The sequence below is a fragment of the Mustela erminea genome, chromosome 17 (assembly GCF_009829155.1).
Source record: "Mustela erminea isolate mMusErm1 chromosome 17, mMusErm1.Pri, whole genome shotgun sequence".
Lineage (NCBI taxonomy): Eukaryota > Metazoa > Chordata > Mammalia > Carnivora > Mustelidae > Mustela > Mustela erminea.
In genome coordinates this window covers 15,772,950-15,894,845 of record NC_045630.1, presented here as the reverse complement: position 1 = coordinate 15,894,845, position 121,896 = coordinate 15,772,950, and the positions used below count along the sequence as shown (strand labels likewise).

The 121,896-nt window shown below is 40.2% G+C and overlaps 3 protein-coding genes and 1 long non-coding RNA gene across 10 annotated transcripts; 2 read left to right on the top strand and 2 right to left on the bottom strand.

Annotated features, from left to right (window-relative positions):
* Nucleotides 1-6,355: 6,355 nt before the first annotated feature.
* Nucleotides 6,356-48,427, bottom strand: TOR1AIP1 (torsin 1A interacting protein 1). 4 transcript variants are annotated; one of them, XM_032319252.1, is made up of 12 exons: nt 47,933-48,427; nt 46,195-46,272; nt 42,501-42,560; nt 41,538-41,582; nt 31,388-31,429; nt 30,486-30,572; nt 27,533-27,589; nt 24,346-24,387; nt 23,741-23,809; nt 12,282-12,326; nt 11,865-11,921; nt 6,356-8,781 (listed from the first exon to the last, which is right to left on the bottom strand). In XM_032319252.1, the coding sequence occupies exons 1-12, from the start codon at nt 48,414-48,416 to the stop codon at nt 7,997-7,999; spliced, it is 1,851 nt and encodes a 616-aa protein (XP_032175143.1). In that variant the 5' UTR covers nt 48,417-48,427; the 3' UTR covers nt 6,356-7,996. The 4 variants fall into 4 exon arrangements, with proteins under 4 accessions (XP_032175143.1, XP_032175144.1, XP_032175147.1 ...); XM_032319253.1 differs by having other exon boundaries at nt 12,315-12,326; XM_032319256.1 differs by lacking the exon at nt 12,282-12,326.
* Nucleotides 47,939-91,078, top strand: LOC116576755 (torsin-1A-interacting protein 2-like). Of its 4 annotated transcripts, none has more exons than XM_032319261.1 (5): nt 47,939-48,098; nt 77,851-78,029; nt 81,198-81,677; nt 84,179-84,280; nt 87,838-91,078. In XM_032319261.1, the coding sequence occupies exons 2-5, from the start codon at nt 77,996-77,998 to the stop codon at nt 88,602-88,604; spliced, it is 1,383 nt and encodes a 460-aa protein (XP_032175152.1). In that variant the 5' UTR covers nt 47,939-48,098; nt 77,851-77,995; the 3' UTR covers nt 88,605-91,078. The 4 variants fall into 4 exon arrangements, with proteins under 4 accessions (XP_032175152.1, XP_032175149.1, XP_032175151.1 ...); XM_032319258.1 differs by lacking the exon at nt 47,939-48,098 and adding an exon at nt 52,812-52,913; XM_032319260.1 differs by lacking the exon at nt 47,939-48,098 and adding an exon at nt 52,841-52,917.
* On the bottom strand, nt 49,972-52,531 carry LOC116576757. Its single transcript, XR_004280273.1, has 3 exons — nt 52,444-52,531; nt 50,575-50,634; nt 49,972-50,002 (listed from the first exon to the last, which is right to left on the bottom strand). It is a non-coding gene; the product is annotated as an uncharacterized LOC116576757 (long non-coding RNA).
* On the top strand, nt 67,140-69,435 carry LOC116576756 (torsin-1A-interacting protein 2). The gene has a single exon (XM_032319262.1). It carries the CDS (start codon nt 67,641-67,643, stop codon nt 68,034-68,036), a length of 396 nt encoding a protein of 131 aa, XP_032175153.1. The 5' UTR covers nt 67,140-67,640; the 3' UTR covers nt 68,037-69,435.
* Nucleotides 91,079-121,896: the final 30,818 nt, after the last annotated feature.

The window sequence follows — 121,896 nt, the reverse complement described above, 5'->3', positions numbered from 1 at the left end:
ATTTTTTATAAACATATATTTTTATCCCCAGGGGTACAGGTCTGTGAATCACCAGGTTTACACACTTCACAGCACTCACCAAAGCACATACCCTCCCCAATGTCCATAATCCCACCCCCTTCTCCCAACCCCCCTCCCCCCAGCAACCCTCAGTTTGTTTTGTGAGATTAAGAGTCACTTATGGTTTGTCTGATTATGTTTAAGATTTGAAACAAATATAGAGCATTGAACAACTTTCTAATTATGGGAGATAACTATAACTATGTGACTTACATTGACCTTATTCGACCATCCCACTTGTGTTATTTAAAGGTAATTTTTAGGACGTGCATATATATTTATATTCCTCCCTGAACACTTCTTGAAAGATTTAAGGCAGATGTTGAGACTGCTGTAAATGTTGATGTTTCTGCCACTTTCCTAGAGGAATGAGGTAACATAATATAAAGGCAAAAGTCTAGTTGCTTGAACTAAATCTGAGCTTAACCTATAGTCCAATCATCTAATATACATAGTTCTCCTCCGGGAAAAATGGCAAAGGTCAATAGTTACTTCAAGAACAACCACATGACTCAAAACGTAGCGCTGCTGACTCAGTAACAATTAGTATTTAGAGGTGAAGTCAGAGATAGAAAGTTGGCTGCATTTCCTGAACAGAAAAACACTTGGTCTCCTCTGTGTCTGTCATCTTGCATGTCCAAGGCTAATACAAATATTTCAAAAGAGCGAAACTTTGGTCTTTGGAACCTACCAGCGAGTGACAGAAGATCTAATTCTTTGGGACAATTTCCAACGAGAAAGATTTCATTTCAAACCTGCCCACGAAGATGTTTTATTTCAAAATGCGAGTATTATGCTACACAACCACATTTAAATCATCTGTTTTACAATGGACAGAGAACGAACTGCCTGAGATAAAGACTGTTTCAGAGAAGCTATCAAACAAAATACTTTGGGCTTTACAGTGTTTTCAGATATTAGAACCTTTGCAAATTTGTAGCATTGGCATTGGGAAAGATCTTAAATATCTAGTTCCATGTACGTTCAGGTTAGGAAATCAGAACCCCAGCCTGCTTTTGTTATTAGAAAGGTATTCTAACAGAGCTTCAAACCTTTCTGCCAGTTTTTCTCTCTCTAGAGAGGTGTAAATTTCACCAGTCAATGAAGTGAGTCTGTAAGTCAGGCACTACATTTCCCTAACTAATATCCATTTTATGTTTATGGTTTGTAAGATATGGTTTAACATTTCACTTAAAAAGCAGAGATTATGGGGGCACCCAGCTGGCTCAGTCAGTAGAGCATGTGACTCTTGATCTCCAGGTTGCAGTTTTGAACCCTATGTTGGTTAATTTTTAAGATTACTTAAAAATAATTTTTAAAGTAGATATTATCATGGGATAGAATGTAGTTTGATGGTTAAGAATGCAGGTTCTGAAGTCAGATGGGCTGAGTTCAAATTCTATCTACAATAGGTAGGCGTGTCTTTGTGTCTTTGTTTTCTCATCTATAACAAGGAGATAGTATGTACTTCAAAAGACTTTGAAAACTAAATGAGATACCATATATATGGTGCTGTCATGGTGCTTGGCACAAAATATTAGCTGTCATTCACTCCATCTATACACTAAGTTTAGAGTGTGGCAGGTTGGGGTCTCTGAGAAGGAGACTCAGACAGAATTTAGTGTGCTGTATGTTTACTAGGGAATGCCCTTGGTATGAACACCTATGGAAAGGAGGCGAAGGAAGCAGGACCGGATTGAGGGGGGCGTCACACTATAATACAGGTCGCATAGCCTCAGCTAACTCCATGGGAAAACTCTGGAGTGAAGTTTGCACTGTGTTGGGCTTAGAAGCTTGAGCCTTTATACTCCCTTTTCAGCAATTCAAAGAGGTGCCATTTTGCATCAAGACTGTGAGGACAAAGACAGAGGCGGTGTGGCATGTAGGGACAGCTAACACCTAGGTTACATACAGCTATTTCAAAAAGGACCCACTGTGAGTCCACACTGCAGGCCTTGAGTTCCAGAAGCAGGATGCTGGCATAAGCAAGTATGAGTCAAATTCTTCCTACACAAAATTCTTTAGACTCCTAGTTTGAGCAATATTGGATTCCACAAAGCTGGACAAGGAGGAAAAAAAGACAGGGGTTTAAAGGAAAGCCACAAATAAGAACCTTCAAAATGGAAAAATATTCCAATCTGTATAGAGCCTGAATAGATTGGGGGAGAAATACCGTATTTGGGGGTTTTAGAGACTATGTACACCGTGGTTGACAAGAGATGTTTTAAAGCCAGACTGCCCAAACTCAAGATTGTCTAAATTCACATTTCTGCTTCACCACTTTTTTCATGGGTATTCTTGAGTGTCATTTACTTTTCTGTGCTTCAGCTTCCTGTCCATTAAATTGGGGTAACTACTACCTCGTGGAGCTATCATGAGACTTGAACCCGTTAATACATGTGAAACACTTGAAACAGTGTTTGCAGCTTTAATAAACACTTAGCAAGTAGTTGACAAAAAATAAGAAAGGGTAACAGACAACTTGATACATATTCAAATATGAAGACCTTTATGTAGATCTTTTCCATCTATCTGGTAGATGAAATGAGAGAAGTCCACTTAAACTATGAGAGATTGAAAGTTTTTTTTAAAAAATTGTCCACCAAGAATACCTACTGAGTGAATGTTCTCTGTAAAGGGCTGGAGAAGCATGGAGAAGATTCTCAAGTTTAGCCCAAGAATGGTACTCTCTAAAATTGGGTTTGGCGGGGAGAAACTTAAAAAAATCAAATTTGAATCAGGTACATAGTCTCCCACCACCACACTTGCCCAAGACACAGTCTGAAAATTAAAGAAAGCTCAGTGTTCTTATGAGGGACTTATAACAAATTAATAGTAGCCATTGCATATTAAGATAGCACCTGAAGTTTTGATAACTGTTCTTTTTTCAGCATTAAAAAAAACACACAGAAGCAATAGGAAGAAACCAGCACACTTTTGTAGCAGAGCCACATAACTTGCTTAGGTCAAATTCATCTAGACAGAGCCACGATCAAGACACAGATTTTAAAATTTAATAGTGTTTCCATCACCTTTTATTTCATTTTTTTAAAATCTTTTTTTTAAAATTTTATTTATTTATTTGACAGACAGAGATCACAGGTAGGCAGAGAGGCAAGCAGAGAGAGGGGGAAGCAGGCTCCCTGCTGAGCAGAGAGCCCGATGCGGGGCTCGATCCCAGGACCCTGGGATCATGACCTGAGCCGAAGGCAGAAGCTTTAACCCACTGAGCCACCCAGGCGCCCTTTTATTTCATTTTTTAAAGTGAAAATGAAATGAAATAACCAGCATCATGTCATATAAAGGTCTTTATAGATTTGAAGATGTTTATTGTTGTGCCTTAACCCTATCTGCCCACTTGGTGGCCTGACTTCAGGAGAATGCCATTCCCCATTCCCACCTCGTTCCCTGTTAAAGGAGTGAGCTAGGCAGCTATGTTTCATTATATATATATTTGGGGGATCATCCATACACTGGATTGAGTCAATCAAGTTCACCCTCTTGATGTAGTTAAATCACAAAAGCGAGGTTACTAAGGTAAAGCAAGCTGGAAGTAGAGAGGCAGAGGAAATGGCAGCTGAGCTGTCCGTCAACAGTCCCCTCATTACCAGTCTCTGAAGTCTTGGAGGCTGCAATGCATTCTTACAACACCCTCCTCTTCTCTTCTGGTTAGACAGGGTATTTTACAATCAAACAATTCCTGACGAAATATGTGTCTATCTCTACTTCAAACTGCTAGAAGTCAACAAAGACATGCAGAGGTAAGAGTTTAGTCTGCCACTGTGTGCTCAGTATTTGGGGGAAAGAAGATACAGGGGTGAAATTAATTGAAGAGGTATTTTTAGTAGTAGAGCACTTTGAAAAGTCCTCTATGAGGTATTTTCTCTAACATTCAATTAACCATACTTTGTCATTTCTACCTAAATATTTTTTCTTATCCTTCTTCCCTCCACACCTATAGCCATCCCTTATTTGGACTGTACTTCCCTCTTTGACAATATAAGATGTAACAAAAACTTGCTTTTTAAAGGAAACTCAAACTTTGAATCTCAGCACAAAGACCTCATGGCCTTCCAGTTTTGTCTCTTACCATTCACCTTCTCCTTGGAGACCCCTCACTAATAATCCTTGCTTCCACCAGAAAAGAACCAGTATCCCATGGCATCGGTCCTCTTCCTTAAATTACTGATAGCACTACTGAAATGAGGCTGGAGTAGTTATATAGCTTTACTTTTTTTTTTTTTTTTAAGATTTTATTTATTTGACACAGAGAGAGAAGAGACAGAGAGCAAGCACAAGCAGGGGAAGCAGCAAGTAAGGAGAAGCAGGCTCCCCGCTGAGCAAGGAAGCCTGATGCCAGGCTCTATCCCAGGACCCTGGGATCATGCCCTGAGCAGAAGGCAGACACTTAACCCACTGGGCCACCCAGGTGCCCCGTGAAATAGTTCTACAGCTTTAGAAAAAGGCTCAGGAATAACAGAAAAAGAGCAGGTGAAGTACTAAGATACGACTTAACCTATTTCAGTTAATTAGGTAGGATGTGCAATTTTTATTCAACAAATATCTGAGCAGTCTGCCTAAAAAACTGAGCCCGAAGAACAAACAAATAAGAATTAGTAAAGCATAAAATTGGGGAAAGGGAGAAGGTGAGAGAGTAGGAAATATTCCAGATGTGTTTAGGAATGGGCAAAAGACAAGGGTACAATATGTAAATGGTGAAGGGTTTCTGCCTATATATGCTCAGGTGACAGGCTCTCTTCCCTACAATCCCCAAGAGGCTGCAAGAATGTCAGGACTTCTCTAAATCCAGGCCAAAGAGAGAAAGATATTCAAGGCAGGGGTTTCCTTTTAGTCGATGACAACCTTCTTGGCTTGTTTTCCAACTCCGGACTCACATCTTCTTCCCAGGTGGAAAATGCCAGTAGAATCCTCATATTGTAAGATTTTACTCTATGACCTTGATAGAGACAATGTACCAGTACTGTCCATTATCCAGTCACTAGAAATGCTTCCTTACATTGCCAACATAAAGGCCACTTTCCAAAGACCTAAGATCAAAGGGAAACTGGATTTTGTGTCTTTAGGTATTAACTAAGGGCATGAACTATGCAAAGAAGTTACAGTTCTCTTCATAGAATAAAAATCAAGTTTAATTCCTACCTTTGTTTTGAGAACTGGAGAGCTAGAAAAATTCCCTAAAGATAAGAAAGTCTTTAAAGGAAGGGAAGCAAATTAATTTCTAGAAATCTCTAAGACCAGTACTGTGCTGTGGTTTTCCCTGGGCCAGTGTTGCCACCCAAAGTCACAATGTGCTTAATTGCTAGAAACCCTAGCTCCTATTTTCAAGCTGATGACTTACTAAATTTCCCCCCCCAAAAAGGTGATAACATAAACAGAAAACAGAACGTTTCAGGCAGCATCCAAAATACAGATGTTCTCGGGATGCCCCGGTGGCGTCTGACTCTTGATCTCAGCTCAGATCTTGATCTCAGGGTTCTAAGTTCAAGCCTGACATTGGGCTCCATGCTGGGCGTGGAGTCTACGTAATGAATAGATAAATACACACACATACATACATAAATTAAATCAAATACAGGTGTTCTTGAGCTTACATTCTCAGTGGGGACAAATATTGGTTCTTGGAGGGCAAAAAATTTTATCTTCTTTATGTATAAAGGACAAAAATAAATAGTCCATGAACAGGTACAGTGTATATGTGTGGTATATGTGTGGTTCTAGGGAGTAGACAATTAGAAAAAACAGTATCTTAATAAGGCTCTTTACCAAGGTAAGAAGAAAAAATCTGAGCAACACTGCTGTAGATACTTTTGCCAAGCCAGGGAAACCTAAATTAACTCCAACATAGTGATACTTCAAATACCTGCACGAAACAGAAAACCATGGTGATTACATCTTTAACCAATACACTTGTGAATAGCTCCAGTTCTTTGGCCTTTGTTTCTTTCTTTCTTTTTTTTTTTTTTAAGATTTTATTTATTTGTTACAGAGAGAGATACAGAGCGCAAGCACAGGCAGACAGAGTGGCAGGCTAGAGGCAGAGGGAGAAGCAGGCTCCCTGCCGAGCAAGGAGCCCGATGTGGGACTCGATCCCAGAACGCTGGGATCATGACCTGAGCCGAAGGCAGCTGCTTAACCAACTGAGCCACCCAGGCGTCCCTGGCCTTTGTTTCTTTTAGCGGAAGTTACTAAAATTGTTCAAGTGTCAAGAAAGCTCTAGGATTAACTGACAAAAACCCCAAAAGTTTATGAATCATTAAGTTTACAAGACATAGACTAAAAACCAAGAAAGTAAATTTATTTAAATTACTAAAATAGCTTCTAAAGTCATTTACAGATCAGCTGCTACAATTATTTTTCCTGAAAGATATAAGTAACGTTAATTTCTTTAAAATTATTTTGGTCAGCGAAACATTTAATAAAAACATTTGTTTCTCCATATAATATATGTGTATAAAATAAGCCTTTTCAAAAACTCTTGTTTTAGAATCCTCTATAAATCAGATGGCCTGACTTTTGACAGTCAGGAGCAAATTTCAATAAAGGGTATAAATTTAGGAATACTGGTTGTCCTGTAGCTGGGGGAAACCAGACCACACCCCACTACCAGGCATGGGATCTTCAACAGGTAAATGGTTAAGTCAATGACTGCCTCTAGTATTCTAAAAACAGTTATTTTCATTTTAAGTTTTGTAGACAATAAGAAACTAAACAAAACCATGGTGGATCCGCAATCTTAAGATTTTAAGAAAAGCAAAGCGGTCGACAAATTTTGAGAAATCTCAGTTACAGAAGCTAAGTGACACCTGAAACACAACAGTAGCACAGGAATGCACAATAGTACATTTCAACATTCTTCACATATGGCCAAGTTTACTTTCATTTTGGCTTGAGGCACTCAATAAAATTTATCACGTGTATAGTAAATCTTTACATTTGTCATAAGAGTGTCATTAAAGGACTTAGGACTGCACGCAGAGAATCAAGTCCTTCTTCAGCAGTCTAGGAAAGCTGGTGGGCCAATGGTTTACCAATTCCTGCAACTGCATTTCTGAGTTCAAAACAAAGGCTTCAGGATATGTCCAAAATAAACTGCTCTGAACTGACCACACCCTTCAGAGACAAATGAACAAATATGCTAAACCTTATAATATACATGCTTCAAAATCCTTTGGAGGACCAAAAATTTCTTAAAGGAAGAAAAGGATGTGTGAAAAATAAACCCGAACAGAATTCTCCGAGAATGGAGTTCATATGGCTATGTCTGAGAGACCTAAGTCTCAGTGGCTTATTTTAAATTTCATCTTGAAGATTTTTCCCCCCTTTCCTTCCTCATTCGACAATTTCTCTTTTGCCTTGTCTCCTTCTCCCGCCCTCCAAAAACAAAGAAAAAAAAAAAATCCCAAAACACACTCTGGTGACCTTTCATTACTCTCGTTCCTACAAGGGGAAGCTAAGGAACTCATACCTAATGATGTAAAAGAGAACAAAATGGGAAAACCCACAGTTGCATTTAGAGAGCTGCCTTACTAATAGCAAACTCTGAAAAATCTAACTTAAAAAATTGAGAGGATTCATAGGAAGGACCCCAATCCCCCCCCCGCCCCCGCAACCTGGTCTGGTCATACCATAGCAATAATGTTGCAACCCTGAACCTAAACAGATCCTCTATGGGATCCCATATGATTTATAGTCCTCAGAGGTCGTTAACACAGATCTCAATGGAAACAGAGAAATGATTCTCTCAGGTAACAGATAATTAGGTTGAATAAATGATTTAGATGTTCCAAGTTTACATAAGAATTTGACTTCCTTTAAAAAGAAACCAGTTCCTTCAAAAAGAGCTCTGAATCCCGTCTCTAGCTAGAAAGTCTGAAAAATTCTCAGAGCTTGAGACATGATTTGTCTTCTGTCAGACTTATAAGCAGATGCCACTTTTCAGGGCATTTTCAGGTTGGACAGGCAGGACCAAGTGAGAAATACGGCTCCAGAGCCCGCTCAGTTTGTCTGGGTCCATATGTTTGTAGGAGTTGGGTGTGTCTGAGCTGGTGAACTTGACTTTGAGGAAATCTCTCACTTTTTCTTCAATTTCCTTTAGGCCTAGACTGGTTCCCAGTGTCTCTTCCTCCAACAAGACAGTCAGGACTAAGGCTACATCTTTGAAGGCTGCATTTTCATGGTCACAATATTTATAGAAGATCAAAGTGGAGCCTGCAGGCAGTGACTCAAAACGGTGTACCACGGCAGCATTCTGGCCGTTCTGGAATCCATTGCTCAGTTCCCAATCTACCTCTTGTTTGACAACATCACTGTCCTGAGTAGCTTTGCCTGTCCCATCAATCCGGATGGCACGGACACTCCGGAAAGAAGAGTAGGCATCGGCAATTTGTTCACTCAGACATCTGAGCGCTTCTTCCGCATCCCGAGCAGCAGTGAGCAGCAAGATAGCAGGCTGAGGCCGGGGCTGGGAGCTGTTCAGATGTTTCTCCAGGAATGTGAGGCTCCTTTTCCACAGCTTCTCATCTTGACCTTGATACTTATTCATAAGTTGTTTCATCTGGTTCTGGAACTCTTGAACAGCAGTGGTTTCCGCCTCAGGACGATGAGGGAACAAGTAACTCCCAAGAGCCAAAGAAACTATCAGAACAAGTAGCCACCACCACATCTTGCTATAAGATGCACTTTTGGGTTGTCCAGTCACTTCTGCTCAGGACAGGAAAAAAGAAAAAAAAGAAAGAAATGACAGATTCAAATACCATTTTCTTAGATTCAAGGACAAGTGACTTAAAATCAGTATTACTCTTCATAAACATTAGATAAAAGAGGAAGGAATTTAAAGAATGGAGCTAGTAATTTACTTTCTTTTTTTTTTTTTTTAAGATTTTATTTATTTGACGGAGAGATAAAGCTCACAAGTAGGCAGGCAGAGAGAGAGGGGGAAGCAGGCTCCCTGCTGAGCAGAGAGCCTGATGTGGGGCTTGATCCCAGGACCCTGAGATCATGACCCGAGCTGAAGGCAGAGGGCCAACCCCCTGAGCCACCCAGGTGCCCCAGAATTTACTTTCTTAAAGAAATGTTCCTCGGGTGCCTGGGTGGCTCAGTGGTTTAAGCCTCTGCCATCAGCTCAGGTCATGATGTCAGGGTCCTGGGATCGAGCCCTGTATCGGGCTCTCTGCTCAGCAGGAAGCCTGCTTCCACACACCCCCCCCCCCCCCGCCATCCTGTGATCTCTCTCTCTCTGTCAAATAAATAAATAATATCTAAAAAAAAAAAAAAAAAAGAAATGTTCCTAAAATGTATTTAAGAAAATTTCACACCCATAGGTTTTAGGCATATAAGTATGCATGTGTCTCTTCAATGTCAAAATAATAAAAAGCCTTAAAAGGAAAAAGCAGAATTCAAAGATACGAAATGGCATAAGCAAGTCGGAAATAGTATTATTTTTTATTATTATTATTTTTAAGATTTTATTTATTTATTTGACAGACAGAGATCACAAGTAGGCAGAGAGAGAGAGAGAGAAGGAAGCAGGCTCCCCGCTGAGCAGAAAGCCCGATGCGGGGCTCAATCCCAGGACCCTGGGATCATGACCTGAGCCGAAGGCAGAGGCTTTAACCCACTGAGCCACCCAGGTGCCCCGGAAATAGTATTATTTTAAAGGCAGAACTATTATTATTACTACTGCTAATATTTGGGAGGCAAACAATAATAAAAGTCATTTGATAATATAGTTTTAAATTTAGACACCCCAAATTCATACAGCTTATTATCCAGACATGCAATGTTTCTGAAGTATATAAAGGGGTTAAAAAAGGATGCACTGTAAGTGAAAGTCTTCCATATTTTATAGTAGCTAGCTGTCCCTTTAATTGCACCGATGCCCACCTTTTGTGGAATGCAAGTTAACACCAGTAAAACTGATTATGCAATTCATTCCTAATTATTACTGGCAATAATAATATCAATTTACATTTATCTAGCGCTTTTCAGTTTATAAATACTTTCTCATATGCCACTTCATTTAAATAGAATAGGAACAATACTTTTACACCTTCTATTTTATTTGTACTATGAACCTTTTAGAGCAATGGTTGTCAAACTGTGATTGCTGGGTACCTCTAGATCCTTCCAAGAGGGTCCTTGAGGTTAAAAAGTTAGTCTCGTAACACTAAGATGTTCTCTGACTTTTCCCACCATGTTGACGTTTGCATTGATGGTGCAAAGCCATGGTGGGAAAAACAAATGATACCTTAGCATAGATCACAGGGCAGTGCTAATGTAGTCTTTGTACTCATAGCCATGCATTTAGGGCTATCAGCGAAACTGCTTCATAAAGCAGTTAAAATTATTTATCATATTAAAATTCAACCCTTGAATGCAAATCTCAATAAAGAATGCGAAGAACTGGGAAATGTACATAAAGTGCTTCTGATACCTGGCACAGTACAGTAGTTTTCTCAGGAAAAAGAATTTTGTGCAACTGAATTGAGCTGAACTAGTACTTTCAAAAACAAGGGACAAACTATGGTTCGTCAGACTTGAGTATTTATTTGCCAGACATTTTCTTGAAAATGAACAAAGTGAGTCTGCTGTTTCTAGGAAAACAACTGACAATATTTGTTGCCAATTATAAAATTCACAGTTTAAAGTGAAAATCAGGATTGTGGAAATACTGTATCTGACAGTATAAACTCGACAGCTCCTGAACCCTTAAAGACTTTTTCTCTCGAGATTGGTGGTGATATTAACAAATGCGATCTTTTTATACTGTCTTAGAAATGTGTCAACATTCGCAAGATCGACATAATTTAGTGACCCAGTATTTTCCCAATGATCAGTGCATGATATTCTATTCCAAGTGCAAGAAAGGCCAATTTTAATGTAATAGAACACAAAAAAATCATTAATTTGGTTTCAGATCTTACATATTAAGTAACTTTTTGAGTTTTGGACAGTATCGAAAGAGAATATCCCAAACTATATTTAGACTATTAGAAAAATCTACATTATCTGTATAAAGCTGGATTTTTCTATATACCGCAACCAAAACAATATATTTAACAACTGAATACAGAAGCTGATATGAGAATCCAGCTCTATTTTATAAACCCAGACATTGAAGAGATTAGAAAATCTCCTCTATGTCTGTCATTATTCTTACTAAATATAAGCAATCTGTCATTATTCTTAGTAAATTATTTAAAAATAAGTAGGTATTTTTAAAGTTTTTCAATTTTAATTTCTAGGTAAATATGGATAGGTATAGCCCGTATTACATAAGAAAAGTTCTTTAAAGGTACTAATCTTGCTAGTGGAAAGTAGTACTGAGACCAAAGTGAGAGTCACTGTTACTTTCTTAGTACTCTTCGGGATAATAAATAGGCTTAGAGAATTAAAGAAACTTGTTGGAAGGCTGTGATGGAAGGTTAAGGGGTCCAATCTAATCCAAATACAGGTCTGTGAACTCTAAAACCCGTGGTAATCCTATTACATCATGCCATGTGCCTTCTTTCTTTTGACACAGCAAGGTTCACCTAGCTATTGGTATTAGTTTTGCTTTTACTTTGGTCTTGTGGCTAATTAAGTGAAAGGGAAAACCAGATGTTGTTTCATATAGTTTATCCTTAAAGAATTTCACTGCTAGTAAAATACACACTTTTTCCTCCTAAGTGCTTAAAATATAACTCTTCAAATAGCATTATTTTTTGCTGTCAAAAAAGTTTAAAACAATTATGTATGACCAATTTTAGAAACTCATTTAATAGAAACTGAATACACAAACTTACGTTGGCTAGAGGTTGAAGGAGACTGGTTTCCAAGCTCTGATTTCTGAATGCTGTCATCTAATGATAGGAATAATAAAGACTATCAATTTATGGTTCATAATTTAAGTATTTCCAACAGAGAAAGAAAATACAAATTTCACCAAGAGAATATAAGGCAGAAATCAGCCAGAAATAGAAGAAAATGTGGGAAGATCTAGATGCCTGTTAGACCGACAGCTCCTTGAGACTCAAGAGTTATTTCTTTCATAATTATTCACAGCATGCCATGGGGTCTAGTATAAAGCATAAAGTACATTTGTTTTGTTAGAAAGCCTTAAAGTATTTGACCCAAATTATTTAATGGAAGTAGTGAAACTTATGGCACAAAGTTAAGAGAACAAAGAAAATAAGCACAACTAAAACAAAAACATGTTATACCATCTGAAAAATTGCCATATATTGAGCTCTTGCCTGGTGATGATGCTGTAAGAGGGACAAAAGGACAAAATATGGATTATGGATTACTGAGCTAACTGGACAAGGCTAAGTTTTAGGTAAAATGCAATGTTAATTCTATTCTCTACCTCAGACTGATACAAATATTTACTCTGTTGCCTCTGATCATTTCAAATATGAGTAATATTTTTAAAAATTATATTAAAAATCTTTCACCATTTCTATTGAGAGACAATTCAGTTTTATTTAGGTTTATGGTTAAACCAAAGATTTTAAAAATAATTTTATTATGACTCCACCAAATCTCTATTTCTATCATTAGTTTAGCAAACAAAAACTATCCTAACTCTTTACTTTCCCCCTCCATACTTCTTGGTATGACCACAGATTTTAACATAAAAGAAAGAAGAAATGGAAAGACAGGGTTCAGAAGGTGAAGAAGCTGAGTTACTAATTTGTATGACCTATATTTACCAATACTGCTACCCATCATTTGCCTGGAGTTTTATAACTTATGTATCTATAAACGACCTTCCAGGTGTTTGCCAAGAGCTTTCATTTGAGAAATAATGGACTAAACTAGAGTTATAAAATTAGCACTGCTAAGATACAGAAATAGTCTTATTTTTGGTCATATGACAAAAAAACCTCAAATGAAACAAAATGACATCAACCTGCATTCTAAAGGCATATTGTTCTATAATTACTGGTTTAGCCTAAGAAATTACATTATTCAGAAACTTCCAAGTTAGGTCACCAAAGTTAAGAACTCTATTACTAAAACAAACAAATTCCATCAAATGATGTTTCTCTTGAATACCTTACTCTATGGTCGCAAAGATCAAATAAAACAATGTATGATATTATAATAATACATAATTATAATAGTATAAAACTATAATACTGTACTATACATTATTATATAAAAAGATCAAATGAGATATATTTTTATGTAATACCTAACTACCATATAATATATAACTATAATAATACTATACTTATAACATTAGTTATACAGTTATTATGTAACAACTATAATAGTTACATAACTCAGAATATTCTAAATTTTAAAATTAAAAAAACAAAGAAAATAATCCTATTTCAAAAAGAATAAAACACTTGGGAATAAACTTAAACAAGGTAGTGAAAGACTTGTACACTGAAAACTATAAAACACTAATAAAAAATTAAAGCAGACGGGGTGCGTGGTGGCTCAGTTGGTTAAGTGACTGCCTTTGGCTCAGGTCATGATCCCAGAGCTCCAGATTGAGTCCCACATCAGATTCCCAGTTCAGCAGGGAGTCTGCTTCTCCCTTGACCCTTTCCCCTCTCCTGCTCTCTCTTCAAATAAGCAAATCTTTTTTTTTTTTTTTTAAAGATTTTATTTATTTATTTGACAGACAGAGGCAGAGAGGCAGACAGAGAGAGAGGGGGAAGCAGGCTCCCTGCTGAACAGAGAGCCCGATGTGGGACTCGATCCCAGGACCCTGAGATCATGACCTGAGCTGAAGGCAGAGGCTTTAACCCACTGAGCCACCCAGGTGCCCCCAAATAAGCAAATCTTAAAGTAAAAATTGAAGTAGACACAACTAAATGGAGATACCCATGTTCGTGGATTGGAGAATTAATATTCTCATAATGTCTATACTACCCAAAGCAATATACAGATTCAGGATAATTCAATCAAAATTCCAATGACATCTTTTACAGAAATAGAAAACAATCCTAAAATCTGTATGGAAACACAAAAGATTCCAAATAGTTTAAAGAAATTTTGAGAAAGAACAACAAAGCTGGGGGTATCACACTTCCTGACTTCAAAATACATTATAAAACCAGAGTAATCAAAACAGTATGGCACTGGCATAAAAACAGAAAGACCAACAGCAGAGAGCAGAGTACAGAAATAAAACCATGCAGATATGATCAAGTGATCTTTAACAAGGGTACCAACAATAAATGATGGGAAAAGGACAGTCTCCTAAAATAAATGGTGCTGGGAAAACTGGATATCCACAAGCGAAAGAATGAACTGGACTCTTACACCATACACAAAAAATCAAAATGGATTCAAGACTTAAACATAAGAATCAAATAACTGAGCCTTGATGGCTCAGTTGAGGAGGATGTGACAACTGATCTTGGGTTCGTGAGTTTGAGCCCCATGTTGGGTGTGGAGATTGCTTAAAAAAAGAAAACTTAAGGAAAAAAAAAAAAAAAGACCCCCAAACCATAAAACTCTCAGAAAAAAAAGACAGGGAAAAAGCTTCCTGACATTGGTCTTGGCAATGATTTCCTATATATAACACCAAAACACAGGAAACAAAAGCAAAAACAGACCATGGGATTACAGCACACTTAAAAAACAGGTTGAGCTACGTGATCAAAATCGCAGTAAGATTCACCTCACACCTGTTAAGATGGCTATTATCCAAAAAACAAGAGCAAGGTATGTACAGAGGATGTAGAGAAAAGGGAGCCCTTGTACACTGTAGGTAGGAATTTAAATTGCTATAGCCACTATGGAAAAGAATATAAAGGTGCCTCAGAAACTGAAGAATGAAATTCCCATATGATCCAGCAATCCCACTTTTGGTATACCCAAAGGAAATGAAATTAGGGTCTTGAAGAGATATCTGTGTGCCCAGGTGCACTGCAGTAATATTCACAATAGCCAAGCCATGGAAGCAACCTAAATGTCCACCGATGGATGAATAGATAAAAAATGTGGCATACATACTTAATTCTTGAACAATATAGGTTTGAACTGTGCAGGTCCACTTACATGTGGATTTTTTAAAGACTTTATTTATTTGAGAGAGAGAGAAAAAGAGCACAAATAGGAGGAGGGACAGAGGGAGCAGCAGGCTCCCTGCTGAACAGGGAGCTTGATACAGGGCTCGATCCCAGGACCCTGGGACCATGACCTGAGCTGAAGGAAGACGCTCAACCAACTGAGCCACTCAGGTGCCCCCATATGTTTATTTTTAAAAATAAACAGATTGGAAAATTTTTTAATGGCTTAGAACAATTTGAAAAAACTTACAGTAGAAATGGATAGCCTAGAAGTATTTTCAAATATTAAGAAAAAGATATTTTGTGAACACATAACATATATAGATACTCTTCTATCATTTGCTATCATAAAATACACACAAATGACAAAAGTCAACATTTATCAGAATTTATGCACACAGACTGTACATGGTGCCATTTGCAGCTGAAAGAAATGTAAATGAACATAAAGATGCAGTATTAATAGTTGCATAAAATTGACAGTATATTCTTTAATAATGCCATAGGTGTTACAGAAAAAGCCATCAAACCAAAACAATAAATTCCTGCCAGAGAAAACTGTGTCCAGATGTGTATGACCTCAGAGATTTACAATACAGCCAATCAAGGAAATCATGAAAGAAATCATGGATGTGGCAGAAAAGGTAAGGGGTGAAGGGTTTTAAGATATAGGTCTTGTATTTCAAGCTATACTAAAAAGCTGTTGTAATCGAAACAGTATGGTATTGACACAAAAACAGATATAAAGGTCAGTGGAACAGAATAAAGAGCCCAGAAACAAACTCATTATTACACAGTCAATCTTTGGCAAAGGAGAAAAGAATATGCAATGGTAAAAAGACAGTCTCTTCAACGAATAGTGTTGGAAAAACTGGACAGCTACATGCAAAAGAATAAAACTGGACCCCTCTCTTAAACCATCTACAAAAAGAAACACAAAATGAATTAAGGACTGAAACCACAAAAATCCTAAAAAACAGCACAGGTGATAATGTCTCTGACATCGGCTGCTGCAACTTCTTTTCTAGATAGGCCTCCTGAGGCAAGGGAAACAAAAGCAAAAATAAATTACTGGGACTCCACCAAAATAAAAATTCTATACAGCAAAGGAAATCATGAACAAAACTAAAAGACAACCCACATAATAGGAGAAAATATTTGCAAATGACATGTTTGATAAAGGATTAGTACCCAAAACAGAGAAAGAACTATGACTCAACACACACAAAAACAAATAACCCAATTAAAAATGGACACAAGACATGAACTAGATATTTCTACAAAGAAGACACAGATGGCAACAGACACATGAAAAGATGCTCAATATCACGCATCATTAGGAAAATGCAAATCAAAACCACAATGAGATATCACCTCGCACCTGTTGGAATGGAGAAAATAAAAAACACAAGAAGCAAGTGTTGGCACAGATGAGGAGAAAAAATAATCCTCGTTGTATTAATGGTGGGAATCAAACTGGTGCAGCTGCTGTGCAAAACAGTATGGAGGTTCTTCCAAAAACTAAAAAGAGAACTACCCTATGATCCAGTAATTCCACTATGGGGTGTTTAACCGAAGAATATGAAAACACTAATTTGAAAAGATACACTCATCATTATGTTTACTGCAGCATTATTTACAATAGCCAAATTGTGGAAGCAACCCAAGTGTCCACTGATAGATGAATGGATAAGGAAGATCTGGGGTGTGTGTGTGTGTGTGTGTGTGTGTGTGTGTAAAATGAAATCTTGCGATCTGCACAACGCGGACGAATCTCGAGGGTATAATGCTGAGTGAAATAAACCAGTCAGAGAAAGACAACTACCATATGACTTCACTCATATGTGGAATTTAACAAAGAAAGCAAACAAAGAAAAAAGAAACAAAAGAAAAAACCAGACTCTTAAATATAGAGAACAAACTGATGGTTACCAGAGGGGAGGTAGGAGGGAGGAGGGGGGAAACAGGTGCAGGGGATTAAGAGTACACTTTCTGTGAGAAGCTCTGAGTAACTGCTGAGTCACTATACTGTATATATGAAACTAGTATCACACTGTATGTTAATTATACTGGAATTAAAAACAAAGATATGCATCTTGGAGACACTCATGAGCAAACAGCACATCAGAGGAATTAAAAGATGACCTGATGGAGATGAGTGGGCCTGCACTGAGGAAGAAGGCAGAAGACCGAGAAGTGTCAGAAAACAAACTGACGTTAGACAATCTGGCAGAAGGCTTCCAATTATTCAAGACTGCCTTTGACTTCTTTTACAACATGCACTCTTTTTTATGATAGAGGCACTGAAACTAAAAAAAATGGTGGAAGAAAGTTGGTGCCATACAGACACATTTCTTGAGATATGAGAAGGCAAAAAAAAAAATCAGACAGAAATTAAGTATTTTGGTATGTGCCTGCTTTTCTGCCTCCCCTTCTACATTGTCCACCTTTTCAGCCTCTGCCCCCTGAAGACAGCAACATCAATCCTTCCTTTTCTGCCTCAGCCTACTTGATACAAAGACGAGGTTGAAGACCTTTATGGTGATGCACTTCCACCTAATGAACAATAAATAACCAACACGCTGCACAGTCAATGAGCTTATATGTTTTATGTGTATGAATGTCTTGGTGTGAAAATCTAATTAACTGTACGACAAGAACTGTGGGAGATGTTTCTGTGTCATTGTCTTCTCCTAAGTAGTCACTGTGTAGAACATGTGCGCAAGACTTGTATGGAAGAGGATAGCCTATCCTTTTGTAGGCATAAAAGTAGTGATACTTCATATAAAATTCATAATGTCAGGGCGCCTGGGTGGCTCAGTGGGTTAAGCCGCTGCCTTCGGCTCAGGTCATGATCTCAGGGTCCTGGGATCGAGTCCCGCATCGGGCTCTCTGCTCAGCAGGGAGCCTGCTTCCCTTCCTCTCTCTCTGCCTGCCTCTCTGCCTACTTGTGATCTCTCTGTGTCAAATAAATAAATAAAATCTTAAAAAAAAAAAAAATTCATAATGTCAGTTTTCTTACTGTTTCATAACTTTGTTTTCAAAGAAATAGGATACTGTATACCTCTCTCTCTAGTAACTGGAGAAACTGTCTATTGGCCTATCATCAAAGGTAAATGTTTTTTAAAAAGCAATGTTTCCAATACTGTATTATGAATATGACTGTAATACTGTATGCTATAAAAATGTTATAACGATCCCCTTATTAGTATATAGGTTAGGCTACTAGGAAGGAATCAGTTACACCAGGCTACCATAAAACAATCATACTGCTGCTTCTTCATTATCAATGTATGAATCATTATTATTTTTTTTAAGATTTTATTTATTTATTTGACAGACAAAGACCACAAGTAGGCAGAGAGGCAGGCAGAGAGAGAGGAAGAAGCAGGCTCCCCGCTAGGCAGAGAGCCCGATGTGGGGCTTGATCCAAGAACCCTGGGATCATGACCTGAGCCGAAGGCAGAGGCTTTAACCCACTGAGCCACCCAGGTGCCCCTGTATGAATCATTATACCTGTAAGTAAATACAAATATATTTTTCACATTATCCTCTATTTTTTTTTTAAAAGATTTTATTTATTTATTTGACAGAGAGAGAGAGCACAAGCAGGGGGAGAGGCAGAGGGAGAGGAAGAAGCAGGCTCCCCGCAAAGCAGGAAAAGCACGAATATGGGACTCGATCCCAGGACTGCGGGACCATGACCTTAACCAACTGAGACACCCAGGTGTCCCATATCCTCGAATTTTTAATAGTGTTAATAATACATATTAAATCTACAATGTTTTGCATCATATAAAACAACAGAGTGGTAGGTTCTGACAAACAATTCATTTTATGAGGAATCTAAAATAGTCAAATACACAGAAGCAGAGAGTAGAATGGTGGTTTCTGGGGGAAGGAGAAAATGAGGAGGTATTAAAGGGTACAAAGCTTCAGTTACACAAGATGAGTAAGTCCTAAAACTCTACTATAAAGCAGAGCACCTATAGTTAACAATACTGTACTGTATATTTAAAATTTGCCAAGAGGGTAGATCTTATGTTAAGTGCTCTTATCACACACACGCATAATAATAAATAAAGAGGGTGTGAGGAAACTTTTGGAGATGATATACTTATGGCATAGTTTCCCAGATGGTCACGGTTTCCCAGAAGTATATTTATCTCCAAGCTCACTGAGTTGTATACATTAAATGTATACAATCATACTTTATGCATGCATACTTTATGTACTTATGTACTTTATGTATGCAATCATACTTTAATAAAATGACTAAAAAAGTTATGAGGATGGCAGTAGAGGAAACTGCAGGGAAAGGACATGTGAAACATAATACAATTGTCTTAGAAAAAAAAAGCCATCAAGAAAATGTTTATCTTGGGGTGTCTGGGTGGCTCAGTGGATCAAAGCCTCTGCCTTCGGCTCAGGTCATGATCCCAGGGTCCTGGGATGGAGCCCCACTTTGGGCTCTCTGCCTGGCGGGGAGCCTGCCTCCTTCTCTCTCTCTGCCTACTTGTGATCTTTGTCTGTCAAATAAATAAATAAAATCTTGAGAAAAAAATGTTTATTTTGAATATCTTATTCCATGGTTGCAAAGTTCAAATGAGATAATGTATGAAAATTGTTAAGTTGTCTTCTATAATGATTTTAATGATGGACAGCTAAAGAACAGTTATTATATAACATGCAATATAAACTTCACAGAACAGGAACAAACTTAATAAGGTACCTACTGCTCAGGCAGAGCATCACTATCCCTCTTATTAAAAAATATTATTAGAGGGGCGCCTGGGCGGCTCAGTGGGTTGAGCCGCTGCCTTCGGCTCGGGTTGTGATCTCAGAGTCCTGGGATCAAGCCCCACCATCAAGCTCTGCTTGGCGGGGAGCCTGCTTCCTCCTCTCTCTCTGCCTGCCTCTCTGCCTGCTTTTGATCTCTGTCTGTCAAATAAATAAATAAAATCTTTTAAAAAAAATTTATTAGAAACAGTGACAGAGGGGCGCCTGGGTGGCTCAGTTGGGTAGGCGACTGCCTTCGGCTCAGGTCATGACCCTGGAGTCCCGGGATGGAGTCCTGCATCGGGCTCCCAGCTCCATGGGGAGTCTGCTTCTCCCTCTGACCTTCTCCTCGCTTGCGTTCTGTCTCTCTCTCAGATAAATAAATGAAATATTAAAAAAAAAAAAAAACCAGTGACAGAAATTCCTTAAAAACACACACACAAAGGAAAAAGCTCAAGATTTTCCAGTTTGAAGAGTATAGTAACAATCAGTCACTCTATAAATGTCAAGAGCAGAGGGCATGACTCTTTTATAGTTATTATTATTACACAATATATTGTTAACAATAACACTAGTAATTATTCATTTATTATTTAGACTTAAAAATTGTGTTCACATACATCTTAAGCTAATTAGAATAACCTAATTATAGGCACTATTATCTCTAAAGGAAAGAAAATTGAGGTTCACGAAGGTTAAGGAGCTTTACCAAGATCTCTCTATTAGTAAGTAATAGAGTTGGGACTGGAGCTCTAATTCCAAACTCTCTTTCGTGTCTCTGCACTACTTTTAGAGAAGTTCCAAAGCACGTACACTGATGAAGCACTGATTCAGAGGCCTGACCCCTGCATAGAAACTCTTCCCTATTCTCACCATTTTATCATCTGGGAAATAGGAAAAATAAAGATAGTGGTACCATCTTCCCCAAAAGGGTAGGACATAGGCAGAAACCCAAACTGGGATCTATCTACCCAGGGAAGTAGTGCTAACACAGGATGACAATAAGGATTTAAAATCCCAGGGTGTCTGGGTGGCTCGGTGGGTTAAAGCCTCTGCCTTCAGCTCAAGTCATGATCTCAGGATCCTGGAATGGAGCCCCGCATCGGGCTCTCTGCTCGGCAGGGAGCATGCTTCCTCCTCTGTCTCTGCCTGCCTCTCTGCCTACTTGTGACCTCTGTCAAATAAATGAATGGGATCTTTAAAAAAAAAAAAAAGAATTTAAAATCCTAGATTCCTGAACACCTAAATCTGAAAATTAATTTTTTTTAGCACTAAAGCAGGCAGAAATGTAAACTTAATGAAATATGAAATTCAGAATGCTAAGCAAACAATTTTTTTTTTTAAAGATTTTTTATTTATTTATTTGACAGAGAGAGATCACAAGTAGGCAGAGACGCAGGCAGAGAGAGAGAGAGAGGAGGAAGCAGGCTCCCCGCTGAGCAGAGAGCCCGATGCGGGACTCGATCCCAGGACCCTGAGATCATGACCTGAGCCGAAGGCAGTGGCTTAACCCACTGAGCCACCCAGGCGCCCAGCAAACAATTTTTTTAAATGATTTTGGACTGAAAGGGTCTATAAGGCTGTATGACAATCACTGCAGTTTTCCACTTTCATCGAAAATATTTTCTTCGTGTTCACTGTTCTTTAAGTCCTCATGCGGTTAAATGTCTAAAAAACTCTGGTATCTGCATCCTACTTCTGGTACACAATTTCTATATAACTCTCAAAACTATATATGGTAGATGGCTATTAATCAGTATACAGTTACTTAAGCCATAATAAGTACACTAAGTTAAGATAAAATAGGGAGGCAAACAGATAAAGTACCAAGACTTAGCTATCAATTTAGCAACTAAAAAGATCTATTTCTACATTCCAATCATATCTTCAACATCATTATTTTTCTTTCTGCACTGCATTTGCACAGTGTCTTATCAGAGGAAATAAAAATTATAGAAACATTTTTTGGTAACTATGTGTACTATACTTCACTTACTTGGAAGAAATGTATCTGCTATAAATTATACAGACTACACAGTTAAAGAACTAACACACCAGATCTCCCAGATTTATATAGTGTATATATTTAAACTCAACCATTTTTACTTTCTTTTTTTTTAAAGATTTTATTTATTTATATCACAGACAGAGATCACAAGTTAGACAGAGAACACAAGTAGGCAGAGAGGCAGGCAGAGAGAGAGAGGGGGAAGCAGGCTCCCCGCTGAGCAGAGAGCCGATACGGGGCTTGATCCCAGGACCCTGGGATCATGACCTGAGCCGAAGGCAGAGGCTTTAACCCACTGAGACACCTAGGCGCCCCAACCATTTTTACTTCTAAGAATATATTTCTCAGATCTATAAAGTAAGTTTTAATTTTTTTTTTTTTTTTTTTTTTTTTAAGAGAAGGCAGGGAAGGGAGGAGCAGAGGGAGAGAATCTAAAGCAGGCTCCGCACGCAACACAGAGCCTGACCTGGAGCTCAATCTCACAACTCTTGAGATCATGACCTGAGCTAAAGTCAAGAATCAGACACTTAACCAACTGAGCCACTCAGGCACCCCTAAGTTTTAATTTTTGATACTCGTTATGAACATAATCTTAGTAAGCTAAATAATTAATATTTATCTTTCTTATTATAATAGGTCATAAAGAGCAAACTGTAAGAAGAAATGTTTTTTGTTTTTAAGATTTTATTTGAGAAAGAGAGAGACAGCAAGAGCAGGAACACAAGCAGGAGGAGTGGGAGAGGGAGAAGCAGGCCTCCCACTGAGCAGGGAGCCTGACGTGGGGCTCGATCCCAAGACCCTGGGATCATGACCTGGGTCAAAGGCAGACACTTTAAAACTGAACCATCCAGGCGCCCCAAGAAATGGTTTTCTGATAGCAAGGTACATACAATATGGAATGACAGCCAATAATAAAGCAAGAATAGAATGCTTTTTTAATTTTAGTCAGCTGAAGAACTCACATGTGGGATATAAATTCACTGGTGGGAAAAACTGAGCTGTGACTGTCACTACTTTGCTGATGATGGAAAAGCAAAGCCACAGAGGTTTGTTTACTACAAGGTAATCTTGTCCTATTACAGTTTGTCATTTCCTTTCTTTTTTTTTTTTTTTTAAGACTTTATTTTTAAGTAATTTCTACATCCAGTGTAGGCCTTGAACTCACAACCCCAAGATCAAGAGTCACACCAACTGAGCCAGCCAGATGCCTCCCTACAGCTAGTCATTTCTTGAGCAAGAAATATGTGATGGGAATTTTCATATTATCTAAATGAAAAGTAAGGGAGTACCTGATGACCTTGAGATTTATTGTGGTTAGATGAATAAAGAAGGTATAAAAAGTTAAGGGGGACTTATTATTATTATTTTTTTAACACAGTCAAGATTTAATCCAGACACAGCTATAGAAATTATGAAAGACACTGAACTCAAAGCATGATTATTTCATCGTATCTATCTATGGTATTTCTCAAATTTTGTGACATTTAAACCTAAACATGAATTTACTATTTGTAGGTTTCAATCTTTATTACTTAATACAATGGGCAGGCAGAGTTGCTCTAAGTGGTTATTTATATAAAAGTAAACAAAGTCCGCTACAAATAAAAACCAGGTACTGTCAGGAGAGTAGACAGAACTGACAACTTGTAAAGTCTGGACCCATCATCCACGGCTTTCCCACATCATCTTCTGCTCCTCCAAGCAGATGGAAATAACCAGTAATCATAGTTGTTCTTTATTAATGAAATCACAGTCTAAATCCCTATCTGAAGAACTAAGTATTTTTGTATGTTGAATAATGAAGATAACAAATAAACTTACAATTACTTCAGGGATAGGTAGAGATTTATCAACTTACTTTGTGTCCTAGCCCTTATTCTTGCAGCTTGTTCAAACCATTCCTGAGGTTTTTTTTGATATCCTGAGCCTGAAGCAAATACATATATCAAGATTATCATTTCACATACTTTGAAAATATATACCATACAAATTTACAAGGTAAATTTATCACCGAGGCAAAACAAATTTGGGGAGGAAAATAACAAAATCAATAGGTTCAGAAGTAAAAGATAACGTTAAAAGATCATACCATGAAGGATGAACCACTACTTAAAATAGGCAACAAATAAATATATAATCACCTAATAGACAAACCTATGTACAAGTCCTTTGTTCTGATCTGAGAATGACTGAATTCAATAATAACTGAACTTGATTTCAGTATTACTTAAGAAGAAAAAGTTCACCATTTATTCTTGTAAATAAGTTACTTCAGGTAAAATAGTCCTAAACACATTTCTGCATCACAGAGTAATTACACATTTGGTACCAATGTGTGGTGGGATTAAAAGGCAAAGAAGATAAAATTACTTAAAATGCTATTCAAATCTAAATCTAAAATGCTATTCAAATGCTACTCAAAATTACTTGACTAATAAAAGGACAGACAAACCAACCACATACTTAGCACAGAAGGATGCTTATCAACAGTTATGAAGTCTCGACCTGAAACAGAACAGAAAGAGAAGGTCATACAACATATGGAAATAAGAACTGCACAGACATTTTAGTTATATAATATGGATACCATAAACCAAAAAAATCCCCCCAAAATCAAACCTTTCTTTCATCAGTCCCAAACATGCGATATATCCATTTTTCCCCTTTTCTAAACTTGAAAGTATTCAAGAATTAAATATTAGTAAGTTAACTTTTGGATCAATAACATCGAAATAATGGCTGTATGCAGTGAATGTTTACCAGGTATGAAGCATAATTTTAGTTAATTTTCACATTTTATGTGGTTGATCCCGTTATTCCTAATTACAAATCAGGACACCGAAATTAATCATTTGTCCAAGATTACATATCTAGAGGGAGCACAGCTGAGATATAAACCCAGGCAGTCCATATATGTTAATATATACTATATAAGCAATGTTGTGGGCATTACAAAGCAGTTATGGAGAGAAAGATGCTATTTTTTTGTTTTGGGATGGTACCTAAAAACAACTGTAAAATGATACAATGGGACAACTAGAAATGGTATTTCAAACAACTATAACAAAATAAATATCCAAATCTGCCCTTAAGAAATGAGTTATTTCTACAATTGATACAAATGTCACAGTAAATCTGTCAATTTTTTTCAGCAATATACACTAGCTATAAAAGAAATAAAACATTTTAGAAATGTATAACTTAAAAATTCATAAGTATTTATTAAGTACATACTATGGGCAGGAATACCATAGTGAGTAAGATGTATGAACATTCTTTCAGATTTATTTTCAGTCTATACCAACAAAATGCTTTTTAAAAAAAGCAGACACATGCTTTTTAAAACGTCTTTTAAGGACTTATTTATTTGAGAGAGCCTATGTGCATGTGAGGGAGCAGAGAGGGAGCAGCATGGGAAGTGGGAGGGCAGAAGGGGAGGGAGAGGGAGAGAATCTCAAATAAACTCTGCACTGAGTGCAGAGCCCAACACGGTGCTCATTCCCACAACCGGAATGACCTGAACCGAAACCAAGATCAGACCCTTAACCGACTGAGCCACCCAGGCACCCCAAGAAGTACTTTTTTTAAAAAAGTCTCTGACTTAGATCTGTATCTGTTTTTTTTTAAAGATTTTATTTATTTGACAGACAGAGATCACAAGCAGGCAGAGAGGCAGGCAGAGGGGGAGGGGGAAGCAGGCTCCCTGCCGAGCAAGGAGCCTGATGCAGGGCTCGATCCCAGGACCCTGGGATCATGACCTGAGCTGAAGGCAGATGTTTAACTGACTGAGCCACCCAGGTATCCCTAGATCTGTATCTTATAATCAAGGATATGTCACAGTTTAACTGGTGACACATAAAATAATGGCATCTTAGATTTGAGGATATATATCTCAATCACCTATTCATTAGTATACTAGGTATTCATTTTTCATAACTAAAAAGTATGCCACTGCATGCATGTAGCATAATTTATATACAGACATACTTTTTATTTTAAAGACTTTATTTATTTACTTGACAGAGAGAGAGAGAGCGAGAGATCACAAGTAGGCACAGAGACAGACGGAGAGAGCGGGAAAGCAGGCTCCCCGCTGAGCAGAGAGCCCGATGTGGGACTTGATTCCAGGAACCTGAGACCATGACCTGAGCTGAAGGCAGAGGCTTAAACCACTGAGCCACCCAGGGACCCTATATGGAGATACTTTCAAGAGCGTCCAAAGATCAAAGATATAGAATAACAAAGGACAAAGATACCAGATGATTCAACAAGTAATTTTACACAAATGATTTATTTTCCTGTCTCAGTGGCTTCTGTTTTATTGCAGTTTTAAGTTCAAACCCAAAACCTTCCAAAAACTAAATATATAAAAAGTGAAATAAAATGGAATTCTATGAACACAGTAATTACAAAAGAGATTTCTAAAGACTTTTTCTTTAAAAACAGTCTCATGGGACACCTGGGTGGCTCAGTCAGTTAAGTGTCTCTGCCTTTGGCTCAGGTCATGATCCCAGGGTCCTGGGATCAAGTCCCATATCTAGCTCCTTGTTCAGCAGGAAGCCTGCTTCTCTTTCTGCAACAAATAAATAAATAAAGATTTTTATTTATCTTTATTTATTTATTTAGTAAGTAAATAAAGATTTTTATTTATCTTTATTTATTTATTTAGTAAGTAAATAAATAAGACAGTCTCGTATTTAAAAAAAGGTGATGTAGAGGGGCACCTGGGTGGCTCAGTGGATTATAGCCTCTGCCTTTGGCTTGGGTCATGATCCCAGGGTCCTGGGATTGAGCCCCACATTAGGCTCTCTGCTCAGCAGGGAGCCTGCTTCCCCCCCACCTCTGCCTGCCTCTCTGCCTACTTGTGATTTCTGTCAAATAAATAAATAAAATCTTAAAAAAAAAGGTGATGTGGAAAGGAAAAAAAAGTCCTTGAAAATTTTATATACAAAGATATTGTAGGTTGATTAATAATTAAAGTCTGGGACTTGATTTATAAATGGAAGGGAAGAAACTATCATTTTTGCTTAATCTAAGAAATACATATCCATGGTATATAATCTGCAAAATACAGAAGGAAAAGAAAAATGTCACCAATTACTCTACCATCCTGAACAAATCACTGTTATTAGCATTTTACTGTATTACTTTCTAATCTTTTCTTTTGTTAAATTTTCTCAACACATTTGTGAAAATTTTTAAGACTGTGAGGCTAAAAGATTTTTATATACCTACCACCTAGTTTATCATTAACTTTTTATTATACCTTGGTTTATTACTTATTCAATCTTCTAAACTTTTGCAACAGAGCTCAAATCATACTACATATAAAATTTTATATCCTTATTACAATATGTACACCTAAGAAGACTCAAACTACATTAGTTAAATTAAACTGAAAATAGTCAAGAAATTTATATGGGAAGCAAGGACATTCAACAAGTCACGGAATCTAGATGCTTGTTTTTTAAATTCAAGCTTAAGTACATAACTGAAGCAAATTCAAGATGCTGAATGAGTTTTTTAGCATTCACTAGATCTCTTTTTGAACACTGCATGTTAAACTGCAAAAGAGGATCTTTAAAAAAGAACAGCATTTGACCACACACTGAGATAGACTTTTAAGAACTGAAGACACGGTTTTACTTACTTTGGGATGGCTGCCAAAATGATTCTGGATATTGAGTTGATGATCTGGTGGTCTGATCTAAAAAAACAGCAACAAAAATAAATATAGTACACTATAAAGTATAGTATACTTTTTAAGTGCTTATTTTATAGGAGAACAATGAGTAATAAAGAAGCAAAGATAGTCAATAAAACCCCAGGGAATTCAACACTTGGGCACACAATTTATTTTTTAAAAGTTTCTAAAGAGTCATGCTGGATCTAAAAAATTAACTTTCCCTAACCACTTCCTAAAGAGAAAAATGTAAGATATGGAACATGGCATGAGGTAAGGGAGATAATAAAAGCTTTGAGTTGGGAACATTTAGTTTATCATGGATCTTCTTGAAATCATTACTACACATTTTGCCTCAAATTTTTCTTGTAAGTGGCCAATACATTATATATTTTAGTCTACTCTTCTTTAAAAACTTGTTTTCATATAGAGGGGAATCATAACTAAACCTGTTCAAAAGCAATCAGATTGTTATCTTGGAAGCAGGAGCATTTGAGGAAGCAGGAGCATATTCAAGGTGGTGGCTAAATATTTTTCTTACCATATTCTTTTTTTTTTTTTTTTAAGATTTTATTTATTTATTTGACAGAGAGAGATGACAAGCAGGCAGAGAGGCAGGCAGAGAGGCAGGCAAAGAGAGAGGAAGCAGGCTCCCTGCTGAGCGGAGAGCCCCATGCGGCGCTTGATCCCAGGACCCTGAGATCATGACCTGAGCCAAAGGCAGTGGCTTAACCCACTGAGCCACCCAGGCGCCCCTTTCTTACCATATTCTATTACTAAAAAATTCCAAGCATCGGGGCGCCTGGGTGGCTCAGTGGGTTAAGCCGCTGCCTTCAGCTCAGGTCATGATCTCAGAGTCCTGGGATCGAGTCCCGCATCGGGCTCTCTGCTCGGCGGAGAGCCTGCTTCCCTCTCTCTCTCTGCCTGTCTCTCCATCTACTTGTGATTTCTCTCTGTCAAATAAATAAATAAAATCTTTAAAAAAAAAAAAAAAAAAAAAAAATTCCAAGCATCAATCTCTAAAACATATTACTAAAATAATATATTAACTAATGTGTTGCATTTATTATAAAATAAAAAGACATTTTAAATGGATGAAATATAAATATACATGAAATTCTAGTATTTTCTTCCTGCACTCCAATGGATCTGGTTTTGTTTTGTTTTTATTTAAATTCCAGTTAATTAACATATGGTATACTACTAGTTTCAGATGTAGGATTAAGTTACTTAATGCTTCCATATACTCCCTGGTGCTCAGCACAGCACAGGCACTCCTTAATCCCATCACCAGCTTTACCCATTCCCCACCCTCCCTCCCCTACTGGTCGGGTTGTCCTCTATAGTTAAGAGTCTGTTTCTTTGCCTCTCTCTCTCTTTTTCCCCCTTGGCTCATTTGTTTCTTCTTGTACCTCTTCTGTGATAATTAGCCCAGGAAATAATCTAGGAAAATATGTGTTCTTCTTAATATGCTCCCCTTTTTGTTCTTTAGCTAGAGTTTTCTTCCACATGCGGGTATATGCTTCATTAAGAATTTACTAGAATTCTAAAGGGATCACAGAGCCTGTGGTTTACGTAGTTTTGAAGAGCTATATGCTAGTAGCAATGGCGTCAAATTATTGGCTATATGAATGGCTTAATCAGTCTCTAATTTTTAGAGCTTTGTGTATACTTATACCAAAACTAATAAGAACGATGAATTTCAGTGCTTACTATGTGACAGGTACTTTCTAGGTGCTTGCACGTGTGATTTAATTTAACCTCTTAAAAACCCAGATGAGGAAACTGAGGAACACGGAAGTTAAACAATGGCCCGAGGGCACCAACCTAGTAGAGGAGGATTGGAACCCGGGACTCAGGCTCCAGAGCCCATGTTCTTAACCACTATGCTAGAACGGTGCATATCTCCTTTGGGATTTCTGTATCTAGAAAGAATGGGGGAAAATGAGGAAGGGTGGAAAACAGAGAGAATACCAAATGCCCATATGCCGGCTTATGAGCTTATTTTTAAAATGGAATGATGAAGTAAAACAGGAATTATAGAAATTCTCAAAAGGTGGTGAGGGCAAAGTAAAAACTGACTCTTTCATAGGACTAAAATATAAATTCATTATCTGCAGAGTTTACAAACTGGTTCCGCAGCCTCTTAAAACTCAATTGGTATTTTTTTCTCTTTAGTCACTTCTTTCCTTTACTACACAAATTCATGTGAACAATCATAAACTGTTATTATTGACCTGGCGTGAATTTGAACAATCCAGATATAAAAGCAATTACCTAGGTATATTAAAACTTCCTAAAAGCTAACTAACATTCCTGTTGGTGTAATGAGTACCAATGCCAATGAGATCAGTTTCTCTCTAAGATGTAAAAAAATTTTTTTAAAGATTTCTTTGAGAGGGAGAGAGAGAATGTGTGCATACACACACACAAACACACACACACACACACACACACACACACACAGGAGTATGCAAGAGGAGGGAGGGCCAGAGGTGGAGGGCAAGCAGACTCCCTGCTAAGAGGGAAACCTGACATGGGGCTCAATTCCAGGACCCTGAGATCACGACCAGAGCTGAAGGCAGATGCTTAACCCACTAAGCCAACCCGGGCATTCCTCTCTATAATATGTTTTTAAAAAACTACAAATAACTCTTCTTTTGAGCACAAAAAGTATCTTCTATTCCATTAATATCAAAGTAGGCTAAAAAGTGACTTATTTATTTAGTTGTTACATGGCATTACAGTACTAATTAGATGCACACATGAAATCAGTAATTTTAATAAATAGTAAAAAGTTCACAACTTTTAATAAAACACTTTGAAGTATTTTTTTAAAAGCAAATTCACAAATACCTTTATATTTTAACTAAAAAGACAGCTCCTAAGATAAAGTCATACGTATATAAAGCAATGTTACCTCCAGAATCAAGAGAATCCCCGGATCTGACCTTAACAGTAGTAATATCACTGTCAGAGCTGTCCTGATCATCCTGTTCAGTTTCTCCTAAAAAGAAGTAAATCATACACTAGTAGAGTGTTTACTCAATACTTTAATGATCTAGATTAAAAAACAAGTAATTCAACATTAAAATGAGACCTCTCGAATTATCAGATATAGAATTGTTATTTATTATGCTTACTATTCTGGATCACAAATTTTCCTACAAGCTAAAATTGGGCTCATTAATGTTCTCTGAGGCACATAATTATCTCTCAAACAAATATTCAGAGTAATATCTATAAGATTATATTCTGAGGCTTTACTATAGAGTCAAAGAGTGAACAACTGAGCATTAAGTAGTGGAAAAGTTCTACATTATGGGGGGAACTATATATAGTGTGTAAATATAGGTAAGATTTATACAGGCACACACGTGTATACATATGTCCCTCTGTGTTTCTGAAAGGGGGATGTACACACACATCTATATACAAAATCTAGTAAGCAGGTAACCTTAGATTATGTGGGTTCTAAAATAGGACTAAATTTATTGTACTATTTACAGGCTGATTTTGGAAAAATGATTATTTTAATACCATAGTCAGAGGCCAGCATATGCCAGAATCTTTTTTTATTAACTTTGCTTAAAATTAACAACTCAGATAAAAAGATGCTTAAAATGCATATAAAGACTATCATCCCTCACTCTTATCCTATTTTACCTGCCCAATTATGAGTTCAGATAAGCATGGATTTTTTTCTTTTCCCAAAGAAAAAGACTATTTTCTACTCTTTCTAAAGTACTATCAAAACTGCACCTCATGTTAATGGACCAAAAAAAAAAAAAAAAAAAAAAGATTTAGAATATTTTAGAATACCTCCTTCAGAAAAATTGACTTTCTGTTGGATACTGGTGGCTTCTAGAAAAAAAAAGCAGACATGTCACATGTAATACCAAAAGCTAAAGCTCAGAAATAAGTAAGAGCATGTAATTTAGGAAAGGGAACATAAAGACAGACCAACCAACTTTTTTTCTATTAAATCTTAAAAATATATGTATCATTTACCTCTAGGTTATGTGAGAAATAAGTCTGACAGAAACTAGAATCAGAAAGTTTATTTTTCCTTTAGCCGCCAGGTCCATCTGAACTCTAAAATGTAACCTGTTGCAGGAAACATTAAATTCTCTGTGGACAAATATTCCAGTCCCTATATAGGTTAACTGTATTCTCATTCTCCTATTTGCCAGAGTCCCTACACACTCTTAAGACACCCAACATCCTGGTAGAACTGACAAACCAGTTCTTTATTGCACTGATATAGCCAAAAAGAAAGAAAGAGGGAAAGAAACTGTCTAGCTCCAGCAAGTTCATGAACACCACTATTTCTCAGAGGCAGATAATCTGGACAAAGACAAATGACACAATGTATCAAACAAATTTTAAATGTAGTATTTTTATATGGGGTATTCTGAAAGGTTTTTAATTGAAGGGAGATGAATCCAAATGTGGCCTTGCATTAATTGGGCTAAAATACTGCATTTGAGAATTTGAGAAGTAGCATGAATCAGATTGCTCACAAAGCTGAAATCTGTTTCTTTTCCCTCTAATTATCTTAACCTGTATTTGCTTTCCAAAAGGGAAAACTACTGTGAAAGACAAGTGTCAACAAATTTTATGGTGAATTTAGGAATCTTCTGTTCAGGTCAGTTTAATTATATTAATATAACACTGGTCAAACTATTCCTACTATAATAGTGGCAAATGTACATCAATATGTGAAATATATTTGTAAAATTTTTGATCTGGTATATTAGATTCCACTTTAATCTAGGATCTTTAGGTAGACTGTCTTTTCAATTTTCTTTTCCAAGATGGAAAATGGAAAGCCAAATATGCCTTAGTGCTATTCTCTTAAAATTTTTTTATTAATATTTCCATTTATATAAAAAGGTATAATTCCCTTTTGGAGGGAATTCCCATTTGGAGTTTTCTAGGCATGTATTACTGTACTTGTTTTTTGTTCAGCAGTTTACTTTCTTTATTCATATAACTTACCCCACAGCATGCAAACAGATGTTTTCTTAAAAAAAATCAGTGGTTATGTCTTACATCATTATCTTAATAATAGTTAAGCCCTTGATATTTACATGCTGCTAGTTAATTTTCTAAAAACCTTCATGTCTGCTATCGGATTCTCACAAGGTCATAAGGGAATAATTTCCTAGGTAATGCTCATAGATATTAAATGACTTTTCTAAGGGTGTCAGAACAGATGATGAAAAAAAGACTTGAACACAGGGCTCTTTTGATTTCTAGTCTACTGCCCATCTACCACTGCATCGGTCTAGTTTATAATGGCATACAGTCAGCAATGATCATTACTTTTTAAATTAATTCTTTTATTTTAAAGAGCAGCTTAAGATTCACAGTAAAACTGAGGGGAAGGTAGTTAGAGTTCCTATATAGTCCCTGACCCAACATAGGAATAGCCTCCTTCCTCCATTATCAACATCTCCCATTAGAGTAGTCTATTTGTTGAGAAGTGGTGCCACTGATGGATCTATATTATACACCATAATCCCCCAAAGGCCCTAATTTACATTACAGTGCACTCCTGGGTGTTGCACATTCTGTGGGTTTAGACAAATGTATGATGACACGTATCCGTCATTACGGCATCATACAGGGTATTTTCATGCCCTAAAAAAACCCTGGGCTCCATTCTATTCATCCTTCCCCTACCACCACCACCACCACCACCGCCACCACCAAATCCTTGATGACCACAAATCTTTTTACTGTCTCAATAGTGTTGCCTTTTCCAGAAAGTCATAATTGGTTCTTGCATGTCTTTTCATGGCTTGATAGCTCATTTCTTTTTAGCACTGAATAAGACTCCATTGTCTGGACGTGCCAGTTCATTTATCCATTCACCTACTGAAAGACAAGTTGGTTAATTCCAAGTTTTGGCAATTATGAATAAAGATGCTATATATGTGTGCAGGTTTTTGTGTAAACATTAAGTTTTCAACTCCTCTGGGTAAATACCAAGGAATGTAATTGCTGGATTATCTAGTAAGAATGTGGTTTTGTAAGAAACCATCCAACTGTCTTCAAAGTGTATGTATCATTTCATATCCCCACTAACAATGAATGCGTTCCTCTTGCTCCACATTCTTGTTAGCATTTGGCACTGCTAGTTTTTTAGATGTTGGCTATTGTAAGAGATATGTAGCGGTATATTGTTTTAAACTGCATTTCCCTGATGACATATAATGTAGAGCATCTTTTCATACGCTTACTTGCGATCTGTGTATCTGCCATTGAGGTGTCTGTTAAGTCTTTGGCTCATTTTTCAATCAGGTTGTCTTTTTATTGTTGAGTGCTAACAGTTCTTTGTGTATTTTGGATAGTTGTCCTTTATTAGATGTGTCATTTGCAAGTATTTACGCTAAGTCTGTGCCTTTTGTTCTTATTGTCTCCTTATCGTCTTTTGCAGAGCAGAGGTTTGTAACTTTCAACTTTGAGTTGTTGAGATTTTCATTGCAAATACACTGAATCTATAGATTTAAGTAGAAAAGAAGCCATATCTTGACAGCACTGAGTCTTCCCATTTGTGAATGTGGAATATTTCCATTTTTTAAAAAAAATTCTGTGATTTTATTAATCAGTTTTATAGTTTTTCTCATATAAATCTTGTACAAATCTTGGATTTATAGCTAAGTATGTCATTTGGGGGAGGGCATGCTATTGTAAATTGTAGTGTTTTTAATTTCAAATTTCTCTCGATCTTTGCTGGTATGTAGAAGTGATTAGCTTTGGTATATTAACCTTGCATCCTGCAACCTTGCTATATAATTACTTACTAGTTCCTATTTTTGTCCATTCTTTTAGATTTTCTACATTAATGATTCTATTACCATTGAACAAAGACAGCTTTCTTTCTTTCTTCCCAACCTGTATACCTTTTGTTTCCTTTTGTCTTACTTACATTTGCCAGAACTTCCAGCACAATGTTGATAAGGAATGGTGAGCAGGACCATCTCTGCCTAAGTATGCATTTAGGCTCCTTTATGGCTTTTCATGGCTTGACAGCTTATTTCTTTTTAGCACTTGTAATAATACAAAAGCTTCCAGTTTCTCACCATTTTGATGTTAGCTATTTAGATTTTTTGTAGTACTGTGAAACTGAGAAAGATCCCCGCTATTCCTGTTTATCACGAATGGGTGTTGGATGCTGTCACATGCTTTTTCTATATATATCAACAGGATCACGTCATTTTTCTTTTTTAGTTTGTTTATGTGATAGACTTTCAAATGTGGAACCAGCCTGGGACAAATTCTACTTGGTTGTAGTGTATCTCTACACCCAATGTGGAGCTTAAATTCACAACCCCCAGATCCAGTCACAAGCTTTACTGACTTGAACCAGTCACATGCCCAATTCTTTTTGTAGTTTGGACTCATTTTGCTAATATTTTATGGAAGACTATTGCTTCTATGTTCATGAGATATTGATCTGTAGTTTTGTTTTCTTGTATCTGTCTAGGCTTGGTATTAGGGGAATACTGGCCTCACAGGATGAGCTGGGAAGCAATTCCTCTGCTTCTATATATAGTAATTTGTGACATTTTTTTCTTAGTTTTATCTCTTCTTTTTTCTTTTTTCCTTGGTTAGCCTGGCTAAAGGCTTTACCTTTGATGGTAATTTTGCAAGGTACTAGGCTTGGTCTTTTACTCTCTACACTTGAAATCATTCACTCTACTCCTTCCTTGCTTGTATGGTTTCTGAAGAAAATTTGAATGTAATTCTTCTATTTTTTCCTTTATAGGTCAGTTCTTCTAGCTTCTTTAAGGTTTTGTCTTTGATTTTCTGTAGTTTGAAAATGATAAACACCTAGGTGTATTTCTCTCTCTCTCTCTCTCTTTTTTTTTTTTTTTGGCATTTATTCTGCTTGGTGTTCTCTAAGCTTCCTGAATCTGTGATTTGGCATCTGACATTAACTTGAAGAAATTCTTAATCATTATTGTCTCAAGTATTTGTGTCCTTTTTTCTTCTTTTGCCACTCCCATTATGTGTGTTAAACATTTTATAGCTATATAGTCCTTGGGTGGTGTTTTTTTCAGTCATTGATACTTCTTTTTGGTTGAGAATTCTGGTTTTTAAAATTAAGATGTAACTGACACATAAACATTGTGTAAGTCTGTCTACAACACACTGACTTAATACATTTATATATTGCATTACCACGATCACAGCATAGTTAACACGTCTATCGTATCACATTATCATTTATTTGAGTAGTCTATCGATACGCCCTCTAGCACAGAACTTTCTTTTCCTCAGCCATATCCAATCTACGATGTCCGTCAAAGGCAGTCTTCATTTCTATTAGAGTGTTTATCTCTAGCGATTCTTTCTGATTCTTAGGATTTCTGTTTCTGTTTACACTGTCCGTTTGCACATGCTGTCTACTCTACTCGTTAGACTCTCTAGCAAAATCAATCATAGTTGTTTTAGATTTCTGGTCTTATAACTCTTAACATTCCTGTCGTATCTGGTTCTGATGTTGGTGGGTTCTTCAAATTATTTTTTGCCCTTTGATAGGTCTTTTCCCTTTTTTTTCTTTGAGAGAGAGAGAACAAATGCACGCACATGAATGTGGGAGGGGCAGAGGAAGAGGGAGAGAGAGAATCTTTAAGCAGGTTCCATAATCAGTTCAGAGCCTGATGCAGGGCTTGATCTCACCACCCCGAGATTACGACCTGAGCCGAAATCAGGCACCCACCTTTGTGTATGTCTTGACACCAAATCTTAATCTTCTGTCCTGACAGCTGAACATGGTGGACTGGGTAAAAGGAACTGCTGTAAACAAGCCTTCAGAAATGCAGTGATGAGGTCTGGGGGAAGGGAAAGGGCTCCCGAGTCCTGTAACTCTTCGTCTTTCAGTGAGTTTATGCCTCTGAACTGTGAACTTCACAAGTGGTTCTCATTGTTTTTCTTTCTTCCTTAGGTGGGACAGGTTGTCTAGAGTGGCCTGCCATATGTTATTTTCCTTCCCCGCAGCTGCATGCTGATAATACTCCAGTAGGTCAGGCTCTGGTAACTCGACTGCCTTGAAGGCAGGCCTTGTTAATAGGACATATTTCCAAATGATTCCTTTCCCCCCTCTCCCTGCCAAAGCATGAGAGAATTTTTCTCTGGTACTTACTATGGGGATTTGGTTGAGCTCCTGGAGGTAAACCTCACAGTACAGTGGGGGCACCATGCTGACTGGGTCCCCTTGGCATTTTTCACTCTCAGACTTCACATGGAGCCTCCTACAATTGATCAGTTATAGCTCAGGTTTTTCTACCCCAGAACTGGTTCCTGCAGAGGTCTCCACTTTTCAGTCTTTGCTCTTAGGAAGCCAAGATATCCTGTATTTGTCTCTCTACTCTGGGAGGCAAGGATTTGCCCTGCGTTCTCTCCTTTCTCACAGATCCAAAAAGAGCTTTTGATTTTTCAGTTGTGTTTATTTATTGTTAGGTTGGCATGGTGACTTCCAAGCTTCTTACATGTGGACAAGGAGGGAAACCAGAAGTATCTCAATTTTTAAAATAAATTAATGATAAAGAAAAGACAGAGTGCTGAACTCTTCTCAGGTTCCAACAACTTCTAAGTGTAACTCATTTACAAAGCAGTTTTGCTGAAGTCACATTTATATTAGGGCATTATGTTTTATATAATTAAAAAATTATTTGGCATAGCAAAATTTAAGGCTGAATTGATTTTAGAATCTGTATATTCCTTCACAGAGCTACCAGTGTGTGTGTGTGAGGGAACATATAGTGCAGTTATCCTTCCCTTTTCGATCCTAATTTATTTCCATGTACTTTTTAAACTCCAGGTCAATTTCTTTAGAGCCAATTCACCTAATAATCAATCCCTCATATACAGGTTGCTGAAAATTCAATTTCCTTTGTTTTGTTTATGTATGTATTATCTAATCAGTCTGCGGGATGATTTAAGAATTTTTTTAACCAATTTATATAAGGGAGCTCCCATTTTTTCTATCATTATATTTGAAGTATTCAATGTATCATGGATTTTATCGATTTTTGAACACTTTTAAATCTTTGATTCTAGTCTTTAAAAGCCCTTTCTATAGAATTTTATGTTTCTAACAATATTTATCAATAGTATTCAAGACATGAACAGTAACTTGCTAAACACGGTTATCTTGATAATATCACTAATATCCTTGTGCCTTATGCATAATCCAAAGATATGTCATGAATTAGATGTTCTAAATAATAATAAAACCTATACATTTATTTGATTTGATAATAATCATCACTATGTCAGTCTACCCATTGTCTTGACTATATTTACAATTTTTTTAAAACTAAGTTTCCCTAACTTTATATTTTTTAAATTCTATTCATTCATTTGACAGAGAGAGGGAGACAGTGAGAGAGGGAATGTAAGCAGAGGGAGTGGGAGGAGGAGAAGCAGGCTTCCTATTGAGCAGGGAGCCTGATGCAGAGCGCGGTCCCAGGACCCCGGGACCAGGATCCAAACCAAAGGCAGATGCTTAACATGGTTTTCATTTTAGTAAATGAAGGTCAAGAATTCCAAGTCTACTGTTAGACTGTCATCCTAGAAGTTATTTAACATATCTCAGAGTCACAGCTAATCTGAGACTATTGTCTCTAATGCAAAAGGGTTTAATTTCTCATACTGCACAGACTCTGAAGATAAACAGAGATGTCTATTACAAGACATTAACAAGTACCTGCAAATCTCTTTCCCCACTCTGCTTGCTACTGACCCTTCAAAATTCAGGTCAAATGCTCTTTCCTTCATGAAACCTGCCCAACCTCTCCTCCACGCTATCACATACACATAGCACCATTTTAACACTTAGAAAATTACAATAATTTTCCCAACAGGTTTTTCTTTTCCATTAGATCATGAGTATAAGAGCTAGAGAAAAAAAATCCCATGGCTCGTTATGGTTCTAGCATTTATTAGGCCAGTCACTGATATAGAGAAGGTTATTAAAAATAAAATATTTAATAAATGAATAGATTTTTATATCACAGAATAAATTTTTAAGTTAAGGCTTTCGTTAATATTTCTCACACCATGGGGCACCTGGGTGGCTCAGTGGGTTTAAAAGCATCTGCCTTTGGCTCGGGTCATGATCCCAGGGTCCTGGGATCAAGCCCCACCATCGGGCGCTCTGCTCAGCGGGGAGTCTGCTTCCTCCTCTCTCTCTGCCTGCCTCTCTGCCTACTTGTGATCTCTGTCTGTCAAATAACTAAATAAAATCTTAAAAAAAAAATATTTCTCACACCATGACAACATTACTTAACAACTCAAGAAAATACTGTGAAATTAGTGCTTAATGATTAGGTTTCATGCAAGGTTTTAAACATTCTGTTTTCATCTTTTTAATCTAAGCTGCAAAGAATATATAAATATTTAAATACAACTGATGAATCAGCAGCATCTAGGACTATACAAAAGTTTTAATTTCATTTCTCTCTTTTGTATTCATCTTCCTCTTTTTTAAACTCCTTGGCTTCTACATGTAGAAGGTTAAAAACATTTATTTTTTTTAAAGGTATTATTCTTCACTATGCTTACACAGAATCTTTGAGAAATTAAACTCTTATTTGGAGCAGTAATACCCTTAATTTAAAAAAAAATAGTTAAAATATTATAAAGTTGTGGCAAAACAGAGAGAATAGGCTAGGTCTGAGTACAACCGCCCATAGGTGGGGACATCCTGGCTGAGGGGAGTAGAGCTTGGGCCTGGGGCTGGCAACTTCACCCCCCAGGATCTCCAGAACTCACCATTCCCTACCACCGGTGTCCCTCAGATCCACTGTGAGAACATGGTACAGGTCTTAGCCTAGACATTCTGGCCACTGACTTTACCTACTACCTGGTCTGCAAAGGGATGCCATTCCATCAGGACCACAAGATCTCCAAGAAGGCGTGTTCATGGCCAAGACCAAAGGGGTTGCCCTCAACCAGTTATCGCCGAAGGAGCTATGGGCCCTTAGCCCAATGGGTCATTGTTCATGGGCCACATAGGCTGCCTGTGGTACTACAGACACAGAATGGAGCAGTATACTGCCTTGAGTGGCACAGTGGGCTCTAGGGTCGATAGGCACATCAGCCCAGTGTGAGCACTGCTGCAGGCCCAGCAGGCCTAGAGCCTTCCCCACCCCTGATTCCAAATAAAGTGGGCCCAAGAGAGAAAAAAATCGTAAAAGCTGTGCCATTTAGTAGACAAATGGCAATAATTAAAGGAGCTGTTAAGGAGGTACTACTTTTCCAATAATCTCAACCAATTAGGGAAAGGTACTTTCAGAAGTCCTAGGAACTTGCTTGTTATAAGAGTAGATCACTTACAACCATCTCTTCTGGTGGAAACCAACTACTAACTGTATCACCTTCTTCTGCTTGGCTACAGTTTTTAAGGAAAATACAAAGTTCCAGGTATATTTGTACTACAGACTTTCTATTCCTAGAGACTTGTCGAATGTGTTGGTGTGAGAAGCGAAGGATATGCAAGGAAATAAAACTTTTATTTCGTGCTTTGTCTGAGGACAAAGATAGATTTCATGAATCAAACTCTCATGCTTTCCCAAAGAGAAGACGAGCTAGAATACAGGAGCCGTTGTATCTCCTGTCTTCTTGTGGTGTCCACAGAGGCTAATAATGGGGTGCTACAATAAATCTACGTCCAGGCAAGTATGTAACTGTCTGAATTTACTCTTAAACAAATGTCACTTTGGCTGATTTGTGGTCTCTATCCCTGCCACTGATATAAACCAGAAAGTGGTAAACTTTTTCCATAAAGGGCCAAATAGTAAATATTTGAGACTCTGCCAGCCACACAAAGTCTCTTTTCTTAGCTCATAGACTCTACAAAAACAGAATTGCAGGTAAGATTTTACTCAGAAGCTGACTCCCCATACAGATACCTTTAAGAGAGGTACCTCTAAGATTATTCAATGTCAACCATGCTTTTGAGGAAAGGGTCAGGATGGGGCAGCAGGCAGGAGAGTATAAAAAACAGTTTGGGGATATCAATAATATTGAAGCTCCATGAATAGCCACTTTTAATACTCTAAGAATATTACCATAAAAAAGAATCAGAAGATGCCATTCTCTGGCAATCCTGTAGAAATTTTTCTTTAAACCGGAAAGCAGTTTTAAAAAAGTTAGTTCTTATTATAAAGTATTTATAAAAATAATTTTAAAATCTACAATAGAAAGTAAAAGTGCTGAATTATTTCAGCTCCAACTTCTCTTCCAATTAAGAGATTATAACTTAAAAAAATTGGGGGGGGGTTTAAATAAAGCATTTGAGAAACTCTGGTGGGTAAGTTGCATAATGTAAAGAACGTTTTCAGTAGCCAGACACTAAATCCTGAAATCTTTAAGAAATCAGCCTGAGCCTAAGTGAAAGATGAATTTCAAAGAAGTTGCAACTAGTTCTAAAAAAAAAAAAAAAAAAAAAGGGAGACTTCCTTCCCTTTTGACTCATCTCTAAATTTAAAACTAAGTCCAACCACAATCAATGTAGGTTCAGTCTTGGTATCTCGTGTCCTACACCAAAGCAAACACTGAAAAGCATTTAAACCAGTTCAGCAAACATCGGAAAGGATGCTGAACTTACTGCAAAAGACATCTTGAATTTACTTTCTAAATCAAGAAAAAATGTGAACGCTAAAGTTGATATCCCTTTTCTCCCAGGAGTCTGAGTTTAACAAAGTCTAATAAAAATTAAAATGTATGTTATTACATCTTCATTTATGAATTTAAATAATATGACAAATGATGTAATTTCAGAGACTAAAAACCAGGGCAATTAAGAAAGATCAAGGCCATAGGGACAGTGTCCCACAAGCTAAGACAATGAACAAAATAATATTCTCAAGTCTGTGACTAAATGTGTATATTCCTGTATTCTGATAACCAAAACCCTCAAAAAAAACCCTATAAAAATTAGAGGTAAACAAACCTAATTCACTCATTTTAGTATTTCCATTTGTTTTGTATGCCGAATCTGCAAGAGAGATAGCAAGAAAATGATTAGAGCTTAAAAGGAAATGCATCATATGGTACTTTACCACAGGTTCATCATCAAAACCTTAACAGATCTTTATCCTTATAATACTTAAAATAACAGTTATCCATCCATCAAAAAAACACCCCAAAAAACCAAACAAAAAAAATGCAAACCATCCTAACTTTTTCTTAAAGAAAAGGACTGAGAAGTAAAAACCCAATGGGAAGATAAATAAGGTTGTTTTTTAGTTCCCATGATAAAGCACCCTTATTGACTAATAAACTCTGAAAATTAAGCAGAAGTAAACTGCTTGGAATAACTTTACTAGTTTTCTTTCATAGTCATGAAATCAACTTAAGAGCAACATTTTTAGAGGTCTTAGTCAAAAAGAAATAAAAATGAGGCAGAAAAATTTTATAGCCCTGAGCTATAAAGCCTCAGTCTTGATTTTTTTTAGTAGCACTATGCTGGGAAGAATAAAAAGTTCCCAATCCTAGTTTAAAATCATCATGCTAGCAAAAAGAATCATAGCAACATATAAGAACAAACTCTTAAAAAGAATGAGGAAGCCCTTTATATATGGAAAGTAAGTAAAAATAAAAACAGACAATAGGAAGGTGCATAAGAGTGTTCACTGGGCTAACATTTGTGTTAAGAAGGGAGGAAAATATCATTAATATATGAATTTCTTTGTATCTTCATAAAATATCTCTAAAAAAGACCTAAGAAACTGAAGACATTGGTTGTCTCTGATGAGGAGACTTAGTAGTAAAGGGCAGAGAAGGTAGGGAGACTTTTCATCGTGTATTTTAATAACTTTAAAATTTTGAACCATATGAATACACGTACTACCCTATTTAAAAATAAAACTATATTTATAAAACAGTTAAATCAACAGACAAAACAATCTCTTACCAGATCTTGGACTTCTTAGAGGGGGTCTACGCAGGCTGATTATAGGATCTTCACTCACCACTAATATAGAAGAAAATGCATTTTAAAAAATACGAAATGTCAAACATACAAATTTATTATACAATCATCTATTTATTTCACAAAGGTTTTTCTGAGCCTTTCATTAAGTATGGGAATATAATAGTGAACTACACACAAGTTTCCTGCCATAAAAAGTTTATGAACATGATGGAAAAATAAGCAGTTTTTCTGAACAGACCACAGTTATATAAAAAGAAAAGAATACCAAATAAAATTCTTCTAATAGTTCCAATTAAGAACCAAAATTTGCACTGCAACAGCAACTCAATTATTTATTCCATTTGGGGCTTATCCTCATTAGGGATTATTCCTGGCATACTTTAATTTTGGGGTTAACATCCTTAGAGTTAATATAGTCCGTCCAAATTTTAACCTTAGGTATACTCAAGAAATTCAAGCTCTAATTTTAAATGAAATGTTAATCCAGCCAGGATTTGTTTCAGACTAAGGTTCAACGGCATAGGGTTAATGGAAAAGCCAATCCCGTTAGATAAAATGTTAACCTAGCAAACCAAGGTGTGTTTTATCAGAGAGCCCTAAACAACGTAAACTAAAGTCCAATATATATCTAAATTTGGATTATAATATGTTTGTTTCATCTCTCTCTGTAAAAGGCATTCTGTTTGTCTCGGTATAATTGTGAAAACCATTCTGAACTGGGTATCACTGGTCCCCTCCGTTACACTAACTGCCTGTATTTGTTTTGACAAAACCGACTTAACCCAATTTCCCCTTTAAAGTATCTAGAAGAGATATTCTGAAGGGTCAGCTGCTCATATGTTCAAAAAATACTTACTGAGCATGTTTCTATGCATCTTAAAGACAGAGATGTAGAGAAGTGATTACACTCATTTTACATAGCTCAAAAAAGGCAGAACTAAGATCAATAAGAGGAAGTTACAACGAAGTAGATTTTAGTTCATTACTTAAACAAATAAATTATTGCTGTTGGCTCCAAAACAGAACAGATAGTGAGGCAATGATTTCCACTTCAGTGAAAATGATCAGGGACTATACGTACGGATGCTGACAACCTGCACTGATAGAAACTTTGAGTAGATGACTTCCCTCAATCTTCCAGCTTTAAGATTTTATGAACTATCTACCTTAGTTGCTAGCGTTTCACACATCAGGTATTGGAACTTAAAGAAATAACTTTAAAAATAAATCCTGTACACGTTCATAATCCCATCATTACAACTTTCCTCTTTTCCTCTTCTGTATTCCCACTCTTTTCAGGTTTAAAACCTAAAGCTCAATTTAATCTACAGACATCAATTACTATTTCAGATCCATCTTTTAAGAAGCAATTTCCCTATGCTCTATGATATACATAGCCTTATATAAGTTACTTAAAGGAGAAAGAGTGCCAAAGAGAGGAACTGGAGAATAAAATAGCAAGTATCCTTCTTTTGTAGCAATCTTCGTCCCTTGACGGCTTTTGCTCACCACTGCATCCGCAGCACCTAGCATGGGGATTGGCATAAAGTAGGTGCTCAACAAATATCTGAAGAATGAAAGAATGTTCCAAAGAATCAAATGTTCGGCACCCAAAGAATCAAATGTTTGTGACAAAATAGTAGGCATTAAGAAAAATTTATCTATGATTGTTTAGCTAGAAACCCCAACTGTTAGAACAAAAGTATCTATTTAACTGTAAGAAAAAATGAAATTCTAATATAATTTCACATTGTAACACCAGCTTCATGATTTCCAGAAAAGAATGATCTGATTACAGAACAGTTATATAAGTATACATGGACTAACCTATGAACAACCCAATGGCTATTTTAATGTGAAAATAAATCAATTCTGGAACTTCGAACAATAAGAAGAGTTCAAACTCTATACCTGTTCTAAATTAATATAATTGATGTTTACCATAACTTACAAAAACAGGATGACAAATGATGTAGTTGTCTTTATTAGGCTGCTTTAGAAGGTGGCCCCTTGGTTTAGGTCTTTAGTCTTTTTTTTTTTTTTTTTAAAGATTTATTTATTTATTTGAGAGAGGAGGAGGGAGAGAGCATGCATGTGTGCAAATGAGGGAAGAGACAGAGGGAGCGAATCTTTAAGCAGACTCCCTGCTGAGCTGGGAGCCCTATATGGGGCTTGATCTCACCACCCAAGAGATCATGACCCAAGCTAAAACCAAGATTGGATGCTTAACTGACTGAGCCACCCAGGTGCCCTCAAAGCATTTTCCCAAGAGAGTTTATAATCTTAACATAGTAACATAGGCATTAAATATAAAGGGTATGTTTATTTGGAACTAAACTTGAACCTTATTCTAAACAGAATAAATTATAAAGCATAATCTTTTTTTTTTTTTAAAGATTTATTTATTTATTTATTTGAGAGAGAGAAAGTATGTGCATGCATAGGAGGGGGAGCAGAGGAAGAGGGAGAGACTCTGAAACAGACTCCACGCTGAGTGCAGAGGCTGATGTGGGACTCAATCCCAAGACCCTGAGATCATGACCTGAGCTAAAATCAAGAGTGTGACACGCTCAACTGACCGAGCCACCCAGGCACCCCAAAGCATTATCTTATCAGAGCAATGGATAAGGAAACAAGTCAAGATATGAGTTAAAAAAAAAAAAAAAAATCAGGGATGGTCAATTTCATAGTTACCATTATTTATGGTTGTGGGACTTTCCTGATATCAAAAAAAGCAAACTGAAAATAAATGGAACTAAAAACCAAAGGATACTAAACATTAATAACTGAACGAAATCCTTTCCCCCGCTTTTTAAAATAGTTTAAACAGTTTTTTAAAACTCAAGTAGACTACCAATGTAGCCCACTTCTATGTTACATTGATACTAAGACACAAATATTCTTACACTTTAACATCTCTGAAATTGGGAGGCATCATATCATCTATGACATATTAGGAGTTTAACTGGCAGCATTTCTCCCTTCTAGGTGGTACATAAAACAATGATGTGAATCTTACAACTGATGACATTTTAGATTTGATGAAATACTGACCATATCATGTCATGGTTTTATCATCCAGACTATGGAATCCATTTTATTTTTTTATTAAGTAGGCACCATGCCCAGCATGGGGCTTAAATTCAAAATCCTGAGATCAAGAGTCCCAAGCTTTACTGAGCCAGCCAGGCACCCCCCAGTTAGTCCATTTTAAATGGAAAGTAGTGCGACATATTCATGCAAGATACACTTAATGAACTTCACTGAGATGCTAATTGTTACAGAGAAGAGTGACAATGAGGTACTTGGGGGAAAATGAAAAGGCTTTGGAGAAGACAAATGTAAGCATGAATTCTGGTTCATCATACATCATGTAATTGTAAGGAAGAGTCTTAGCTTCTCTGAGCTCCTGTTCCCTCACCTATAAAATGGGTACATCTACCCCGCAGAGTTATGTGAATGAATGACCATATGCAAAGTGGCTGGTAATCAGTATCCATCCCATCTCTTCTTGACATATGCCTGTATGGTTTAATCCAAGAAACAATCTATAGAGAAGATTCGCTGAACCTCTAAGTTAAGTTATGATTTGGGATCATGGATGAACCAGGCTATAATGTATACATACAAAGAAGCTGGCAGATAAGGCAACAAACAAAATCACTTTTCTTACCTGGAATTTCTGGTGTTCTCTGGATAGTTTTCTTTGGGACTGTCTGGCTTAAAATAGTTTGTGAAGGTGGTTCATCCTCTAAAAACAGACATGACATTTGTCAATATTCAGAACATATGACGTGGGTAGAGATTACGCAATATATGAGCAGAAATGCAAGTAATTCATTTCTTTAGAAATATGTAATTAGAAGTACCAGAACAAAGGAACTCAGGTATAACTACTCTTTAACGCAGCATAAAAATCAACTATTCAGCTCTGATGCTTTACAAAAAAGGTATATTAATTTAGAAATGTAAAAGATGGGCCAGAGTTTCAGAAATGATGTGGAAGAAAGCAGAAGTGTGAAGAATGTTTAGATCCTCAAAGACTAATATAGAAATAAATTCTTTATGTATTAAAAAAAAGTTAGCTTGTACAACTGCACTAGGCTCTGCGGCAGAGTCAATACAATGTAATCTATTGCGGGCCCAGTGCAAAGCGGGTCTTCAGATATTGAAGGAGATAAAATTAACTTCAAAGATGATGGGATCTTTGTCTTCAGGAAGTTTCTAATCTTGAAAGAGAAAACTAAGCGGGCTAAACTGTCTTGAGTAGCTCCACCCAACAACAGCTTACATCTCTTTAATGTCAAGTTTTCAAAATCAACGCATCTTCAAATGTGTCCGCACTTTATGCATCAGCAGGTACAGGCGTTGTCTAGGACTCCGCTCTGAGCTGACAATCCACCTCCTCTTCGTATCTGGCAATGGGCTACCACTAACTATGTAATTCCATTGTGATTCAATCCCCGGGCATTTTAGCTCATAGGTGCCTTACTGGGGGCCAACACCAACTTCACCTGTGACTCAGTGTTAGATGGGGAAGAGGTGGTGGGTGGGAGAAGACGGCTTAAGGGAGTTGCTTCCCCTGTGACTTACCTAAAACCACACACTCGCTTTGCCAACATCCTTTCTGTCCATTTAGAGGAAAACTAGTTAAGAATTTCGTTTTGTCGAGCTACTTAACCAATGAGATTACATCGAGGGCCCCCAACGCGGTGCATTTTTGCAGAGACCACCATACTTGAGAAAGAGTTCAAGTTTAGCAGGCATTAGGGATCTAGTTCCGTAGAATTGCCTTAACCCACCTCGGTGTAAATATTGGGGGGGGGGTGTCTCTCCAGTCCATTCACCCACTACGCTATCCCTCAAAACGCCCACTGACCAAATTTCCCCCCTCGCTCCCCCGACCCGGGTGGCGATGGGAAAGGACTGGAGGGTTACAGCAGCACCCTAACTCTCGGCTGGGGACTTGTGGCCTCTGAGAGTTAGAGGAAATGGAAGTGGCCTTGGTAGCAACATCCGCAGGACAGAGGGGACCGAAGTGAAACCGAGCCCGAAGTGCTCCGCTGTCCCGCCCGCTCCCCCACCCGCCGTGCGCCCGTGAACGCCTGCGGGAAAGAGGCGATTCGGAGTCCCCAAGGTGATGCCCAGGGATGCGCGCAGCTGCCCGCTCAGGTCGCTCCGCCCCACCGCCTTTCCAAGCCTCCCGCCGTCGCCTCTTCCCCGCCTGCGGTCGGGGCGGACCCCGCGTGGGGGCGCCCGCCCATCCGCGCCGCGGAGCCACCGGAGCCCCGGCGGGGATCAGCTGCGCGGGGACGCCCGCCCGCCCGGCACGCGCACCCGCGCCGCTCGCACCCGCGCGCTGCGCTCGCTCCCCGGCTCGCGGCTGAGACTGTTCCCTCCCGCGGCCTCACCTTCGGAGGAATGAGAGTCCCGTAACCCTCTCCTGGTGGTAACCGGAGACGGCTGGAGCAGGGGCCGCTGTGACTGCTGCTGCTGCTGCTGCTGGCGGACAGTCCTTCGCGTGTTCATCTCCTCGGCTCCCTGGCGGCGCGGCTGCCTCCGCTGCCGAGACCGAAGGTAGTAGGCGCTTTCTCTCACTTCCTCTTTTGCAGAATCAGGCCGGAACTCTTCTAGCGGGACTCGTCTTCTCGCCGGGGACTTTTCTTTGGCCGCCCGGGGCTCGAAGTCGCCGTACACTTCTGGCGGCTCCTCTGAGAACCTCACTTCCCGCCGGCCGTGGCGCGACGGCGAAGGAGTTCCGTACGCAGGCGCGTCACTGCCACCGCCATTTTGAGGGGCGAGCCGGCGTCTCCCCTCCCGTAGGGGGGCCCGGGGTGTGACGTAGATCCCCCACCCTTCCCTCCCCGGCTCCGCCCGCCGCCCGTCGCCCGCCATAGTTGTTGACGTAGCTTGAGTCGATCGCGAAGGTGGTTTGGGGGGTCCGTAGATCGTCCTGTCGTTGGTGGCGACAGCTTCGCGTGGTGTTGGGCGGTGGTCGCGGTGGTCAGGGAGGCAGTTGAGAGTCGCCGGGGCCGCCGCCTGCGTCGTCGCTGCTGTGCTGCAAACCCGCCTCTGGGCCCATGGTGTGTCCTGAGGGCTGTGGGAGAGGCAGTGCCTGTGCCGGGTCAGCTGTTGTGGGTCACTCCCGCCTCCTGGCTGAAGGCACCAAAGAGGAGGAGAGGGAGGACGACGTCGCTGTCCTTGGCCTTGGGGGAGGGAGGGAGGGGACGACGAAGAAGGGACAACTGGCCGGGCAGATTGCCTTTCCTGAACCCAGCTGCTCGTGGCGAGTGTTACCCGCACGCGGGAGACGCCGGCCCTGGCACCGGGTTCCGAGGGTCTGGGAAAGGCCGAGCGAAAGTCGGGGGCAGAAGTTTCTGTCCTCGCCCCTCGGCTGTTGCGCAGTTTTCCTGGAACGTTTTTGAGCGACTGCTACCCGCGCCGTGCCTTTCCAGGTGTTTCTGGAGTCATGGTTTAAGGATACGTCGGCAAGTGCCGTCTTTTCTTGGAAAAATTTTCAGTTTTGAGCTCCTTAAGAAGGCAGCGAGTTTTAAAGTTTAAGTCACCTGTTGAGAGCCCAAAATCGTATCTGCAGGCGCACACACACTCGGGTGGATTTCCATTTGCAGAATTTACGCAGTCTTCTTTCTGGCTTTCCTGTGAAGGCTCTGTTCCGGTAGCACTGGTCAGAAACCCAAGTGGGGCCGCGTTATGGACATTGAGAAATAAATACTCGGATTCAGTAAGAGCAATATAATTTTAACTTGTGATCCGTTGTTGTTATTTTGATTCTGGGTATGATGTGATCTACTGAACTTGGCTTAGGGTTTCCTGTATTTAGTTTACTGAGTAAGAGAACGTGGTAAGAGTTAACGTGTTTCATCTCTCTGTACCATGTTTACAGACGCGGGTAATCTGCAGATATTTAGCCAAATTTAGACATAGAGAAGATAAGTATTTGGGAGAAGGAGTAAGGTTACTTCATACATATACACTTGTCTTCTTAGAGGGCTTTCCAGAATTGGTTTTAGTGAGTAAAGAAATTATGTAATTTCAGAGGCGCCTGCTTGGCGCAGTGGGTTAAGCCTCTGCCTTCGGCTCAGGTCATAATCCCAGGATCCTGAGATGAGTCCCACATCGGGCTCTCTATTCAGCAGGGAGCCTGCTTCCCCTCTCTGCCTGTCCCTCAGCCACTTGTGATCTCTTAAGTAATAAGTAAATAAAATCTTTTTAAAAAAATAGTAATTTCGGGCACCAGTTACAATGAATGATTCTGAAAACTGAAGATGTTTATTTCAAGTACTTTAAATCACCTTAGAATGCTTTTCAGCTGGGGCGCCTGGGTGGCTCAGTGGGTTAAGCTGCTGCCTTCGGCTCAGGTCATGATCCCAGAGTCCTGGGATCGAGTCCCGCGTTGAGGGGGAGCCTGCTTCCCTCTCTCTCTCTTTCTGCCTGCTTCTCTGTCTACTTGTGATTTCTCTCTGTCAAATAAATAAATAAATAAAATCTTAAAAAAAAAAAAGAATGCTTTTCAGCGACTCAGTTGCAACTGGGCAAAAATTTCAATTTAATCTTCAGGTGTTATTATTATGTTTTCACTAATAGTTCATAAGTTTCGGCTTCATACTTGGTTACATGCTTTAGAGTTACCTAGATTGTAGCCTGTCAGGAGCTTAGTTTAGTTTTGTTTACAATATACAACATAGCCAAAGAAATTGGAGGAAGAGTAACAAAGGAGGTGCTACTTATTTTTTAATCTTTTAAGGGAAAATTAAAAGTGTATTCTCCTTTGTCAGCTTGGATAAAATGATACAGTATTTAGAAAATTTGTGGGACTTAATTCTTTGATAAAATGCTGAAAAAATTGATACTTGGTAATACTTGGCTTTTATTTAAGTAATGATTTCTCTATAAGGTGCCTATTATATTGCTCATTATTAACATAATAAAAGTTTCATAATGTAATCAAATAATATAAAACTTTGTAGTATTAATATACAAAATTCATATTATGAACATTAATGCATAGTAAGTACCTCTTTCAAACACTTACCAGTACAGTTTCTATGTAGGAACTCGGACACAGCCTTTTAAACTTAGGTTTGGGGACATACTAAGAAAAAGGATGAGAGATTCTATATGTTACTGAACAATCAAAGAAAATGATCTTCATATTATTGAATAATCAGTACTGTGTTAAACTAGATGCTTGTAAAGGCTTAGGAAAGAAACTAATGGCTTTGGCTTTCCAAGAAACAAATAGGGAATCATAAAGTCACAGGTATGGTAACTTTGATGATAACACATACATTTGCTTAGGATTTTCTCTCTTTTGTTTAGGTAACATGCATATTCCTAGCTCCATACCTGTCTCCCACACCTAGCAACCTTACAAATACCAGCTTTCGTCACTGTGAGGTAGAGCTAAGCTCTTGTCAAACCAGATTTGCTGCTGTAGATATTTTCCAAACTACAAGGCTGGCCCATAAGAGGTGACATTAGAGGCAGTAGATTCATAGCCAATAGTGTAAGGGATTTGCTGGGTCACTGATCCCAAGATGGAGCCTGAGCTCTGGAGGTTAGACAGTTACTTCAGTGAGATCACAGGAAAATATAGAGGAATATATTGAGATATATAGAGGAATTCAGTGGATCACAGGAAAAGACAGGTAAGAGAAGAAATGATTCTTACAAAGAATTTAATTTACATATTTATCAAACATCCGTATTGTCACAGAATAGACGTTTGGTAAATGTATGGGTTAAATTAATGTGTATTCTCTATCCTTAGGGAATTTGCCATTTATTTGGAGAAAGACATACACAAAAAATTAAAATTCAGATTAAATGACTGGCATCTATTTATATACCTAGCTCTCATGCCTAGGTCTAGAAGTCTAGTGTTGTTGACACTGGATTTCTAAAGCAGCTGTTCTAAAAGAAACATTTAAAAATAATATAATTTTTGTACCAGAGTTTTTTGTTTAGGGTAAGCAGAAATCCAGTTATTTACTGAGAAAGCATCTATCAGTTCTTTGTGCATAATCACATTTCTGGTTAGTAGGGAAAGAACTTTGTATCTTAAAAAAGCAACATTGTTACAAGTTAAAGATTAAAATATTCAGAAAGTAAACTAAAGAAATAGTAGCTTACTCCATTCATTCCCCATTCTCACAAGTAAAAGGAAAAATATTTTAAAGACTTAATACAAACGAAAGTGTCTAGCTGGAAATGTTATACTGAAATTTAAAAAAGTTAAAGGAAGTAAGTGGGATATAATACTTACTCTTTGTTGAATTAGAAATTGCAGCATCTAGGAATGTTCCCAAATCACAGTGTTTCTGTGATTTCAGCAGAAAGAATGAGAGATGAAGGCACCCCAAATCACCACTACATGAAGAATCATTAACCAAATAAATACTTGAGCTTCTGCTCTGTACTAGACAAACCCAGCTCTAGGTTCTGGGGATAAAGCAGTGAAAGACTAGACTAAAATACAACCAACCCTGCGTTGGAATTTATATTCTATGGGAGTCAGATAAAAATCTAAGTAAAATAGTGTCTTGGTCAGAAATGTTACGAGGAAAAAATAAGGAAGAGTGAGCTTTAAGAGGGATTTCTTTGCGTTGTTTTGTATTGGTGTTGATCAGGAACAGGAATTTTAGATTTCCTTGGCTGCCCCTGGCTGATCATGTGTTCTAGCGTAAATTCCTTGCTGTCTCTCAATCTTAACATTTATATAATTAATCAAGATAATAGCCATTTTTAAAAATTTACTACTGTCATTTAGCAAATACCGTTACGTTCGTTAATTAGCACGTTTGCTCACTATAACCTTATGAGGTATGTATGTAAGAGCCTTGCCCCCATTTGACACAAGCAAACTGAGGTTTGGATTAAGCTCTCGTTTGCGGACACACACCTAGCAGAGGTTCCAAGTCACGTCTGCCGGGTGCTTGCCATTACTGGGTAGTGCTCCTCACAGAGTTGGTGCCATGGGTTGTTCCAGCCTGTAAATTTATAAGGGCTAGAGTCTGTGCTCGTCTTGCAGAGATGGGTGCCTTCCTGTGGGATTGCAGGAAAGCTGGTCCCGGGCGGCTCTGTGGGGCGCACTCGCCACACCTCTAGCCCGGGCTTTGGCGGGTGGGAGGAGAATGGAGGAAGGGGGGCGCGTCCTGAGAAGGAGGAGGGGCGGGCCGACTACCAGTCCCAGCATTCCGCGGGCTCCTCCCCTCCCCACGGAGGTCGTGTCACGTGGACAGGGGCTGGGACGACATTCTGATCCGCCGCGTCCAAGCAGGGGTGCAGCCCGGCGGCGTCGTGGAGCGGAAAGAACACCCGAAGGGCTCCCCTGACGTTGACAGTTCACAGTTTAAGACCCAGCTAGAATTTGTAAGTAAGTAAAATGTACATACAACTTTTTCGTGTGCTAATATTTGATCTGATATCTCCTTTGGAGAGATTTTTCTGAAATAATCCCTCCCCACCCCCACCCCGTACTGCAAAAAACCTTAAGCGGAGCAGTTTGGGGGCATATTTTTGTTTTGGAGTAAAGAGAAATCAGATCTTACAAACATTAAACAAATTAAGGTGGGGATAATTGTTTGGTTTGGACTTTGAGACGAGAAGTAGAATTCCTGTAAGTCTCAAAATGTAAACGGGAAATCGGCCGGTGCAGATGGAGATTACACTCTTTACCTGCATGCCTAACAGGGTCTCATTATTCGTCGTCATCTTTATCCTATAAAACAGTACTCTCCCCCCCCCACCACCTTTTTTAGCCTTAATGGTGCTAAAAAAGGCTAAGTTTGAAGTTTTGGTAAGAACCTACATTTATTATTTTGTTTACATATTATATATGTACATACGTATTTTTTCTCAGTTACATTTCATACCCATTGTGAAAGTTTACCCCTTTTTCTTCTTTCAGGAAAGTGTATAGTGTTCTACCAGTCAGGCTTGTTAGACTTTCTACATGGAGTTTTCTTAATCTGATTCTACATACTGCTTTTGTTTCAGTTTTACTTGTCTCTGAGTTTTAAAACATTTTATTTTTGATCTGTATGAGAAACCCTTTACTTGTTCCTTTTTTTTTTTTTTTTTTAAGAATTGGGGCTGTTGGGCAGGGAAAATATTTAGGGCCATGGAATCTACCCATACTTATAAGCTTTATTTTTTAAGCACATGATTAGCATATACATGGCTAGTGGAAAATCATTTAATGAAAAAAAGGAACTTCATTGTAGAAGAACTAAAAATGCCCTTGGAAGCACCTTTGCGGATTACAACGGTTTGAAAAACAGGTATTTGCTACGGAAACTTTGAGATCCTCTCCTCAGTAATTTTTTTATTATGTTGAAGGCAGAGTCCACAACCTGATTACCAGTTTCACTGCTGGTTCATCACATAACCATGAGTGACTCACTTAAGTTCTATTTCACGTATCTTCCTTGCTACCATAGAGAAAATACTAGCCGGAGAGCTCCTGTAACTTATGAATAGAGTAACTTACAAATTTAGCTAATAATACTTGAGGATTTTGGAGTATTTTAGTAATGTCCTGTGTCTTGTGTGTAATTCATTTTTGCCTGAGACATCATTTTAAACTGTATACCCTGGAACTCCACCTTTCTCTGAAGCTCCATTTGAATTTCCTGACGGGAAGTTTGCTTGTCTCATTTTGCATATAGAATTTGTGTTAAAATCTCATTAGTGTTTTACATCTTATGACTACTGTTGTGTCCCACAAGACATAAGTCCATACAGTGACTACACTTTTAAGTTTTGCACAGCAAATCAAGCCTTTTTTTTTTTTTAAAGATTTTTTTTTTATTTATTTGACAGAGATCACAAGTAGGCAGAGAGGGGGAAGCAGGCTTCCCGCTGAGCAGAGAGCCCGATGTGGGGCTAGATCCCAAGACCCTGGGATCATGACCTGAGCAGAAGGCAGAGGCTTAACCCACTGAGCCACCCAGACGCCCCTCAAGCTTTTGTGAATAAAGAATGATTGTCCCCATCATTGATCATGACTGAGTTTGGAGTCAGAGCTGAGTTTGTATTCCTGTTCTGTCACTGTGTGACTTGGGCAGGTTGCTGTATTGCTCTGAGCTCTTTTCCTCATCTCCAAAATTGAGATTCATAGAGTTATTTGGAGTATTGAATAGGATAGTTTAAGGACTCAATAGATGGGAACTGGTAATACTAATTGGGCTACTAACACTAAGGGAGTTGGTCCATGATTTTGATAACAAAACAGAAAGGAAGAAAATTCACCTATAATTCCACTACCTCAACAGATCAAATTGTTTTTTTTTTTTTAATATATTCCTTTAGCCTTTCACCATAGGTATACGTAATGTAAATATAATAACCTTTTTACAAAAAGTCAAATTTGAAAGATCGGTTTGTTAACTTCTGAGAGTTTTATATGGATAGAGCTCTCTGGGTCTGCCTTTATTCTGATCTACTAGTGAAGAAACAGCAGAACTTTATTTTAGCCCAAGTTCAAAACAATAGTTTTTGAGGGCTTCTTTTGTGTCCTTATAGTGGCAGGTGTGGTACATTATCTTTTTAATCCTCAGTTCCTCTTCTTTCTAGGTAGTGTTACTCCTTTTTGTGGTTAAGAAAACAGAAAACATAGAGAGGAGTTCACCAACAACTGTGCAGGCCCAGGCAGTCTGACTTTAGAGTACAGTGCTGCAAGGGCTTTATCTTCGTACCTTCAGTGTATGGAAGTTAGGTCGTATATGTAGGCAGGAATTGATCCCGGAGGCTGACTTAAAACTTCTTTGTATAAAAGTATAACAGTATCTGTAATTACTGTAACCACTTTAAAAAACTTTTTATAGGAAAATAGTGAAGAATAGGGAAGTGTAGACTGAACAAGTGAAGCATTCACCTATGGTTTTATTAGCTGTGTCAGTAAAAGTATGATTTATATACAAGGTGAGTTACTAAGAGTAAATTTTCCTTTGTTTATTAAACATAGGGTCTACACTAAAAGAAATCTTCTCCAAAGTAGTGTTTCTCAAACTTCATAGTGAAGCATTAGAATCTTTTGGCAAACCTCTTAAAACATAGCCTGGACCAGCCTCTCACATACTCTGGTTAAAGTAGGTCTGGGGTCAGGTCCAAGAATTTGCATTTCTAATATGCTCCAAGATGACGCTAATGATTCCCAGCTAATGAGTTTAGTAAGGAAACAAATAGTGGTGGCTATCCAAATTGTTGATTTGACAGTGAAACTTTGGTTTAAGCACTATCTTTTGCTAAAAGGACGGAGGATTTTTTTTGAAACACTTGATCCCAGGGCTGAAGCCGGGAGCCTGGAACATCTTGTGCTTGAAATTAAGGAAATGCTCAAAAAAATTTAGAGGCTTGTTGGAAGGACATGGGAACCAACTTGAAGGAGCTTCAAATTGGCCAAAGTTGGAACAATTTGAGCAACAAAATGAATAATGGTAGTTTTGAATTTTAAGGCAGGGAACGAAGTTAAGTATCCATGTTGAATGGGTATAGTTGAGTAAACAAACAGGAAAAGGGACAACTCTTTAACTGAAGAAGTCCAGTGAATGAAATGAATGAAAAGCAGGAAGTAGAATATCATCAGGCATACAGCACTGTAGTAATTTTTTTTTTTTAAGATTTATTTATTTGACAGAGAGAGATCACAAGCAGGAAGAGAGGCAGGCTCCCCGCTGAGCAGAGAGCCCAATGTGGTGCTGGATCCCAGGATCCCGAGATCGTTATCCAAGCTGAAGGCAGAGGCTTAACCCACGGAACCACCCAGGTGCTCTTGTAGTAATTACTGCAGACAGAATTCACTTATAATGCTAGTGGATGGAAGTTTGAGGAAAATCAGGATATCTGAATGTTCTGAAAAACTCTCTCAAGATAATTACAGCTGGAAAGGAAAAGTAGTAACTTGGCATTGGAGATACCATATTAACCCAATGATAGAAGTTAACATCACCAGTAGCAGGACATGGACATCATGAACTCAGTGATATAACATCATTTCTTTGGTGATACTGCTGCCAAAAATGTATGAGAAATGTTACGAGAAAACATTATACAAACCCAAATTGAGGATCATTCTACAAAATAAGTGACAGTTACTTTTCAGAAGTATCAAGGTCCCAAAGACTAAGTTCACAAAAGACAAAAGAAACTGTAAAGACTAAGAGACTGTCACAGTTTAGAGATTCAGGAGAATTAACAACTAAATGTGATAAGAGATCCCAGATAGGATCTGGAACAGAGAAAGGACATCAATGGAGAAACTGGTGAAATTTGAAAAGTCTGTAGTTTAGTTAACTGACTTGTATCAGTGTTAGTTTCTTGGTTTTTTTATTTAAGATTTTAGTTTTTTTACGAGATAGAGAATAATACTGGCATATTATGACAATAAATATGGTCCAGAGGAGTGGGCAAGACTTAGAAATTTAGTTTTAAACACAGACACAAATAGCATACGTATAAGAATAGAAATACCCGAACTTGGCCCTAGGTCCCACTATTGGAAGTTGTGTATTAACCTTAAAGATTTTACTGTTGGTGTTTGAATTTGAACCATAACTTTTGGGCCATTAGGGCAAGGTCAGTTGAAATGTACGCATAAACGTCTAAAGCAGCTGGCCACTTAAACCTGTTTTTGTCTGTCAGTTGCTGGAGTGAGAGGCAGCTGTTTTCTAACTCAGGATCGTTTTTTTTGTTTGTTTGTTTGGCTCATGTGTTCTTCATAACAGGGAACAGTGTATGTGGTAAGTTGTGCTGAAGATTGACATCCATATGTCTTTTCTCACCGATTCCAGCTCTGCCAAATTGAAACAGTTTCTCACAAAACAGTCTGAAGACTTTCTAAGGAGCATTTATTTTCATGATATATTTAACACAATTATTTTAGATTATGAGAATTTAAAAAGAACATTCCTGTTTATCCCCATACTCCTTAATCTCCTGCCTATAAATTCCAAACTACTTACAAAATAGGAAACTTGAATGGTTTGGATTTGTGTATGAAACTTATCAGAGAAATTGTCTCATATAAAAAAGAGGGTTTTTTTTTTAATTGGTTAACCTTAGAATGTAATACTCCATGGAAGAAAATAATTAAAATGGGAACTCATGGTTTAATTTCTATTTTTATGTTTTTTCTGTATATCTGTCTTCTGATTTTACATATTATATAAAGAGTTAGTGGAGGCTGAATTCTAAGGAATATATTTGCCTGGAGAAGTCACCCCAATCCTGACTCAGTCTGAGACTTACATTATCCTACCATAAAAAGAACAAGAGGATTTTTGTCTGACAAAGGCAGATTTGAGCTTGCTTACTAAACAGCCATTCAGGAAATAAAAAAGAATGAAATAGAATATTTAGGGAAGATAAATATTTAATGTGTATTAAAGTGCCGTTATTAGTAGTTAAAGATTTCAGTGGGTTAGAATAGCATTTTCATTTTGCAGTTAAAGTGCTATTTTCTAAATTGTCTACAAAGTTTCACGAAGAATCGATCTTAACTTTATTGTAGTCCTTACACACAGAAAAACCTGCTTTTTGTTTTCCTCTTGTATAGCATTTGTGTAGTAGAGAAACTCTTTAAACTTTGGTTTTTACCCACTGTTGCTGGTTAAAAGGTTTGAAAACCTTGTTGCTTCTGTGGGTCTTCCAGAATTTCCTATGAACTCTACGTACAGTCTTTTAATATCCATCTGAAGACTTTTAACCTTTACCCAAAGCATTGTTTCCAATCTGGATTCCCTGGACATCTGGAAGTCCTGTAAGAGTTTTCTTTATATATCCATAGTACTTGGTGTTGAGCCAACTACATGGTTAGTTCCCTCGGTAACTTAAACAATTATGTTTAATCAGTAGAGAAATGGTGGTTGTCAAGGTATTTTCAGCATTTCTACAAGCCAAGTAGTAATCATATATTTACTTTAAATGAACTCCTTTTAACATAAGCTAATAACATGTTGAGGAAGGAAACAAATCCAGAATATGTAACTCTTTGCAACTTTATGATAGAGGCATTTTGAATATTTATCTGCAATTTAAAATACTGAAAATTTCTAAACTAGGGCTAGTAACAATAATTATCTTCTTTGAAGTTTTGATTGGCAGATTGACACTGGCAGACATCTGATTAATTAAAAAAATGAGAAAATGAAATTATTGGAAGAATGCTCGTTGTTTAGACATCCTTCCAAAATGAGATCTGAGGAGGGATGTGCTGGAATAAAAATTACATTTGGTAGTAAAATGATTAGGAACCATTAACAACCTAATGGTTTTGGGGAGTTTAAAAGAAAAGCACAAGTGTACATAAAAAATCCTGATGTAATTTCACGGGATTCAGGACTCCCTAAACCTATCCTAGATCTTTTTGTCTGGAAACGGAAAATTGTGGTAGGTGATTTTCTCCATCCGCACCTCGGTACATACACACCATTGTAGAGTAGCAAACAGTTTGTGAAGGGGTTTTTTAAAGCTTAACTGTTTCTGCTTCAAAAAGGTCATGGGGGGAAGGGAGGGAAAAAAATGAAAGAAGATGGGACCCGGGAGGGAGACAAACCTTAAGAGCATCTTAATCTCAGGAAACAAACTGAAGGTTGCGGGGGTGTTGGGGGTAGGGATAGGGTGGCTGGGTGATGGACACTGGGGAGGGTATGTGCTATGGTGAGTGCTATGAATTGTGTAAGACTGATGATTCATAGACCTGTACCCCTGAAGCAAATAATACATTATATGTTAATTTTTAAAAAATCAAATAAACATCATTTATGTAATTTAAAAAAAAAAGGTACCATCCTTGGTATTTAAGATATACAGGCTCTGGAACCAGTCTGCCTGGATTCAGATACTGATTTCTCTGCAGTGACCTGTGACCTTCGCAAGTTGCTCAACCTCTGTTTCCTTAACTATAAAATTGATCATTGTAAGGATTACATGAAATAATACATGTAAAGTGCTTAGAATGGGTAGTGGTACTTGGTGTTAGTTATTGTTAGTCAGCCTTATTATCTCACAGACAAAGGATTACTGTGGAATACCGGGCTACGTGAGGTTCTCTGGGCTACAGCGTACTTGGAAGAAGAGTTCTTTTTTCTAATTTAGCACAAAGGCACCATGTGAAAATCCTTGCACACAGATGCATGCCTTTATGGGAATATGCTTAGATGAGCTTTCTTTTCCACACCAGCACCAGGTAGGCTTCTTTTATTTCTATGAAGAGGTAGTTGCTTACAATTTTATGAGAAAAATGATGATCTGTATCCTTCCTATTAAAAAAAAAAAATTATTTGAGGGAGGGAGGGAACACAACCAGGAGGGGGTGGCAGAGGGAGGTAGAAGGAGGCTCCATCCCAGGACCTTGGGATCATGACCTGAGCTGAAGGCAGATGTTTAACAGACTAAGCCACCCAGGTGCCGCATCTGTATCCTTCTGTAGGCTTTTATCCTCTGTATGTTACTTACCCTCTGGGCAAAGTAACTACTGCTGCTCTTCCTTGTCCACAATATGGAATTCTGGTTTTGCTAAATCTCTCTTTCTAGCCCATTGCTATTTCCACTCTACTAGTAGTTTTTTAAAATTATAACATATTGAATAGAGATTCTGTAAGCCATTACAACTTGTGATACAATGAACCTCGTACCTCCACTGAGTTAAAAAAAAATTAATCTTTTTAAAAAATTTTAAAAAATTAAAAAATTCAGCTAACTAACATACAGTGTATTATTAGTTTCAGAGGTGGAGTTTACTGATTCATCAGTCTCATCTAACACCCAGTGCTCATTGTATCACGTGCCCTTAATGTCCATCACCCAGTTATACCATCTGCCCATCCCCCGAAATTATTATCTTTGAAGTGCTTTTAATATGCCCTCCCAGCCCTATCCCCTTTCCTCTCCCATCAAAGGTAATGGTTGTCCTTTGCTTATCCTTCATTCTTTTATAGTTTTATTGAATATTCCTAGATAATATATTGAAATTTAATGTAAATGCAAACTGTGTAAGTGTATGGGTGGGTGGAATGGGGTGTTCCGCTACTTGTAATTTTTTTAGCTTAATATTGAGTTTCATCTGTGTCTGTATGTACAGTATTCCACTGTGTAGCCAGAATGAGGGTTTTTTGTCCTCATCACTGCAGTAAAGCGAGTCAAGTCAAAGTACCTAAAAATTCTGTTTACACTGTACTGTAGTACATTAATTGTGCAGTAGCATTGTGTTTTTTAAAAATGTATATACCTTAATATAAAAAATAATTTATTGCTAAAAAAATGCTGACCGTTATTTGAGCTTTTAATGAGTGGAGGGTCTTAGCTTAATGTTGATAGCTACTGACTGTCCAGGGTGATGGTTGCTGAAGGCTGGGGGCAGGGGGGCTGTGGCAATTTCCTAAAATAAAACAACAGTGAAGTTTGGGGCATCAGTTGGGTCTTCCTTTTATGAATGATTTCCATATGGCGTGTGATTCTGTTTGACAGCACTTTTCCACAGTAGAACTTCTTTACCCACAGTAGAACTTCTTTAAAACTGGACTCAATCCTCTTAAATCTGGCCACTGCTTTATCAACGAAGTTATGTAATACTCTTAACTTTTTTGTTGTCATTTCAACAGTCTTCACAGCATCTTCAAGAATAGATACCATCTCAGGAAACTGCTTTCTTTGCTCATCCGTAAGAATCAACTTCACATCCATTGAAGTTCTATTATGAAATTAAAGCAATTCACTCACCTCTTCAGTTTGACTCCTAATTCTAGTTCTCTTGCAATTTCCATCGTATCTGCAGTTACTTCCTCCGACTGACGTTTTGAACCCCTCAGTCATCTATAAGGATTAGACTCTGTTTCTACCAGCATCCTATTAATGTTGATTTCGGCCCTTTCCCGTGAATCAGGAATATTTTTAATGGCATCTAAAATGGTGAATCATTTCCTGAAAGTTCTCAGTTTACTTTGCCCAGATCCATGAAAGGAATCCTTCTCCAGTGGCAGCCATAGCCGTATTTCAGAAGTAGTAAGACTTGAAAGTCTAAGTTAGTCCTTGATTCGTGGGCTGCAGAATGGACATTGTGTTAGAAGGCACAAAAGCAACATTAATCTCCTTGTACACCTCCCTCAGAGCCCTTGGGTGACCAGGTGCGTTGTTAAAGGAGCAGGAGTATTTTGAAAGCTCTTTCTGAGCAGTAGACCTCAACAGTGGGTTTAAAATATTCAGTAAACTATGTTGTAAACAGATGTGCTGTCATTCAGGCTTTGTTTTCCATTTCTAGAGCACAGGCGGAGTAGATATAGCATCATTAGTAAGGGCCTTAGGATTTTTGGAATGAGCAGTGGCTGCTTCAACTTAAAAGTCGCCTTTGCATTAGCTTCTAACTAGAGTCGCCTGTCCTTTAAAGACAGGCATTGATTTCTTCGGTCTAGCTCTGAAGGTCCCAGATCGCATCTTATTCCAGTAGAAGGCTGCTTTAATCTACATTGCAAATCTGCTGTTAGTGTAACCACCTTCATTCAGTAAGTTAGCTAGATCTTCCAGACCATGTGCAGCTTCTCCTTCAGCACCTGCTGTGTTACCTTGCACTGTTACTGTAAGACCCGCGGATCCCCTTACCCAAGAATCCAACACTGCCACTGGATGCAAACAGCAAGAGGTTTATTGGGACGCAGGTACCGGCGGGTGGTCGGCAGCTCCAGCTAACCGAGCACACCGACCGAGGGGAAAGCGGGGTTTATATAGACAGGTACAAACAAGTTTTGGGGGGGACGGCGTTGATTGATTGATCCTTTGAACAGGCATACTTGGCGTCAGTGGGGCATACTTGGCGTCAGTGGATTGGGTCAGGGGACCCGCGCGAAAGCAGACAAAGCAATCTTACAGAAGCAGAACTGGCCGGTTAGCCCATGCATGCGAAAAAACACTACCAGGATATTGAAGGCCTGGTTACTTATCAAGTAAAGACAATTGGGAGTCTCCTGGTGGAGTGTTACATTCCTGCTATCAAGCATCCTTGTTAATGAGATTTAGGTTTAGAAGAAATTGAACTTTATTTACTTTTCCTTCTACCTCCGCCTCCTTCCGTTTCTCCTGGAGGGGAGGGTGACATTAGGGCTATTGATAAGGTAACTTCTTTGTTCTAAATCTCAAGGACATTTGCAAACCAAAGGAGACTCCTACCTTGCAGGACTGTGATCTCTGCAAGATTACCATTTGCCCTTCTTTTAGAGCAGTCAGGGGTCCTGAGGAATGCCACACATATGGAGGGGAGCGGATGAAGGGGGGGTGCAAGGCGCCAGCTTTTGCTTTGTCCTCAGCCAGCCTCCTGCTCCCTCATCATTCCCCCCTGAACAATTTTGACCCTTAAATCTTTAAGGTGGTTGAAGGTGGAAGGTCTCATCTTCTGTAACTTCTTCGTGCTGAATAGGGGCGTAGAGCTGTCCCTACCTACTGGGGTCGATATTGATCAGGGTAGGAATGTATAAGGGAGTTACGAAAGGTGGAGGCAGCTGAATCCAGCGCTGACAGTGAAGAGGCGTCCTCGCGTGCGATAAGGATCGTCTGTCGTGGTGTAGTCATTGTAGCAATGGAGTCTCGGCACCAAGTAGAGAAACATGGAACAAAGCAACATATTAAGGTTAATAAGGTGATAAGAGTGAGAAGCCCGAAAAGGAGATTTGGCCATAGCCCTCCTCCAAGCCAGGAACTTAACCATTCGCTGAGAGAGAGAGAAGAATCTTGTAGGGCCTTAGTTTGGGTATTCATATCCTTTATTAGTCCTGTGACATTTTTGTGATAGTCTGGGATGTACACACAACATTCTGTCTTGATAATTGCACATGTGCCACCCTGGGCTGCTGTCAGGACATCTAAAGCCATCCTGTTTATCTCTTAAGGGAGGGGACTTCTCTAGGGCAGGGGTCTTTCATTACTATGTTACGGAGACCGCTTCTTTTCTTTAAACCTCATGAACCAACCTCTGCTGGCTTCAGACTTCTGCTTTCTGCTATGCTTGCTCCTGTCTCTCAGACTGCGTAGGATTCAAGAGAGGATTTTGCTCTGGATTAGGTTTAGGCTTAGGGGAATGTTGTGGCTGGTGTGATCTTCAAACCAAACCATTTAAACTTTCCCCATATCAGCAAGAAGGCTGTTTCACTTTGTTATCATGTGTGTGTTCACTGGAGCAGCCCTTTTAATTTCCCTCAAGAATTTTTCCTTCACATTCACAGCTCAGCTGTTTGGGGCCCAAAACAGCTGTTTTTCAGCCCATCAGCTTTGGACATGCTTTTCACACTAAGTGTAATCATCTCTAGCTTTTGATTTAAAGTGAGAGGCATGCAGCTCTTTCTCTGACTTGAACATTTAGGGCCCATTGTAGTGTTATTAATTGGCCTAATTTCAGTACTGTCGTGTCTCTGAATAGGGAGGTCTGAGGAGAGGGGGAGAGATGGGGGAAAGATGGGGGAACAGTGAGTCAGGGGAGCAAGTTAGTGAGTTAGAACACAAGACGTTTATTAAGTTCACAGTCTTCTATGGGTATGGTCTCAGATACCCTAAAACAGTAACAGTCATAACATCAAAGATCACTGATCATAGATTACCATAGCAAATATAATTAATAATGGCAAAGTTTGAAATACTGTGAGAATTTCCAAAATGTAACACAGAGATACAAAGCAAGCAAATACTGTTGGAGAAATGGTGCAGACAGACTTGGTGATGCAGGGTTGCCACAAACCTTCATGTTTTGAAAATACAGTATCTAGGAAGCACAGTAAAGGAAAGTGCAATGAAATGAGGTATGCCTGTACCTCGATTTATCCATTTTAGTGTTCATGGCCATTTTGCCTGTTTTGTTACTGCACGTAGTACTACCATGAATATTTTCATTCACATGTTTAAGCACAAATGTGCAAATTTTCTAGGGTATATACTTGAGTGGAATTACTGAGTTACAGGAAGCACGTATATGTTCAGTTTTACTAGATAATGCCAAATTAATTCCAAAAATGGTTGTACTAATTTATGCTTCTATGGTATAAGGATTCACATTATATTTTTTGTTCTTTTTATGTTTATTGGTCATGTACAACAGTAAATAAAGACAAAAGCGCTATTCTCAAGGAGTGTATATTTTCGTAGAAACAAAGAGCTATATATTTGATATATTTAATATATCAAAATGGAAAATATAAGGCAAGGAAAAGGGGATGTTATCTTGGCTGCTCTTGGCTGTATATGGGGATTAGAGATTAAGGGGATGAGGTACAACCAGGAAGCCCAGGGCTTCGCTTAGTGGCCAGTATAAACAGAGATACAGTATGATGAGATTGGTCGGCCATCAGGGGTAGTGAAGCTGTGAGTGGGGGTGGGGTGGGGTTTGAGGATGACGCCAGGACCATTTTCAAGAGGCCCTCTTCACTCTTCTGTTAGTGGTAAGGCTAAGAGTGAGCAAGGAGGATGGTGGCAAGTAATCCTAATGTGAGCTTAGTGCTTTGGGGTTCCCTTTTGACACTTGCCCATAGTGGTTTTTAGAGGACCAGGGGAGGGGCTGTCTCGTCTGAAACATAGGAACACTAGAATTCTCTTAATTGAGGAGTATTTGGAGCTCTAATGCTTTGTTGACTGTTGAAGTTGGAGAGATAAAAGTTGGGGGAAAGGTGGGTTTATTCTGAGTATTTGGAGCTTTAGGACTCCCTTCTGCCACTGCCAGTGGAGATGTGGAATCCTGAGGGTGGTTGTGCCTAGAGTATACACAGCCCCAGTTGTCAGCCTTGTTAATTTTTGCCAGTCTGGTGGATGTGAAATAGTATCTTGTTGTGATTTCAATTGCATATCCCCTTTTCACTCAAAAAATCCAAAATTCTTTATCTTTTCAACGTTAGACATAGCCATATAACTTCACTACTAACTTTTATGTTGAACCCCATGGTTGTGTGGGTTTTATTCATCATCTGTCTGTGCCAGGTACTAAACACGGAAGATTTCCCAATTCAGCAACTGAAACTTCTACTGTGGTGGCTCTTATCAGTAGGCCCTCGGGGAAATCTTTTCTGTCCCCTATTGTCACTAACAAAGGTATTGAGTCAGGAACGCTGCCACACCTTCTGTTCACTTTGCCTGAGGAGCTGAGTTGGCGGCCCACACCCCTGCATTGTTATCTCACCTCAGGTAATACTTCCTGTACCTTCACTGACTGCCTCACCTCAGCCTGGGCTCTCATCAGAATAGGAGCTCTGTTTTGCATCACTGTCAGAGGCTCTTTGGTTGCCTTTTAAACTTTTTCATTTTAAAATCTGACAGTCACAGCTACTGTTGAAGGTCTGCAAGGAAAATGCTTTGACCACAACTAAGGCTGTCACTGCAGCTTTTCAGGCCAAATCTTTATACAGTTTTAGCACTTATGCCTTCCCCAGTGTCTCTGCATGCTTTCACAGGATCAAGCCTCAGAATTCACAAAAAAGAGCACTGGAGAAAAGCAAGGTTTATGTCATTTTCTGATATATAGCATTCCCGAGGTGGCTGTGTAGTTGTTCATGCATCTAGAACCCCACCTTTTTTTACTTGTTATATTAAGTGTCATGAAGGAGTATAAAAATGATGATAGCACCTGCAAATTCCTACTGATTTTCTAAATATTTTCCAAAAATTGCTCAGAACTACTGCTCAAGGTTATACCTTACTTTCTTTCTTAAATATATAATGTGCATAAACCTATGAAGATAGATAAGGGTAATGAGACATACCCCTCTTGGTTTCTTTTTTAGCCTTCAGAAAGATTTCCTCCCAACTTCCTACAGTTAGCTATTAAAAATTTTTCCTGGATGGATTAAAGTATATTATAGAAAAGCTGTCACCATTGTTAATGTTAGTCCACACATTACAGGAATACCATATATGGTACCCATTTCACAAAAAAGATACACGAGAAATCTCAGAGTTTTACTAGATAAAATATGATTATACAGACTTTACGATTACTGGAGTGCAGAAGGACTTAGAAGAAAGAAATACAGTCCTAAAAGTTTTAAGCTTGTACAGAAGTTCTTTAAAAGATTTTATTTATTTGACAGAGAGAGGCGTAGAGAGTGTGAGTGCATACGTGAGCAGGGAGAGGGAGATGCAGGGAACCCCACCTGGGGCTCAATCCCAGGACTCTGAGATGATGACCTAAGCTGAAGTCAGATGCTTAACCGACTGACTGAGCCACCCCATCTAGTATGAATCCTAAGTGAACCAAAAAACCGTTCCTAGAGCCCAAAATAAGCATAAGATTAACTGCCAATGGATAAATTGTTGTGAACCCCTATGAAATTGTCGTAAAAAGACCCACAAGACAATTTTCATCCACCTTGACTGGGCCAATTGATTTCCAAATGCATGTTTCTAATAATAATATGAGCAACTCAAAGCCCATATGAGTCGTCTGAAGTTTTATCATTTACAGGTATGTGAAGCATTCCCAGAGGCTTCAACCAACTCAGCATCAGCTACTTCTCTGTGACTGGGTCCTGATTAAGGTCTTCCCAAGAAAGACTTCATTGGATCCACATTCAAGAGGACTCTACCAGGTTTTCCTGACCCCCCTACATCGCTGTAAAGTGCCAAGGCCTTAAGACTTGGGTACGTGTATTACAACGGCAAGTGTCAGCGCCCACAAAAGACCCATTGGACCTGTCAGCTGCTCTGTTTCACCAAGCAGATATAATAACTTACCAGCAAAGCAGAGTAAGCCAAGTGCCTCTGCATGACACCACCAGCTGATAACACACAAGAAAAAATAACCAATTTAGACTAGAGCCCTGTCTTTTCTCGAGAAACTGGGATTTGAAGGAGCTATTCTGAATCTGTGCAGCTAGTGAGTGACTGATCACATTGTAGACGGATCGGCCCGTGAGTTCAGAGACTGAGTTGCAGTTGAGTGAAAAATAGACAACGAAATCTTGAAGAATTGCACGGAGGTGCAAGCCAAATTTAACTCCGGTCGCCAAGTATCGTTGGTTGGACTGAGAAATTGCTCAACCAGACCTGTACTAGGACTGGTTATTTGGGTATCTGTCTTTGTCATTGTTGCCTTTTACTGTTACGTTGGTTTCTGTGTTACCTCTCTAGGCCCAGATGTTCTCAGATAATTCACATTGCCCGGACTGTGGACAACAGTGGTTCCCTAGTTTAGAACTAGGCCACTGGTTGTACCAAACTGAACTTGTTGAAAATGAATGTTACCAGGTGTTCTTAGACCGCATTAACAGAGCTGATTATTGCCCTGAATGTTACCCTGATAATCCTGCTAATAGAAGCCTTGTTCTGCCTTGGTCTTTCCCACTTGAGTGGGCTCCCCAAAATCTTACCAGATGGACCTTTGAAAAAGCTTGCCACCCGTTTCTTCTGGGTCCTCCACTGGTTAGAAAAAGGATACATGACTCTAGAGTAGCTGGCTTTAACCCTGCATTGCAGTTAATCTTGACCAGAACGGACAAAACCTTGAACAAAAAACTTGGCCAAAACAAGTAACTTCGTAAGCAGTCAAAATCATGGAGACTCTAGAGTTTGTACTAGTAGCCCAAGGAAGAATGGGAAAATGTCTCCTTTCTAAGTCTGATCTAAACTTTCACTACCTTGGGGAACTGCTTAAATTGTTGGATCTATTCCCATTGTCTACACATACTTTGCTCAGCATGAATTTAATCAGTATTCCAGCCGGGCTGTTCATCTAGAACCAGTCTAATCTATGTTCCCCATGTTTTGGAATTAGCTTCCCCATCCTAAAAAGCTCCACAGCCTTACTATGGATATATGACAGGATAGTCTTGGAGGAGAGGCCCTGTACTGTGTGTACCATAATGATACTTTTAGTGGTAACTTTTGTGGGAAAGCAACTTTGAAGCTGGATTATAGAGTATTCCAGTAAAACAGCTAGATACTTTGATTAGAAACTGCATTGTTCTAAATTCCACCTCTTGTACATTAACCAGTGGTAATACCTACACAAGATACACAAAAACATGCAGAAATGCCACTGTCTTTACTTACTTGACACCACATAAGCAAAGGCTGTCCTGTTCTAGTGGTGAGTGAACTTAGAATGTACTCCCCTGGAAATGGAAAAGTACTTGTGCTATGAGATAAGTGGCAAGGAGTTATCAAGCTTGACTCCACAGACAAGAGGAACAGTCTAAAGGAAGCGTCTTTCTGAGAACTAAGAATGTCTTGCTGGACATTGACCACATGCTGGCCTTCACTTGATGAGAATCATGGAACTTAGAGTACAGGAGAAAACTTAGAATTTCTGTTCAAAACATCTCAGAGGCCACTGAACAACTTTTAAATTCCGCCCAAGATCCTAGATAACCCGTTGCTTGTGTAGCAGCTCAACAATGTTCTAAGGTCCCAGGCTCGCTCTGTTCTTCGCCACTGGGATCCTTATCATGGTGGCTTTTTGTCCTTAGAGTTGTTTCCTCGGTGAGCCTAAGTGTGGCTGTTGCTATTCAGACATTTCATTCCCAAAGGCTGGAAGTAGGAAGCAAAAGCTTTTGCCTTTCAAGTCTGTGTCTTTTATTTGGGAAAAAAAAATCTTAAAAGTCCCTCACAGATTTCTTCTTATGTGTCATTAGAAAGTAATGGTTCATAAGCCGGGGGAACCTGGCAAAGGGGAATGGGGTTAGCAGTGCTTGGGTGGGTAGGGCACATAGTCTCCCCTAATAAAATCATGGCCCTTTTAGGAAGGGAGAAGGGAGGAATGAATGGCTGTTGGTATGCAACAAATCATGCCTGCCACATGTTGTGAAACCCAAAGTTATTTGTTCATCTGTATAAAGGATGTATCCCAGAGATCTACCCTGTATCTGCCTTATGTCTGTTGCAATGGACGTTCTCTCCTGTTACTGCGGAATAAACTGTGTGGACTGCTAAATTGAGTGAAGACGAGTTAGTTTATCATTAACCCTTGGTTAAGAACTCCTTTACTGTACTAAAACTCTTTGTAAAAAGTGAAAATTTACTTAGAGGTAATGCTTTTGACCAATATTATTGGTCCCTACGTTTTTTTCAAACACATACTGACAAACACTCTACATGCGTGCAGTTTTAAGTATCAGCAAAATGGTTTTTTGTTTTTTTAAGATTTTTATTTATTTGACAGAGGTCACAAGTAGGCAGGGAGGCAGGCAGAGAGAGAGGGGGAAGCAGGCTCCCCGCTGAGCAGAGAGCCTGATGCGGGGCTCGATCCCAAGACCCTGAGATTATGACCTGAGCTGAAGGCAGAGGCTTAACCCACTGAGCCACCCAGGTGCCCCTCGGCAAAATGTTTTAACCAAAGATTGTTTTAACCAGTCTTTTCTTTAAATAGTTAAGAAAAAGTAGACGGATTTGTCTTGTTGATTTCCAAATCAGTACCTGGATGAGTTTGTCAAAACATGTAAATTTCTTGATCTTAGAGAAATTTTGATTCCTTAGGTTGCTCACAGGGTCCAGGAATCTTCATTTCTAAGTAGTGGTGCAGGAGATTCTTACCCAGGTGCTCTATGGCTACTTCGAGAAGTACAACAGTAGCACCTCCATGGTGTTTAGTTATCTGGCTTCAAAGGATGGGAACTGAGTACTTCTAATACCACAAGGTGTTGATAGTTCTTGTACTTTGCTGCTACCACATAAAGAGGTTTCCTGGAGGACAGCTGGTAGGTGACTGTGCTAGTTCAGATTATTAGTCACATGTTTCTCATTAAAATAATCAGGACTGCTGTAGTTCTGTGTGGTGTCATTCTGAGCTTTGTGAGTATATGGACAGGAGAAAGGAGTCAAAAATATTAAAAATTACTTTAAGAATACCTTCAGACACGATTGTATCATCGCATAACCTGTTACATAGTCAGCTCTCAGAAATAACATAATGTGGCAGAGTTCATAAAATGGAGCAAAGCAGAAAATCCAGGGGACTTTGTAGCTCTTCTGCTTTGGTCTTCTTAGTATGACTTTTCTTGGCTTAAAATACTCCACAATGTTCCAATTCATGGTTCCAGATAGTGAATTATAAAGTATAAATATATTCCTAACGGGGCGCCTGGGTGGCTCAGTGGGTTAAGCCGCTGCCTTCGGCTCAGGTCATGATCTCAGGGTCCTGGGATCGAGTCCCGCATCGGGCTCTCTGCTCAGCAGGGAGCCTGCTTCCCTCTCTCTCTCTGCCTGCCTCTCCATCTACTTGTGATTTCTCTCTGTCAAATAAATAAATAAAATCTTTAAAAAATAAATAAATAAATATATTCCTAAAATTAAGTCTCACAACAAATGTTGTAGAGGGTTATCCGCTATTTTAGATTATATGAGCCATATTAATCATCTACATACTGTGGCAGAATTGATACTATTACTTACATGTATTGGTGGCCATTTAAAAAATGACTGTTAAAACCACTTCCAGTTATTTTATGGCAGACCTGGGAGTGGAATATTCAGAGACATATGCTGGGGTAACCTGGGAAGGAAGTAACCTTACTAAAGAGGAGGCTCTCCTGCATTGGGGGTAACTGAGTTAAGATTATCTCTTAAGTGATAGGAGGAGAAAGAAGCCCAGGCAAGCAGGGAGGCATAAAAGAATTCCATGGAATCCAAAGAATGTGTGGCAAACAGCAGGTTACACTTACCTGTAAGAGTGAGATGAACCATACCCCTTCTGTTTTCTTCAGTCTTCCCTGATGGCCCTGGATTGTCTGCGAAGTCCTGAGAACACAGCTTGAAAACTGCTTATTATATAGGAAAAATCATGGTCTTGCAGCCATCTGACCTGTGTGTATTTTCAAATTCTAGTACTGTTAGATGACTTTGGGCATTTTAACCTCTCTCTCTCTCCAGTTACTTTATCTGCCACATAGGTAGTGCAGTAATACCTACCTCCTACTCTGGGGTTTGAAATGGGATAATGCATGCCAATCCTGGGGCGCGTAGTAAGTCTTTAGAACTAGAAAAGGTACAGGAGAATGAGGCAGAAAGAGGGATTAAAGCCAATTGTTAGAGCTTGATGCTGAATTACTGGAAACTTCTTAAGTCCCTTCCAATGAAGGACCAAAGGACCGGTACCTTTCAGTGAAGATAACTGAGGTGGAGTCTGTAGCTGAGTCCAGCCGTATGTCTTAGGTGTAAAGACAAGTCTACAGGGATGGAGGACCCCAAGCAAATCCTTATCACATTTCTCAGGCTCGTTTACAGTCATTATTGTAGGAGGTGTAATTGCTGTGTGATTTACTACATCACCTGAGACTTTCCGCAGCACCAAAACAAGCAGTTTGAGAAAACTTTTAAGATTACGTGTAGGTTGAACCAGGTCATAGGATCCAGAGTCACAGTTCAGAACTAGACACCGGGTACTTTATACTATGTTTACAATAGGCATTTTTTGTTTTGTTTTTTTTGTTTTTGTTTTGTTTTGTTTTGTTTTTTTTGTGGCATGGGAAAAAGCTTGGGTCACACAGTCAGATTGTGTTCCAGTCCTGACTCTGCCTTTACTAGTTGTGTTTTGGGGGAAGGTTCTTAAGCTCTGTGTTTGTCAGTTTCCTTGTCTGTAAAATAGTAAGAATATTAATGGTCCAGACCTCATAAGACTGTTGTGAAGATTAAATGAATTAATACATAAAGTGCTTTGGATGCTGTTGGCATAAACAAGGCACTCAATAAATGTTACCAATTATTTTTGTTGTGTATGTTTTTTATGTTGTCTCTACAGCAGAATTATAAATCATTTGAGGGCCAGGATACCTGCTTGTTATCCCTAGAGCCTAAAATGACACCAAAAGCAGGAGGGCCTGGGTGGCTCAGTCTGTTAAGTATCTGCCTTCGGCCCAGGTCATGATCCCAGAGTCCTGGGATGGAGCCCCACATAGGACTCCCTTCTCTCGGCAGGAAGTCTGCTTCTCCCTCTCCCACACCCCCTGCTTGTGCTTCTGCTTTCGCTGTCTTGTTCTCTCTTTCAAATAAATAAAATCTTAAAAAAAAAAAAAAGTGTTTAAAAATAGAAGAAAGGTAATATGTATTTATTGGGCCCTGACTGCCATATGTTAGTCATGATGGCATTTATATCTAAATTACTGTCTTGAATTGACTGATTCTCTTTTGTCCTTAGTTGCTGAGCTTCTGATTCTCTCTCTCTCTCTCTTTTTTTAAATATACCACGTAGGAGCACCTGGGATGGCTCAGTTGGTTAAGCGTCTGACTCTTAGTTTTGGCTCAGGTCATGATCTTGGAGTCATGAGATTGATCCCGGCCTTGGGAATCTCTCTCTCCCTGTGCCCCTCCCCCACTCATGCTCACTCATGTTCCCTCTTGCTCTCCCTCTTTCTAAAATAAATAAAATCCTTAAAAAAATATATTGCTTAAGTGTTACAGATTCCAGTGCTTCCTGGTACCTCCCCCTTATTCCCCAGGTCTCCTCTCGGTCTCTGTCCCCTCCCGCCCGCCCTCCTGCCTGGTCCCCATGGTGGGACCAGAGGTTTTCAGGATGAGTAGAAGTTGCGTGAAGTCCTGCTGCTCTCCCAGCCCTGATACTGTTCTCAAGGCAGCTTTTTCTTATCCTGTCTCCTCCCAGCTGGTTGTGACAAAATGCATGGAAGGCTGTGGTTGAAGTGTGCCTGTGTAGCATAAATTCATTGCTTGCGAGCTCAAAGGCAAAAGCATCATAGGCTCTGCCTTTTGATGCTTTTCCTCACAGAGGCTGATGCATTGTATTACTCATTTTAAAAAAGTATTAACTATATCAAACATATAGAAAAGTCCAGAAAATAACATTCACCAGGTACCCAGATCTAAAATACATTAATGTTTTGCTACATTTGCCTCAAGTTTCTTTTTTTTAAAGATACTTGACAAATAGAGTTGGAACCCGTTCTTGTCCTTATCCTGTTCCTGTCCTTCCATCAGCAGAAGCAAGCATCAAATGGAAGCTGATGTGTATCCTTCCTGTTCCTGTGTTTAATTTTTTATTTTATATGTATTTAAACAATGGTACAGAGCAATAAAAGACAATCGACTGCTTTAAATATGTTACTACTCAGTAACACCAGTAACATTTGTGCATAAAGATGTAATGTGCACCAGTTTGTCGAGTTCCCCTTACGACACTTCATCTTGTGTGTTGGAGTCCACTAAAAGATGCAAAGGTCAGGCAGTGTACTAGTCTGTGAACACTTATCAAGTTGTCAAAGCATTACCATTGTTACAATGGATGGAACAGAAAGGATACATCTTAAAAGAGCCCAAGGCAATCCCAGCAGCAGAGGAAAAGTAGGGAGGCAAATTTGTGTCCCTATTTAGAGAAGTCCCAGGATGTGGAAATGAAGGAAAGCATCCTTCAGGGTACCATCTATGGCGTTCTTCCTTCAGGGAGAATAAAACTTTATTGCTTTATCCTATTTAAAGCCCTCATGCAGAGACTGTTAAAGTAAAATGATACAACTTTTGCTGCAGGATTCAGGGTCGCAGGGAAGTGCAGATAGTCACCATTGGTGAGGCTGTGTTTTCCTTAAGTGGCAAAATGAATCATAACATCCATGTATGGGGCACTGAAAATCAACATTTCACAAACTTGTAAGGGATTTGCTGAAAGTAAATATCTATTGTGCCATATGAAGCACATGGGTTTTCATCAGTTCTTTTTGCAAACGATACCATCAAAGGAGTCTTTTTGTGGACATGATTATGGAAGGGTTTTTCCTGCCGCTGCAAAATGTCTCCAACATTGCCATTTTCCATCAGGATGAGGCTCTGCCTCACTTTCATTAATCAGTCCAGAGGTTCCATTTCCTCATATGGATCGGACACCGCTCGAAAGGTGACCTGCTTTGGGAATAGTGGCCTCAAGATCTCCCAGGTGCCCCACCATGTGACTTCTTGCAAGGATGTGTCGAGAACCTCCATGTTTATACCACTTCTTCCTTGTAGCCTTGAGGGGATACCATTTCAGCTATGAACAGTGATATGTTACAAAGGGCCTGAATGAAATGGGCTGCAGGAATGTGTGCCTCGTGACAAGAAAGGTATATGCTGAGCATTTGTAAGATTATAGAAAGATCTGTGATGGTTCCTTCTACAGAATGTGTATTGGCTGCATTCTAGCTAGCAGGCAATGTATTTTTGAAAGCATTCAGTTGTTTGGAAATAATGTTCATTTCTGGAAATAAAGTTTATTGAGGGTACATGCAATGTACAGATTTTAAGTTTGATGATAAACGTAACCACCACCTCAATAAAGATATGAGATACTTTCTTAACCCCAAAAGGTTTCCTCATGCCTTTTCCCAGTCAGTACTCTTCCCCAGGAGCCACTGATAGATCTTCTGTCACCATAGACCATGATTGGCCTGTTCTGGAAGTTCATATAAATGAAATCATTTGGCATAATACTCCTTTATGTGTGACTTTAACTTACACTTTTTAGATAACATCTGTGGTTGTGGTTTGTATCAGTGGTTCTTATTTATGCCATTTGTACACTTCTTTTGAAACACTATGTAGTATAAATTTATTTTTTAAATTGTATGTAAAAATGATAATGCTGTACTTCTACAAATTTTTGAGATCTATAATTCATTGTTTTAATTGCCATATATGCTACTACATTGTAAGAATATACCACAGTTTTTTAAAATCCACTTCCTTATTAATGGACATTTAGGGGGTTTTCTCATTTTTGCTCATTTTAAGCGATGCTGCCACCAACCTCGAAAGTTTCTCTGAGGCATAAATCTAAAAGTGCAGTTGACAATTTGTAGAACATGCACATCTTAACTTTACCAGGTATTGCCATATTGCTTTCCAAAGTAGTAACAGTTTGCCTTGTTGCCAGTAGCATTTAAGAACTCTGTATATCCAAATCCTTGCCAACACCTGGTATTGCCTGACTTGAAATTTTTGCCAGTCAATGGTTGTAAAAAGCTGTTGTATGTCATTAATTTGTTTTGCATTTCCTTGACCACTCTTCTTATTGATTCATTAGAATGGTAGGTTTCCTCTTCGTTTTAACAATTTGTTAAAACTGTTAAACTCTTTTGTCCACTTTTTCATAGCATTATCTGTCTCTTAGGAGTCTTTATGTGTTCTGGATATTAATCCCCTGCTGATTATTATATGTGTTGCTGATATTTTTCTAGTCAGTGAATTTATGTTTTAACTTCGATTTTGATGATTTGTATAGAAATGAGCATTTAATATGTGATTACATCAGAATTCCCCTTTATGGTTTGTGTATTTTATATCTTGTTTTAAGAAAACCTTGAGATTATAAAGAAATTGAAAGTTTTTCTCTTTACGTGTAGGTCTCTAATCTGGAATTGATTTTTGTGTCGGGTGGCAGGGTGAAATCTATTTTTTTCCCATTTAAACTGTCACTTGTCCTCAAACTATTCATTAATCCATTCTTTCCCTCTTGTCGCTTATAGCCAGTTTCCTTTATCTATGTGTGCATATATTTCCTGGCTCTCTATTCTGTATGTTCTATTTGTTCCTTGTACCATTGCCCTATCATTTTTATTTACTGTAAGTTTTATAATAAGTCTTGATGTATGGGGCAAAGATAGCTCCCCTCCCTCAGAATTATCTTACCTCTTTTTAATCCTTTACTGCTCTGTGTGAATTTTAGGGTCAGCTGTCCATTCACTAAGAAACATGCAACAATCCAAAAATTGTCTTACAATTTTGTTTCAATTTACAGTGAAATATACAGATTAATTTGGAAAGAATTGGCATCAATGGTTTAGTTTTACTGTCTATGCACATGATGTATCTCTCTACTTAGGTCTTTTTTATGTCCTTCAATAAAGTTTTATGCTTTTCTTCCTAATGTTCTTTTTTTTTTAAATACAGCTTTATTGTGGTGTAATTTACATACCATAAAATTCACCCCATTCTAAATTTCTTGCATAGCTGTTGTTAGATTTATTACCAGGTATCTTTTAGTTTTTAATATGAGATTCCTTATTGTTATTATGAATAGCATCTTTGCTTTCTAAAATTTTTGACACTGGTGCATAAGAAAGTTTTACCCTTCGTTTTCCTGGTTTGGGCTAACAGGAAAAAAGTGTTTTAACGAGAAAAAGACTGGGGACTTTTTATTTCCCATTATGAACCTAGGATAGGAGAGAAACCCTCATTGCAACATATCATGCTAATGAAAAGTAGAGTGGAAAGCCTAGTCTTAGGAGATTGAAGAAGATAAAAGGGTGACCACGAACTCTCCAAATCTGAGACATGTTCTCTGAATGTCTGCACCAGCAGAAAGAAGGCGTGTCTCTAACTCCTCCCTTCCTTTCACGTGTATAATTGGCTCCACTCTATACATTCATACATTTATTTATCCATATTCTTTTAAATTAAAATAGGGAGTCTGCTTTACCCTAGGCATTATACCAGGCATTTGGGATTAAAGTATTCAACTCGTAAAATTCAATTTTACAGAGGAGTGCTGGTGAAAAAGACACAATGCTAGCTGACTAGCCTCTCAACTAGGCCATCAAAAATGTAACCCTTTCCAAACCTCTTTCACATATACTTTTGTATTTAATCCTCATGGCAGTCCTTAATCATTTTTACAGATAAGACAAGTAATTTTTGGTATTATTGTTCCTGACCAAAAAAGTGATTTTTATATATAATATTTATATATATGCTATATATATAATATATATGATAATAGAAATATTTTATTGATTATGAATTGCCTCTGATTTTGATTCCTTTTGTATATAGCTCATAATTATACATCAGTCTTCTTTGAGCACCATATGGAAAGGCATTAAAGAGATCTAAAAAGAATACTGTGAGGGAATCTCTGCGAAGGCAGTGATACAACTCCTAATATGTATTTCCTAAGGCAGCTACCTTAGTTTGTAGGTGTACTCCCTCTGCATTGTTATTTAGTAATGATAAGTGAAAGCTGCTGATGGGCTGAGAGATTTGTATGGGACAGAAATTGAAGACATAAAGGAAATCTGTAGTGACGATTAACTGAGCAGTGACTTAAATGTCTACTCTCAGAATTACTTTTTATTCCATTTTCAAAGACATTGTCTTTAAGATTCTGGTCATCTAGCATTTTCCATCCTTTCAACTCAGTGGAATGTATTAGGAGATTATGGCATCTATGCAAAATTTAATAATCTGAAGCTTTTTTCTACTTGTAGTCAAGGATTTGACTCCTCACCAAAGCCAGAAAACATTTCTTCTTCACTAGAAAGGTTTCAAAGAGGAACTATTACTCAAACTAAACAGATTGAATAAATAAAGCTAAAATTGGCATTTATTCCATGTATGAATAAAAAGTCATTTAATTTTTTTCATTTTATTTTAGTCATTGTATAAATGCCTTGTTTCCTGGGTCCACGGGAAGCATGAGTCTGTTGGGACTTGGGACAAGAAGAAAACAAGACATCTTCACAAGAAAAACCAGACACTAACAAAAAGTATCCCAAAGTCTGAAGAGCTAGAACACAAACATGGCGGACAGAGGACTTAGGGATCCTGCAGAGGGTAAGACTAGTCTGTACAGCACTGGTTTGTCCAGATCTGTGCTGTAGGAATCTAGATCTTTTCTAAGGGAGGATCTCAGATGATGGAAACCTGAAGTTCGGAAGTAAAAAAGATTAGTTTGATAGTTTGGTATGATTATTCTTATTCTTTTGTATTTAGAAGTCTACCATAGTATCTGACCTGAATTATGAGGAAGATTAATGTTTTAGAGATTCCAGTAGTAGAAACCTAGGAAAAATACAGTAGGGACAGTAGACTAATTTTTGGAATTATATTTTTAAAAATCAAGAAAACTGACGTTCCATCTACTTTAAGTTATAGGGAAAGATGAAATTTAAATTCTTTATCTTGCTTGTATATATAGGTAGAAGATAAAAATAGGCAAAGTAAGTAGATATTTCAGAAGAGGGCATATTTACTTAAAACTTTTATTGAGGGTATTTTAAAACATATAAAAGTTAGTACTATAATGAATTCCCACATACTCAACATCTAATTCCTTTTTTTTTTTTCCCAAGTTTTTATTTTAATTCCAGTTAGTTGAAATACAGTGTAATACTAGTTTCAGGCAAACAATATGGTAATTTCAACATCTAAATTCCTTTCTTTCATTTTTTTTTTTTAAGATTTATTTATTTATTTGACAGACAGAGATTACAAGTAGAGAAGCAGGCAGAGAGAGAGAGGAGGAAGCTGGCTCCCTGCCGAGCAGAGAGCCCAACACAGGGCTTGATCCCAGGACCCTGGGTTCATGACCTGAGCTGAAGGCAGAGGTTTTAACCCACTGAGCCACCCAGGCGTCCCTCAACATCTAAATTTCAATTATAACCTACATAATGCTGATTAAAACAATTCTTTTAAATTTATTTGTCAGAGAGGGAGCCTGTGTGTGCGTACAAGTAGGGGGAGAAGCTGCAGGCAGAGGGAAAAACAGGCTCCCTGCCAAGCAAGGAGCCAGATGCAGGACTCGATCTCAGGACCCCAAGATCATGACCTGAGCCGAAGGCAGATGCCTAACTAGCTGAGCCACCCAGGCATTCCTATAATGCTGATCATGTTGCCTGCCTTGGAATACTTAAATGCAAATCCAAGGCATTATATCATTTTGTTTGTGCATACTTCAGTTTATGTCTCTTAAAGATAGATTATTTCTTTAAAAAGTAACCAAAATGGCATATGACACCTGAAAAAGATATTAATAGTTGTTCCTTAATATCATAACACATTTAATCAGTATGTACATTTCCCCGCTTATCTCATACCTTTTTTTCTTTCTCCCTAATCTCTTTTTTCTCCACAGTTGGGGTTTGGGTTTTTTTTTTAGTGGACTACTCAGTATATTTGATTGATATATCTTTTAGGTTGCTTTCTTTTTAAGCTTTATTATAGAAAATGTGAGACATCCATAAGCATGGAGACGGAGATGAGACGAATCCCACGTACCCATCAAATGACTTCATCTGCTGTCAACACATGATTTCATCTGTAGTCTTGCTCCTTTCTCCCACATTCTTGAATTGAGGCAAATTCTAGACATCATGTAATTTTAGTCATAAATATGCGATTCTTTTTTTTTTTTTAAGATTTTATTTATTTATTTGACAGAGATCACAAGTAGGCAGAGAGGCAGGCAGAGAGAGAGGAGGAAGCTGGCTCCCTTCTGAGCAGAGAGCCCGATGTGGGACTCGATCCCAGGACCCTGAGATCATGACCTGGGCCGAAGGCAGAGGCTTAACCCACTGAGCCACCCAGGTGCCCCTAAATATGCGATTCTTATCTCTAAAAAGGATGCTTTAAAAAAATTATCACGGGGCGCCTGGGAGGCTCAGTCACTTGAACATTTGCCTTCAGCTCAGATCATGGTCCAGGATCCTGGGATCAAGCCCCATATCACGCTCCCTTCCTCGGTGGGGAGGGGGGCGGGGGGGAGGGAGTCTGCTTCTCCCTCTGTCTCGCCTGGTGCTCCCCCAGCTTGTACTCACTCTCGCTCTCTTTCTCAAGTAAATGAATAAAATCTTTAAAAAAAATTATCACAATATATTGTACTTGAAAGATGAACAGTAATTCCTTAGTATCACCAAACATCTGGCATTCAGATTACCTGTTTATCTCATAAATATTTCTTCAACAGTGTGTTCAACACTAGATCTAAACAGGTGGTCACACATCGCATTTGGTTGACATATTTCTTCTGTTTAAGTTTCTCTTAATAGGTCACCCTTCTTTTTTTATTTTTTCCTTTTCTTGCCAATTTTATTACTTGCTTTTATTTAAGAAACAAAGTCTCGGGGCACTTGGGTGGCTCAGTGGGTTAAAGCCTCTGCCTTCGGCTCAGGTCATGATCTCAGGGTCCTGGGAACGAGCCCCACATCGGGCTCTCTGCTCAGCAGGGAAGCCTGCTTCCTCCTCTCTCTCTGCCTGCCTCTCTGTCTACTGGCGATCTCTGTCTGTCAAATAAATAAATAAAATCTTTTTAAAAAAAAAAGAAAGAAACAAAGTCTCTTGTTCCTTTGAATTTCTCACATTTGGGGTTTTACCGATTATAAGTCTGAGGCATGTTTTTTAAAAATATTTAATCAATAATTGATTTTATTATTATAGTAATTATTATGTTAATTTTTTGATGCATGATTTAATATGTTCCTCTATCCAAATATTTCATGGAAGCCAGTAATTAGCTCTAGAATCTTGATCAGATACCAGTTCATTTGGCAAGAATACTTCATAGGTGGTATAGTGCACTTCCCACTGCACTGACCTGGGAGGTTAATGATGTCTGTTTTTTCCCTCTTTCTGTGATGTTAAGGTTGATCAGTTGGTTCATTCATTATAAAATGTCTCATCAGCTTTTTGCATAGTGGTTTTAATTGTTCTTGACGATTATTGCCTATGTTCATTATTTTGTTAGGGAAGAGGATGTATTTAATAAACCAAAAATTGGTTCTGTCATTCAAAATAGTTCTACATTAGTATTATTAGATTTATTAACACATAGTAAGTCTGTCTTAACCACCTTGAGTAGAAATCAAGAGAAGTAATGTTTAGGAAGAGTGCCTGTAAACCATCAAATCTATACACATATTCCTTATTATTAATCAGGGACCTTGTTAAACTACAAAAAAATAGGGAATTTTTTTCAATAAAAATTATAAATTTTTATCTCAATAGCCCCTCAAAAGGATTTGAAAAATGACGTATCAATAAGTCCTCAGACACAGGAGACCACAGTCCCCGAAAGTACCATTGAAGAAGCTCAGACCCCAGACTCTGCCTCTGGTCTCAATGACGTCGTCCACCAAGGGGTAGAAACCATAGGTACAGGAAGTGCAGACACAGATGATCAATCAGACAGTCCAGATGGGACAAATTATGGGAACTATCCAAAGGCTAAAACACAACATGAGAACAACCAGAGTTTTCAGGAAGAACAGAACCTACCAGAACCCACCAGATCTCCAAGTGACAGGGTAGAAAGAGAAGATGCAGTCTTACAGAGCGGCTCTGCAGCCCTGCCTGAGGAGGTGAGCAGCGAACCTGGAGTTTCACCGGAGCCACCCGCCGCCGACCCTCGGGGTGCCCCAAGCCCTGAGCATTCCCCTGTAGCGCCGGAGAGCCAGCCTTCCGTGAGGAGGCGACGGCTGGCACCAGGTGAGGAAGCCCATCGGACTTCTGTTTTGTCTTGCTCTGTTGCTGAGGACACAGCATAGGTCAGGGGCCTTCTTTTTAGAGAACTTTTTAGAGAACTTCTCTTCATAGGATCAAGGCCACTTAAAGAGACACGGCTGAGCTGAGATTATAGTGAGGTTTCTCATCTCGTTGACTAGCTCATTGCACTACTTAAGTAGCTTCCAACACATAAACTGCCTTTTTAAACTTTAAAAAAATTTTTTTATTTGTTTTAGAGAGAGAGAGAGATTTAGAGCATGAGAGAAGGAAGGGTCAGAGGAAGAGGCAGACTCGCCGCTGAGCAGGTAGCCTGATGTGGGGCTAGATCCCACGACCCTGGGATCATGACCTGAGCCCAAGCAGGCGCTTAATTGACTGAGCCACCAGATGCCCTCAAACTATTTTTATTTACTACTGTTTGTAGTAATGTAGTATGATTTTTAAAAAGAGATTGACTTTTTAAAACGTCACCTCTGGCTTTTATTTATTTTTTTATTTTAGGAACACAGTTTTACTTAACATTTTTAAATTTTTTTTTTTTGAAACTAAATGCTACATAAATCAAGAGATGGGTATATTTAAAAACCAGCATCAATGGTCCAGTGCCCTTAACTCAGTCATATTTTATAGGACTTTGAGCAGGTCAGTTAATTTCTCTCTATATGATTTCCCCCACTTGTATATTAAGGAGAGTAAACATCCTATCTTCTATGAGGATAATAGTTGCAGCAGCTAAGTCCTTAACTGGAACACAAAGGAGACATGAGTTTTAGTTGTGGCCCTACCACTTGCTAACCTGGGTGACCCTGGGCAGGTCTCTTAACTCCTTGGTACTTCAGTTTCCTATTTGTAGTATGAAAAAGTTGGAAAAGAGCTATCCAAAAGCTGGTCTCTCCTAGCTCTCACTGTCTATAATTGCATGGACAGATTTGTATTTCGTAAGTACACAGAAGAGCTAAGTCTAAAACGCCTATTTGCCAAGTGCAAAGGAATATAAAATGTAAGACATTCTGTTCCTCAGGGACTCGACTAAGGACTGGAAATTCATGTTTCACAATAAGTCAGTGACAGATCTCAAATAATATAATATGTTTCATTCACTAATCATTAGGATAGTTTGTAACTTCAGTGAAGGCAAGGACTATGTCTTTGTCATTCATTGTGTTTCTGTGGCACTGGGCACAGAGAAGCAACTTTATGAATAGTTGTTACATAAATGAATGAATGTGACTTGTATGAACTATTAATCTTCCATCAGATTTTCACCAGTATGCAGGTTCACTGAGTAGAGGAAGAAAATATTGTTTTAAAAATGCAGGCTATGTATGGGAAGCAACTTAATATTATATATATATATATATACATGTATATATATATATATATATAATGGAATGAGCTGACCTAGCAGATGAGAAGCCTTGTTCTAATCTCAGCTTAGCCATATCTCTTTATGTGACCTTGGGCAAAGCCCTTAACATTGCTAGACCTTTTGCCATGATGCGTAAGGTGGGGCTACAGGAGGGGATCAGTAAAGATCCTTTTATAGTCTGTGATATGATATTTTAAAGTCCATTTTTTGGGGTGGGCTTTGACTAAATACACGACCCTTTATAGGTGGAGATGATCTTATTTCTTTATGTTAATGGAGTATACCGTAAGCACACATCTCGGCTGTAGAGTGACCGAGAGGGCTACAAAATACTGCCCTCCTTTTCACATTTTAAGATTGCTATCTCACCCCACACCTACATTTTTATGTAATTCACCAATTTTCTTTACTTTGTATTCCTTGCTTTATTTACTTCCTTCACTAAGAAGTTCAAACTTGCTTTTGTAAGCTGTTTTGTAGCTGTACAGTAATCTCTTCTATCTCTAAACTTAAAAGAGTCTCTGTTTTTGTGTACCTGGAGTCTTGCCACATGACTTGAACCCTGGAGTTAGAGTACCATTGCTCTGTGATAATGAGTCTTGTGTTTAGCTAACACTTAATTTTTTAAAGTGTTTTATTTATTTATTTATTTATGCTTTATTTATTTGAGTAAGCTCTACTATACCCAGTGTAGGGCTTGAACTCATGACCCTGAGATCAAGGGCTGCATGCTCTCCCAACTGAGCTAGCCAGGTGCCCGCAGCTAACACTTCTTAAATCCCTTTTTAATTTTGAACATTTTCTCGAGACACATTGTAGATAAGCTTGGCTGTAATATTAGGATGCTTGTTTCTTTGTCCTTGACATGAGGACCAGTGAGGAATAGTGACTGTAGCAACAGTAACCCTACATGAATTTACAGCCCTTGATTTTATTCTTCTAAGTAGAGTGAAAGTAATAGCCTTAAGGAAAAGACAGGAAAAAGTTAGCTTTGTATAAGATTTTACAAAGTACAGAAAACCTCTCAATCTAACAATTTGGTTTGGTAAGAGTTTTAAAGTATATGATACCCCATTAGTATATTTTCTGCAAATAATATTCCTTTTCTCCCCAGAGGCTGAGAGTCATCAGCAAGAAACACAAGAGTTGGAAGAAAACAAAGAGAATGCACCGGATACTATAAAAAAGATGGATAAAAAGGATCTTTTGAGTTATGGTAGGAGAAAAAAAAAATTGGTCTTGTTGTTGTGTTGATTCACATTCAGAAATCCTCAGAGAAAAGGAGAAAACTCGAACTAGAAAACTAACAGATTCCAACAGTTTTAACATTGTTTTATAGTGTGTTATTCTGTTTTGTCTCAATTCCAGTACAGTTAACTTACAGTGTTCTGTTAGTCTCAGGTGTACAGGCTAGTGATTCCGCAACTCCATCCATCACTCGGTGCGCGTCACGGCACATGCCCTCCTTAATCCCCGTCACCTGTGTGCCCATCCCCCCACCTCTCCCCTCTGATGACCATCAGTTTGTTCTCTCTATAGAGTCTGTGATTTTGGTTTGTCTCTTCTTTTCTTCCTTGCTCATTTGTCTCGTTTCTTAAATTCCACATATGACTGAAATCACATGGTATTTGCCTTTTTCTGACTGACTCCATTTAGCCTTATACTTTCTCTCTCCATCCATGTTGTTGCAAATGATGAGATTTCATTTTTTTTTGGTTGAATAATATTCCATTATGTGTGTGTACATATGCACGCACTCCACATCTTTATCCACTCCTCTGCTGCTGGACACTCAGGCTGCTTCCGTAATTTGGCTGTGGTAGGCAATGCTGCAGTAAACATAGGGGTGCGTGTATCTTTTTGAGTTAGTGTTTTTGTATTTTTTGTGTCAATACCTAGTAGCACAGTTGCTGAGTAGTAGGGTAGCTCTGTTTTTAACTTTTGAGGATGCTGCACCACTGGAGCGGACAGTCCCAGCAACAGTGTAAGACCCTTCCCCTTTCTCCGCCTCTTCGCCATCTTTTCCTGTTGTTTCTTATGTTGTTGACCTTTGCCGTTCTAACAGGTGTAAGGTGATACCTATTTGTACTTTTGATTTGCATTTCTCTGATGAGGAATGATGTTGAACATCTTTTCATGGGTGTGTTGGCCATCTGGATGTCTTCTTTGGAGAAATGTCTCTTCATTTCTTCTGCCCACTGTTTAATTTGATTATTTGTTTATTGGGTATTGATTGGTGTAAGCCCTTTATAAATTTTTGATACTAATCCTTTATGGGACATGTCATTGGCAGATACCTTCTCCCATTAGGTAGGTTGCCTTTTAGTTTTGTTGATTGTTTCCTTTGCCGTGCAAACCCTTTTTATTTTGTTGTAGTCCCAATAGTTTATTTTTGCTTTTATATCCTTTGCATCAGGAGACATACCTAGAAAAGTGTGGCTATGGTTGATGTCAGAGGTCTTACTTTCCTGTGTTCTTTTCTAGGATTTTATGATTTTATGGTTTCAGGTCTCATATTTAGGTCTTTAATCCATTTTGAATTTGATTTTGTGTATGGTGTAAGAAAGCGATTTAGTTTCATTCTTTTGCATGTAGCTGTCCAGTTTTCCCATCACCATTTGTTGGAGAAATCATCTTTTTCCCCCATTGGATTTTCTTTCCTCTTTGTCGAAGACTAATTGACCATATAAGCATGGGTTTATATCTGGGTTTTTGGTTCTGCTCCATTGATCTGCGTGGCTGTTTTCGTGCCAGTACCGTCCTGTTTGATCACTACCACTTCGTAATATACCTGCAAGTCTGGAATGGTAATACCTCCAGCTTTGCTTTTCTTTTTCAAAATTGCTTTGGCTCTTTGGGACCTTTTGTGGTTCCATACATATTTTAGGATTATTTGTTCTAGTTCTGTGAAAAATACTGTTGATGTTATGATAGGGATTGCATTAAATCTGTAGATTGTTGTGGGCATTTGGCCATTTTAATAATATTTGTTCTTCCAGTCCATGAGCATGAAATGTCTTTCCATTTCTTGGTGCCATCTTCACTTTCTTTCATCAGTGTTCCTTAGTTTTCAGAGTACAGGTCTTTCACCTCATTGGTTAGGTTTATTCCAAAGTATCTTATTATTTTTGGTGTGCAAGTGGGATTGTTTTCTTGATTTCTCTTTCTGCGGCCTCATTATTAGTGTATACAAATGCACCAGATTTCTGCACATTGATTTTGTATCCAGCAACTTAAGCATATCTTGCTCTATTAACAAGTTTTGAGAAGTCTGTCTTCTTCAAAAGGCTTAATAAGATGTGAAATCTTTTGTACAAGTGAATGACACACTAAAATTACTCCTTCTACCCTTCTTTTAGTCTTCTGTTTACATGCAAATTCTATGAACCTGCCAATATTTAGTTACTAATCTTAAGTTAAGACCGAGTTTGCAATATCTTTAAACAAGTGATTTGATCACAAGATGTTGCAAGTAATCTAGTGTTATGACACATAACACCAGAAAACTGTATCCTCTTAATATGGAACTGAGGCATTCTTTAGATGTTTAACTGAAGTGATTACATAGGTTGAATTATATTGGTTTATTTTTTTATATTCTTATTTTTAAATTAAGTACAGTTGACAAATAATATTAAACACCTTTCACATATACTATATAATAATTCAACAATTACACACATTAAGATTTGGTAACCATGATTAGTGTATTACAATATTATTGACCACATTCTCTATGCTGTACTTCCATTCCCATGGCTTACTTATTTTATAACTGGAACGTAGTACCTCTTAATCTCCTTCACCCATTTCATCCTCCCCAAAGCTCCTTCCCCTTTGGCAATGACCAGTTTGTTTCTTTGTTGTTGTTGTTTGTATTTTTAAATTGTCTAGCCACATTTGCATTATTATTTTTTTTTACAAGACTGAACCACAGGAACAAATTACTAACAAAAATATTTTTAAAAGCAGTGTAAAAAAATCCTCAACACCATAATAGATTCTAAGTCCCAATGGTAAAATCCAAATATCTCTAGTGTTGTTAGACACAGGGATACATAGATGATAAAAACTAAGAAGGAACCTTTCTTCATGGTGCTTTCATCATTGGAGACAAACAAAACAAGGACACAGAAGATAAGTACGATGGAGCACAGAGACAAAGAGCTGAGTTAGAGTATAATGATAGAAGAGTGTGCAGCTGGAGCAGGCAGCCCCAGGCCACGTGGGCAGGTCTCTCCTTGGAGACTTGAGGCTGTATAGAAGACAGACAACTGCAGAGGAAAATGTCTACTTCAGAGGGGCACTACACAGTGTTAAAGCTCCCTACATCAAGGGGAATTTGCTGACTTTCCCATTTTCATAAATAAGAAACTAAAATTGCTTTTTATTACAGAGTATTTTTTAACTTCTCAAGTGGCATTTCCACATTTTGACCCATAAAGAACGAATTAGCTTATTGTGGGTAATGGTACTTCGAGAAGGTGGAAGACTGTCCCAGTAGTTCCAAGTCACATCATTAGTTATAGCAACAAATACATAAACTTAACTTTCACCTTTTAACAAAAATATTTTACCTTCAAATAATTTAAGAAATTAGAGAGTAAGTATTTTTGGTAGACCTTAATATCTCAAACTTTAGAGGATATAGGCAAAAGAAACTCTCCACAATTAGTAAAATCTGACAGTATCTCTAATGCATTTCAGTTTACCACATGTTTTGTTTCTGGTTGATGTTCTAATTTTGTATTTTATTATCCTATTTTCTGACAGGCTCCATCTTTCTTTGCTTCATGGTTATGACTATTGTTTTGGTAAGTTTTGTTAATAGCTACCGTTCCTCTCCAGCCCAGCAAGTGCCCCAAAATCCAGCTTTAGAGGCCTTTTTGGCTCAGTTTAGCCAATTGAAGGATAAATTCCCAGGCCAGAGCTCCTTCTTGTGGCAGAGAGGACGTAAATTTCTCCAGAAGCACCTCAATGCTTCGAACCCCACCGAGCCGGCCACCGTCATATTTACAGCAGCTCAAGAGGGAAGAGAGACCCTGAAGTGCCTGAGTCACCTCGTCGCAGACGCCTACACCTCCTTCCAGAAAGTCTCCGCCATTCAGATCGACGGGGCTGGAAGAACCTTGGAGGACAGTGACACGGTCAAGCAATTGGTTGACATGGAGCTGAGCTCGGGATTCGAGAATGGCCAGAAGGCTGCTGTGGTACACCACTTCGAATCCTTTCCCGCGGGCTCTACCCTGATCTTCTACAAGTATTGTGACCATGAGAATGCCGCCTTCAAAGATGTGGCCCTGGTGCTGACTGTTCTCCTGGAGGAGGAAACATTAGAAGCAAGTGTTGGCCCAAGGGAAACTGAGGAAAAAGTGAGAGATTTACTCTGGGCCAGGTTTACCAACTCCGACACTCCCCGCTCCTTCAACCACATGGACTCGGACAAGCTGAGTGGGCTCTGGAGCCGCATTTCACACCTGGTGCTGCCCGTCCAGCCTGTGAGGAACATAGAAGAACAGGGGTGTTTTTTTATAAGCTAAGCACCGAGTCGGGTTTCGGAAGGCACGGATTTATTAAAAAGTCAGTTTAAAAACCTGTTTCTGTGGAAGGAGGTTGATGAAAAGCCTGGCAAGCACAAAGGAGCTTATTTTAGAAAAAAAAATTTTTCATTTTTAAACTTTTGTATTATCTTTCTAAGTTTGACAAAACGTGACCTCTTTTCCTGGCCTTTCAAGCCAATCATGTTTAAAATATGCATAGAATATATAACTGAAGCTTTTTTTTTTAATCCAAAAATATAGCCACAGAATCATTACATGAGAAGATAAAACCTGCTCAGAATGACTACAGAGTGATTTTTGTTTTCTTGATAACGAGCCTTTTGGCTAGTGTTGGACTTGGACTAGAACAATTACAGTTATGAAGCAATGGTAATTAAAAACTTTTTTCTATCACATCTTAAATAATTTTAAACTGATTTTAATAACCAGTCATGGGATTACATCTTATACTAATTTGCATTTTTGAATAGTTTGAAAAGAAATAAGAATTCAAATACTCAGCTATATGTAAGACTCTATGCTTTTTATCCCATGAACGGGCTGAGGTAAAAGTAGCTGTCCTTAAGAAATGTTTCTAAAAAGTGGAAACAAGGGGGAGATTGTTTATAATCATGGAAATGAAGAAGTTCCAGTGGACGATATCTTTTCTTCAGCTTCTTGAATGTTTTAGAGCAGTGGTTTCTAAGCTGTGTCTACTGACAGCCCTCCCCTACTGATCAGAGCAGTTCTGCTTTTGACCACTTTATATAGTGGGAGTCCCCTCCATAGGACTTCCTTGGAACAAAGAGTTCCACTGATAACGAAATTTGAAAATTGCTGATTAAGTGAAAAAAAAAAAAACTTAGAAGATAGGAAAATAATGAATGTATTAAATCTTATGAGTTGGAAGAAGATGAAATATAGGTTTATTGTACAGACATGCTATTTATGAAAGATAAAGACGTACAGATGAAAAGAAGAATGTATAAGTTAGTATTTGGTAAGCATATTTCTGATGCTGTAGTTAATTTCTGTTGATCATCATTTCTGTCTCCCCTGAATGGAATTTTATAATTGTCTAGGATGAGAGTTTGAGTGCCATTTAAGCAGAACAGATTTTTAGGAACTAATTGAACAGTAGGTTTTATATGGGTACAGTAACTAACTGCACCATGCTGTTTACTTGTTGCACAGTGATGGAACATTATATAATGCGGCTCATTTCTCGACTAGATGGTTAGAAATACCATTAGGCTAACAATTAAAGAAATGCAAGAGGTGTTATACTTTGTAAAAGGAAGCATACATGGTAAAATAGATTCTAAGAGGTTTTAGTGACCAATATTAGTTGTTGAACCGTGTTCTGTGATAGTAAGAAAGATTGAGAACAGTGTTCATGGAGATAGTAGTTGATTGGCATTGCAGCTCTGAAGGCAGAACTCTAATAAAATTATCTTGACCTAAGGAAAGGTCTGTTCCATGACACGGCATACCTGGGGACTATTACCATGATCTTGGAATATTGCAACTAGGTTTTGGCCTCTGCTGTTGTGAGAGCAGAATATGTATGTATATATAATATATATGTGTGTGTATGTATATAGGTCTTCCTAGTGTTTCCAGAATGCTTCCATCCTTTAATCATGTGACTTTAAGCATTTTGATGCTTAAAGCATGAAGGAAGTCACATGATTAAGACATGGAAGGAGTTTTTGAAACACTAGGAAGATACAGGGATCTTTATTGATCCCGAAAAGGAGATTACGGAGACATGGGAGAGGAACCTATTGGAAAATGTCTGTCATAGGAAAAACATATAAATCTGTTCTAACCAGGGCCTTAAGGTGGCGTTCAGTTGAGTGTAGGGACATACCTGAAAGAACTATTTACATTTGCAACTTTGTGAAGGAATCTCTCAAGTAGATTTGAGGAAGGACCTGCCTGAACAAAAAGACAAAGTAAATATCATATCAGTATCAATCCAATATAAAATCAGAGAAAATTGAAGAAAAATTTATATACCACGTTTGAATTTTTTCTGTATTTCTAGATCTCAGGTGCCAGCTAGTGTTCTGTCACACAAAACCAATGGTGCCTTGTAGAATTGTTCTGTTGGCCTGCTGACCTGTGCTACCTCAGATCTATGATGAACCAGTATGAAATGTGTATAACTATTTCCTCTATCAGTGATTCGAATCACCAATGAAACAAAAATTTTTGTTTCTTCATTCAGTTGAATATGGTTTTTCATCACTTCCTTTCAATATAATTTAGCAAAAGCTTTTAAAATGGCACTTTTTTTTTTTAAATGTTCAGGCTTTGTTAAAAAAACACTTTTCCTTCCTTGTATAAGTGCAATCAACTAAAACTATTGTCAGTTTTCTATCTACTATTTCAAAACATACTTTTTAAAAAGAAGCAGTATATTACTTTTGGCTCTGTTCATGAATAAAATGATTATTTTTAAAACAAAACTTTATATTTTTTAAATGTGAAATAATTAAAATTTATTATCTAATGTCCTCTTAAGTTAATTTTTATTCAGTTGTTTTGTTTTTCAAGTTTCCATATTTTCTTTTGTGTATCTGGTAGTTAATCTTTTATTACTTTTGGAGTCTGTTTTTTTGACTTAGAACAGGGACTTGTGGGCATCTGATACCATACATGATACCATACATCACTGTTTAATTATTATCACAGAAAAACTCTAATTACATTCTGCATTAAGACGAATTACTTCTTGAGTGATACCAGACTTCTAGAAGAAACTGGTGTAGAATTAGACACTGTCTCGGAACTTTGGAGGTTTTTCACCTTTGTGGTAAATTTAAATTTCCCAGTTCGTTTTCAAAGATTGGCAGAGAAGTTCCAGGGACTTCCTATCCCTAAGTAATAACGCTATTGTTTCTACTTGTATTTTTTAAAAATTAATAAAATAGTTTAAATATATTTCCTTTGAAAGCCTCCAAGCTTTGTGGTAAGGCTCAGCAAGCCTGGGACCTATCCCCCTCCAGCTCATGACCCTGTTGAACCTGCAGAGCTGGCCTGGGTATGTTCTGATTACAGACACCCAAGGGGCTTGATTTCTGGAGAAGCCTGGGACCACATCAGGCAGCCCACCACAACGGGGAATGACTGTTGCCAGGGTTTTTTTTTTGTTTTTTTTGTTTTTTTTTTTTTGTGAAAGACGGAGATCACAGGTAAGCAGAGAGGCAGGCAGAGAGAGAGGAGGAAGCAGGCTCCCTGCTGAGCAGAGAGCCTGACGCAGGGTTCGATCCCAGGACTCTGGGATCATGACCTGAGCCGAAGGCAGAGGCTTTAACCCACTGAGCCACCCAGGTGCTCCTGACTGTTGCCCCTTTTAAGTGGCAGCCTCAACGATTTTTGTAGGTGGGCTCCCACTGGCCATGGGGCATTTGCATCCACAGCATTTGCCTTATTTCAAGACCTAACCTCGACAGATACGCATATTCCCCCGAAGGCAAAGCTGGAGGAATCTGAACCATCTTGCCAGGGCAGGGCCAGGCAAGCTAGCGGGGAGATCCTCCAAGAGACTCCTGGAAGCTTAGATTCCTGATAAGCCCTGGATTCCATCAAGCAGTCAAAACAAGGACTTGATGTTACATCAAGTTAGGGCTGCTGGTGGGGGATGGGCCTGAACGCCACAGGCCCAGGAGCTCTAGTTGCCCAAGACTGGCCAGCAGCTTGTGCTGTGCGTGTATGGGCTGTGCGGGTCAAGGAAACCACGGAACTTGCCACTCGCGAGTGTTGGGAGAGGCCGGGTCTAAAATGCAGGCTCTTGGGACACTATGGCATCTGCCTAATTCTAAGTCCTTAAGCTACACAATTGCAATTCAGTAGTTCCCCTGAAGATAAGGCTGGAGGACTCAGTCCTGCCTTGCCAAGGAGGGCTGTTGGTAGGGTTAGCCTTTGCAAAGAGACAGCTGGGAGCTTTGCTGGAGAAACTGGACACCACATCAGGCAGCTAGCAAATGGGGACTTTCTCCAGTATGAACCAAACGGCTAAGAAAGATTTTTAGGGAGCAGGCTTCCTCCACCATGGAGTCCATACAGATGGTTAAAGAACAGTAGGCATTCTGCAGAGCTGGAGGGTCTCCACTGCCCCAGGCAGGCTGCAGGGGTGTGAACGGACTTCACGAGGGCTCCTCGCAGTGCCGGGTGATGGCTGCTCCCAGAGTGGGTTGTTGAGAGCACAAAGCCTCTGCCTAATTCTGAGCCTTTATCTACGCTCACATATATACTGCCCTGTGGGCACAGCTGGAGGACCCTCGACAGCCTTGCCAAGGTGGGGTGGGCACACTGGCTGGGATGGCTTTCACTGAGAGACACCCAGGATACCAGTAGGCATCCAGTCCACATGGGGACTGTTGCCAGTTTAAAGCTGTCACCTCTGAAAGATTCCGAGGGGCCACTCTCCTCTGCCCAGGGGCTGTGCAGGTGGTTGGGAAGGACTGCTGATAGGGTCTGTGCTCATTAGGGCGGCCAGGGTCACTGGAACTGGGCAGTGTCAGAAGAGCAAGATCTCAATGAGGGTCTCTTGGGGATTGGTGGCATCTAATGTGAATATTTCCCCCGAAGGCAAAGCTGGAGGAGTGTAGATTGCCTTGCCTAGGCTGGATTTCAAGGCCTGGTTAGGGTATCTTCCAGTAAGAGACAATGGGAGCCTTGATCACAGCAGAGGCCCAGGACCCGACAGCCAGCCAGTCCACATGGGGACTGCCACACATTTTAGCTGATGCCTCAGAGTGATTTTTAGGTGGGCTCCCTCCACACTTCAGGCCATGCGGATGACTAGGGATGAACCTGAGCTCCACAGTTCTGGAGAGTTCTGGCTGCCCAAGTTTGGATGGCAGGGCACATACTGTGCACGCACAGTTTACAGCAGTCAAGGTCACCGGGCACTTGCACAGGGTAAGTGTAAGGATAGTCCAGGTGCGGCAGCGGGCCACCGTGGGTCTAAGTCATCTGCCTGATTCTAAGCCCTAACCTACACAGATGTATATATTCTCTGCAAAGGCCACACTGAGGATTCTGGGCTGCTTTGTCAGGGCTGTGGAGGGCAGGGAGTGGAAAATGCGGTTGGCCCACATATCCTCCAGTAAGAGACACCTGGAGCCTGATTGCTGCAGAAGGCTGGGGCCCCAGCCGGCAGGAAGTCCGAAAGGGACAGGCTCACCCGTTTCAGCAGCTGCCTCAGAGCACAGAATGGGGGGCGGCCTCACTCCACACCTGACACTACATGATGGTGGCTGGCCTGGGCCATGGCTCCCGGAGGCCCGTGATGCGGACGGGGGGCTGATGGGCTGGACACCGCACACACACAGATCATACAGATCAGCAAAACCAAGAGCTGGGACTAGGCAAGATCAGGGGAATCAAGTGGCCAGAGCTGACTCTTGGGAGTCCGTGGTCTCTTCCTACTTCCAAGCTCTAACATACACACATGGGCGTACTTCCCTTGAAGATGAAACTATAGGAATCTGGACTGCCCTTCCAGGATTGGTCCTGGCCCACCCACTGGGGGTCTCCTTCACTGAGAGCCACGTGGAGCCTTGATAACTGGAAAATCCAGAGACTCCATTCTGCAGCCAGCATGAATGAGGACAGAATGTTGCTAGGATAAAGCTGCTGCCTCACAAGGATTTTCAAAGGGTGGTCTCCCTACACCCAGGACGTTATATACGTGGTTGGGGACCAGTCTGACCCCTGAAGGCGGAGCTCGACGAATCTGGACAGTTTTACCAGGGTGTGGCAGGGGGGTGCGGGATGGCTTGGCGTCCTTCACTAAGGGACACCTGTGAACCTTGACAATGGGTCCACACAGGACCCAAAAGGCATAATAAATTGCACATAGGGGCTTACTGTGGCCAGTGTGGTGCCCCAAGTCAGAAAGATTTTGGAGGGCGGGCTCCTGACGCCCGAGACGCGATGCAATTAGTGGGGGCCCAGCCTAAGCTCCCAGGCCTGGAGCACCAAGGCTGCCCAAGACCCCTGACAGTGTAAGTGTGCACGTGTGTGGATCGCAGTGGTCGGTGTAGCCAGTGAACCGGCAGGGCGAGGAGAATTCAGGTATTCAGAGCTCTTGGGGTTACAAAGCAACTGCCTGACTCCACAGCCTAACAGATGCAGATGTCCCTATTCCCGCGGAATGCCTCCCTGGCATCATCTGTAATGCCTTGTCGGGTCGGAACCACCAAACGGGCCGAGTAGCCTCCACTAAGAGCCACCTGGGAGCCCCAGCTGCTGCAGAAGCCCGGGAGCCAGCAGACAGGAAGTCCATGTGGGTGTCACAGGAAGTCCATGTGGGAGTCACAGAAGTCCATGTGGGCGTCACAGGAAGTCCATGTGGGCGTCACAGGAAGTCCATGTGGGCCCTGACTGTCGCTCATTTCAGTAGCCACCACAGAGCAATGTCCTGAGGGGGGCGGTGGGCCCCTTCCATCCTTGAGGCTGAGCAAGTAGTTGGGGACGGGTTGTAGCTCCACAGGTGTGGGGGCCCCTGACCGCCCAAGGGCGGCTGATGGGATATGAAATGTGCATCTCCAGGATGAGTAGATTGTTGTGAGGGACCTGGGACAGGGCACCTGTCAGGAGAGGCCGGGTCACAAGAGAGGGCTCTTAGGGGTCGGAACTTCGGCCTTAGGGCAAGGCTTACCTACCACTGTGGAGTATGGCCCCCTGGCCCGCCTTAAGTCACAGCTGGAGGCTGTTGACTCCCTTGTGAGGAAGAGGCAGGCCAGGCAGGACAGGGTATCGGTCCATTAGGAGTCACCTGTGAAGCCGGGGACCCCGTCAGGCAGCAAGACCAAACGGGGACCGACTGTTACCCATTTTCTTGCCGCAGCCACCCCAGAGCGATGGTGAGTGAGGCCGGGCGGGGGTGCACAGGCTCACAGGGCTGGGCTGCCGGGCGTCTTACAGGTGCACACGGCACGTACGCGGATGGTGCAGATCAGGGTAGCTAAGGCTCTGAACAGGGCAAGAGACCTGGGGTGGGCTCCTGGGGTGACAGGGCAACTGCCCGGTGCTCAGCCCTAACCTACACAAACGTGCATGTTCCTACTGAAGACCTAACCCGGGTCACCCGAGCTGCCTGGCCGGAGTGGGTTGTACAAGCCGGGGTCGCCTCCAAAGAGGAACAGCTGGGAGCCCGGCCTGCTGCTGAAGCCAGGGCCCCGTGCGGACGGTCAGGCTACATGACATTGATTTTCACCCATCTCAGCGGCTGCCTCAGTGAGGCCTGGGGGGTGGGTTCTCAACATCCTTGTGGCTATGCACGCGGTTGGAGATGGGCCCTACTCTACCGGCGTGGAGACCCCTGCTTACCAGAGAGTGGCTGACGGATTTGGACGGTGCATGCACGGGACACACAGCGCAGGCTGGCCCAGGTCCTGGAGCAGGGCGAGTATTGGGAGAGGCTTGGTCACAGGTCCAGGTTATTGGTAGTACCTGGCGTCCACCTAATTCCAAGTCCCACTCTACACAAATGTGTCTGTTCCCTCCGGAGGCCGAGCTGGAGGGATGTGTGCTGCGGGCCCAGGTGGCAAGGCAGGAGGGCTGGGGTACCTTCCAGTCAGAGCCGCCTGGGGGCCCTACTTGCTGTGGGAGCCTCACCTCCTCAGCCAGCCAGTCTAGACAGGTACTGACTGCGGCTGGTGTAAAGCTGGTGCCACTCGAAGATTTTCGGGTGGTGGGCTTTCTGCACCCTGAGGCCAAGCCGGTGGTTGAGGTCGGGGTGGAACTCCGCAGGCCTGGAGCGGCCCTGTAGGCCAAGGCCAGCTGAAAGACGTTAGACTGCATGTGAGTAAACCTTGAAGGTCAGGGGACGCCTGGGTGGCTCAGTGGGTTAGGCCGCTGCTTTCGGCTCAGGTCATGATCTCAGGGTCCTTGGATCGAGTCCCGCATCGGGCTCTCTGCTCAGCAGGGAGCCTGCTTCCTCCTCTCTCTCTCTGCCTGCCTCTCTGCCTACTTGTAATCTCTCTGTCATATTTCAAATAAATAAATAAAATCTTTAAAAAAAAAAAAAAAAAAAACCTTGAAGGTCAGATAGCCAGGTGTCTTGAAACAGTGCAATGATGGGACAGGCCTGGACGTTATGGCGGATAACTGGCATCTTCCTGACCCTGATCCCTAAGCTATACAAACAGGTATAGTCCCCTGAAAGCAGAGCTGGGCTCATCTGGGCTGCCTTACCAGGGCTGGATCTGGTGGGCTGACTGGGGCATCTGCCAATAAGAGACATCTGGGAGCTTGGTGGCCACTGTAGCCTGGGCCCAATCGGCAGCCGGTCCTCCAGGGGCCTGACGGTAGCCCATTTCAGTCCCCTCCATTTTCATGGGGGGTGGTCTACCTCCACCCTGAGGCAATGCAGGTGATTGGGCCTGGGTCCTAGCTCCGCAGGCCTGGGGAGCCCTGGCTACCCAGTGGTGGCTGAGGGGACGTGCAGGTGAGACTTGCCTGGAACCTGGAACAGAGCAGGCATCAGGAGAGGCCGAGGTCCAGGAGAGGGCTGATAGGGGTCCAGAATGTTGGTCTAATCACATGGCTTACCTACCAAAGGCCGATATGGAGGTTTTACAGCTGCCTCGTGAAGGAGGGGCTGGGTAGGCAGGACAGAGAAGCTCTTGACGGGGAGACAGCCAGGAGGCCTGTTTACTTGTGAAGCCTGTGACCTCATCAGGCGGCAAGTGCATGTTGAGATTCACTGTCTCTCATTTGTAGCTGTTTGCTTGAAGCAATTTCCCCCTAAGTTGGGGCCTTGTGGTAGTTTCATAAGCTCTCAGGACCAGGTCAGCCTGAGGTCAACTTCCCGGATGTATGCTGTGTGTGTATGGAAGTCAGTGGGGCCGGGGATCTGAGGCAGGGCAGGGCTGGGTGAGGCCAGGTCAGAGGAGGAGGCTGTGGGGGGTAGAAGGCAGAGGCCTGACGCACAAGGCCTATCCACCCATGCTGGAATATTTCCCTCGAAAGCAGAGCTGGAGTTTTCTCAGCGGGGCCAGGCAGGGCCCAGGCTGGCAGGAAAGTCTATTTTCCATTTGGGGACACCTGAGAACCCTGGGTTGTAGAGAAGCTTGGAACCGCATCAGACAGCAGGTCCACATACGCACTGGCACCATTTGCAGCTGTGGGCTCAGAGTGGTTGCTGAAGGTGGCTTCTTCCACTGTAAAGTCTGTTCGGATGGTGGGCATCCTGCCTGAGCAACAGAGGCCAGAGGGCCTCAGCAGCCAGAGAAATGCTGACAGAGTGCGGACTGCACATGAGCGGGCCTTGCAGGCCTGGAGAGCGGGTGACCTGGGAGAGGGCCATGTCGGGTGAGGCCAGGTCACAAGAGTGGGTATTGGGAGAACACGGCATCCGATTAATCCTAAGGCTTAACCTACACAAATGTGAATATTCCCCTGAGGCAGTGGTGGAGGAATCTGGACTGCCTTGCCACGGTGAGGCTGGGCAGGATGGCTGGGGTACCCTCCAATAAGGGACACCTGGGAGCCTTGAATGCTGGAGAAGCCTGGGATCCCCTCAAGCAGCCAGTTCATATGGGGACCAACTGTCACCAGTTTAAAGCTGTCGTCTCAGAAAGACGACAGAAAGGCTCCCTCTACCATGAGGCCAAACAGATGGTTGGGGTCCAGGTGTAGCCCACCAGGCGGGTAGAGTCCTCTGCAGCCCAAGCCCAATGACACAGGGTGGGCTGTGCACGCACAGTTTGCACAGGTTAGGACAGCCGGGGATCTAGAATAGGGTGGGAGGCAGAGCTGGGGGAATCTGGCCTCCCTGACCAGCACTGCATTCCGAGAGCACCTCAGAGACTCCTAGCAACTTGATTGCAACAGAAACCTGGGACCCTCATTTGGCAGTCAGGCCACCTGGGGCCTGAGCGCTGGCCCTTTAAAGCTGTTGCTTTAGGGGCTCCTGGGCAGCTCAGTCAGTTGAGCATCTGCCTTCAGCTCAGGTCATGATCCCAGGGTTCTGGGATCGAGTCCCACATCCCTCTGCCCCTGATGGTACCCTCGCTCACTCTTGCATGTGTGCTCTCTCTCTGCTGCTTTAGGAAGACATTCAGTGAGTGGGCTACTCTGCCACGGAGCCTCTACAGAGGGCCGGGACTGCCTGAGTTCCGCAGGCTGAGGGCCTTGGCTGCCCAGATCCGGGTAACGGGATGTGTGTCGCTCATAGGCAGGCTATGTGGGACGGGGCCGGCAGGATTTTGGAACTGGGGAAGTGCATGGAGAATCTAGGACTCCGAGTGGGTTCTCGGTTGTCCACGCTACCTGCCTGATTCTTAGCCCTGATCTACACAGATGTTCCATCTTTGTCAGAAGACTCTGCAGGAAGAATCTGGACCACTTGGCCAGGGTGGAGCCTCGTGGGCTGCTCTGGGGGTCCTTCACGAAAAGACACCTGAGAGTCTAGGGGCACCTGTGAGACTCAGAGTGTCTCACTCTTGATTCTGGCTTGGGTCGTGGTCTCAGGGTCGTGGGGTTGAGCTCCAAGCTCAGCGAGGAGTCTGCTTCAGAGTCTCTCTCTCTCCTTGCCCCTCCCCCATTCTCTCTCAAATAAATAAATACATAAAATCTTTTTATTTTTATTTTTTTTATTTTTAGTTTTTTATTTTTTTATAAACATATATTTTTATCCCCAGGGGTACAGGTCTGTGAATCATCAGGTTTACACACTTCACAGCACTCACCAAAGCACATACCCTCCCCAATGTCCATAATCCCACCCCCTTCTCCCAAGCCCCCTCCCCCCAGCAACCCTCAGTTTGTTTTGTGAGATTAAGAGTCACTTATGGTTTGTCTCCCTCCCAATCCCATCTTGTTTCATTGATTCTTCTTCTACCCACTTAAGCCCCCATGTTGCATCACCACTTCCTCATATCAGAGAGATCATATGATAGTTGTCTTTCTCTGCTTGACTTATTTCGCTAAGCATGATACGCTCTAGTTCCATCCATGTTGTCGCAAATGGCAAGATTTCATTTCTTTTGATGGCTGCATAGTATTCCATTGTGTATATATACTACATCTTCTTGATCCATTCATCTGCTGATGGACATCTAGGTTCTTTCCATAGTTTGGCTATTGTGAACATTGCTGCTATAAACATTCGGGTGCACGTGCCCCTTTGGATCACTACGTTTGTATCTTTAGGGTAAATACCCAGTAGTGCAATTGCTGGGTCATAGGGCAGTTCCATTTTCAACACTTTGAGGAACCTCCATGTTGTTTTCCAGAGTGGCTGTACCAGCTTGCATTCCCACCAACAGTGTAGGAGGGTTCCCCTTTCTCCGCATCCTCGCCAGCATCTGTCATTTCCTGACTTGTTGATTTTAGCCATTCTGACTGGTGTGAGGTGATATCTCATTGTGGTTTTGATTTGTATTTCCCTGATGCCGAGTGATATGGAGCACTTTTTCATGTGTCTGTTGGCCATCTGGATGTCTTCTTTGCAGAAATGTCTGTTCATGTCCTCTGCCCATTTCTTGATTGGATTATTTGTTCTTTGGGTGTTGAGTTTGCTAAAAGAATTGAAATCTTGTTGCCATTTGCAACAACATGGATCAGATGGGACTGTCACCATTTTAAAGGTGCCACCACAGAAAGATTTTTTGGGGGGAGCGGGGTGGGAATCCCTTGTCCAGGAGGTTATGCAGATGCCTGGGGACGGTCCAGGCTCCGCAGGCATGGAGGGTCTGATTGCCCTTGGCTGGCCTAAGGAGCATGCCCGGTACATGAATGGGCCTCCCAGTTCACACCAGCCAGAAAACAATTTACAGAGAAAGTGTTGAGTGAGGGCAGGCCACTGATGCAGCTGATGGCACAGGGCATCCGAGTAATCCTGGGCCCTAAACACAAATGTACATATTCCTGCTGAAGATTGTTTTATTTGGGGAGGCAAATTAATGTACACCACACACTGTATTTGTGCATTTCATAAGCCCATTGGATGTCTTCTCATAAACCATGAAGACCTAATCCAAACCAATGATCAATTAATCACAGTCCTGTAAAGGGAGATGAAAGGAATGAAGTTCAGCTTTAGCTGAGATGTGCCTTTACATGAGTTGGCATTGGGGGAGCAGGTGCGGCCTGTGCAGAAGTAAATGTCCCTTGTGACCAAGCTCAGCGCAAGTTGCTAGAGAACAAGGGGGGTGGTGTTGATGGGTGAGAGAATCTGCCGGGAGCCGCAGCATGGCTTTGGCCACTGCTCGTGAAAGAGCTGCCCTTACTCCCCAGGATCCGTGGCTTTCAGGTCGCGATTTCAGATGAGCAAATGGTAGGCTTGCCCAGACCCAACACTGCCGGCTGGTCCTCACAAACTCCATGTTTGCCGTCTACATGCCCCCTTGCCGTAGTTACTTCTTCTTCCTCTTTGGACAAACCCCGGCAGGCCCCTCAGCAGCTGTTGGACTGAGATCTCATCCATGGGGACAGAGGAGATGAGGACATCCTGACACCATTTACTTCGTGTTTGTATTGCCAGTGCCAAGAGAACAACCCTTCTAGAATGCCTTAAAAAAAAAAAAAAAAAAGGAAGAAGAAGAGAGTTTTGTTGGAGCCCAAGCCCAGCCAAGCTTCTGCTCAGGCTATCTTCACAAAGATCCAGGAAAGGAACATTTGGGGGTAGGGTTATCCACATTTTTTACATAAAAAGTTACAAACTATTTGACAAAGGACATTTCATAAAGTTGCAGACCTTAAGTTTCTAGTATACGGCGGGGCTGAATGACTTCAGTTGTGGGAAAACCAGAGAACTATCTTCCTTTTTCTTTTGTGTTCAGAATGTTCCTTTTTGGTTACTTTCTTTAACGTAGTAGATGAACACTGTGTGCTCAGGGGAGACATGAGAGCCCATGCTTTGAGGTTTTGCCAAGTCACTGTGATCTTGTTAAATGTGGAAGTAAAGCTTCACTGGGAGTCTAGGAACACAGCCTGCAAATATTAAAAGTTGAAGATGTCAGGGTGCCTGGGTGGTGTAGTCTGTTATGTGTCCAACACTTGGTTTCAGCTCAGATCACCTTCTCAGGGTCATGGGATCAAGCCCTTCATCAGGCTCACTGCTCAGTGGGGTGTCTGCTTCTCCCTCTGCCTGCCACTCCCCCTGCTTGTGTGCTCTCTCTCTGTCAAGTAAATAAATAAAAACTTAAAAATAAATAAAAATTTAAAAGTTGAAGTTTTCCTTAATCAATAGCAAAACAATTTGACTTCTAATGTATGATTTACCTTTATTAGATATTTTTAAAAACAAAATGTCTTTCTTTTTTCCTTCCTTCCTCCTTCCCTTCCTACCTCCCTTCCTTCCTTTCTCCCTTTCTTTCTTCTTTCCTTCGTTTCTTCCTTTTTCCTTTCTTCCTTAATGTCCATACCCAATGTGGGGCTCGAACTCATGACCCTGAGATCAAGAGCCACATATGCCACCAACAGCCAGCCAGGTACCCCTATATTTATTAGCTTAATTTTAGGAGGTCTACTGTGAAATATTTCTCTGGTTATTTTAATAGTTCCTTTATCACCCATTGACCTCAAATATATTTTTTGTTCTACTGATGCATTCATTACCTGTTCTATTTTTACACATCCTATCATGTTATGTTCCTCATTTTTTCCTGACCCCAATAGGCTAGCATGAGATTTGGCTTAGAGCCTCCTATCCTGGTCTAGTTTCTGTGTTATGTATTAACTGGTGGAGGAGGCACCAAGGCCATGATCACCACTCCTTGTTTCATAGGTATGAATATCCAAAAGTCCAACAGTCATAAAGGTGTTTTGGTTCCATTTCAACAACATACCTTCAGGAATGTGTTTTCCTTCTCTCATAAAGGATCTTTCTGTAGCCTATAGACTCCATCTTCCCTTTTGATACTGGGGAACTGCAAAAGTGTGGGACCCAATGTCACGTTTCATCCTTCAGGTGTCAATATCTGATTTCACAGTTGCCCAAGGAATCAGAACCACTAGGGATATGTGGTGTCTACCCTGCTTCTCGTTGGGCTGTCTATGATCTCAGGTGACCAATACTGCCCTGAGATTATAGCTTTTTTTAAGATTTCATATGTCAACCAAGCTTAACCTTCATATTGACAATCTGCACTTAGAGAAATATAGTTTATGAACTTTTTGAAGTGTTTCATTATTTTTAGCATTTTCTCCAACTGCTTTATGTCAAATTTCCATTGATCTATTTACTTCCATGTGGTATTCATTTCTGTTTTGTGATGTAGTGCTAATTTTATCCATCTGTGTACACAACGTTGACAAAGCTGCCATGCATATGTGTTCAACTGAGATTGTGTGGTTTCAGAATTTTAAAAATCAAATGTGATTTGATCAATTTGAAATAGAGAAAAAGTGGCTGTCATTGTTCCTCCAATTAAACCTCTTTAAAGTCCAATAAGGAACTATAAGTGTCTCTTTCCTTTATGTTTATTTTTTAAAGATTTTATTTATTCATTTGAGAGAGAGAAGAACACAAACAAGGGGAGAGGCAGGGAGAGAGGGAGAAGCAAGCCCCCTGCTGAGTGGGGAGCCCGATGCAGGACTCGATCCCAGGACCCTGGAGTCATAACCTGAGCTGAAGGCAGGCACTCAACCATTTGAGCCATGCAGGCACCCACATGTGTTTCTTTCCTTTTAGCAAATCTGGTTTGGTCATAGAGTATAAGTTGGACATAAACAAATGTAGATGAAACAGAGCAACATTTGGAGATCGATATCTGGCTTGAAATTTATATTAAATTTCAAGGTATAGGCTACTACTGTAGGTTCCAATACAATAAGTATTGGGGTAGAAATCGGGGGTGTGAGGAGCCTGATAAGTACCATGACAGCAGATATGCGTTCTATGCTGCATTTCCTATGAGTCCTCCATACACTTTACAGGGTGTCCCTGCTCTTTTAATGTCTCGATATAGTGACTAAGGATCTATTCTTATTTTTCTAACAGTGGATATAGATTAAAAAGTGCATATATGAGCCATTTTTTGGCCTATTTATATTTAAAGATCTAAATCAGCCTCTGCTCTTTCACCAACGAAATGCTAGAACATAATGAAAACTGGGAATTAAGTTGGGGTCATTTTTATGGAGTCTCTTGCCATGTGTGCAGTGTTCCTCTTGCTTCAGCAAGATGAGGGAGAAGTACAAAGGTCACTGCCTGTCGTCTTGGTATCTGGGCTGGGTCATACGACCAAAAGCCAGTTAGTATTTCAGGCCAATCTTCATCCCACATCTCAGTATCCTTTGGGGGTACTATAGCAGCAGGTGCTATAATTTCCCTAGTACTGTATGTATCATTATGTTTTTTAATCAATACTTCTCCTTTGGGGGGTGCCTGGGTGGCTCAGTTGGTTAAGCCTCTGACTCCTGATTTTGGCTCAGGTCATGACATCACGTCCTGAGACTGAGTCCCACATCAGGCTCCACGCTGAGCATGGAGCCTGCTTACGATTCTTTCTCTCCTTTTCCCTCTGCCCCTTAATGCTCATGCACTCTCCCTCTCTCAACAAAAACAAACGCAAACATGAAAACAAAACCACAAAACCCTTTTCCTTTTAATTTAGATTCCAGGGAATTCATTTAGATGAACTAATTAGTGCTCATTCTTACCACTGTGGATGCCTGCGATACTAATCCAGTAGGCATTTTTCCACGTTCGGGATCCCTGTTGATTCTTGCAGAGATTAAAGTGGAGGTTTGCCCTGCTCCATCAGCTTCCCGAAGTATCTGGTTTCTCCACTGAGCGAAGGTTCCCCAGGAAGTCGGCGGTGCTGGTAAAGAAGGGTGGAGTGGGGAGGTTGGGCTTGGTGATGCTGGCGATGTCGGTAATGCTGAGCCCTCATTGGCAATCAGGTGACCAGGACGGTGATCTGTTAAGGAAGTGAGGATGTCACAGACAGTGGCCTTGAATCTGGACCAGAAGGTGGCATTGCACTTTGGAACCATGGTGCACAGCTCTTGCCGGCATGGCCAGAGTCTTGGTAGCCGCAGTGGGCACGGCAGCTAATAGCAAGCGGTAGACAGCGTGCTGTGCCAACCCGCTTAGCTAATCATGCAGCGTAGTCTCCTGCCTGCAACATCAAGGGAGTGTCCTATTTTAATAGCGTCCATTTTTATTCCTTATTGTTATTCTTGCTGCCCAAGAAAATCTGTAGTTATGATGGCCCAAGCACAGTTGCCCTGCATCGTGCTAGGCTAAATATTAGGCATCTACTGTCAAAGATGGTTTTTTTTTTTTAAAGATTTTATTTATTTATTTGAGAGAGAGACAGTGAGAGAGAACATGAGTGAGGAGGTCAGAGGGAGAAGCAGACTCCCCATGGAGCTGGGAGCCCGATGTGGGACTCGATCCCCGGACTCCAGGATCATGACCTGAGCTGAAGGCAGTCGTCCAACCAACTGAGCCACCCAGGCGCCCAAAGATGGGGTTTTTCATGCCTGAAATTTTTACTGTGGCATCAAATTATTGTGATTAATTGATGTAATATACTTTCTCCTTTGATCTCCCTAAAGGTGTTATGAGTCGCGCATGCTGCTAATAACAATCAGTACTTTACCTTTTAATTTAGATTCTAGGGTATTAATTTAGATTAATTAGTTAGTGCTAATTCTTTTCTCTTGGGTGCCTGCAATACTAATTCAATAGGAATTTTTCCATCCTTTCTATATCTGCAGTTTAGAGCTCTTGCCACCTCCCAGATTGTTTTGGTATAATCTCTCATATCTAGATTATCAGTAAGCAACCTGAACTTCTGCTCAAATAAACCATTATACCGTTCCGTTGATCCAGAGGCAGTTGGGTTATGGATAAGAGGAAGTTTCATATTAGGCCTGGTTCCATAGCGCTTTCTTATATTCCCCTTCCTGTGAAGTGGGTGCTGTGGTCTGATTTTTCGACGGCTGGGATACCACAGTAAGCATCTAGATTTCTGATGCTCTGATGGTGCATTTTTGATCATTTTTCCTGTAGGGATTGAGTAATCCTATTCCTCACCATGTGACTACAATGGAGCACGTGTATACTTTATCCCGATATAGGCAGGGGTCCTATAGAATCAATTTGTTTATTTTGGAGGGGTCTGTTGGCTTCATGGTATTTGGAGTATTCATTAAAGGACTCCAAGCTTTAAATTTTCAGTAGTGATCACATTTCTTAATTTGAATTTGGAGGTATTTGGTAGGTATGTACATATTTCTTCTCTCTAATCATGTTCTAGTGGTACGTGTGCCAGCATGAGCTGTTTGCTGAGGTGCCCACGCAAGTACCCTATCATTTGGCATATCTCTGTTCAGGTTGTATGATCCCTTGCCCTTCTTGTGTATGGTTTATCTCTATATATAATATACAGTTTATAATATGTATATTATAATATACATATTATATTATACATACATACATAATATATTATATATACATAATGTATTATATTATGTAAGGTATACATAAAATACATTATATGTAATGTATTTTTTGAGAGAAATAGAGTACATGTGCACATGCATATGTGAGCGGGGGAAGGGGCAGAGGGAGAGGGAGAAAGAGAACCTCAAGCAGGCTCCATATCTGGCATAGAGTCCCACAAGGGGCTCAATTTCACAACCGTGAGATCATGACCTGAGCTGAAATCTAGAGCCGGATGCTTAAGCGACTGAAACACCCAGATGCCCCCATGCATGGTTACATTTTTAATTGGTTTCCTCAGCCACAAATCAGTGTGTTGTTGTTGTTGTTTTTTAAAGATTTTATTTATTTATTTGTCAGAGATAGAGAGCACGCACAAGTAGGCAGAGAAGCAGACAGAGAGAGGAAGAAGTAGGCTCCCCACTGAGCAAGGAGCCCAACGTGGGACTCAATCCCAAAACCCCCGGATCATGACCCGAGCCAAAGGCAGCGGCTTAACCCACTGAGCACCCAGGCATCCCTCAGTGTGTTTTTTAAACATAAACTTTAGGAATCTTCCCCTCACTCATTTTCCTAGTGAGTTTGTCTACCTGGTTATTAAACGTGGTTACTTCAGACTTGTTCTTCTGATGTGCAGAGATTCATGTGAAGAAACTGAGCACTCAGCTAGTGATATTTTCTGCCATATGTCCTTACCTATATTTTCCTATTTCCTATTTTCCACTTGATTTCTGACCATGTTCCTGACCAAAGAGTTATTTCATTAGTGATTGCTCATGAGTCTAAGAAAAGAAATATCTTATTCTTATTCTCCTTAATAGGTTGGTAGCCAATTTTATGGCTATTAGTTCAGCATATTGAACTGACTCTCCTGAGCAGACCATCATTAGTCTTAAGACCACAGCTTGTCAGTGTACTCTGTGTGGCATTATGAGGACTGACCTATCTGTAAACCATGCCTTGTTGAGTGTCATGGACCAGGATAGTCCCAACTGCCCAATGGCCTGAGCATCGATATCCCAGAAAAATCTATCAACAGCCTTGCCGAAATTTCCTTATTTATTTGGGAGGGTCAACCCTCCATCTGTATGCCTTGCTTGGAAATATAACATTTCCATGTTAGGACCTTATTGTCAGGAAGAGTTCCCCTTGTTTGTCAGGGGTCTGCTTTACCCACTCCAGGATGTGGTGTTGCAGTTCAAGTATAATTAGTTTATTTTTTGTTAGTGGCTCTGTATTTTGTAGGACTTTATAGGATGCCCAGGTGAATATTTGAATTGGGGGGTTATCTGTTCTTGGACCATGGGAACTTCTGAGTCCAAAATGCAATTGGATAAGATTTTAGGTCCTGTGGTGTTTTAGTCCACAGTGAACATGTTGCAAACTCTTGCGAGTATAGGCACTAAAGTCCTCATTAGTTAGTGCCAATGTAGTAACAGTTCTGAGAGCATTTTTTCAATAAGTAAAGGCTGGTTTTTGAGTCTCTGTCCATCTAAATTCCCCACTCTTCTCTGTTATTTCATAAACGTGTCTTACTATTATCCCTGTTGGGGAGGAAAATTTCTACTCTTCCCTCCAATATTCTTCCAGCTTGTCTAAGAATTAAGTTGAATAACCAAGAAATAACCAGGACATCTAGCTTATATACTTTTTAGACAAAGAGACAATACATTTGTAAAGAATTGATAGGACAAAGAAAACTTACATTTGAGAGCTTCAAATAGTAAGAAATTCTAAACAGGATTTGGGGCTGGGTTGTAAATTGGTAAAGCAACGAGGTTGGTTTATACAACCTTCTCAGCCCTGAATTCCCTATTTCTTTCTACCTCTTGGAAGGAGAAGGGTACTTTTCACATGGGAGATCTATTTCTTGGTTCCTAGAAACAAAGGAAGGTCAGAGTGCTCTTCCTACACTGGCCATTTCTTAAGTAATTTGAACTCAACATAATCAATATGCCTTTGGGGCACCTCCTGAGGCAGCCCACCCTGGGACTGGACAGTTCTCTCCTCTGAAACTTTCCTGGAAGTCTCCTATACTGAAAGCAGAGGTGGTCACTGTGGAGAAAGAAATCGAGCTAGTATTTGAGTGGTAAGAGATTGGCAAACAGAGAAAAGATCACCAATTAGAATGAAGATGAACAAAAGAAAAGAACAAATCAAAACACATTTCCCCACACCCCATTAAATCAGTCCCCGCCCCCCACCCTGGAAATAGATTAGTCCAATAGAATGTCTGTACTTCATTTACCTGATGAAAATTTTTAATCCTTTCCCTTAGTAGATTTAAGTTAGATATTGTCCCATTGAGTTTACACAGAAGAAACAGTTTTCACTGACAATTGCACCGACTCCTCCTTGCTGGGCAGTTAGTGTAGCTAAGATGTGACAACTCTGAAGCACTGGAGAGGCTAAGCTGTTAACTTCTGACTAGAGTATTTTCTAAGTTTGCATGGTGGTATTGACTCTTATTCCATTACCACAGAGAGATTTAGGATGGCTTGTTTCAATTCATAATCTCCGAAGATTGGGAGTAAGACCCTTAAGGTTGGGAGAAAAAAAACAAAACAAAAAGCCTTGGAGTTGTGATACACAAGCAGTTTTCTATAAGTTCTCAAATGGCACATCCATGTGGCACAACTTCATGAATAAAGGAGCCCACATTTGTAATTTGGCTGGCGTTTGGAGTGGAGTATGCAGTGAGTGAAGGAGCTAGGTATCCAACTCCACATCACCCTGACCATGAAGGTGGGAACTCTGTATATTCTTGATTGATCCATGGAATAAAAAAAACTAGTGTGGTTTATGGAAGGTTAGGTTGGAGCCTATACTCTTCAAGGTCTAGAGCATTCCATGACCTTTTCTATTGATAAGGTTAACATCCATACATCTCCTTTTTTTCATGTGCTTCGTCAATCTGTGAGAGCAAAACCAGTTGAGAAACATCTGATGTAGGAGGCCTGTGGTTCAGTTCAGGCAGCTGTACAGCTTAGTTTTGTCACCTGGCCTAATCAGACTGGAATTTTGATCCAGGCAAATATAATCTGTGGTATTGGGCCATCTAACAAGGCATCAGCTGAGCTACCCCATATTGTACAGGGCTGATCTGTAAAATAGATGGTGATTTGGCAAACTTCTATGCTACAGTTACTTTTACTCTTGTCAGAGTTGAAGGCGTCACGTTCAACATCGGTGGGGATGGCTAAAATAAAAAAGACAAAAAACAATAACTGTAAGCAAAATGTGGAGAAAAAGGAACTCTCATGAACTGTTGGTAGGAATGTATATTGGTATAGTCACCGTGGAAAACAGTATGGCGCTTCCTCAAAATATTAAAAATAGAAATATATGATCCAGTAATTGCTCTATTGGGTATTTATGCAGGAAAAACGAAAATACTAACTCAAAAAGATAAATGGACCCTTACGTTTATTGCAGCATTATTTTCAATGGCCGAGACATGGAAGCAACGTGTCCATCAATAGATAATTAGATAAGGAAAATGTGTGTGTATGTGTGTGTGTGTATGTATAAATATTACATAGTCATAAAAAAGAATGAGATTGTGCCATTTGGGACAACATGGATGGACCTAGAGGTATTATGTTAAGTGAAATAAATCAAACTGAGAAAAACAAATACCATATAATTTCACTCGTAAATGGAATATTTAAAAAATGAATAAACAAGTGAAAAGAAGAATTAGAACTATAAATACAGAGAACAAACTGATGATGGCCGGGGGGAGGAGGATGAGACATTGGGCATAATGGATAAAAAGGGAGAGGGGAATATAGGTCGCCAGTTATGGAATGAGTAGTAAGTCACAGGAATAAAAAGCAGAGCATAAGAAATATAGTCAATGATACCGTATTAGCAATGTAATGGGACAGATAGTAGCTATACTTTGGTACATGTAGCATAATGTATAAACTTGTCAGATCATTAAGTTGTAAACCAAAAACTAATGTAACATTGTGTGTCACCTACACCCAAGTTTTAAAATCTAATTAAAAAAAAATGAAGATGCCATTTTTAGCATCAAACCACAGAGTTCGGTTGCAATATAGTCTTGGTGTATCACTCAGGAGAAGTCCAATGGTGGGTATTTTTTCAATGCAAAGGGAAAAAAATTTTGACTGTTGTCATTATTAAGACAAGGGATAATCCTTGAGCTTCTGTAGAGATTGTCTAAAGCCCAAGTAGCTCATCAGGGGAAATGTTCTTCTGGTCATGGACATCATACTTTGCCATTTATCCGTCTTCTATATTTCATTCACCAGGTAGTCACATCGACAGGTTCAGCATGTCAGTAGGTATTGGGGGAACAAAGCACTGTTTCAAAATAGTGTCTCCTGTTTGGAGTATTCTGGGTCTTAGTAAGGGCCGATTGCAATGTTTCTGGCCATTTTAGTCCAATTTTTTTTGACAGAACTTTCCTGAGTTCCCTTTTATGTCTAGATTTTTATGTTCTGCTTGCCATCATGATTGAAGATGATACGGAGTGTGAAATTTTCATGAGGACCTCAAGTTTTTGTAAGCAAGTGGTTTATCTCTGTCATAAAGTGAGTTTCTTGGTCTAATTCAATCCATAAAGGAATGCCAACATGAGGAATAATCTCAGTTACTAATTTCTTTTTTTTTTTTCAAGATTAGAGATCACAAGTAGGCAGACAGGCAGGCAGAGAGAGAGGGGGAAGCAGGCTCCAGCCGAGCAGAGAGCCTGATGCGGGGCTCGATCTCAGGACCCTGGGATCATGATCTGAGTCGAAGACAGAGGCTTTAACCCACTGAGCCACCCAGGCGCCTCTCAGTTACTAATTTCTTTACCATTGCTGTGGCATGAGCATTTCCGATTGGTTAGCGTCAGACCATCCGCTAAACAGGCAGACAATATCAGACGGCAAGAATAGCCTTGAGACTGGTGGCAAACCTATCAAATCCATTTGGAGTGCTGGAAAACTTTCCCGAGGTATGCTGATTTCTTCCAGAACTTTGGTGAGATCGTACACAACTTGACAAGTATTTTGGTCAGAAATCGCGTGTAGGACAGACAAAACCAATTGTTTTTTTAGTTCCTTAACTATTTCCTATCAGCACTTGTATCCCATTTGGTGGCAAGTCAATAGGTTAAGAGAAGAAGGGCTATAGGGCCTCTGCTTGGCCCAGCGTGTGAGCCATCTGATAACTGTTCAACACCCTTTTGTATCCAACTGTCTTTCTCAGATTGTGGGGCACCTGCCTAATAATAGTATCAGTTGCGGACGAAGGTAGGTTTGAAAACTGAGTGGAGAAAGGATAAGGGGGCCCATCTGGGGTTCATACTTAGCAGCTGTCAGCTCTATTGTTTCCTAAAGATTTAGCATCCATTTCCTTCGTATGGGCCGAACAGTGAACAACAGCGATTTTAGAAGGAAGGCAAATAGCAATTATATGCCCATTAGTGATAGAAATACCTGCAGAATTTAAGAACCCATGGTGCCAGGGCACCTGGGTGGCTTAGTGGGTTAAAGCCTCTGCCTTCGGCTCAGATCATGATCTCAGGAACCTGGGATTGAGCCCTGTATCGGGCTCTCTGCTCAGCAGGGAGCCTGCTTCCTCCTCTCTCTCTGCCTGCTTTTCTGCCTACTTGTGATCTCCGTCTGTTAAATAAATAAAATCTTAAAAAAAAAATTCCTGACTAACCGGTTAAAACTACTTTTCTGGGGGAGGTTGAGACTACAGCGAGATGATGTATTAAGCTCCAGTTTGGAGTCTCAGCCTAAGTGATGCCATTTTGGGTCTGTGATTTTCTTTTTAGGAATTCACCCCTTCCGATCAGCTCTCTGCTTAACTGAAAGACGTGGTCAAAATTTAAGGCATAGCGCCCCTCTTGGCTACCACTGAAGTTCTCTCTGTTTTTGTTGTTCTTTTGAGTGGTATTGATGGGGGAAAGTGGAACAAAGGCCAGACTTTGTCGTGGTGCATGGTCTCCAAGCAGGATTCTGGAGGCACTCGGACTCTAACACTCCTACACCTTCCTCAAGGACTTCCTTTCATGTTTGACCTACTGTGGCTTTGCTCTGCTTAATGTTAACTTCACTCTGATAACTGTAACCTCCCCCCCTCCCACGAAGATATATATTAGGAGCCATCCTCCAAGCTTATGGCCCACCCAGTGATACACTCCGAAGGGTCTCATGCCGAATGGTTTACTAGACAGTAGTAAATAACCTTATCTCAGCAACAGCTAGCCTTTCAAGGTCCTGGGAGCCCTCCTCCCAAATTCCTTAGAGACTTAACCCTATCCCTAACTTCCACTAACTAAAAAGTATATAATCAGTCATTCCTCACAATCCCCGTGTAGCTGTTTCTGCCTACAGGTCCCACCCCGTCCTTTAATGAAACCACCGTTTTGCACCAAAACCATCTCAAGAATTCTTTCTTGACAGTTCACTGTCAGACCCCAATATCAACTCCCATCAGGATCATGACTTTTTTTCCTTGATATTCACAGGTCAGGGCTTCAGTTTCTTTTCTTTCTTTCTTTCTTTCTTTCTTTCTTTCTTTCTTTCTTTCTTTTCTTTTCTTTTCTTTTCTTTTCTTTTTTTTTTTTAAGATTTTATTTATTTATTTGACAGACAGAGATCACAAGTAGGGAGAGAGGCAGGCAGACAGAGAGAGAGAAGCAGGCTCCCTGCTGAGCAGAGAGCCCGATGCGGGGCTTGATGTGGGGCTAGATCCCAGGACGCTGGGATCATGACCTGAACTGAAGGCAGAGGCTTAACCCACTGAGCCACCCAGGTGCTCCATGGCTTCAGTTTCATATTCTCTTTGTTCCTTACAGTTACCATCTTAGATCATTTACTTGGTGGTCAATGACAGCAATCAGGTGGTTACAGCTTTTGAGAGAAAGCAATGTGCGAGTGGGATTATCATGATTACTATAAACAGGATTACTCCTCATATTTGGAGTGCACTTTACTTTTTAAAAAATGTTAAAAAGATTTTATTTATTTATTTACTTGTTTGTCAGGGAAAGAGAGAGAGAACATAAGCAGGGGGAGGGGAGGCAGAGGAAGCAGCAGGCTCTCCACTGAACAAGAAGCTGGAGGCGGGGCTCCATCCCAGAACCCTGGGATCAGGGCTTGAGCCGAAGGTCCACGCTTCACTGACTAAGCTACCTAGGTATCCCTGGGCTGCACTTTAGAGCCATAGTCTCAAGACCCAAACAAATCAAAATCAAATAATCAAAGAAAGACTCATGGAAAGTGTCATGTGCACACACTAGGAAGGTACACACATGAGCTGTGTCTTTCTACAATGTCTGCAGCTTTTTTCACTCGTAAAGGAAACTGAACCACAATTATAAAGCAGGTTCAGGATTCCAAACTCGATGACATTTCAAATTAAACTTGAGTTCTTACACAGCACACAGAGCAGAACCTAAGACAAGCAAGGTAACAGAAGGGTGTAGGAAGTTAGGGAACCAAGTGCAAAGTCCGTCTGTGGGTGCGCAGTGGAGATGAGGCTTCAGTCCGGGCCGGGTCAGCGCTGGGCACTCACTGCCTCTGATGTTCAGGCAGTTCTGGGCTCTTTAACAGATCCATGGAGCAGAGCCTTCAGGGGCAGCTGCTTCTCTTTTAATGGTCAGACATAGAGGGCTCAGTGTCTGGAGAGGCTGACAGTTTGTTGCAAAAACCTTCCCCTTTTTAAAGGGATTGAATGGGTCTGGGGCCCCTGTGGACCTCCTGTGCCTGTGCTCGCGATCAGCCCTGGGGTGTTGGCAGCTGGTGCTGGTCTCAGCGATATCTCTGGCTGCAGTGCCAGTAACTGCTGCTGTCACGGCTTGACCCTGGCCCCTGCTGGACATCAGACACACCATCTTGCTCTCTATAGAAGGAGTCACCCTTTTAGACCAAGTGATTTATTCTTTGGTTTTATGTAATCAAGTTTTCACTTCTTCTGAAGTGTTAACCCAGGCCTGGAAGGTACTAGCCATAGCGCAGATAACTTCTTGCTTAGCTAACAGACAAGCAAGACTCTTTGATTATCAAGGATGACTTTGGCTAGAGAGTGTGAGGCTCTTTGCTGGGCTGCGATTGCTCTAGCGGTAGATTTTGCAATAATTTCAGGAGTTAAGGAGAAGTTCTTGATCAGAGCCTCATCTACATTTGTCTCTAACTAGGGACAAAAGGACCTGCCAAAAGGAGTGAAATCCTGAATCAGGAAAGCCTCCTGGTAGGTCCTTTTAAGCTCAACAATGTAAATTAAGGGTAGGTGACCAATGAGATGTCTTATTTGGCTTGTGAAAAGTTCGGGGCACAGTTAGATTTTCTCCTAGGCTAAAATAAAAGGTTGTTTTAAATTCCAGAGGTCGCCCACTTTCTAATCCCTACCCCAGCGCTGCCCCCAGCAATGGCTTGGGAGATAAAGATAAGGGCGTTTGTTATCTTCCCAGGGCAACGTCAGAGTAAAAGAAAGGAAAAGAAAGAGAAAGGGTTTTATGTTTAAAGTATGAAGACTTCAAAAAAATTTTTTTAAAAATAATAAAATTATAAATAATAAATACAAATTTAAAAAATAAAGTATGAAGTCTTGATATGTCATTTTGGACCTGTCTTGAAAGGAGTTGACCTTGAAGTCCACTCCTTCTCTTCCTCATCAATTTGATTTAGGTCTCCAGCAACTTTACATTTTGCTGCAGTGTCAGTGGTCAGGAGAGCTTGGTAAGGTCCCTTCTTAGTGCGCTTCAAGGCTGTCTTCCTTTGATGATGTTTCTAGAATACCCAGTCACCAGACTCAGGCTGTGACCAACAGGTTGCTTTGAACTGGGATCCAGAGAGGCCTCTCTGACCTGTGCATGACTGACTTGAGGATAAGACATTAGAGAGTTATGGTAGCTGGGCATCAGAGCAGGGGACAAGAAGGGTCAGCAGTGGGGTGTCTAGGTGGCTCAGTTGGTTAAGAGGCTGCCTTCCGCTCAGGTCATGAGAGTCCTGGGATTGAACCCTGCATCGGGCTCTTTGCTCAGTGGGGAGTCGGCTTCTCCGTCTCCCACTCCCCCTGCATGTGTTCCCTCTCTCACTGTGTCTCTCTCTGTCAAATAAAGAAATAAAATGTTAAAAAAAAAAAAAGAAAGAAAAAAAAGAAGGGTCAGCGGGAGGTTGTACCCTGATAGAATTTCAAGAAGTTTGCAAGGTTTTTGTTACGATTCAGATGATTTTTCCAGGGGAGTGGGTGCTAGATCACAGGAGATCATTTCCCCAAGCGGGAAATATACTTTTTAAGTTATTGTTGTTTTGCTACTGTGGGGGCATCAGCCTTGTAGTAGGGGAAGGCTTTAATCTATCCAGAAAACACATGCATCATAACAGGAACATATTGATAACCCATGCTAAGTGGCAACGGAATGAAGTCCTGCTATAGGTATTTCAGGGGTCGAGAGGGAGGAGGCCTCTGGGAACAAACAAAAATCATCTTTCCAGTACTATGGGCTGGTAGATGTGACATTGCTGGTAAACTATTTCTACAGTTTTATAGAAGTCTACCAATGTCAATTCATAATTTGAGTTCATCTTAATGCCCCGTGGAAGGTAATGTAACGCAAAAACTGGAATACGGTATTTGCCAGGGAGCCGGGAAGAACCAAGTGACCACCTAGGGGTTTCCATAGCTCCAAATATTTGTTTAATTTGTAGCTATTGATTATGTACCTTATTTTTTCTAATTTAGAAGGAGACGGTTACCAGGACACCAGGATGGCAAAAGTCTGGCAACAAGGGGCCGTATTTTGCAGAAGCAGAATGACTTTATCCACATGTGCCACATCTCAAAAATACAGTAGAAAGAAGGCTTAGTATTACTTATTTGACAATGTTTTCCGTGTAATTTACATATCATGCCTGATTAGTTGATGGGGCACGTGGCTCACTCAGTCAGTAGAGCATGCAACTCTGGATCTCGGGGTCACGAATTTAAGCCCCACTTTGGGCCTAGAGCCTATTTAAAGGAGAAAGAAAAAAAGTAGTGTGTGTGTGTGTGTGTGTGTGTGTGTGTGTGTGTGTGTGTCTGATGAGTTTAAGGCGCAGGGAAGGAAAAATTCTTTCTATACCCTTCATGGTCTTCCAGTTGGAGTAAGAAATGCATATAAGATTAATAGGAGAAAAAAAACAATCCAAAGTTTTATTATTATCTAGCCCCCAGAAGGTAGATAATGAAATTGAGAACTAAAGAAATGACCAAGGTAGGCAGTATTTATGCACTTTAGACAAACAGACAATAAATTTGTGAGACATTGGCAGGATAAAGAAAGCGTGTTTGGAAGCTTTTATTCATAAGGAATTCTAAGCAGAATTTGGGCTGAGGTCATAGATTAGAAAAAAGGTCATAAAGTTTTTTCTATAGTTTTCTTAGCTTCATAGTCCTCCTTATCTCTGGTGAGAAGGATGTCTTTTTACTTCTTAGTACAAGAGTGTATTTTCTTCTTCTTCTTCTTTGTTTTTTTTTTTTAAGATTTTGATTATTTGAGTGAGAGAGAGACGACAGCACAAGCAGGGGGAGAGGCAGAGGGAGAGGTAGAAGCAGACTCTCCGCTGAGTTGGGAGCCCGACGTGGGGACCTGGTAATCATGACCTGAGCCAAAGGCAGATGCTCAACCACCTCAGCCACACAGGGGCCCCTGGAGTTTTATTTTTAATGAAGATTTATTTATTTACTTGAGAGAGAGAGAGAAGGATTTCAAATGAGGGCGGGGCAGAGGAAGAAGGAGAGAAAGACTCCCTGCTGAGTGGGGAGCCTGACTCTTGGCTCTATCCCAGGACTCTGAGAGGGTGATCTGAGCCCAAATCAAGAGTCAGACACTTAACCAACTGAGCCACCCAGGTGACTGCCTGAGAGTTTCAGAACGCCCAATCCTTACAAGCATTTGCCTCCAAACCAACTAAATAGAACTCTTTTACAAATTAATTTTAGCAATACCATCTAGAGGTAGAAAATACCACGTAACTACAATGCATATATATATACACACACAGATGAACATACAGATATAGAGAATTTACAGCTTCTGTTTTAAAATTATTGCCATATTGAAATAGGTACAAAATTTACTAGCAGTTGGATCTGAGTTTGTTTTTCTGGTGGATGGGATAATATCTGTTTAGATGGCTAAAGCTTTCTTAATTTTCCATTTGTAGAGAAGACACTTAAGAGTTTTATTTGTCCTTGGCAAGGAGTTCCAAAATAATCCCCCCCACCCCCGTTTGTTTTTTCTTGATAAGATTTACCTCCTTGTAATTTGCATTTAAAAGAGGTGCACTAGATTGAGTTCCTGGAGAGTACCAGGCAGAATACTGAACATTTACATTTTAAAAGCACAGGGGAAAATAATGCAAGTTTTCCCTAGAAGGACTTGTGTTCCCTTAGGACCAGAATCTTTATACTTCCAAGCTGTTTGAGATTAAAAAAAGGCAAGGTTTTTGAATCTGTAAAAAGGATATGTGGTCTTTGAATTGTTTCTGGAGCTACACCTCTGATCCTGCTTGAACACCAGATTTGTAAAACAAGGACAACTATTTTTTAATTCCTCAAAGAACTGGACTGCCACCTAAATGGTATCAAAGGACAGACTTACCCATCCATCTATGAAAATGCCTTCTTTCCCTCTGGGTATATACAATTTAGGGAAGAAGACCTAACAAAACAAAACAAAACAAAACAAAATAAAACCTCCTGTAAGGCTTTGACTATCCGCTTCCAATTTGGCCAGATTTCTGATTATAGAATTATTAAATCCTTTAAACTATCTTATAGTTTTCAACCAGGACAAATAGTTAATATTTCTGGCAGTATCAAACAACCTCATGAACCAAAGAGGTGTCCTTAAAGAGAGTGTGAAAGCTACTATCTTTGTAAGATCTAGAGTCACTCCCAAAGGCAACCACAGACAGAACCCATCCCAAGCAGGCAGAAACCAAGCCATGTTCTTAGGGTGTAAAATGAGACAAACAAGCAAGACAAACAGCTATGTGTGCCTGGCTGGCTCCGTCAGTACAGCATGTGACTCTAGATCTCTGGGTTATATGTTTGAACCCCATGTTGGGTGTGGAGATTACTTAAAAAAGAAAAGCCTCAACCACCCCCCCGCCCCCAAGCTTGTGAGAATCCTCCTGAAGTTTAAGAAATTCTTTAAGTTGACTAAGCAACATAGATCTGAAGAGCACCTGTAGCCTGAGGGGGTCTTATTTTAATGAATCCACAAATTAATTAATAAATTTTCTCTTTTGTCTTTTTTTTCTTCACAGGACTTATTTTAAAAGGTAACTTTTGGGACACCTGGGTGGCTCAGTCTGGGAAGCATCTGACTTAGTTTCAGGGTCATGAACTCAAGCCCCAGGTCGGGCTCCATGCTGGTGTGGACCGTACTTACAGTCAAACAAACAAACATTAACTTTACCAGCCTCTCAAGAGTAGAAAAGCAATTCAGACAGGATCCCTAGGATGAATACTGATGAGGATAGTTGGAAGAAAGGCAGGCAGGATCAAGGGGCCCCTGCCCTAAGAGGAAACCACCCTTACAAGGCTCTCACACCCCCTGGAAGAAGCTCCCCATCCTCTCACGTGACAAATAGATGACAAGAACCTAATTGGAGGACAGGCACATGGAGGATGAATCAGATTAAAATAACCTGCCAACCAGCCCACTATAAACCCCTAAACATAAAACTCCAGTGGCAGCCCTCTCAGGTCCCCTCCCCCTTCGGGAGCTTTGTACCCTATCATTGCATAAACTTCACTACCTCTTAATAAACCTTGCTTTGCTGTCCTCCTCTCTGTCTGGTCTACCTCTTCATTCTCCGAAGTGGGGTGACCAAGAACCGCAGGCGCCGGAGGAGAAGGAAAGCCTGTATCAAAGGACCGAGGGGAGCAGTGGGAGGAGTTATGTCAGTCCTGTAGTCTTGTTTAGGTGTCCTTTCCCTTTCTCATTCACTTTTTGCAATGAATCTTTTAATGAAACTTTTGGAATTTTGAAACCTTTGGGAGGCTTCTGCTTGCCAGTTAAAATAGGTGTCCCCTTCCACTTAATTTGGGCATGGCTTTCAGCCGCACTTTTTAAAATGATCTTATCTAGTTGGAATGTTCCCCATACTGGCCATTGTAATTCCATGTTGTTTTCAGTACAACGTTTCTATTCTGAGACATAAAACAAGTAAGTGTGCCAAAAGGTACTGGATATAAAGAATCCCTTTCCTCACTTCTGGATATAAAGAATCCCATATCTCCTTTAGCTAGGTCTTTGGGTTTCTCGGAGGCAAACTAAAACTAGGAGACCGCTGCTGTGGGGCTGGGGATCGCACATGTTTTATAGTGCGCCTTGTTGCATAGTAGTTTTCTTAGTTGGTGGATGACCTAATGTCAATCTAATCCAGTCCATGATAAACTTAATCTAACATGGGAGTTTTCTGGAGGTGGTAGGCCCTCTAATAACTCCTAAGTGTTAGCTAATTATCAGTTAGATGGGTAGCTGTGTCTCCCAAGTTTTATGGCTTTTTCACTTCTGAGATCTCAGCTAGCATTAGCCTTTATTTACACAACACAAGACAAACATGCACACCTCAACATACCACCAGTAACTAAAATGTCATGGCAGACTGGCCAAGAGAAGGCCATAGGCACCATGAGCAATTCCCAATATGGGCTACACCAGCGGACTCCTTTTAGGGAGACTGCAGATGGGAAATTGGGACAAAGATTCCAAAGTGGAATTGTGGATTGAACCAAGAGCTAAGGACCAGGGCTCTGTTAGAGCCTCCTGTCAATCTAGACTCACCCATTAACCTAGACCAGAAAGCCAATTAGATGGGTAGCTTGAATGCAAAATAACAGAGCTGAAATGGAGAGGGGCTTACCAACAGCTCTCAGAAATGGTGAGAAAGACAGTGGACTTACAGGTGTTCTTGAGGCACCACTCTTGTGTCTCTCATTATTCCCAACCCAGCGATAGAAGTTCGCTTTGGTTCTTGATGCCATCACCAAATATGTTAAAAGGACAAAATGGCAACTGAATAAATTTGAAGATCTAATTGTCTTTATTATACGATTCCTGAATTGGGCAGCATCCCATCTAGCAAGGAGAAGGGAGCTCCTGGGAGTTGTACAGAATGGAAGGTTTTTATAGAAGAAGGATGGGACAAGAAAGTTATTAAAAGAAATGTTCCTTGGACAAGGCAAAAGAAAAGAAAGGAAAGGAGAAAGGGGAAAGAGAAGGGAAGGGAAGGAAGAAAGAAGGAATTTGTTAGCAAGGAATGCATTGTGTAGGAAAGGTTGTCCTCCTCAAGTGGAGTGGAAGTGGTCTATGCTGGTATTGACCCAGATTTTCCTTGCTGACTGATGAAAGTTTACCCTCCTGGGGAGTGAACCTGCAGTTCAGTTAGGTAGTAAGTCTTGGTTTTTGGACTTGGCTTAAGTAATGTCATTTTAGGCCTGTGATTTTCTTTTTAACACCGTAAAAGCAAAATTTGGGGCTTGGTCTGATGGCAAGGAAATAAAAACACTCTTTTCATTGTAGTTTAGAGTGACATTACATTTACATAACAAATCTCTGCCAGGCCTGCAAATTTACAAATGTATCATGGCTGCCAAGGGTCAGCTGACAAGGTGTGCAGGGTGCATATGTCATGGTAGGTCATACAGGTCATGGTAGGCAGGAGATGGAACAGACCAAGTTTAGGGTGAGGCCAGATCTCAGGAATGGGCCATGGGGTTCCATGGCACTTCTTATTTCAAGCCCTAAATTCAACAAATGTGCATATTTCCTCTGAAGGCAAAGTTGGAGGAATCTGAACCATCTTGCTAGGGCAGGGCCAAGTAGGCTAGCTGGGGTACCCTTCATTAAAAGATAACTGGGAATCTTGATTCCAGATTTTGGGGATGAGAAAATTTCTTCTATTTTTCAAGGCTCTTCTAGTTGGTCTAAGAAATTGACATGAAGGAGATCAATAGGAGGAAGAACCCCCCAGATTTGGTTATATGTGCATGGAAACTCAATAATCAAATTGAGAGTGAAAGAATGATGAAGTCATGTGCTTTGTACATTTTAGACTCCAGGGATGCTCAGAAATCAATATACATAGTCTGTTCTATCTCTAACCACCTCTTGAGTAATTTTGTAGGGTTAATGAGGAAGCCATATTGGGTATTGTCCTCTTGTCTTTTAGAATAGTGCTCCAAATACGTTTTCTTATGAAGATTGTTAGAAGGTGGGAGAGAGACATTAATGTATCCCCCAAGCTGATAAGGCACTTTGAGACCAGAACACGAAGCAGATAATCCCATACACTTAGCACAGAGTTTTATTCAAGGTAACTTACGGACAGGAAATCAGGCAGATGGCTCTCTGTGGCAGCTGCATATTCTCTGCAAAGTACAGACTTTAGTCTACAGATTTTGTCAATGGACCCTCTTACTCAACTATAGACCCTAGTAATTAGAACCACAAATAGACAAGACCACTTAACTCATGTTCTAACTAAAACCCATTGTGAATATTTCATATCGCACTTAAGACCTTAAGACATTGATGAAGATGTTTTGCAATGACTAGAACATTCCACCCACCAGACTGAAAATTCCCTGATAGCAATGACTGAATGCCTAGAAACCACACCCCGCATGATCCCTTCCCTGCCTACGATTATGGGCTGAACATACACTGATACCCACCCATGATCCCATGCTCTCTGGCTACTGTCTTGCATATATCAGTCCTCCTCCCCAAACTTATCTCTATAAAACTCTAGGTGTCTATCTTGGTGGTGGAGGCATTGGTTGTTAAGGCCTGAGCCTGCCACCTCCCCTGATCGGGGGCACGTGAAATAAATTGCTCCCTTTTTC

Bases quoted from the DNA above. Each gene is read 5' to 3' on its own strand.
- LOC116576755 (XM_032319261.1), top strand. From the start codon at position 77,996: ATGGCGGACAGAGGACTTAGGGATCCTGCAGAGG. The intron at 78,030-81,197 runs GTAAGACTAGTC...TTATCTCAATAG, and splicing joins ACTTAGGGATCCTGCAGAGG to CCCCTCAAAAGGATTTGAAA. The intron at 81,678-84,178 runs GTGAGGAAGCCC...TTTTCTCCCCAG, and splicing joins GAGGCGACGGCTGGCACCAG to AGGCTGAGAGTCATCAGCAA.
- LOC116576756 (XM_032319262.1), top strand. From the start codon at position 67,641: ATGTTCTCAGATAATTCACATTGCCCGGACTGTGGACAACAGTGGTTC.
- TOR1AIP1 (XM_032319252.1), bottom strand. From the start codon at position 48,416: ATGGCGGGCGACGGGCGGCGGGCGGAGCCGGGGAGGGAAGGGTGGGGG. The intron at 46,273-47,932 runs GTGAGGCCGCGG...GTCTGTTTTTAG, and splicing joins GGACTCTCATTCCTCCGAAG to AGGATGAACCACCTTCACAA. The intron at 24,388-27,532 runs GTAAGTAAAACC...GTTCTGTTTCAG, and splicing joins ATTTTGGCAGCCATCCCAAA to GTCGAGACTTCATAACTGTT.